This window comes from Lutjanus erythropterus, chromosome 16 (assembly GCF_056507025.1).
Source record: "Lutjanus erythropterus isolate fLutEry1 chromosome 16, fLutEry1.hap2, whole genome shotgun sequence".
NCBI lineage: Eukaryota > Metazoa > Chordata > Actinopteri > Lutjaniformes > Lutjanidae > Lutjanus > Lutjanus erythropterus.
The window spans coordinates 4,643,273-4,749,116 of record NC_139332.1 but is presented as its reverse complement, the minus strand read 5'-3'; the positions used below and the strand labels follow the sequence as shown (position 1 = coordinate 4,749,116).

General features: G+C 39.1%; 3 protein-coding genes across 4 annotated transcripts; 1 reads left to right on the top strand and 2 right to left on the bottom strand.

The window, feature by feature from the left end:
- Window positions 1-11,195: 11,195 nt before the first annotated feature.
- Window positions 11,196-51,225, bottom strand: top2b (DNA topoisomerase II beta). Of its 2 annotated transcripts, XM_084738352.1 has the most exons (36): window positions 50,700-51,225; window positions 48,254-48,418; window positions 45,565-45,655; window positions 43,654-43,717; window positions 40,743-40,888; window positions 40,533-40,630; window positions 38,091-38,303; window positions 36,274-36,447; window positions 36,061-36,162; window positions 35,830-35,967; window positions 35,590-35,728; window positions 34,244-34,401; window positions 31,676-31,801; window positions 31,478-31,588; window positions 31,150-31,255; window positions 30,928-31,037; window positions 29,982-30,074; window positions 29,666-29,780; window positions 29,400-29,521; window positions 28,310-28,458; window positions 27,969-28,200; window positions 26,231-26,365; window positions 25,856-26,056; window positions 25,516-25,711; window positions 24,629-24,720; window positions 24,159-24,314; window positions 23,960-24,043; window positions 22,326-22,520; window positions 22,108-22,237; window positions 20,092-20,250; window positions 18,442-18,655; window positions 17,157-17,239; window positions 15,478-15,573; window positions 15,036-15,167; window positions 14,552-14,637; window positions 11,196-11,680 (listed from the first exon to the last, which is right to left on the bottom strand). In XM_084738352.1, exons 1-36 carry the CDS (start codon window positions 50,739-50,741, stop codon window positions 11,516-11,518), a joined length of 4,818 nt encoding a protein of 1,605 aa, XP_084594478.1. In that variant the 5' UTR covers window positions 50,742-51,225; the 3' UTR covers window positions 11,196-11,515. The 2 variants fall into 2 exon arrangements, with proteins under 2 accessions (XP_084594478.1, XP_084594479.1); XM_084738353.1 differs by lacking the exons at window positions 40,743-40,888; window positions 43,654-43,717; window positions 45,565-45,655; window positions 48,254-48,418; window positions 50,700-51,225 and adding an exon at window positions 39,078-39,103 and having other exon boundaries at window positions 40,533-40,622.
- A 1,571-nt stretch (window positions 51,226-52,796) lies between these two features.
- ngly1 (N-glycanase 1) lies at window positions 52,797-62,509 on the bottom strand. The gene is made up of 12 exons (XM_084738977.1): window positions 62,272-62,509; window positions 60,392-60,506; window positions 60,045-60,302; window positions 59,167-59,329; window positions 58,847-59,066; window positions 58,470-58,591; window positions 58,009-58,154; window positions 57,484-57,594; window positions 57,187-57,372; window positions 55,417-55,602; window positions 53,570-53,747; window positions 52,797-53,482 (listed from the first exon to the last, which is right to left on the bottom strand). Exons 1-12 carry the CDS (start codon window positions 62,370-62,372, stop codon window positions 53,307-53,309), a joined length of 1,962 nt encoding a protein of 653 aa, XP_084595103.1. The 5' UTR covers window positions 62,373-62,509; the 3' UTR covers window positions 52,797-53,306.
- Window positions 62,510-62,936: 427 nt separating this feature from the next.
- Window positions 62,937-66,179, top strand: oxsm (3-oxoacyl-ACP synthase, mitochondrial). The gene is made up of 2 exons (XM_084738978.1): window positions 62,937-64,124; window positions 65,692-66,179. Exons 1-2 carry the CDS (start codon window positions 63,133-63,135, stop codon window positions 66,092-66,094), a joined length of 1,395 nt encoding a protein of 464 aa, XP_084595104.1. The 5' UTR covers window positions 62,937-63,132; the 3' UTR covers window positions 66,095-66,179.
- Window positions 66,180-105,844: the final 39,665 nt, after the last annotated feature.

Below are 105,844 nucleotides of genomic sequence, written 5' to 3'. Positions count from 1 at the left end.
TAACCCTGCTGTCCCTACTGGATGAACAATGGCTTCATTCAGTCTGATATAAAGCTGTTCACCTCCAGCGCAGGGGACGAGCTAACTGAAGCACTTAAACATGTTGAACCTTTGAAACGTAGCTGTACTACTGAAACAGAACAATATGACGGCCAAAGTTCAGCTTTAAAGAATTGAAGCACAAACATTAGACATGATCCAGGAGGTCCTGCAGGTCTGAAGCACGACAAGATCTCAACCTTAATTTAAACACGAAATGAGCAAGTTGTTAACAAAAGTGAAAGCTCATAAGCAGATATTTGTGCCAACACATATTGAATTTGGTTCATCAGAATTTGTATTTTGTTATTTGAAGCTGTACATTAAGTTCCAAAAATGAACCTGTGCGGTTTTGAGACCAAACTGAATTAAATCAATGTTCAAATTGTGGTGTTACTGTGCAAGCAAGCTTAGATCAACCCTATGAATTGAACTAATAATATGAAATGACATGCGTGTGCTATTTTCCATTTGAACTTTAATGTTACAAATCTGAGTTCTTTAAAACTGAATTGAATTAGAAAGTCTTCTAGCCCAGTTTGAACTTTGAGTCAGGTTTAACAGCTTTTTTCTTAAGCCTGGAAACAGCAAACTCACTTGTTTTTGAGCTTTCAGCGGTATCACATGATCTTCATCAGCTGATAAAGTTTATTAGTTGTCATGTGACTGTAGATGTTCAAACTCTCCATGATTCTGAGAAGTTGTAGGACTTCTCATCCATGTTGACTGAGGCTGGGTTGCACCATCACAGATTCATTTTTAAACCTGATTACATCACAGTTTAACTTTAAATTGTTATTGCACAAACCTTTTAAACTAGTTTAAAATTAAGAAATATTGAAGCCATATTAATTCAGCCAACATTGTGTTTCTCTGGAGGAGAAATCAGAGCTTCTCTGCTGAGCCATCATGAGTAGGCTAACTAGGCTAGCTAGCAACCAATGTAATGTTCTGTTAACCTCTTGGCTTGCTAGCAAATGATATACATTATTTTAAGTTTTTAGCTAGCTAGCAAACAAGAAATACAAAGTATCCAAAAGTTTCCCCCCTCTTATATTTATTATGTCCCAGCATCAGCCAAATGTATTCTTATTTATTAATTTATTTTAATTTGGGTAAGCAAGCATCTCCATATTAATAAAACTAATAATAATAATAATAATAATAATAATAATAAGAAGAAGAAGAAGAAGAAGAAGAAGAAACTTGGATTTACTAAACATTAGTGTAGTAAAGTTTGTTTCAGTTACTTTAAATTCTGTTTGGATAATATGTTGTGTGATTTGTTGTGACTGGCTGTGGCCATGTCTCTCTCGGAAAAGAGATTTTGAATCTCAGTGGGACATCCTGGTCCCACTGAGGTAGAAGAAATAACAAAGAACTAATCGAAAGGTTAAATTAATCTCTGTTGTTGCATCCCAGTCCAAAAGAAATTAGATATTTCAGGAAACATGCTTATTTTCTAGAGGTAGAAGTCACGTAGCCTAGCCTAGCTTAGCATAAGGGAGTGAGCTGGGTAAACTGTTTCCCCTTGATTCCAAAGTTCAAAAACATGCCTAGTTGAAAAATGCATTAATGATTTCCCTTGGAAACATTAAATTATCTATATATTATTATTATTAAGAGTAAGGTCAAATTACTCACTCTCTCTGGAGTTTTTGGCCATATCGCACAGTCTTTTTTAGATGGGCTGTCTGAAATTACTTTCTATTGCACTTCATTTTCACTGTGCCATTTTACTTTTGAGTAATTTTTTCTCATAAAGTTCCCTGAAAATTTTCAACAGCAGAGAGAAAAAAATTACATGAACACAAACATCTGTCAACAATCCCACAATGCAATTTGTTGCATTTGAAAGATGATTACAGAAATTACAGTTGTGTGAGACTTCATCTGTCAGTGATGATACAAAATAATGATTCAGACATTTCAAATAATATCTGAGTTCACTGCTTACTACAAACTGTTTAGGGTTGTAGGAACTAAGGGAGAGATTTTGGACATAGTGATGTTTTAATTTTGAATAATTTTGAGCACTTTTAGGATTCCTCGTCCATGTTGGCTTGACAAATTTTGACGACACTCCATTCCTTAAATGCGAATTCAAAACCTGACTCAAATCCAGAACAACCAAATTTTCCAAACAAGCCTGAATTTTCTGCCTGCTTTTTGGCACAAGTATGATTCCATACATGTTGACCGAAACGCCTTGCGGCATTTGCAGAGAAAGAGGAGACCGTTACAGCGACTAGATGAGTCACTCAGCGTCTCGCATTTGATCCGAAAAAGGAAAGTAAGACAACCCTTTAGGGCAGTGAGGGGTTCTGGGTCCCAGCAGCACATAACAACAACCCATCTGCATTCTCTCCCCGCTCGGATAAACATATCATAAGGGAAACCAGAGCTGTTTCAGTTTTTCTTTTTAACGTGTTTGAATGTGAATAATGTCATGGAGTCTGTCAGAATGATATGCAGTGTTAAGGAATACTTACTTCTATCTCAATGTAACATAGGAAATGCTCTCCCTTGGTTCTCTCTCTGTCTTGCTCTCCTGGTGAGAGATGAAGGGAGGCATCTTGGTGTTTTCTTTCTTTTGTTTTTCTTTTTTTTTTTTTCTTTTTTTTAAGCTGGAAAACCTTCACAGCCGAAGAATGTCCACATCCACCCCTGAAGCGCCAGGCCCGCCCTCAGGCGCCTGACCGCAGCAGGGACTGTTATCTGTTCCTTTAGGACACAACTTCACAATGCTGAATTACTCTTGTTCGTTTCTGTTGAATGTTGTACCGACGTAACTGTAATACTCTACTATCTAGCTCACTGCAGAGATGTTATATAAATGGTGTGTGCTTTGCATTCCAATTGGCAGCTCTGTGGAAAAAGACGCTCTGTTATTTGTCCTTGGGAACATCAACATTCAAGCATTCAAGAGTGGGAAAAAAAAATAAGCAGGAGGAGGAACTGGAACTTGGTGGAACGATCTGGGCGCCCAGGTCCACATGACACTCACGTGATTCTTTGTATTATTTGGGACGGTGAGGAAGAGGAGCCCGCGAACGGGAGAAATGGACGACCAAGTCACCTCAGCAGCACTCGATATCGTCGATCTGTTCTGTTCCTGTTCCATGTCAAACAACAGAGCTGCTCCCCTCCCCTCCCCCCCCTCCTCCTCAGCCAGGAAGCCAATCTGCTGTCGTCAATCAATCAAACCCAATCAATCGACAGCTATTTGGTTAACAGGTCAACTAATGAACTAGGGTTCGACCGATATGGGGTTTTGAAAACTGGTGGACATTTTTAGATTGAATTAGCCGTAGCCAATAATCAGTCGGAGGACAGATCGATCTTCAGATAGACTTCGTCCCTTGACCTGGCTGGTCTATTAGGTTTCCTAGAAAGTCTTTTACCAACGCCTAGACAACCTTCTACTGAGAATATCATAAAGCTGACATATCACATGTCCAGATAAATAAAAAAATCCTCTTTTAACCGTTTTAGATCACATCCTTAGTCATACTGTGCACCAGTTTAACAATATATGCCAAATAAAAAAATCTAATCCTTTGGATTCTTATGTCAAAATCAAATCATGTTTACTTCCTGTAAAACAAAATATGACTTTTCCACCCATCAATCAATCTTTTTGTACCAACGTTTAATGGCACTGAGCTGAGTTTCATTAGTTAACTAGCTAGCAATAACACAGTACGTCGAGCAAATCTGAAGCGAACTTTTGAAATTTGAGGCTGTGCCTTCACACCTCCTCTTTTTGCAAAATCGGAAACATTTCTTTTCCAATTTTGACATTTTCCATCAGCCTTTCCAATGCAATACTTCCAAACACAGCTTAAGTGGATCGTGAAGGAGAATTAAACCTCCAGAGAATTGACCATTTTCGCCTCTTTTAGTTGCTTTATAGTTTCATCAACCCTCAGCCTAGTTTCCAGCAGAAGGGTAGCAGTTTACAGTGTAAGTGCTTTGATTTCTGACCTTTCCCAGCATCAAGTGGTAGACAGACGAGGTAGTGACAAGCTAATGTCAGATTTCCATTTTGCTTGCTCCATTGTTTTTCCACCATTTGAGCTTTGGCTGATGCTCCTTTAATCACAATCTTGTTGTGTCCTCTTCTTCTGCAACAGAATAATGGTTTTCTGACTGGAGAATTGGCACCACCTACTGCTTATCTTGATGTACCAACCCCAAATAATTGTGTATAAGCAGTGGATGGAAGCATTTATTTGCATTTTCTTTTGTGGATTCACTCAAAATTTGGTTAAAGTCTGTGATACATGAGGATCGAAGCTAATGTTGTGTTTGTAACTTGTAACTCTGCTGCCCCAAGTGGCCAAGCAATCAGTCACTGCAGCTTTAAAGTGTAGTCACATTGTCCACATTTGGCTAATTATTTTACAGGAATCAAACAATACATCAAATAGTGAGTCATTTTAATTAATTACAATAATTTTTCCAAAAATCAGAATTACATGAAAGTCTTTAAGCAAGTTTTTTTTTTTTTTTTTTTTGTGGTTAACTTTCTTTTTACAAGTGAGCATTTGAATGCCTCACTCTGTCCCTGGAATACTTATGGCAGGGCAGGAAGTATTTACACCATAAATACCATGTTGGCAGAGTGTGAAGAATGATGATGATGATATTTTGACTTGGGTGTGTCACAGATTAATCTATAATGACTATGTCCATGCTTTTTACAAGCCTTGTAATTCTAGAGATGTTCTGATACCATTTTTTTTCCTTTTGGATACCTGAACTTTGCTTATCATCCAATATCCAATACTGAAGACCAATCAGATACATGTGCATGAAAGAAATATTTGCCCCGTTTCAGGGCTAATAAATAACATGATATCGGTTTGATACATAGACTTGCGTACTCACGATACCTGATTCCATATTTTAGCCCGTTATCAGAGGCATTTCCGATACTGATAGTGGAACATTTGTTGTAATAACACCATATAAATTTAATGACATTTGTATTTATGTTTGCCACCAATTTGTTGCTTGTATGTGATTCTTTTCACAAAGTCGGACTCCAACGAGGAAGCTGCTGTGAACAGTCTGAACAATATAACACATCATTATAGCTTATTAGCTAACGAGCTATTGAGCTGATTCAAAGACAGGAAACAGAAAACTCAGCATCAGCCCCACATATCGGTCTAACCCTGGATAAACACCTTATAGGAGCCAGAAAACATGACTGTGAACCTCAATATGAATCATGACCAGTAGCTCTGTTGTCGTCTGTCCTGACAGTGTTCTTGGTAAAAGACATCAAACTGTCCACAAAATGTCGCCTTTTTTCCATCAGTATCAGAGAACCACCACCAGTCATATGCAGTGTTGTATAGTCGTGTTAATATGAGACATGATGGTCACGTCTTACTGGGCATGAGGGTGGAAGGGGCGGGGCTCGCATGCGGATTTATCCCATCAGCCCCTGCCGTGGGGTCGGCCCGTAGGGTGAAGTCGACCTCAGGAGCTGCTCTGAGGTCTGTTTCGGCTCTTCATTTTAAATATTGTCCTTGTTTGTACATTAACATATGCTTTTTATGTTCATATACTGTTTAACTTTACCATGAACTGTCCTGGCAAAGTAATAAATATATTTATTTTAAAATACTTGTGTGTGTGCATCCATAACAGAATATTTAAACCAGGGGCCTCATTTTATAAAAGTTTTGTGTATATATAGTATATTTTTGTATTTCTTATATAATGAGTACAGTTGAGGGTTACAGGAAAGTGAGAAAACTTAGGATTTCAAGGCAAGTGTCTTCACTAAAATTTTAATTTGTAACAGTTTTGAAATAAACTTTTGTTGACATAATTTTCTTTTGTTCTTAGAAAAATGTGAATCTTTGAATTTTGAAAATAAAACATTTTGTATTTCAAAAATTATTGAATAAATTCATTAAAGTGAATGTAAATAATGGTCAGTAACTTCATATTTCAGGTGAACAATTTTTGAAATACATGATTCTTTGGGTTTCTAAAATGCAAAGATTCAGTTTTATCTAAAGAAGAAAAGTAAATAAAGAGGCAAAATAGACGACAGATGCCTTGAAATTATGAAAAATGCACTCTCAACAGCCAAAACTTTTTATTATATAAAAATTATCAATACAGGCAACAGAAATACCAAAACCATCTTCTCCACAGTGAAACGTCTGCTCAACCCTCCGGAAACCAGCATGTAAATAACATCTCCAATGAACACTGTTCCACTTTTCTGCAGTTCTTCAACTCAAAAATCACCATAATTCATGAGCAACTGACCTCCAACAACATGAAGCACACTGATCTACCATCTGCAAGAGCCCCTGAACTGCCCCCATCAACTGCCCTATGTGAGTTCATGCTGCCAACGGAAAATCACATCCTTAGACTCATAACCCAGTCCAATACTTCCACATGCCAACTGGATCCAATGCCCACAACCCTTGTTAAAGCATGTCTGCCCTCCATCATCTCTCTGATAACCTCCATCATCATCAGCTCCTCTTTGTCTGGTACAGTTCCTCCCTCTCTGAAAGCTGCCTTAATCAAACCAACACTGACAAAACCTGGACTTGACTCTACAGATCAGAACAACTACCGGCCCATATCTAATCTTCCATTCATCTCAAAAATCATTGAGAAAGTAGTTACACTCCAACTTCAAAGCTACCTTGAAAACAATAACCTCTTTGAACAGTTCCAATCAGGCTTCCGCACTAAACACAGCACAGAAACCGCCCTGGTCAAGATCACCAACAACCTCCTGCTGGCTGCTGTTTCTGTTCAGCTCTCTCTCCTCATCCTTCTAGACCTCACTGCTGCCCTTGATACAATATCCGATCAACTCCTCATGGACTGTCTTGCCAGTATTGGAATCAAGGGCACTGTGCTGAAATGGTTTATATCCTATCTTTCTGACAGATCCCAATTTGTACAAATTCAGAACTATAAATCAGAAAGCACCACAGTCCATCACAGAATTCCACAAGGTTCAGTATTGGGGCCCCTCCTGTTCATCATCTACCTCCTCCCTCTTGGCAATATCTTCCGGCATTATGGTATTCATTTTCATTCCTACGCTGATGACACACAGCTCTATGTAACCACTAACCCCACCAGACTACACCCTGCCTTAACACAGCACTCTACTGAGATACTTGTCAGTGCCCTGGTCACCTCCTAACTGGTATTCCTAATAAACTCATCCACCGACTTCAACACATCCAAAACTCTGCAGCACAGATAATTACCTGCACAAAATCCACTGAACCTGTCACTCCTCTGCTTCAAACAACTACAAAATCCTTCTGCTACCCTTTAAAGCCCTTCAGAACCTGTCACCTCTCTATCTCACAGAACTCTTACACACCTACACTCCACCTCGGCCACTTCGGTCTTCATCTGCTGATCTACTAATAGTACCACCTGTTAACCTCAACACAATGGGTGCCAGGTCCTTCTCTCATGCTGCACCTAAACTCTGGAACTCTCTTCTCCACCATATCCGAACACTGGACTCTGTTGCAAAATTTAAAACCGCCCTTAAAACCCATCTGTTTAAACTAACATACTTGCTCTAACTCCTTTGATTGAATCTTGTTTACCTTGTACAGTTACTGATTTTAATTTATTTCTGTTTTGCTACTGTCGTTTTTTGATTGTATGATTTTTATGTGTGATCTATGCTGTTGTCATTTCTGATGTAACGTGACCTTGAGTGTCATAAAAGGCGCCACTAAATAAAATGAATTATTATTATTATTAATTATTATGATTATTATCATTAATAATTGATAGATTATGCTTTAATTTTACTGGTCCGGCCCACTTGACATCAAATTGGGCTGTATGTGGCCCCTGAACCAAAATGAGTTTGACACCCCTGATCTAGACATTTTCTCTTAAACTCGCGGCCACAGTGTTCACTCTACATACACAAATTATACATCAGATTGTCAGAAAATTGTCATGCCGGTTGCAGTGGTGTGACCGCTGAAACAAATGAACAAAATGGTTTTGGTTGGCCGAGGTCTGAAAGGACAACTCCAACCAACTTCTCCAACAGTTCTTTCTTTCTTTCTTTCTTTCTTTCTGTCCTTTCAGTATTCAGATTTCTCTGTGCTGTAACATACAGGCGATTGGCCACTTTGACCAACCTGAGGCCGGTCCTGTCTTCTGATTGGTGGATTGACCTTAAGCTGTTTTTTGACAGATAAAACCTTATACAGAGAGAATTACACCTGAAGCAGCTCAAAGTGTGAAGTTATTAACAGTTTAAAAACACTGCCTGTCTGTCTGTCTCTGTCTGTGTCTTTCTGTGTCCAACTTGTACATTTTAGACTGCAGTCTTTTTTAACTGTTAATAAATTCAAAGTTTGACCTGGTTCATGTTAAATTCATTCATTCATTCATGAAATGCTCATCTTGCCTACACAGTGGATACATGTCCACTCACAGTTGCTGGGCAGAAATTGACAAGGCTGATTGTGATTGGCTTAATTGAATGTCTAACTTTAAGTCTAATATCATGGCTGCATACTGACATTTTTAATGTCAGCCATATTGTTCTTCTGTCCCACTTACTTACACACCTTCTCATATATACATACACACAAAAGCTGTTCTTTCTATGTTTAAGGGGACTTTTACTGACATACACACTCACCCATATACATACAAACGCGCATGATAACACATGTACATACACAGAGACACGCACACTTGCATACATACATACACACATGCATGTGACAGCACGTGCATGTGCACACACAGAAATGCAACCTCAATGATACATCCACTGCTATTAATACTTCTGGCAATATGGTGGAGATACTAGTCGGCAGTGAGCATCAGGCACACTCAAAATTTCGTGCAAAATTTTCCAGTTTAGGAACTACTTTCTTTGTGCAGTAGAACCTACTGGAACTAGTTTCTTTTCTACTAGAAAGAAAGTACTTTCTACGTAAATCTGTTAACAACTAGGTCATGATTTCTGGAAATATATTTTTTGGTGCTTTGAGCACAACAAGCCGAGTGCCATTTAGCCCCATTATATAGGAGAGAAGGCAGACATCTCTACAGCTGATATCTCCAAAACTCTGCAACTCACACCAAAAAGTTTTAAATGGATAAAGTGCACTACAGGCCAGGTACAGGTGAGGGTTTTGCCAGGAACACTGTGAAAAGGAAAGTTTAGAAAACTCAATTTCAAGGCAACTGGCTTCACTAAATTTTTCAGTTTTGTATCAATCTGAAAATGTATTTCCAACCTTTAATCTTTTGTTGAGTTACTTTTCTTCTTAGAAAAAAAGAATCTTTGAGTTTTGACATACAGAATTATTTGGATTTCTAAAACTCGAGTTTATCTAAAGAAGAAAAGTAAATTATTAAATCAATAAAATATTACAGGCTGGCAAAACATTTTTGAGCTTATTTCAAAAAATTTGAGTTTGACTCAACACTCAAGAATTTAGTGAAGACAGATGCCTTCAAATTATGAAGCGCTGTAGTCTACTGGAATTACTTTCTTTTCTACTAGAAAGAAAGTAGTTTCCTCCATGAAACAACAAGGTGTGTTAATGAAAATCATCAACCAGGTCATGTTTTTGGGAAAGAGACTGGTTTTAATTTTTCAAATGTTTTTTTTTATGCTTTGAGCACCACAAGCCACATTTTATTTAGTCGCAATATATTGTAGAGAAGCAACTCGCACCAAAACTATCTGGATGGATAAAAAGCACTACAGGCCTGAGGAAGAATGTGTGCTTTTGATTTTAGGGCAAACTGTCCCTTAATTAGAGTATACTATACTTTTTCTTTGAGTCTGAATAAGTTTAGTTTCTAGTTAAGAGTTGCTGCCTAACAATGTCCAACTTTGTTGAGTTTTATTACTGACATTATCTGCTACAGAGACCTTTATATCCAGAGAGGGACTCTGATTTTACTGTCAACATTTCTATTTTAACAACATAAGAGTTTGCTTTGCAAAGCTAAGTTATTGCTGGTTTTCAGGTGGTCACTGCAAATTAACACTTGTCTGTTTAACATAATTCCACTTTTCTGTCTACTGGCTCCACTTGTTCCTCTCAGCTGATTGGTGAGGAGGTGCTGTCTTCATGCTGTGATTCATAAACCTGAACAAACCCTTTCAGGTTTGACCTGCAGTGTCAGTTAGCGCTGCAACTAAACTAAGAATGAACTCAAACTATATTCAGGCTTTCTACATTGTTTCCAAAGTCAAATTCAAGCACTTCTCAAGAAATATCTGAATGCATTTTCAAGCATCTTACAGCTGTGGTAAATTATAGATATTTATATACATATTGGTATTCTGGAGGCTTCAAACTGAGAATATCCAAAGTTGTGATGAAACTGGTCTCAGTGGAGAGACATAGCTAGAACTAAGGATTATTTTCATTTTTGATTAATCTGTTGATCATTTTCTCTATTAATTAATAAGTTGATTGGTTCATAAAATGTCTATAAAATGTTGATCACTGTTCCTCACAGCCTAAGGTGACATCTTCAAATGTCTGGTTTTGTCCACAACCCAAACATATTCAGTTCACTGTCCACGAGGACTAAAGAAAACAGAAAATATTCACATTTTGAAGCTGAAATCGCAGAATTTGGACATTACTTACTGAAAAAATGCTCAAAATGATAAATTAATGATTAATTCAATAGTTGACAATGAATCGATTAACTGACTAATTGTTGCAGCTCTACTAAAACGCAGTCATGTAGTGATTTATTATGAAACTAACACAATTACAATTTAAAGCACTTTCAAGCACTTTATCCAAAATTCAAGCACTTTTCAGACCTTGAGTGTTTTCAAGAATTTCCACCACCTGTATGAACCCTGTATATTTGCGGACCAAAACCCAGCTGAGGACGATTTTTTCCGTTAGAAACAGCCTGTAGAGTTTTCTTGTAAACACCACAGAGGCACTGAAGCCTAACAAACACGCTGCAGCGTTTCCTTCCTCATAAACATTTGCAAAGCAGATCTTTGGTATATTTTGACACCTGCACTGTTCACTTCCACCTCCTACCTGCTCTTCTTACTATCTTTATAATGCTGCATTCTGTGATATCGTTCAGTCATGAAAGAATGAGGCCAACAAAACATGGACATTTCATTGTTTACTTTCAACTTCATGTTCAAAAAGTTACATAGTATTTTAACAATTAAAATGTGCTAAAGCACAGCGTTCTAAACTTCTAAAAGCCGCTTCGGACAAATACAGAACATTTCAATGAGCATAAAAAAAGAAACCTGTATATGTATAATAAAAAGTGTAAAACACCTACACATTAAAAATCATTGAACGTCACCATTAATGAAAAGAAAATGAACCAGGAAATGTACAAAAGTCTGTGGGAACACAGAAGAAGGAGGAGGGAACTTCCATACGAGCGGAGTGTGTTAGAATGTGATCAAAGGTGGTTTTTAATCGAACATGTCGTCATCGTCGTCGTCTTCCTCGTTGTCCGAATCGTCGAAGTACTTCACCTCCTTCTTGGCCCGGCCCGGCCTGTCACGGGACGCAGTGTGCCTCGCGCTCAGGCTGTTGCTGTCGTCGTCCTCGTCATCAGATGGAGGTTTCTGAGGTTTCTGCACAGGAGAACGACAAGAAAACACTCAGTTATAGTTCAAATTCAGGTTTTTACTGCTCTGAAACTGGAAAACATTCTGTAGATTACTGAGCAAGATTCCTTTAATCTGACACACCAGATGGTTTGTTACACAGAAACATCTGGGACATCGTCCTTAGAAACTGTTTGGAAAAGGGCAAACACTTAAAAGAAATGTGGCAGGTGATTGGATGAACCATCTGTCTATCACATCTAACATGGGCTGACTTCAACCAATCACATCAAACTCTTGCCAAAGCCGATTGAAAACATCTTTTCCATGGAGAAAAGCCTTTCAGTGTCGTTATTTGCTCTTCTTTCAGTGAAGTTATATCAGTTCTGATATGACTGAAGCTATCACAGTTCAGGAGCCACTATTATTTGTTCAAGACAAGTCGTTTCCATGGACGCCTCTTGCTGTCACCTAAAACCACGGCTGTAGCTGCCAGAAGTCCCAGACTGGCTGCACCACTTTTGGTGTGGACAAACTGATAACCTGCAGCCTGATAAGATGGATTCTCACCTGATCTTGCAAATCCAGCTGCCTTACAAGGTAAAAAGTACTCCTAATGCAGACAAATGCATGGGTGCTTATTATACTGTTATGTATCATATTTGATTATTATTATTTTGTTGTTGTAGTTGGTTGAGATGGAGCTAGTTTTATCTACTTATATTTTATATGTTGATTAGGGATCTACAACAATATCCACACATCATCTGTATCGGATGATACCAGCCTTAAAATGAAATACTTCATCATCCTGAAATGAACATTTCTGCCAATGACAGTTGAAGTTAAATTTAAGGCTTTTTAAGTCTTTAATGTCAGTATTTAATTAAATTTACACCCAAATTTACAATAACATTAAGCATCAAACATGAAAATATTAGTGTACTCGTCTGAGTAAGCACATGTATTGTAAATTATAAGTAAGACAAAATGACAATAACTGATTGAGTTAGAGGACATTTGTCCCAGTACGTTTATGGCTTTTAATTAAACAGGTAGATGCCATCCTGTGTCGTTTAGACAACAGACAGTCTGTTGTCATAATGAATCCAGTCAACTTCTGAGTGCATTGTTTACAGCTTAACTATTGTTGGCCAAAGATTAAATGTACAGGTGTGTTTGGCTTGGAGCCAATTTTAGATCATGCTTCCAGCAGTCAGTAAATACATTTTTAAGACCTTCCCAAACATAAATTCAGACTTTTTAATACTTTTTAAGGACCTGTAACCACGCTGGACTACATCTGCAGTATGGAGGGTTGAACTTTACTATCCATTTCAATCACGTGAGGTGGAGCAAAATCACATTCATTAAACACTACAAATTTTTAGTCCCCATTTTAAAATCTTGATCATTATGATGAATTTGTCAAGAACAAAGAGAAACAGGTACCAACGGAAAGTAACCTGTCAGCAGTAGTTTTTGCCCAATTGAAAAACACTGGGCCTCATGCAAGAATCATTTTCATATTCTTGTCTTAAATTTCTCTTTTTTTGTACGGAGGGCTCATACGAACACGCCACGTCAGATTCAACAAACGTGCATAAGTTCAGAAAACTGTGCTTATTAGCATAAATAATGTCCCAATAATACCATATAAGGCCGCGCAAGGCCCACTGTGTTTCATGTTTGCATCTGTCAGATGGCCTTCATGATAAGAGCAGGCAGAATAATGTTGAAAATAAAAGTTAGTACTACAAGAGACACTTGATGGTTACATTAGGTTTCCTTCAAGCATTTCTTGTACTGCTCCTTTACAGGCCTTGAGTTGAGCTGTGCTTGTGGCTCGAGTAGTTCTGTTGAGCACTCGGCAGATGAAACAGCCTTCATTCAGCTCTTTCTCTACTCTCACAAGCAAATGAAAAATATACTTCAATGGCAGCAGTAGTTTAGTTATTTACCCAATCTTGTATTTTTGTTTTCTGATGTTCTAAATGGTTCTTAATCTATTTTATACATATTAGTTTCTGACAACATAACTGTTTTTAAAAATCTGAGCTACACACCAAGGCAAAATCTTCACAACCAAGGCCTTACAAAACATTAGAAAAAATATAAAAACATAATTGTGACTAGCAACAAAAATACATGAAACACAAAACTTATTTGAAATTTAATTTCAGTGTCATTTCAGAATTTTGTAGCATTTGATAATAGTATTTATTATTATACTTTATTACATTAAAAAAATATATTTCTCACATTACACCACATACCACTAGACGGAGCTTGCGTACCACCAATGGTACATGAACCACAGATTGAGAATCTAGACTATAGAAACACAGGGTAACTGCTGAAGTATTGGTTTGGTTGGTCTGACATTGATGCTGTTTATTACTGGTTTGATTAATGGTTTAATAATGTGTGTATTGATTACTGACAGTGGTGGATCAGGATAATTAGCAGCTAATTGTATACTAACAGCAGCATGCAGTAAATTGATATAAACTGAGCTTTATAGTGAAAGAGCAGCTTTGTCATGACTGAAGACCGTAAAGCAGGAAATCACACCTTCATGTGTTAATTAAAGGAAGTATTTTCTGCCAATCTAACCTTTCAACTACAGGATCATTCCTCCACTGCTTCTTTAAGCCAATAAAGCAGAGGACTTTTGATATTTCTATCTGGCTGCTGAAGTATTTGTTGTCAGGCCAAAGTAAATGCAGAGTGTATCAAACAGAACACCAGGCCTCAGAGAGCAGGATACACAGGAAGCTGAGGGAGTCCCTGTTAAACCTCTCCCCCATCACTGATGTTCACAGCAGCAGCTTATAAATTTTACATGTCACACACCAACGCTGCATCTAATAAACACAAACAGGCTGATGTACTCACTCTGCCGGCTGGTTTTGACGCTTTCTTCATTGGGCTGTAATCCTCTTCAGAGCCAGAGCCCTTCCTCTTCCTCCCCCTGCCTTTACCTGCACAAAACAGAAAGTGACCAAAACATCAGCAACAATTAATCAATTATTTAATTAATCGCCAACTATTTTGATAACTGATTAATCCATTTGAGTCATTTTTTAAGAGAAAAAGTCAAAATTCTCTGATTTTAGCTTCTAAAATGTGAATATTTTTGGGTTTCTTTACTCCCCTCTGACAGTAAACTGAGTATATTTAAGTTGTGAGTAAAACAAGACACAGATGTCATCTTTGACTTTGAGAAACACTGATCGACAATTTTCTGACATAAAATAATTGACCAGTTAATTGATCTTGAAAATAATTGTTAGTTGCAGCCCTGTAAAACATTCACCATCTGCAATGTGGAGTATTATTCATTATTTATTTGTCAGAAAATGCTGGATGTGTTCTGTACCTTTAAGAGCTGGTGTTGGCTTCTTTGAGCCGGTGTCAGAGTCAGAGTCCCAGATGGATTTATCTGGTTTCTTTGCTTTGGGTGCTGGTGTCTTCTTGGGTTTGGGAGCTGCGTCAGACGGCTTCTTTGCTGCTGCGGGTCACACAGAAACACCTGACTGTCAAATTCTGCTGCTCACACATTGACTGTGACTTCTTCTCCACCGCTATCAATCATGTCAGGAGCTTTTACCACCTCCAGTTTCTACTCTGCAATAATATCATTACACAATGACTTTATAATCTGCATATTAGCCTTAATGAGCTCCACTTTAAGTGTCATTGGATTCATGAACAAGTCAGTAATCCCTTAAAAAAAAAAAATCCTCCCCTCTCCCTGGTGTTACGCTGTCAGCTGTGATGCTGTGTTAGAGCTCCCTCTGGTGGACACAGTGAGTCACTACCTTTCTTTGCTGGCGATAGTTTGTCAAACGCAGAGCTGCTGGAGTAGGTGGAGAACACGGGGCCGTTGTCGTCATCACTGTCAAACTTGGAGCCATCTGCAAGACAAACGCAGGACAAGGTTCACTCCTGCATGAAGAACTTCTGGGAGCATTTATTTTACATAAAAGATATATATTATTATATTGTTTTCACTTTCTTATGTCTTGTTTTTTGCACTGTATTAGTTGTGAAACACCAAATTGTTTTTATTTCTTTTAAAACCTAATGATTTTACAACCTGTCTGTTTTAAGTTGTTGTCTGTGCAAAGCATTTTGTAGCCTGGATTTTGAAAAGTGCTCTATAAATAATAATAAGAATTATTATTATTATATAAAGACTTGGTCAACATTTTGTAGAGCCTATCATTTCATACTGACTCATGATGCTCCACAGACTCCATCTAAACATGAAGTGTGTCTTTAATATTCTGCATGAAAGAAGAACATTTAGATTTCTTTTCTTCACATTCTGTCTGTTATTTTCCCTCTGCCACAGTTAACTTTTTTAGATTTTGTCTTCTGTGCAAACAAAGTGATCAGACGCTGCTTCTTTTAGGAAACACAGAGAACTTCTTGCAGTTAAGAATCAAACACAGTTACAACAGTTGATATTTGGTTGCAGTCTTCAGCGCAGAAAGAGGAAGCAGCCAGTGCACAATGTCAGCAAATTGTTTTTGATGACAAAACACTACAACTGTCTTGTTCCAGCATCAGAAATGTAAATATGTCTGGGTTTTGTCTGTCTTACATGACAGTAACCAGAGTATGCTGACTTTTAGACTGCTGGTCAGACAAAACTTTATTATTTAATAGGAACTATACAAGTACGCAGTTACATTTACGTGACGAAATGCAACTGATAGAATATACGCAGGACTTCTACCTATAGCTCATTTGCATTCCTTGTTGGGCTTTTAAGGGATAAAACACAAAATACAACACTCTAAAACAGACATGGAAACTAAGAATAAAACAGACACAGACAACCACTACAAACAGTAATAAACACAACAATGACTGAAAACAAACAACCATTACAAACATAATAGAGAGACAACAGAGACTGAGAACAATCAACCACTAAACAGCAACTGAAACAGCAATGACAGAATACCAGCAACCACTATAAACATCACTTAAAACAACAATGACTGCACACAGACCACCACTACAAACACTGAGGCAACAATGACTAAAACCCACAATCAGGAACACTGACACAAAATACGACAGTTAAGAACAATACAATCTCCATTAATTATACATTACAAGTACCAAAGCAATTACAAAATGATCAAAATGTCATTTAAGTCTTTATTGTCCGGACTAAAAGTTGGCTTGTAGCATCACAAAGCCACAAGAACAAAAGAACAGAAGGTTCCTATTGCATGTGCCTAGGTCTTTTTTCTTGACGTGTTATAGAAAGAGGTACTGAGTTTTTATAAGAGTAAAGTTTAAAATTCTGACAGCTTGATAACTCTTGTTTACTGCAGCCATAAACTGTATAAAATCTTTGTGTATTGACAAACTTTTATAATCACATAAACAAAATATTGACATCCAAACCTACACTGCAGTACATTTTTAGAAAAAGCAGCAGTCAGGAGTGACTGCATGCCAACACTGAGCTGGTACTCACCGCTGTCGTTGCTTTTTTCAGAGAAGGCTGACTTGGATGAGAAGATGCTGGTTGTCTCTTTCTTTTTCGCTGCAGGTGCAGGCCTTCAGAGAAGCACAAACAGCACAGTCAACATTTATTTTCTATATGTTTTTATTAGGCAGCAGAGAGCAGAGAGATGACAGGGGAATGAAGGAAAGAATGGGCAGGATTCCAACACATTTGCCATTTCAAAAACTACAATTTTCCAAACTCAAATATCCAGACTTTTGAGAATCAGGCTTTTGTCAGACTAACCTTATTAATATACCCATGTGGGATTTTTCATGTGTTACAAGACATATCAGGAGCAAAATAAGCAGTAAACGCCATGTCTGAGCATTTCTCGCTTTGAAACTGCAGTGATGGATTCAGTCAGGTTGGGTATATGATGTCATAAGCCGAAGGAACCAATCACGTTCAACAAGAAACTCTTGCAGAGCAAGACCGAACTTTAAAATCCAACTGTTAACATGTATGTACCATTGTGTTAGCTATTAAATTATTGTCAGATGATTGTAGTTAGGTCAAAAAGTTGCCTGACGTCCCACTGTCAAACATCTCTGCCCAAAGAGGAAGGAAAACAACAGGTGCTACCTGCTCTCATATTATTGTCCTTCAACAGACTGAATAAATATTTTCATCTTCTACCTCTATCTTTAATAAATAAGAACTGAAAATTAGTTGAAAAAGTTACATAATTTAATTTTCACAGCCTCTCTGCAACCTTGTTTATTCATGGTGTCCATGGAAACGAAGAACGCAGCAATAAACATATGTTTCCTTACACAGAAAAGATAACTGCAATGATAACTACATTGCTGCATAATTCATAAACATTCAGACAAGACTAATATTTGGTTATGTGAGATGGTATGTGCTGCATACATGCATGCAAGATATTGCAGGCACTTGAGGCAGAGCTGTGTTGAGGTTGTGGTGTACAGATGTAGAGCAGCTCTGTGTAGGAGGGTGAGCTCTCTCACACAGTTTGTACAATCACCTTATTTTGAGAACTTCTAGACTTCAATACAGGAAAAAGTCTGGAAACAAATATTTCTCCATACTCTTTTCTTTTTTCCACACTTTTTATCACTTAGAACACTGCAAGGGACTGACATGCAACAAACATCCCTGGTTGGATTTGAACGTCTGAAACATTACGGGTAACGTAGTTAGTGTCTTAGACCCAGAGCACACAAAGTATGGCTGCCATCGTCTCCCAAAAGTTCTGTTTTAACATGTTCAGATGAGCTTTGAATCTTACTGTGTTTTCTGTTTCGGGGGTGAGTAGGAGACTTCGTTGTCGTCATCGTCGTCGTCATCGTTATGGTCGTTGTAGCGCTCCTTGGGCTCCGAGGAAGCGAAGTCATCTTTAAACGACCTGACTGGAGAAGAGGCCACGTCGTCGTCTCCGTTCTCCTCTTCGTCGGCCTCCTCCTCTTCCTCCGAGAAGTCGAACGTGTATTTTGGCTTGGAAGCTGAAAGACGGGAGCAGAGCGCGTTTCAAACCACATTATTATTGCTGTGGATTCTGGGTCCTCGTACAATAATTATTCGTGTTGCGGCTGGGTTGCATCAGACGGCGCCCTCAGACACTCGCAGCCGACAGAGGCTAATCACACCAAGGAAACGGAGACACAGTTCATGAGTTATTTTTGGCCCCGGGCTGCTTCAAGAGGATTGAAATGAAATGTTAACAGTCAGTCTGTAACCAGCTACCTGCTGCTGACGGTGGGTCCCATCAAAGAATGTGGACATATTAACAGAGACAGGCTGAAGAATAAAAACTGCACGCAGGAACAGTTAACAAGATACAAACAGCAGAACATTTAAATCACAAATGACTTGTTAATTAATGTTACTTTCATTCCTTAAACTATTTGAAAATTTCAGACCCTGTCTATAAAAGGACAAGTTCCTATTTTTTTAAGGCTGTTTTAACACTGACATACCACTAGAGCTGCAACGATTAATCAACTGTTAAATTAATTGCAAATGATTTTGATGATTGATTAACTGGTTTGAGTCAAAGAGTCAAAAAGTCTAAATATTTTTGTAATTATTTTCTGGTTTCTTTCCTCTTCACTGACAGTAAACTGAAAATTTGGGGTTGTGAGTAAAACAAGACATTTGAGGACGTCATTTTAGGCTCTGGGAAACAATGACTGACATGTTTCACCATTTCCTGACATTTTAAAACAAACAACTATTAATCGATTAATCGAGAAAATAATTGCCTAATGAATAGACCATGAAAATAATCCTCAGTTACAGCCCTACATACCACACCTATGTTGAACATGTAACTATATTTCCTGTGTATGGCTGGCTGACAGAAACAATATTTGTACTTATCAAAATGAATAAGAGTCAATGATGGCAGCAGGACGGTGTATGTGGGACTGAGGCAAAACTAATGTGTGTGTGTTCTTGGTAATGAAGGAACATGTCAGTGTGACAAGGGCCGGTCTGAGGTCACGTTAACCACATATTTTCAACCACTGACTGATTTTTTTTTTTGACAGTGACAGAAAAACCTGAAGGCTGCCTGTCATTTCAACAGATTAAAACACAGAAGGCAATCTACTGAAACGTTAAAGCCACTACAAGGAGTTTTTAACTGGTTATGACAGTCTCAGTTTAATATTGATTTCTCTATATGACCTACATACGTTTTACAAGAGACGATCTGTGAAAAGAAAAGATTTTTCTATATAGTTTTTCTGAATGGCTGCCAGCACGTCGATTTCTCCTTGAAATCAGATGAAACTATCATGTGTTTAAGTTTTCCCAGGCAAGGTTACGGTGAGATTTTTACTTAGATAATTTTATTTATGACATTATATTTTAGCCTGTTGTTGGCGTTACTGCTGAATATTCATGCTACATTTAACGGTATTTGGCTGAACTTTACCTGATGCCCTCTGGGACTTGTTCTCTCTGGGGATGATGGGCTCGCTGTTTTCCAGGTCGCTGTCTGACTTGGACTCGTCATCAGACCAGGGGTTTCTCTTCTTCACCTTCTTAGCAGGGGTGCCTTTGGGTCCTGGAGTTTTTCTCACTCTGGGAGCTCCTGCAACACGGTAAACAAGATTAGCAGACAGTTTGTTGACTGTCAGTATTCTCACTTAAAGACCGAAGAGCTCTTGGTTGTTCAATAATTGATTACAGTTTTCTCACTGCAAAGCATCAAACAGGCCAGGGGTAACAGCTACTTCCAAACACAGTGTACCTGAGAGGACGAACACTGTATCATCTCTGGATAGCTGCAGTTGACAAATATCTGTCTGTGCTGATAAATCATTGAGTTACTGATAAAGCAAGTACAGCTCCATCATGTCTTACAACCTTTAACTCAATCTTCAAAATGCTCCATCTCATGAAGTTTACAGCTGAGAAACATTTTGCATTTTATCATTTGGCCTTTTTAATTCAGTGCTTTTACATTTGGTCTGAAATTAAGTTACTACGACAAGTTACTGTAAGATCATACGTTTCACTACCAAAACTACATCCCTATAATCCCAATATGCCACACACATGCCTCAAATGTTAGCAATGCTAAACAATGCTGTCACTGGTCATGTGGAGTAATGTGGTCAGTGTTTAGAAGGAGGTTCTTGACACGGTTAGTCAGAATAAAAAAAACGCTATGAATGCCAAGGTTATGAATTCTGGCTATTTATCCAAGTGATTTTATTACTAAGAAGAGGGTCCATGCAATAATAGACTCATGTCTCTCCTACAAGCTATGAGAGCAATAGCTATAGAATCAATATATTGAGGGTCTATCAACATGCTATGAGACAAACTAACATACATTAACCCCCTTGGCCCCCACAGAATTCTAGAAAGTTCCTGCAGTTCACTGAGAATCTTCACTTTAAGTGAAAAATTTCCTTCTCAAACTCAACAAACAGCTCTATCTCAATAACAGAACATGAAATACATATTTCTATATACACCAGACAAACATGTAGCACTACAACTGCTGTAAATAGCTGTGCTGAAATGAATCTCAGTCTGCCTAAAAGAAGAAAAAGTAACTTCAATTTTATAGCAAACATGATCCACAACATTTGTCTCCGTTTGCTTCCTGAGTCAACATTCAGAGTCAGACAACAACAGTCACTAATGCTGGGCTTTCAAAATAAAAGAGAACTGTCCCAGAACAAAAACAACAGTAATGGGGCTGCAGGACTTATTGTGTTTTCTTTTTGTGTATCGTGTCTTGTTCATTATGTCTTGTTCAGTGTGGGCATTTTAAACACATGACTGTAGTGGTCACTTCATCTCCTGTTTCTACTGTTTAACTTTGTGGTAAAGCACTTTGTGACTCGTGTCTATGAAAAGCATTTATGTAAATAAATGTCGTCTTTCTTCTCCTTCTCGGTAGTGTTTGTGGCAACTCAAGATGTATACATCCAGTTCCAGTTATTGATGACAATTTAAAGTATCTACAACACAAAGCACGGGACTTTTTTCCCTATTTTAATACACTGGGGATGATTTTAAAATGAGAAGTGCTTCAGTGAAATACAGAATAAGTGCTTTGGGGTGCTATGGCGTCTAGAGAGTTAATAAAGTAAAGCTGTGAGTTTTGGAAGATATCTGTGAGAATTGGATAATTTTTTTAAATAAAATGTTAGTGATGACAAATAAAGTCAAAGACTGGGGTGGCAGCGTGGCAGCTGAAATAAGATTACAACATGTAGTAGCCCATGTGATCTTCAAGAGTCTTTGTATATTTTAATTACTGTAACATCTGTATTTTCACATGTTTTTATTACTGTTTTCATTTACTTGCCTATTCATTTGATGGTTTACTGTATTTGCTGTAATGTTTGTTATAATTGGGAGATAAACAAAAAAAATGATCTAAAAAACTAAAAGATGATTGAACAGTTGAAGTTTTCAGTTTTATACTGACCTGGCTCTTTCTTCTCTTTCTTGACGCGTGGAGTCTTTGGTTTGGCTACAGAGTTTTCTCCTGGTCCTCCCTCAGTGGCCAAACCATCATCACCGTCAAACTCCATCTTCACTGCCAGATCTGCATCACTCTGTGTGAAAAACACAACCTGTAACAATCCTGGAGTCCTCCTTTGCGACTCTTCTCATTTCCATATCACATCAGTAAAACGTCATTACCTTCTTCTTTTTGGTCAGTTTCTTGGCCGCGTCAGATTTGATTGGCTGAGTCGGAGGCTCCACCCTGCGACCGAATGGAGAGGGCATGGTCTCCTCCAGGTTCATCTTCTTCACTTTAGGTTTGCCCACCTTCCCCTTCACCAGCTTGATGGCCTTGCCTGCACTCCGATCCTCTCGCTCCTGCGCCTCCAGTTTCTGACAGACAGACACAGAAACACTCATGTTATATAGTGTTATATAGTGTAAATTTTAAAATAGGAGCCAGTATTAAAATAACCAGCACTAACAAACAGAGGCCAGTCTCTGCTAAAGCCCTGGTAGAAATCACTGAGGAAAGGTGGAATTACCAACACTGTAACACCTCACACGGTTAATTCAGCACTGTACATTTCCACCACACTAAATCCTGTCATACTCCACTGCTCTTAGTTTGTGTTTCTAAACTCGATTATTCCAATAATTTCTACTATTTTAGTGCTGTTAGGCTCCATCAGTGACTCTCAACTCTTCCTGAAGACATTTCATGTTAAAAGTCTTGTAGGACTGGAGGGATTATTACCTCTGAACTGCTGGAATGAATGATGATGAGGATTTGATGTGACACATTATTGCAGTAAATGTTGTAGTTCATTGAGAGAAGCTTAGAGGAGTAGTTGAGAAAACTGATAATAAGATTGATATCTGTCTCATATCTGACCATTAAAAACATAAATGAAGCTACAACAAGCAGCCATTTTTGCAGCTTAGCACAAACACTGGAAACAGCTAGCCTGTATATTTTTTAACTTACATATACATTTATTTTTTTGCACAGACTAAATAAACAATGTTCATCAGTGAGCTTTAGAGGGGCAAGTATGTGGATTTTACTGACTTTGGACAGAAAAATGGTAGCTGTCTTTAAACTAAGCTAATCAGCATTTCAAGAGCATCTATCTTATGTATTGTGGCATATTTCTGAATGAAACAGACAGGCATGCCAGACATAACATGACAAGAATATTGATTAAATGTTTCAAAGTAGGTGTGCCATAACCTGCCATACCACACAGTTGCAGTTGCAAAGTTGAAGATTGATTTAAAGGAGGGTGTCATGATATTATTTGTTGAAATTGATTAGTTCAAGTCTACGTATACATGCCAAATTTTTACAAGAGGAAAAAATGATTGGATTTTGATATGAAAAATGAGAAATGGATTTTTTTAATTTTTGGAGCATTTACTGTTAAATAATTGCACAGTATGACAGGATGTGATCTAAAGGGGTTAACAAGGCAGTTTTCATTTCATCTGGACTTTAACAGAGAGTGCTCTTAAGAGTGGATTGATTTTCAACAGAAAGCAAACCAGTATATTTTTCAAAGTAGCAGCAACTGCAAACAATGAAGTGAACTGGGTCACAGTATTTCCGTTGGAGAAAAAAAAGTGTGACTTGACGCTGTTGTTCTGATGGAGTAAGTGTTGTGGCTGTGTACATTTGACTGAGTTAAATTTTTTTCAATATCAGACCAAAACCTGAAATTAACAACTGAAATCACACCAACCCCCGAGGTAAACTATTACCTATCACTTTTTACAGCTCAGAGAGTGTTGCATGCTGAGACAACAATCATCAGCTGAAACACAGAACTTACATCCAGCTCCTCGATGAAGACTGCCAGGTCCTCCTTCCACAGATCCTCTGGAAATTTCTTCTGGAGATCGTTCAGCTCTCCTCTCTGTAAATCAGCACACATTCACTTTGTTAACCAACACAACACTGACAGGTGCCTTGTGAGATAAAAATATGAACAATGACATTTTCAGAAAAAATAATATGATATTTAATAATACCTTTTGGTCCCTCTGTTTGAGCAGCTCCTCCACCTTCTCTTTAGTCAGGCACCACAGAGGCATGTTGAGGATGTAGTTGAAGTTTGGCCCTGATGAGGAGCCGGAGTCCACCGAGCTGTCACTCTCGTTTCCGTCTCGGTAATCTTCTTCCTGAGCCTGTCACAGAAAAGCAATAAACATCTTATTATTACACAGAAAGTAGCTCATGCTGCTTTTTCCACCTTTCGCGATGACTAATGTGTATTTACTGACAGGCTGTACAGTCGTAGGAGTGGTGCAAGAGCAGCTCCATCTTGTATTTGTTAATAGAGCAAAGATCACTACAAACCTAAAACTAAAGCCATATGTGTTTGTTGGATTATTATTTACACTACTTATTATAGGCCTGATGAATTCTTGCTTCTGGTCATGCTGTTGCTGTGTGAATGTGTGTGTGTGTATAGATGTATGTCCAGCCACTGTAATATTACCTTTTCCTGAGCTTTTGCCCAGGCAGCCACTGGATCAGATTCAAAACCTTTCTGGACCAGCATGCGGATCAGTTCACGCTTGGATTTGTTCTCTGTTAGAAAAAAAAAAAAAAGGACATTAGAAAAGAAAAAATAGTCAACTGCTCACTGTTACATGAGAATCAAATTAGGGTGGTTCCTAACAACTATTCCCCCTGTTGATTAAACATAAATTTAAATACATATTAGTCAACTAGCCAAAAAAGTAGGAAAACACCCACTGGTTTGTTGAGTGTGACTAATGATAGCAGTGCTAGAACCTGCAGCAGGTTAATGTCTACATGACTGTGCTGAGCGTGATTAGGCATTGCTCTCGTCAAGTGGTTATATACCCGTTTATTCTGACATAGTCGACATACAAGCTTATTTTCATTTCCTAGATCAAAATACTGCCAAACATCTTAAGGCTCGCTTATGCTATACATTGGATACATGCACAGACAATGATCAAGTGTTCTGTCCATGCTCAGGATTCATTTCATCCATATTTCTATACGTTTTCCGAAAGTTTATGGATACAGATGAAACTGGGAGGCGCTACCAGTAACTGTGGGGGCAGTGTAGCAGTGTAGGATATGGTTCAAGCAAAACACAACCACAGGATGTAACAAAGACGATTTAAAAATCCAAAAGTATTGGAAATGATTTTCATCATCAATTAGAATCCTCTGTCCACATGTCATGGTGCTTTTAATGGCAGTACATTAGCGGTGTAAATTAATAAAATATTAATGATTAGTTTGACTGACTTACAAAGGTAGCAACATTTAGTCAGCTTCAAAACTAATCATGCACATCCCTAAATCAGTTTCTTAAAAAAATAAGGGATATTTAGCATTCTTTCTTACCGATTGTGATTTTTCCTTCAATCTTCTCCAGTACAAAGCGGGCCTGGTTGGACAGTTTGGAGGCCTCAGCTCCCAGGCTGCCGATTAACCAGTCCTTCCTCAGTTTGTAGTAGTGCAGGCGGAGCTCGTAGAACTCCCTGAGGATGTCCTGAACTGAGTCGTACCTCTTCAGACAACCCATGTGGTCAAACAGCACCTGAGGATCACATGGTTTGAAAAGCAGTTACTGACACTGACAACAAAGAAACTGTAGTAACATGGACAAACCAGGGAGGCCAAACCATCCATATTTCAAACCAGAAGACAGAAATCACTTTTGGTTGAACGGAGATGAGTTTACCATGGAGTTGCAGGTGAGGCTGGACTGTAGCTTGAAGACTTTGTGAAGACCCGCTGCCTCAGCCTGAGCCAGTTTCTCCTCAGACATGCGAACCACAAACTTGACCGTGGTGTCTGTGTGGTATTCCTTATAGTCATTGATGAGAGCTGGTGTTTTGTCACTGCCCTGCAGCATGGGCTCCAGCACTGACTCTTTATAGGCCTGCAAACAGGAGGGGAGAGACAGAATAATAAGAGTGTGTATGTATTACACACACAGATTTCCCACACATTTTTACTGTATGCTAAAATATGATGAAACATTCCAGGTCTTTATTTGGACACCATGAAATAAATCAAATGTAAGCTATCCTAGAGAGAAGAGGCTGAGTTATACCTGTGTCCATGTCCTAACAGGAAGCTCTGTGATCTCGATGGTGTTTCTGTCGATGACCAACACCTCTCCACTGACCAGGTACTGGTTCTGACCCAGTTCATGGATCACCCCTTTGAAGTTCTTGTAACTGGGGAGCTGTGTGAGGACAAAAGACACATTCATCATTCCTCATTTTTAATCTTGACAAATGTATCAACTTTTTGATGTAAAAACTCAAAGTCTGTCGCCTGCATCCACACTATAAGCAACAATCCACAGAGGTCCACGTCCAATCAGGGAAACACAGCTGATCTGTGTGCTGCCAACATGCGAATATCAGCCAAGAAAATGTGGTCATGGCTGCCAAAAGTTCTCCTTTGTTTTGGTTCCACAGTGCAATTTGATTTCAGGCAAAAGCAAAGTTGGGCAAAACTACAATCAGACTCCTAATTCAACTACACACATGGTGTAGAGAATGTATCACTTGCCGCGCCGAATGATCGAAATCAGAGGTCACGTCATTATCACTTCTGTTGGCTGGTTTGACAACACTGGAGGTTGTTGCATTGCAACACTGAATCTTTTGCCTTTTAAACATGATCCAGTGTTACTTTCACTGACAAGTATTTTTTGTCTTTTCTAGTTTTCAACTACACTTTTTCACAGACATAAACAAAACAAAAACTTAAAAAAAAGTAATTTGTGATGACAAAAGCCATAATGAAATCAATCAATACTTTTGTCAGAAAATAAAAACAAAATCTCCCTAATTAGTGGAAACGTCAAATAGCATGCACTTATTCTTACAAGCTAAAATAAGCTACTGCTGTCCTGTCCTGATTAAAGAAGTGAACACGATGGAGCTGTGAAAACAAAAAAAATGGACTGATGCCAAAAAAAAGTGTCAAGTTTCACAGTGCTCACATTGAAACAAATGTGTTACAAAAAGAAAAAGGTACGTTTGAAGAAACGTATAATTAATGTTAGGCATAACATGTATGTAATTAGTTATATGTCAGTATTGATAGACAGTAACTGATACATATTGTCATATGGTACATTCTCTGGAAACTCAGAGGTTGTCTGTAGATAACGTTACACATGGACTATTTAGGGTAGAATTCCTGACAAATGTCACAACATCAATAACAATAAGTTTGAAATTACCAAAAAAGATTTAGAATTGAAGATTTCTGTAAAAAAAAAATGCAGTCAGATCTAATAAAATAATGTAATGAGGCTGACATGTTTTATTTTTTAACTGACCTATTTTAACAGGTGCTACACTATATTTGGTAATCCCTCACATTAACACCAGAACATATCATATCTTGTCAGTGGCAGGGAATCATAGTTGATGGACTACCTCACCATTGGTGGAACAAGAGTTGAAGTAGGAAGATATGCTAGTTTACAAATTGTTATGTATATGTGGATGGATTATCAATTCTCACTGTATTGTTGTGTTGCCCACATTCACATAGAATTGTTCTATTTATAAAATAAGAAGGGAAATATAAGGAATCTTACATGTTAATAAAAGTTATGATTAAAGGTTTGGGTGGCACACAGAAGATTTTCAGATTTCAAACTGGGCCACCACATTATTAAATTGGGAATGGCTGCTCTAACATAATAAAAATAAAAGCTACCTCAGCATAAAGTGTAAATAAATAACACAGCCCAGAAATCAGACATCATCAAGTTGTTTGAAGTGTGAACAACAGAAGACCACTGCTCTGAGTCTCAGTCTGTTTACCATTGGCAGGGGGTCCTGGTGGTTGAGCATGCGGTTGATGTTGTTGACGATCTCTCGGGGGTCGTAGTTGGGGATCTTACACGCCCAGCCTGTCCCGATGCCCTCTGCGCCGTTCACCAGCACCATTGGAATGATGGGAATGTACCACTCAGGTTCCACCTTCTGGTTGTCATCATACAGGAACTTGAGCAGATTGGAATCCACAGCTGGGAACAACAGCTTGGCAAGAGGACTGTGGGGAACGAGACCAGCGTAATCAGTCTTGATCTATACTTTAGAGTTTGAGATTAGGAACTGATTATGAGTCATAAAAAATGCCATTATGGCCATGGTTGCTTTACCTGAGCATGGTGAAGATGTAACGAGGGCTGGCAGCATCTTTGCCTCCGTTGATGCGAGTACCAAACTGACCCAGAGGCTGCAGGATGTTCACGTTGTTGCTGCCCACAAAGTTCTGGGCCAAGTTCACAATGGTCATCATGAGAGCTTGCTGCAGGGACAAATGGGGAAACGGGTGGTCAACAGTAGTGACCAAAACAGAGAATCACTGCAATAATTCAATATACCAGCTCATTTAATCAGTATATAAAGTAAAAAAAAAAAAAGGTTCAGTCATTTGTTCTGACTGCCAGAATCATCACTGCAAAAACCTTTCTCCTACTAAAAAGCCCTATTAGAGAGAAATGAAATATTCTTAAATATAATCAAACTGTCTTGTTTTAAGCAAAGAAATCTACCAATAGGGTAAGCTGATTCTGCTTGGCTAGGATTCTTAAAATTAGCTTACAAATCTAGCCACTTGCAGATCGTATTGGTCCTTAAAACTAGAAAAAAAAATAATAATTCACTTATTTAACAAATATTTACTTAAAATGAGAGATTTAGTCTCTTCATTGAACTGACTTTTTGAACGAAAGAATTTCTATCTTATCTAAGATTTACAGTTGGCTAAAAAAAAAAAGCTTCTAATAAGACAGATTGTCTTGCAACAAAATGCATTTCTTGATTGACCTTATTTTAAGAATCTATACCTTAAACTGAGATTATAACGATGCCAACCATTGCTATAGCTTGTTATGGGTTAAATATAGCTCTATATTTGCTGTAATAAAATTGCTTGACAACATTATTTTTCTTTTTAGCCAAAATATGACTTATTTCCAAGAAAAAAATAAATACACTAAACTATCACTAGATATTATTTTGAAATGTAAATGCCTTAACAACCTCTTATACAGCTAACAGTGTTTTCAGTATGTCTATCACAAAGCAAACATTACAGAGAAAGAAAAACTAAAGCAAACCTTTAACTCCTTTAATCCATTAATTTACACTGGAATACTCTACAGAAATCTCAAGCCGGCCTACTAAATGCTCATCTTCCCCATCATAAACTGTGTCAGATGTCTGGCAGACCGTGAGTTGACTGACCTCTCCATGATGGTAGGCAGACATCTCTGCCACTGAACCAGCCAGCTGTGCCACCTTCACTTCTCGCTTGTCGTTCCTCTTCATGCAGGTAAACAACACCTTCCTTTGGCCTGGCTTTAGACCTGGAAACAACACACACATACACAACATTTATTCTTTAGTCAGATCAGATTGTGATGGAATGACTTCTTGTGTTGGTGGTATTGAGTCTTTCACTGTGGCTTAATTGGACGGAAAATTCACAGGGAGACAGTGAGAATACAAACCATCGACCAGGGATGGAATGGATCTCTCGTTGTCAGAGTTGGAGAACAGGATCAGCTCTTTGTTGATGAAGTCGTTGTAGGAGAGGTGCCTGGCCTGAGTTCCATACAGGTATTGCTGAAAAAGTCCAATTAAGATAAAAATATAAACACAGTATAATGTTCCATCAGTCATTTTTGAATAGTTTTAGCACAGGAATAGGCGCTCTCACAGAAAGTTTTACCAACTGTCAGGCAACTCAATATATTATTTGTAGTTTTGCTGACAGTAGGTAAATCCTGTTTCCGGGACATTTCCAATTTGAGCAGAGCCACAGACCTCAGGCAGGCCGTGCATCCTCCTCTGGCGTCTGTCCTCCATGAAGTTAGTCAGCCACTCCTTCCTGTCATCTGTCTTCTTCTTACTGAAGGCCTGCAGCAAAACAACCGTAACACTGCAGCTCAGCCTCCATTTACTTAACACTTATTGTCTATTTTGGTTTGGACTATAAGGTATCAAAACACAGATTATCAAGTACCAACCACTTTCTCATATTCATACACTACTGCACTCATTTTTCCTTAATTTGACATGTTCCCCTTTAAATAATAATTTTGTTCATTTTAATATTTGTTTATTTTACTAAAGCATTTTTCTTGCTAGATACTGGAATTTCAATATTTGATACCTTTTTCGATATCACAGGGAAAAGTTGTCTGAAAATTGTGGGCATAAATTATATTTTTATTAAAAGATAAATATAACAAGTCTAAAACATGACAATAGATAGAGTGAACGAGACGAGTGATGAGAGGGAAATAGTGGAACGTGAGTCAGTGAGAGGTGGTGGGACTAGACAACACTAGTTCTTGTATAGACGCATGTGCTTAGACAATATTTAACATCTGAGAACTGTTTCTGTTAAACGAAAAGTGAACTTTTGTCGACAAAGGTATCCAAAAAACACTTTTGTTTAGCAGCCAAATCAAAGGTTTAATATTGACACAATTATTGAAAAAGCATAACCAGGCCTACACATACAGAATGTATCCCATACTGATTTGAAACATTATAGGTGACTTGCCTCTTTGCCAATATAAGGCCAGAAAAACAGAACCCTCTATAAAGTGTAAAGAATATTCCTGTCTCAGATCTCAGCTGTAAGAAGCTAAACACGTCAGAGAGGAGCTGTGTTGCTGCTGTTTGACTGTGTGTTATAGTAGAAGGTATTTTTCACACTTCTGCTCCCCTACAGACCAACATGAAATTGTAGCACCAAACTCACCAGAGTGATGGCAGCGTCGTCCTCTGCTCCGCTGTATTTGAATGTGATGCGATGCTTCTCCATGTCTGCAAAGTATTCCTTCGCCTCTTTGCTTGTACTTGTACCCAAACCTGAATTGGAAATTTTATCAATCATGCAACAACAGAATGAACCTCTGAAAGTGTATAAAAATTAACATTTTCAAAGTTTATATTGCTATGTTCAAATACAAGAGCAGCAAACCTTTGTAGTACTTTATATGCCAGGTTTTATAGTTCTCTGTCTGTTTCTTCCACTCATCGAACTCTGGAATGCTGTAGAAGGCCAGCTCCTGCTTGTTCTTGGTCGCCTGCACACAACAAATTAACATGAGGAGGGTCCAGTTTTACTGTAGGCTTGCACTAAGGTTTAGTCCATTGAATTAACTTAGAACAATGTCTATTGCACTTAATAATCGGTGTCATATTCAGGAGTTTTAAAAGCATATTTTTGCAGCTTTGTGCTGCTTGTTATCAGGTGCACTGATAATGTGTACTCATAGTATTTATGTGAGTGTGTGTCTGTCTCTTACTTTGACAATGGGTGTGATGAACTCTTCCAGGAATGTATGTTTCAGTAGGGACGGCCAGTTGTGGTGGAAGAAATTGATGAGCAGACCTTTGATGTGGGAACCATCTTGATCCTGAGACAAGACGAGAAAGGTTAGAGCTGCTGGTTGAACTGCTGTTAGTTATACTGAAGCTGCGTGAGCGTTCGGACGGCAGGTCACCTGATCGGTCATGATCATGATCTTGCCATAGCGGAGGCTCCTTAGTGACTCTGCGTCATCGTAGCTCTTTTTGTACTGGAGGCCGACAATTTTGATGATGTTGTTGATTTCAGCATTTTCCATGATCTGTGGACAAAAAAGTTATGTCAGACAGCAAGTAATGAAACTCAATTAAGCAATAATTTCAGATTGATTTAATCACTTTATTATGTGAAAGGGAAGCAGATTATTCCCACTGAGAATAAACCCCAACCTAGGCAGATTTTGGCTGCTTTCAGAAAACAATGCTGGCTCATAAAAACAGTGGGCAGATGCCTTCAGTGCAGGAGCAGAGACAAACTGAACTGTCCACCACCACCTCAGCAGGAAATGACACAGAGGTGAAGTAAACATGCAGCTGGAAAGTAAGCAGCAACATTTATGCAACTAAAAAAGAGCCATTTTTTAGAGGTTAGAACACCAAATATGTGGCACACATTTGACTATATTGGTTAAAAATTAATAATGACAAATTTTGTCATTTTTGTTCGTATCTAACAACACATTAGCCATGTTTCCATCCAAATGTGGTACAAATTTTAACTGAATTTCAAGTAAATCAGCCAAAAAAAATGCTAATTAATGTTTCCATTTGCTGCGGTTATGCAGTTATTAGGAGTTGGTTCATTGAGATATGCCAAGATGGCACCAATTCTCCAGTCAGAATGTTGCAGAAGAAGCAGATGCAACAAGATGATGTAACTATAAGACAGCCAGTCCAATCTTAAAGGGTGAAAAACAATGTAGAAAACAGGATGGAAATCAGACATTTGTTTCATGTATTAATATGAGGAAGATCATCAGATCATCTGTGGAGCCATCATGGATGTATTATAGAGACACAGAAGCAATCAGGAGACTGTTGGAGCAGAAACAGCTGATCAGTCTATGAGTTAAAGGTTTGTTACATCAGAAAGTACGCAGAAACTCCTATTTAAGAGCATTCATGTTTTGTAGAAAAAGGCAAAGACCACCTCAAGTGAATGTAAAGAAGTTTTTACAAAATTGAGGATCCATCACCCATTTCTAATGTGATACTTCACTATGTGCATAAAAATACCATGATGGAAACAAGGCCATTGATATCAAGGACCCAGGAAGGAGCAGGGCCAGGCTTCCCCTTCAGACCACCTTCAGCCCATCCTCAAATACTTTCCATCTTCTTTCCTGCACTGTGTTACATCAGATCCTGTTTTGCAACAATAAAGTTCTTTGAAAGTCTACAAGATGGAAATTCTGCTTTGTACTTTGCACTCTTAAACTTGCAATAAATATTTAACAATGTTTTGATCTAGCGAGTGTGTGAGTCATGGAAGGTGCACAACTTCATCCAAGCTTTCATGACACCAACTTTAAATTAATTTAATGCTGCATGTTTGGGCTTGGGAAAATGGAACATTCCTTTATAATCCTTGCCCAAAACACAAACATGCAACCATTAGCTGTGTTTCCATCAAAATCTATTGCAAATATTAGCAAAGTTTCAAGTTACAGTCGACAAAGGAAAATGTAAGTAAATGCTTGTTTCCAACTACTACCAGTACGTGATTAATTGCAGGGCTGCAACTAACAATTATTTTCATAGTCAATTAATCAGTAGATTATTTTCTCAAATAATTCTTGTTTGTTTTAAAATATCAGAGAATGGTGAAAAATGTCAATGAGTGTTTCCCAAAGCCTAAGCTGACTTCCGCAAATGTCTTATTTTACTCACAACCCATAAATATTCAGTTTACCGTCAGAGAGGAGTAAAGAAAACAGAAAAGATTCACATTTAAGAAGCTGGAATCAGAGAATTCTGACTTTTTTACTCAATTACTCAAATTGATAAATCAAATATCAAAATATTTGGCAATTAATCTTTGCAGCTCTAATTATTAGTAGTTGGTTTAGTGAGACAGGCAGAAGCTAACGCCAGTTCTGTAGTCAGAAAACCATTATACTATTGCAGGAGAACAAAAAGATGATATAATTCAACGAGTGCCAGTTGAAGCTCAAACTGAAAAAAAACAGGATGGAAAATGGACATTTCTGTTTGTTTGTATTTATGTGAGGAAGATGCTATCAGATCATCTGTGTGGAGGGATAATGGATGTATTATAAAGCCATGGGAGCCATGAGGAGACTGATGGAGCAGAAACAGCTTATCAGTTAAATGTTCACTATGATAGACATTCTGAAAAAGTGTTTCCATTATTATATTATAGCTTTGTGAAGTGACTGGGTAAATAATGTGTGAACACAAACTGTGAAAAGAGACTGTGATATGTGTTGAACTCTATAAACTACCTCTTCCTTTCATGAAAGTTGACCTACTGAAGTGCCAGTTGTCAGAAGTGGGTGAGTGGGTCTGAGCTTTAAGTCTAACATGAATCACCTTTGCAGCTAAATTTAGTCACCACCGTCTTACAGCTGCTTCTACACATGCTCGTGATTTTATTCTGTCCACAATCCACAGGTTACATAGTCATTACTACAGTTTCTAATACATTTCTGTGGGAGAAATGTGACAGTGATCCAGTCTCATACCTGCTTGTGCGTAGCCTCTCGCACGTTGAGGATCTTTCCCCTCAGTGGGAAAACCCCGTAGCGATCACGACCGATGACTCCCAGTCCAGAGACAGCCAGAGACTTGGCTGAGTCTCCCTCAGTAAGGATCAGTGTGCATTCAGAGGAGTGTTTCCCACCTAGGACATGAATATATCAACATGGATGAATAATTTAATCACTGTGTATCATTGTATACTTTTCTGGGTGATTGTGATTAACAATTACAGCAAATTCTCAGATAAAAGTGTCACATAACAGGCCTTTTTCACAGCTGATGTTTGAAACTGTCATAGTAGGAAAAGCACAATTGTTTCTAACAACATAAACAGAAATGTCCTGAGCCAATCCTAAAGATCAAGTACTGTAAATGCTGTCCTTTCTTTACTATATTTTGCCTACCTCAGCCTCCTCATGCTTTAATGCTGCCCTCCTTTACAACAGCCCACAGTGTGAGCATTTCACTGCATATTTGAGTGACAACTAGAGTGTGTGGATGTGAAAAATTGTTTAGGTGCACCAGTAAAGTCTGAATTCTGACTGATAAATGATAAAATCTCTGGTTCCACTCAGTTCAGACTAACGCTCTTTCTCTGGAGCACTGTACAAAACTTTCAGGTAGCAGCTTCTCATTTTCAGCCATCACTGCTAATACTGTAAATAACTCAATGACAGAATCACATATGGCTTCCTGCAATTTGAAAATTGCAGGAGGTGCAACATTTGTTCAAGGTAAAATAAAAAAAATTAAATACTGAATGTCGAGGGGCAGAGATGTCCTGTCCTACGACATCAGATTCTATTGATTTAAATTTTTTCTTTATGCAGGAATCTGGACCAAATGAAGATGCTATTTTAACATGTTTTTCAATAAGGTTTATAAAAATTATAGTAACCCCTAATATCACAAATCATATTGAAATTGCAATATCAGTCAAACTAATCATGATTTGATTTTTTTTAATTGTTCAGCCCTATTAGAAAACATGGAAGATCAGAAAAAGAGGCAGAGTTGAGTTAATCAAGTCTCTGACCACTATTAGATATATTGCATAGTCTACCCCCAAAAGTGTTAACTAAGCCTATTTCAGATATATCATAATTAAACAATACTGCTAATGTGCATATAATGCACTCCTGAAACTTGTAATCCCTTTGAGCAACACTTTATAGCCAATAATAACATGTCTATAAACTTCTCTCATTACTCAACAGTAACATTTATAAGTTAGTTTAAGAAGTAACAGCCACAGCTCTGGTGTCAGCTGTGGACGTTCAGGATAACACATTCTTCTGCACATTAATAAATAATCACAGCGTTAACACACCAGCATCGTTGGCGTCGTCTAGCTTGGGGATGCCTTTGATCTTGCTGTGCTTCACAGATGAGCACTTCTTATTCAGCTGCGTCTGAGCTTTGAACTTCACCCAGTTGAGGATACTCTCAACGATGCCACAGTTGGTTGCCTGTGGGGTGACAAAAGAGACAAAATCGTTTCATGACAGATGCCCCGCTACTTTACACAAGAAAACTAAAGAAGTTGAAAGTGAACAGGAAGTGTCCTTACAGCCCTGATGAACTTCTCCGACAGAAGGCACTTAGACCCAAAGCTCTTGGTCTGGAGTGTCATGTTCTCCTTGGTCTGGGAGTCAAAGGAGGGGTTCTCGATCAGTGCGTTGACAAACACCCAGATGTGGTTCTTCACCTGGAACGCAAATTGGAGGAAAATCAATCAGTTTTCAATACACGGCTGTAATGCAACTTCCACAATACTGCATTAAATCTTTGGTAAGCCCACCTGAAAGGGTTTCACTGACACTCCTGCCTTGTTCTTCTTTTTCACTACTTCAATAAGTTTGGCCACTATCTGGTCCACCACATAGTCAATGTGTCTGCCACCCTGAAACACAAATAACTTCAGTGTTAGAAAAGTGGTAAACACAAGTAAATATGGAAGCGTCAAAATGTGTTTTGACCAGTTTTCACTGTCGATAGATTGACTGACTGATACCTTGGTGGTGGCGATGCTATTCACAAAGCTGATTTGTTGAAATCCCTTCTCGCTCATGGTGAGGCAGACCTCCCACCGCTCATTCACAGTTTCATTCACCACCTTCAGTGCCACACCCGTTTCGTCCAGTTTGTCCTTCACATACAGATCCACGTAGCTTTTGAAGCCATTCACCTTTAGAGACAGAAGGACAGATACAAGTTAGGTTCTGTAAATATTATTCACCATTTCAAATGATGAAAAGGTTGTGGACCACAGCACCAGTGTTAGACATTACTGTAGATGATACTATTTATGCAGAAGAACAGTCCATTAAGAACTTCCATTATATGAGTGCAACTGCTGAATACATCTGTTACTCTTATAGATGGAGAGACTGAAACACCAATGAAACATTAAGCCAAAAGAATCGAGTGTTATCTTCTACCATTTGCACAATCATTTGTTCAGTCCCTCCAGGAAGTAGCAATGTTGCGAACACAACAGTTCATGCAAATTCAACCAATCCCTGTGAATTCTGCATGTACCAATCACTACAACTTTTCTGCAAATTTGACCAATAATCGTAGCTTCTCAGGAGTTCCACCATTTACAGTTGTCCTACATAGGAACGTCGTACATGTATGACTTTTTTTAAGAACACAAACTTTGTCATTGTTTTTGACATTTAATCAATGCTCTGTGCACTTTTATATTATATAATTTTGTTCTTGCTGCTTTGACTGAGTTTGCGCTCCAACTATATTTTGCTTCATTGAGTAATTCCTCCCAGGTGCACTTCTTCATTTACAAATAAAGCATATTTTGTTAGAATTTTGGTAATGCTGAGCCTATTAAGGTTGTACTCTTCCTGAAACAAGTTGACTCAACTTCTTTTTGTAATTTTTGCTTCCTCACAGAATTTCATTGCGAAAAACACCTATGGTCTCTGAATGAACTCGTCTGTACCATTTTCAAACTTAGTACAGTATTTAGTTTTCTCATCTACCCTTGTGTTGCATTATATTTTGTTTGCACTGCACTTTCAGCCTTTGAGGCTGAACTTCATGATTATTATAAATTAGAAAATTATACTATTGTAACATGATCAGTTTTATATCAACATTTAAATGCTGTGCAGCTTTTCCATGGTATGTCTATTCATTCTGTTTAAACCCAGTGTTTCTGCACAGTTGCAAATAAAGATTTGGCTGCACTAATATTATTAGCATTACTATTTGTAGAACTGTCCAGTGTTGCCTGCACAGGATTGTTTCCAACTCATGCAATCCAAACATTTCCAATAACTCCAGAGCTAAGTTAAATCAATCAGTCAAAACTCCCAGCATGTTTTTAGGGAAATATTGTACTTCAATACATATTTGTTGGTCTTTTGCCTTTCCAAAACATCATTTTCACTGCAGTGACTTGCTGCACACAAAGAGAGGCACACACCTTAATGACTGTGAGTACAGGCAGGGCTGATAAGGTTTTTAATGTGAACACAGAGGTGTCTTTCATTGCTTAACAACAAATAAAAAATGGCAATGTAGAACCAACTGGAATTAACTAGCTAGTGGGAAGAGTATTGTGTTAAAACAGAGAAACTCAGAACAACAAAGTTGTGAATATTGTGACTCTGTTTCTGTGATTAGAGCTGCACAAATAAAATCTCTGTAATATTTCTGGGCATGGACTATAATACAATGGCTGATACCTCAAAATCACGTTCACTTATGAAAACTGTAATGACAAACCCCAAATTGTGATGTTAATCATACTTTAAAGTTAGCACAACACAATAAAAAAAAGAAATTGAGATGGAGAAAGAGACTTACAGGTAGTTTTTTGCCGTTCAGCGTCACTTTAACCCCCTTGCAGGAGCCGGCTACATCATATGCTCTGCGGGTAAGAAGCGCTACAATATCCTTGTCCAGTTTCTCCATCTTGAACTTGGACAGGTCTGGCTGGAACGTCACGCAGGTGAAATCGTCCCCGTCAAAGAACTTGATCTTGGGGTCAGAAGTCTTGCCCATGTTGTTCTGCCACGTCTGAGGACGGTCAAACACATGATGGTAAGATACACACATACCTGCTGCTGCCTGAAAAGTTGTCATATTCACTTGTAAGAGAGTTCAGTTTTTCAGATTTTTTAAATGCAGCGTTTCCTCTAGTTTGACAGCTTTGGCCTGGCTGCCGCCAACCTACAGATTTTGAATCTCCCTTGGGACCCATGTGGTTCACTAAGTAGACAGTTGATAGTCCTATTGACATCATACCAGCAACATGACACTTTTCACTTCAGTTTCAATAGGTCACAGACATTGAAAAGAATTGGGTGCAGGGCAGTATTTATCAGATTCAGATCAGCCTTATCTTTTTCTTTCTATTTTCTATGTCTCTCTCCCTCCCTCTCTGTCTCTGAACAAGAAGTGGAAAATCACACTACTTTCTGATTACAGCTGTTTTTTACAACTTTTCTCTGCTCAGTGTAGAAAGATAGGGTTGCCTCCCCGAGCAATGGTAGAGGAAACAAAGTATTGATTTCCGAATTACAATGTAATAGATATTTGGTGTTCTCTATCTTTGAAAAAAAAAAAGAAAAAACTTTCTGGGCTGGTGGGCTGCCAGGCCAATGAGCACACACATTTATAGGGCAAACACTGCAGTGTCACGATCTTATGTAAACAGATCCCGTTAAACTCAGACCACCCGTAACATATCCTGTGCATAAAGTCCATTTCCCAAACAACCGTGATATAAAACACCCAGTGACTCAATTGTGCCCAAACAACCCTGGAGGGTGATAATACACAGAACTTTACCTCAGATTCGTCCATATGCTGAAACCCTATAACACAGCAATTATGTCACTGTGGTGCTGGTGAAGAGTTTGTACTGAAATTTGCTACATTCAACTCAGCCATTACATCTATATTATTGTCTATAAACAAACAAGCTTAAGGATGCTCTGTTTGATCAACCACTGATGGTGGTATTTGTTCTATATAGTTGGGTTGGTGGTTTCTATAAAGGCCAATCAGAGGAAAGAAGGACAGTGTCCAAAATGAATATCCAAGAAGTATCAAATGTGGGTAGATTTTCCATCTGGCGAGAATATCTCGTAATCCTGTCTGCTACATTGGTCGGTGAGTGTTGGCACTAAGATAGTGGTGTAATAAAAATGTCATTTACTACTTCTGTCCTCTGCTGTCTGTATCAGAGCTCAGGTTTCTTTACTCCTCTGTGACAGTAAACTGAATATTGTTGGGTTGGGGCCAAAACAAGACATTTGAGGACGTCACCTTGGGCTCTGGGAAACAATGATTAACATTTTTCAACATTTCTGACATTTTATAGGCAAATAACTATTAATTGAATAATTGAGAAAATAATCGACCAATTAATTGACTATGAAAATAATCATTAATTTGCAGCCCTACTTGAATCATACACATACAAACAGGGACGTCATGGTGCATTTTGTAAAGTCAGAAATTTATACTCAAATGGCCACAAACTTTGTCTAAAATGGGAAGGTTTCTATTTTTCCTTAGTTGAAATACATTGGCCTAAATCTATTACTACTTTCTTGCTCTTTTACAACAATATTTTTAATAATTAGATGCTAAAATCATAACAATATCCCACTCATTTTTACATAAGCTGATCAAAAAAAAGTCTTCTCCATATTCTTGTGCAACACTTCCCAAAGTACCTCTGTGATCATTTCCACATTGTTTTATGATTATACTTAACATACAATGTTGTTAAGAATAGTTAAATAAATAAGTAATGCTACACAATAAACAGAAGGCTTCAAATGGACCCTGCATTTGGTGGTCGGTTGATTTGCTTCTGGTGATCATTGATCTGCCCCTAAATTCCTGGCAGTAGTGCCCTTAAACAAGGCCATCATTTTGGGTGACTATACAGTAAATGCTGTGAGATTGTAGTAGAGCAGGTTAGCAGCTTCTACAACCTGTGAACACCATGTTCTACTTCCAGGATTGCATTTACAGTCTTTACAGTCCAAAGCAGGAAATGTGCTCTGTTCTTATTGCAAAAACAAAGCTTAACTTTTTTAGAAGAAGGGAGACGATGAAAGCAAAAACATGTTATTGCGCACAGTTTATCTTTTAGTATAATAACTAAAGAAGAAAACATCCTCTTTGTGATGAGCACTGGGATTTGTAGTCTTAACTGAAATCAATCCTGACCATGAACATTCGACCCTGGTATCTCTACTGAAGGACCTTTAACAGAAGACATGTCCTCACCTGTTTGAAACTGTGTCTGTATTCCTTGCAGGCCGTTTCCACTGTGAACTTGGTGCTGAAGATGTTGCAGAGTTTAGCACCGTACCCATTCCTTCCACCTGGGGCCAAACAAACCGTTAGCCTTGCAGACAGCAACTAGCGACATTCACCTTCCTGACCTGGATTTCTATAACGGCTGATTAAGATGTTAAGATGGCCATTTCCTCTCACCTGTGACCTTTTTCTCATCATCATCATAGTTGCTGGAGGTGAGCAGGTGACCGAAGATGAGAGCTGGGACATACATCTTTTCGTCCTTATGCTCCACCACAGGGATTCCTTTACCATTATTCCAGATAGAAATGGTGTTGGACTCACTGATGGAAAGAGATTAAAAGGCAGGCTGAGTTACATAGGACACACACACAATCTGAAGTACACTTATCTGAGGGACTGGGTATTGAGGGATCTCAATACTGTTTTTGTTAAATGTGTCTTGAGCACCACAAAAATCAAAAAATAAATTCAGTAAAATTTAAACAGTATTTTATTCAGGAAAGGTTCTTGTATGACTTTGTTATGTTCAAAAAAATAATACTGATGAATTTGGTAAAGATCTTATTTTGGTAAATAGAAAAAGACTTCAGAAATATTTTCCATTTCCCCAATGTTTTTTTAATCAGAAAAATGAAGTAATTAGTTCATTTGTCACAGTCTAACTCTCATCTCTCCACACACCCTGCTGCATCTGCTGAAATGGTTAGTAGTTCTTACAGGTCCAGCTCTAAACCACGGTTCTGACCACGATCAGGTTCATGAGGTGCTTTCAGTCTGCTTGTAATAAAAACACTTCAGGTCACGTGAGCAAAACTAAACTAAACCAAATGAGAGTTATTTGGCAGCTAGAGTTCTAGGAATTCTAGACGACGGAGAGATATTTTATCTCAGCATAAACACTGGCATGCATTCAGCTTAGACAGCAGGAAAGATAGATAGACGGACACTGGAGCAGCAAGCTGTCAGAGCTGGAGGAGGGGTGGGATCGTCAAAGATCAGAGATAATGGTAGAGCTGCCACCTCAGGCTGTTCAATTATGACACAAATCATGATTGATATTGAAAGATATTGAAATTATTCAAATTGATCATTCATTGTTTTGAGAAAATCATGTGTTTCTTGAACTTAAATAATAATATAAATGATAATGTGAAAAATACATAAAAAATAAACAAATAATATATTTGAAAAAAATGAATAAAAATTAATGTCACCAACTGTGTTCTTTTACACAGCAAGCCAGCATCGTGTAATCAAAAGAGGCCATAACCACACACAGCTGATAACCTCATGGATTTATAAGGTAAAGCTGTTAATGTACTTCTGGATAAACGAGCTGTCGCTTCCTCTGCTACAGATAAGTTCAAAAGCTCACCCTGTGAGATCGCCTGTGGGAGGATTTCTCTCCTCCTGCCTGTCTGTGTGTGTGTCTACTTAGAGCATACAGGTCTCAAATTTACAGAAAAAAGAAAATAGTAGGGTTGCAGTGGATCACAGTTGGCTCGTGGCACGTATGGCTTCCCCCCAATGGTTCAGCCCATATGTGATACATGGACTAAATGTAACCATCACAGTGTGAAAGACCGTGATTTGACTGATTATTTAGTTGTTTAACTGAGAAACTGGACATGGTTGTCACTGAAATAGATCAAAAGATTGTGAGGTTAATTGTAACTTTGTCACTTTCCCTCTGACACACAGCTGTCATTCACAGGAGCAACCTGCAGCCTGTCTGTCACACAACCTTCAGTGCTGATTGGCTATGACTCGTGATAATCAGTAAGATAGTGATGTGGGTGGGACACTGAGTGAGACTACAGTGTAGAGTGTTGAATTATTGTACTTCATAGCATATATAACATGTTTATCTATTATATGCATTTAAGTATAGTTATTACCATAACTATCTAGCATTTTTTTGTGGTGTGACAGTGTGTGCACACAAGTGAACGGCATGTTGGGGCTTTTGCAAACATACTACACCAGAAGAGCAGTATGGAAACATTTTATGTTATTTTTTTGGGTGTTCTTGTTACATTTGAAAACTGGTCACAATTCACTTCCATTTTTTGGGAGATTCTGCAATGCTGATTTTCTGTGAAACTCCAGCCGAATATTGTGAATGAACCTAACCTTCAATCGACATGAGGGTGAGTGGATAATGATTGGATTTTAATTTTGTGGTAAACTATCCCTTTAACAATCATGCAAAATGACTGCAGTCAACTCAATCAAGATCAGTTGATTTTGTAATAATTATGGCAGGGTGCAGGTCTGTATCTGAGCATAAAAGCATTTTGAATATGTGAAAGGATTGTGTTCAAGCAAACACTGGGGTGTAAAGTGTCTCTTTAAAAATCTATGACATCTGTCATTGCCCTCCCACCTCTGATATGATATGATGCTGTGTGGTTTGTGGTGACTCAAAATAATGATGCAAGGTCGTAATAAGCTCCCCCACAAACAGGCCGAGGGAGCTGAGGAGAGGAGCATTAACATGTCTATAAAGCCACATTAGCAGCAGAGACCTGAGTGCGGCAGGGCTAATGGTCTCATTTATACAGCAGCGGACATTAGAGACGGCAGCAGCAGCAGGCTGAAGGACACACTGCTGTTTAAGCAGTCAGATGTGGATGCAGTTGGCAGGCTGGGGGTGAACCGCATATAAAACAAGAGCTCAGTGCATTTCAGCACAGCCGCATTATACTGTAGTTCTGCCTGTATCTATGTCTCAAACCTCCTACATGTACTACATGTGTTCACCGAGCCCTGGTTACATCCACAGCAATCTGAATACAGGCAGACTGTCACCATCACAAGAAAATAAGTCTGAGAAAAGAGAAGCATTTTCCTTACAAAAAAGGAGCTGCCCATCACTTTGTGAGGATGGAATGAGCTCATAACAGTTGAATAAATAAATCTGCATGAAATTCTGTGGAGAGGCCGCTCATGGGACAAGAAAGAAATGATCAACTCTCAGTCAGGCTCCAACATCTGGAGGTGATAATACAGTATATTTATCAAGGTACAAACTCTACTTAGTTCTTTATTTTTGAACATTGTATTTATGAAAAACTGTACTCACGGGTCGATGGTGATCTTAATGGCAGACATGTTCTTGTCTCTTTGCTTGTTGTCTGCTGCATTGACTGTTTAGGGAAAAAAACATCAAAAGAAGTTACACAAGTATTCATCATAAGGTAGTCAAGCTGCCAAATATTTTGATAATCGATTAATCATTTTTCAAGCACAAATGTCAGACATCTGCTTGACAGTAAATGTCTTCAGGTTTTGGACTGTTGGTTGAAAAGAAGAAGCTATTTGAAGATGTCACTTTGGGCTCTGGGATACTGTGATGAGCAATTTCCACAATTTTTGACATTTTATAGACTAAAATATTAATTGTGAGGGTGTGATTAATAATGGTCACCAGGGTTCAAAGTTAATAGAATGGTTTCTTCACCTGCTGGGTCGGACAAGGGGTCAGAAATCTACTTAATATGAATCCATTTTTCATGCCCTGGTACGAACTGTTTTAATTATTACTGGTTGTCACATAACACAGACTAAGTTAATTGTCTTGTTTAATCTAAGGTTGCAAAATCTATAAAATGTCAGAAAATAGTGAGAAATGTCCATCCCAGTGTTGTGATGTCTTTAAATGTTTTGTTTAGCCAGTCCATAACCATAAGACATTCAGTTTAATATGATAATAAACGCAGGAACGCAAGAAATCTCCATATTTGAGAGGTTGACAACAGTATTTTCTGACCTTTTGCATGAAAAATTCAACAATTAATCAATCGTAACAATTTGATTCTTTTTTTTTTTTTAACCACTAGACTGGATGGGCAAGTGAGCTGCCAGGTTTACTTCCCCAACATTTGGCAAGCTAGCAAGCCTTATTTTTGAGCCCCAGGGCAAATAAATAGATAATGTTATTGTTAGCTGCAGCCTTATTTATGAAGCAAAAATGTTCTGACTTCTCAAGCATGAAGATTTGCTGCTGTTCTGTTCTGTTTTTGTTTTGTTTTTTACGAGTAGAAATATAATATCTTTGAATTTTGGACTGTTGGTTGAACCAAACATTTAAGTTTATGAGACCGTATAATTAATTTCCTAGACAATTATTTGATTAATTGAAAAAATAAACAAGCTAATCAATACTTTTCTCTGAAAATGAGAGAAATTATCTCCTTCAATGCAAACAGCAACCACAATGTGATCATATCTGGGTAAAATGCAATATAGTAATATATAGTAAATATGAAACAAATTTACAATTTCAAACAAGAAAGAGGCACTGTAACTTTTAGATTCTGTCTTAAATATCTGCTCCTGGTCTGTGCCTCCTGTGTAATTACAGAGACACAGCAGTGATATTCAGACAATGAAACAGTGTCATTAATCAACAAACACCTTCATAAACACACAGAGGCTGGGAGGGCCAAGTGTGCAGAGATGAAAGCAATCATCAACAACACTCCCATGTGGTGAGTAGTGTTAAGCAGCCTTGATTACACTGGTGCACTTTACTAGCAGAGGGATCAAGCTCAGCATTTCACTGAGTCATTTAAACTAACATGTAACAGAAACACTGTACAACTGCTTCATTAACCTATATTTAGCTGGAGGAAAGCTGACTGAGCACAAGAACATAAATAAGCCTGCAGCTTTGACTGTGAGCTGACAAAAACACTCAAATGATTTCTCAGTCAACACTTCGTTTTCCACAAATGTCTCCATTCAGGCTGCAAAACAGTGCACACAAAGACGAGCTCAGAGGGAAACTAATCTGCACCGACTCCCAGATCAATGCTGCTGAGCAGTGCCAACAGCAGCCTGTGATTCAGTGAGTGACACTGGCTTTTTTATAGTGATAATAAGCCTTCAACATCTCAGTTATAGAAGGACAATCTAACATGACAAATGAACCTTTACATGAAGTGTGCAGATGAGAGTGCCAAAGGAAGATGAACAGTGTGGACTCACTCACCGAGAATTTCATCAAAGATTTTGTACAGTCCAGGGACGTAAGTGATTTCCCTCTGGTTCATTCCAATCTCTTCATCAAAAACCCACATTTGCTGAAAAAAAGATATAAATAATTTTACTTCAATTAATTAGAAATGAAAATAAAATTGAAATTTCTGCTGTCAAAACACCAAAGCTAAGAGTATGCAAATGAGCAGATAGATTAATAGGCATCTCCTTATCAGCAGTAATAGATTAACAGGCCTAAAAACTGATAGGGATTTTTGATAGGGCGGCACAATTAATTTAAATTTCATCAAAATTACAACATGGCTTTCTGCAATCTTCAAATCACAGGAAGTGTAATATTTGTTAGGCAAAATGTGTGTCAAAAAACTTTTAAATTAATCAATGTGGTGAGGCAGAGAATTCCTGTCCTACCAATCAGATTCTACAGACTTAAAAAAAACAGGTAAAGATTCCTGCAAACAGAATCACACCATACTCATTTTAACATGTTTTCCAATCAAAATAAAATAAATGATGTAAAAAAATTATCTTTTCCTCTAATATGGCAAATCATATCACAACTGCAACATCAGTCAAAACAATCGCAATTAGATATTTTTTCAAAATCGTTCAGCCACAATTTTTGATAACCAATACTGATATAATTCAGCTGAAAGCAAGTATTTACTATTTTATCAAGAGTGACACCAATTCTTTTCTTTTCAAATAATTACTCAATAAAGTGTTGACATTTTGTGCTGTAACTTGAGTCAACACATAAACCATGATAGGACCTTGAATCACATGACAGAAAAAGTTGTTTTCACTTCACACAGAGGTTTCAGTTGAAGTAGTTATGTGTTGTATTTGGTCACACATGGTAGGACAGTTACACTATATTTAGCCTTGGAAACTAGGCAGGAAGTTGCGTATTGCACGAGAGATTGTTTACTACAACATGCTCTTGCTGAGCTGTGTTGTTATTTCCTCCTCAGCGAGGAGGGAGAGCAGTTCTCTTAATTCAGCACAATATCTATGCATTTTCACAAAATCTATGACTCCCAAATCTGCGTTCAAACTAAAGGCATCTTTTAGTTAGTGAAATCTCTCATCTCATGATGAAAACACATCATACGTATAAATGATTTTTGGCTTGTGTTAACATGTTTGAGGGGCAGATGCTGCTTATCCCGGTGATGACCACAATAAATGTGTTTCTTTCAATTACCTTTAGTTTGTCACACCAGCAAATCCTCACAGCAGAGTACTCTGCCTAGAGCTGGGTATCAGTACTTTATACCTTTAATGTATCGACCAAAATAACTTGGTGCCAAGTAGTACTGAAACTTCTGCAGTCAAACGATACCTGCATTTGATCCTTTTGTACCGAGATCTAACAATAATAATAACTAATAATAATAAAATAACTACATGTATGACTTTGCTGGCAGACAAGCTTTTTTCAATATAAAGGGACATGTGATTGGCTCACTATCACAGCAGCTACAACCCATACACCAGGGATACTCAACTTGAAGCCCATGGGCTAAATCTGGCCCCTGATAGGATGCCAGGTGGCCCTCTGATCATTTTTAATTAACAATGAAAATAAACTGATTCAGACCGTTTTTCCCAGGAAAGGGGGTCCAGCCCATATTACCCCATAACTTCCACCTATAGCGAGACTTGATTTCTGCATACAGCTGACCTGTGCAGGTCAAAAATGAAAAAAGTCAATTGAATAAAAACTTGACAGATGAATTTGACCTTCTATTGTCACCTCATACCAACCCTAAACCACTGTGTTTCATTTGCTAAATTATAGTTTCTGTGTGCAAAGTTGCTGATATCAGGCACCATCATGAGTCAAAGCATGGCAGCTTCAGAGCACTGTTCCCGTCTGGTAGCACAGCAAGAAATTTTTATTTAGAATGATGAATATTATTATTATAATTATTAGTGTTTGTTTATTAACTGCCCCTGGTCTCCTAACAACCTGCACCCTGGGCAAAGCATGATGAGCATCCCTGCCTTACAGCCTGTGGTGTTGGAGTGTGGTGAAGTCAAGCCGTGTAGTTGTGGGAGCTGGCAGTTCAGCGTGCCAAGATGCCACCAAAATGTTGTAAAGTGTGGCTTACAGACTATCGCAATTTTCAAATCACAGGAGGTGTAATATGTATTAAATGCAAAATGTGTGTCAAACTACCATTCTAAATTAAATATCATGCTGCAGAAATGACTGGCCTACACTTGCATTTTCACAAACTTAAGAAAACATCTTTGTTTGGGACAGAGCCTTGCAAAAATCACCCCATTATGATAAGTTTTAAACTACAATGAGAATAATGATGTAAAAAATAGTATTCCTTCTAATATCACAAATCATATCTTTGAGCATATTGCGATTTTATTAATTGTTATGCCATAGCTAAGTTCACAACATTATGTGTGTTTGCAATGACACTCCAACAGAGAGTCTCCCAAAGGCAAACTTCATGTGACCACGTTTTATCCACACCTGGGCTGTGCAGAAAATGTGACGAAAATATTAGTCTTCAGTACACAGATTGTATGGGTAACTTTAATGGACAAAAGTTCAAGGTCCCTCATGTAACATAATGCCAACATGTAAAATGAGCAGTGTTTATGAATTACAGTGGTGGTCATCAGTCTATCCCTTAAGTAATTTTCTCTGAACTCACCTGGGTGATGGGCTCCACAGAGCCGATGTATGTGTCTGGACGGAGAAGAATGTGCTCGAGCTGGGTCTTCTTCTGATACACTCGCTCCACAGACAGCTTGGAGCCTGCCTTCTCTTTCTTGGACCCTTCCATCTTGCCGCCATCGCCTCTGCCATTCGCAGCCTCCTGTTTGGCAGAAGTGTTTTTGTTATTAATACACACATAACTATGTTAAAGCCCCAGCCAGGACCTGAAGCAAGATGGCTCTGCGGTTTGGTGCTGTCGACAGCAGATTATCAGTGCTCACCACCACAGGGAGAACGCCCTGGTCCTGTCTGCGGCTCTGGTGACAGATAGTCAGAAGAAACTACTGGCTGTTAAACTGGAATTAGAAGGTAGTTGTGGATCATATTGTTTGGACAAAAGTGAGCTTTTAATCTTCAATCTCTCTATTGCACAATTTAGTCATATTTGACAAAGCAAAATACAAAGCTGTAACTGTTAATGAGCATACAATGTCGGAATTTTGTAATATGTAATCCATGTAAGACAATTGATTAAAATCAATAACAAAATTGACTTATTCATTTACTCTACATTTACTATTTTATTTTAAAGACAAAAAAGGATCTGTGCTTTATGGAATGAAAAATTTACAACTTAGAAAAAACTAAAATCAGGAAAGATGTCCAAATCCAATGATTAATTTTACATTAAATTTTTCCACAATTTTATTCATTTTTCAATTAACCGTCCTATTACAAGTTATATGGTGGTTTTAAGGCACTGTATCTACACTATACTGGAATATACAGAACAGTGTTTCCCCTATCCTGGTCCTCAGAGCCCTGCATGTTTTAGATGTTTCCCTGCTCAAACACACCTGATTCAAATGATCAGCTTGTTATCAAACTTCAGGCGATCAGGCAGAGGCTTCATGACGAGCTGATCAGGTGTGTTTGAGCAGGGAAATATCTAAAACATGCAGGGCGGCAGGCCCGGAGGACCAGGATAGGGGAAACACTTCAGAATATGCATTACTGTATTTTAAGAGGGTGATTACTTTCAGTATGGAGTTAACTCGACTGGATTGTTACAGTCACCTTGTTTAAAGGCAGACAAACAACTGCTTGTCAAAACACACTGTGTGTTCATGTTTCTAGCGACCATGCTAATGAAGATGCTGATAAGGAGACAAACACTGTGTAATCAATACCTGATGCACCCATGTCACGGACCTGAAACTTGGGGGGTAGATGGGACCAACTGCATCATCACAGTGGTTACTAATCTTGTAAATACATGTGTATACACTACTTGTATACAGGACTGTAACTAATGATTATTTTCACTGTCAATTAATCGATTAGCTGTTTGGTCCAGAAAATGTCAAGGAAATACTTATCAATCACTTATCAAAAGTTACAATAGTTTTGTAATTTTTTTTTCCATTTCCAGCTAAGTTTCAGTAAGTTTCCAGAATGGGTTTGCTCACTTCTACTTAGTTTTTTTTAACATTTTATTGTAGACATCCCAGTCTCAAACTTAAACTAAAGACATTTCCTATTTATTGTTTTTGTTGTTGTTGATATTTTTAGGTAGATGCAAGTACAATCTAGTTTTTATTTCAGTCAAGTAATTTTTTTTTTCGCACCTACTTTGATTAACAATAATATCATTGGTCCCTATACTTGTATATAAATACTGCTGGTTACCACTGTTGCACCATTTAAAATTCGTGCTTAATGGCAGAAATGATGCATCTCCCATAGCATACTTCAGTACATGCACAAGTTCAATAAGTTCAGTCCAACATGTAACGTCAGCCGTAAATTCACTATAAAGTGATTTATTGACTCACTCAGCACGTTTGAACACAGTGAGTTCACTCCCACTACTCTTCACCGGCCAACACTGAAACCAGCGCTTCATGTTATGAGATGTTTATTACGTGTATTTACACTGTAATAAACAATGCTCTTTATGCTTGATGTAAGTTGGACCGCGAGGTTCCGTTGTGTATCGGATATTAAATTACAAATGAACAAGGCAGCGTTTTTTTTTTGTACGCAAGTTTTCTTCATTCAGTCTGATTCTGTCTTTATTTTGATGATGTAGTTCGTTAAACTGTAGATTCCGTCCTTCCGTTCCGACACGATCTGATACCAATCTATGTGCATATCTTTTGTTGTTATTTTTGTAAAACCCGGTCGTGCATCAGGGATCGGGGTTACAGCCTCTGTAACCCGGTCAATTTAAATGGAGACCGCAGCCAGCTGCTCTTTAACGGACTGTTCTGGACCGGGGAACAGACAGCACGGACTCACGTAGAGATTTAAATGCTAGCTGCGGCTTTTAGCAATCCAGCTAACTGTGCTAATGTGAACATAATAGTTTAAACTATTGCAAAAGCCACATTTAGATAATATAACCACAAGTTTGTTACTTGTATGATAAAGTAACTTACCATCCAGGCCAGCCCCCCGCTTCCTGCTGCGCCGTTGGACATCTTCCTTTGTGATCCTGATCCTTGTCTACAAATGTCTCAAAACGTCTTCAAATCCGCTGAAATTAAAAGTCCGTCTGCATAACAAATGTCTCAGTAGCTGAAAAGTACCCAAGCCTGTTTATCGGTATCTCCCATGTTCTTTGTCCGTTTGCTTTAAAGATAATCCTTTGAATGTTAGCAAAACAAGCAGAGGAGGGGAGTGTATCGCGGCTATTGTTAAAATCGACAAGCGGAGGCACAGTAGGCCTGAACTTCCAACAAAGATGCTAACACACGGGCTACTTGCTGCAAAATAAACACTGTACAAAACGCACGAATTAAATAGCTTTACAATTTCATGTGAAAACTCAACAGAATAAAATACAGGTTTAACTGAAACGCTCCGAAAACGTTATACTTAAATACTTTTCATTTAGAAATAAAACGAATATTAGCTAGTAGCAGCACCCGCTGTCCGGCTCCTCCATCTGCAAGATAGACGGCGAATCGTCTCGCAGATAAACCGACCAATCAGGTGGCCGCTTTTCAAAGGCACCGGTACTTCGACCAATACAAAATGTCAACATTTAGTGGCTCGTGCTCTTCTCTCAACACAAGATGGCGGCAAAAACCCACTCAAGCTTCATCATTCAAGGAGCAGACAGTGTGTAATGTAATGCATACACCGACGACCAGACTGTAAAAATATCTTTATTATTCCTCCATATATTTTCTAACATTCAACCCTTTCCATCTCACTGACACTAACATTAATTTGCTCAATTTATAACTATATACATACGTAACTAGGCATGGTAAGGTGTAAAAATACCAGATCCAAGTACCAAACGACACCCAACAATAATTAGTTTATTACTGGCAGGAGAACCGGAGCTGACAAGTTTGGAAGCCCATTTCTGCCAAAAATCTCTCATTATAATGAGAAACGTCATCAAAATAATGACGTAGTGTCTAAAAATACTGAGTCTGCGTCTCAAAATAATGAGAAGCCCCAAGTTCATATCTTGACTACATAGTATATAAAAATAATGACTGACATACATTAGTTTGGGAGTTTCCCGTCCCGTTTTTTTTTTTTTTTTCTTTGAGATTATGACTCCTTATTGTGGGGGTTTCATTAATACACCCCCCCCCCCACACACACACACACACACACACACACACACACATCTCTTGAGTAAATCTTTTCAGATAAGTCATTATTTTGAGATATTATCTCTTAATTTTAAGATATTTTGTCATTGAGAAAATGTCTCACTATTGTAAAATAAATCTAAATCATTTTTAAAGATAGTTTCTCATCATAATGACTTACAGGATCTTTTATTTTCATTACATTGGCAGAATTGGGCTTTCATGGACAAGGGCATCAACTGGTTTTCTGTGTGGAAAGTCTCCACGCATCACAAGTTACAGACACATTCACAGTGGAGGCAAATCTTACATAAACTATGGCTTTATGCTTAAAATGGTTATTTGGCCGTTAGTCGAATCTAACACATAAATTAGAGTGACAACATCTGTACTCTGTGATAGGTTCAAAATTCATAATGCCATGCATATTTTAAAGGGATGGTTTGAATATAAGTGTATTTGTATGAGGTTCTCATCCACAGTCAGTGTATTACCTACAGTAGATGGTGGTCAACACACCCCCAGTTTGGAGAAGCAGCAGGAGTACTGGTATAGGAAGCTAAGCAATGTACTGCTGTGACAGGGTCAGCAGCTATGTGAATTTTAGACACCTTACCAAAAAAAATATCACTTTAAGTGTACACTTTATTCAAAATATTTTTACCTATTTACCTTGCCATCAGACAACTATTTCTGACGGGAAACTGATGCTTTACAAGCCAAATATTGCTTTTTTTTGCTCAACCAAACTCCATTGGCAAAATCAGCAATTTTACCTCATGGAAGAGACGTTTCTGGTCTACCACTGCTTTGATCTATTAGTTTGTTTGTATTACCACATGGCTTTCTGTGTTTTAAAGGATTAATTTGGATTTAACAAAGTCACAAAATGACACTAACTAACTGATCCAGGAGGCACTGGTCAAAGGAGTCTGGTTTCTTTGGAGAAAGTGATATTTGGCCTATACTATAATGGTGGTTTCTCATCAGAAAAGTCTGTCTGATAGCAAGGTAAAGCAGTGAAAATATTTTAAATATAGTGTACACTAAAACTGACATTGAATTTTTTGGTGTCTAAAATACATCTTACTGCCATCCATGTCCACAGCAGTACATTGCTTAGCTTCCTACAATGCATACCAGCCACCATCTACTGTAGCTAATACACTGACTACGGGCAAAGTACCTCATACAACCGCATTTCAAATAATCCAAACTATCCCTGGCGTCCAGGGTGTACCGTACCTCTTGACCCCCTCCCACAACCCTATAGAGGACAAGTGGTTATAGATAATGGCTGGAGGACTAGGACAAACTGAAGTATTGCACTGATTTGTCAAACAGAACTATCACCCAAACAGTTAGCTCTGAACTCAAAGCTGTCAACAGTGAAAAAAATCTGGGGTCCAATTTAGTTGAGCAAAACAACTGTTAAGCATCCTCTAAGTGGACGAGGATTTCAAATGAAGACTCGTCTGTCTGCTTCAGGCTTTGTCTGAAGAGCTGAGTGTGCTGCCATGCCGTCTCCCCGTCTCCACCGCTGAGTCCTGCTACAACAACGAACTCTGAGGAGCCGGACGGACTCTGGAAGGACTGCATCTTCCCATCTGAGGGTCCACACACAGGAGAGGAAATGATTAACACAATCACATTTACAGTGTTTTATCAGAGTATCTATTACATAACCATCGTACCTCCAGAGAATTCTGTAGTAGTCTGCCCTGCCTGCACATGCCAGCAGACTTTCCCAGAGTGGAAGGTCTGGCTGCTCGCCATGACCGAGACAGACTTAATCTTCAGTCCCGCTGGAGCAAAGTCAAACTTCCAGCTGATCCTTCCCTCGGAGGAGCCTTCTGTTCGAGCTATGTACACCTGGAGAAAGAAACACAATCAATCCTATTGCTGCATGTTGCTGCAGGATCTAAAAAGCATGAATATTCTTAGTTCCTACATTCCCTTTCAATTTTACATCACTGTCGGTTGGTTTATGCATTTCCAGTCTGCTCCTAATCTTAGTCATGTTCACAGCAGAGTTTTCAAACTGCAGCATCTTGCTTTAGTAAGTGCAGTTTTTGTGCTCGTGGGTTGACTGGTGTGTGAAAAACAGATGGTGCTCTCTGCAAACATAAACACTCAAACGTTGGACTTAATGCAAGAACATTTTGGTGTTCTTATCTTAACTCTGTCTGACATGTTTTCATACCAGCGTGCCACATCAGATCCAGCAAACGCTCCAGACTTCAAATAACCGTGTAAATGACCCTGTAAACATAATTTATACCACTTGTGTGTACATGTTTGTTAGACTTGTAAAATCGCATAATTGATGCCCCAATAATACCATATAAGGCTACGCTTCCAGCACCATATGTCAGTTCACTGTTCATTCATGAAAATGGCATCAAAGAGTAAAAAGAAACTTTATGAGTTTGGAGATTAAAGTTCTGCTTTCAGAGAAACACGAAGGAAAGTCTACGCTGGAGTTTTATCCAAGGAATGGGAGAAAATAACAAGTGCTGTTAATGCTGCGCCATCTGAGGCTCCTACTGTCACCGAAATAAAGAAGAATAGAAATAATAGAAAGAAAAACAGATGGTGTTGCACTGTCGGGCATGGAACTGGAGGATAGGGCTGAACGATTTTGAAAAAACATTTATTGCAATTAGGATATGATTTGCAATACATTAGAGGTAATGATCATTTGATCAAATGGATGTTAAAGGGCATTGAATGTCATCTTCTGTGTTTATATTGTTAAATGTAGTGTATTGTTTGTCTCCTGTCTTAACGTTTGTGATTGTAATGTCATTTTGGATGTAAGTATTTTGTTTCTTGTCCTGATGTTTGTTGTTTGTGATGCTTTAAATGGAGCTTGAGAAGTCCACCACATTAGTCCAGACTTAAATATCCAAGTAAATATTAGATGGATGTCCATAAAATTTGGTACAGACATTCATCGTACCCAGAGGATGAATCTTTATGAATTTAGTGATCCCCTCAGTTTCTCTTTACCACAACTAGCAGGTCAAACTTTAAACTAATCTTGTGAAATAACTCTCCATCGACTGGATAGACTGGCACAAAATCTGTGTAGATATCACTGTTCCTCGCAGGATAAATCCTGATAACTTTAGCAATCCTCTGATCTTTCTTTTAGCGCCATCTTCTGGTCAGCACTTCAATTTGTCCAATCCTGGTTTATGACTAATGCCTGCAAAACTAATGACATTCCCACCAGCTTCAGCTGTATCTTGTGTTCAGTCCTAATTAACAAAATGTTAATATGCTTACAGTCTAAACTGAGATGATGATCATGAACAAATACAAACCTGAGGGCACAAGCATCCCTGAATGTAAAGATAACGCCTACTTAGTACCATCATTTTCTCACTGTGTGTGCATTAGCATCATGGATGTGGTTAGCATGCTGATATTAGCATTTGACTGAAAGCACCTGATACCCAAGCATGTACATACAAAGAAGACTGAAAAAAAATCATATCCAAATATTGGTTTGTTAATCAAACAATATGCAACATACCATCTGCCAGTCGTTCTCCACCTTCCTGAAGACTGACTCCTTCCTCCACACACACTGATCCCAGCTCTGAATCACCTCGCAGTTGTTGGACACTCGACAGTACTGGTCTTTGGTGGAACTGTAGCGCACATGCAGCAGCCTGTCACTCTTCTCTTTCTCAGTGGGAGAAAACACGAAACCTGCAGCCTGACGAAAAACAAAACAAAACAAAAATACAGAAATGAGAAGACTTTAGCCAAATACTGACACTGATTTGAATACAAATTTGATCCAGCTGTTGGACAGTTAATGCTATGAAACATCAAGCTATTCAAATATTAAGAAATCAAAATTATGATGATTATGATGAAAAATGATTACACATATATTGTACTAATATTGTAAATATGAAACAAAAAGAGAACATTATAACCCTCATTAGGATAGTGTTTACTGTAGTATTCCTGTATTAGTTTGGACTAAGTGGACAAAATAAACTGGACACTGAGTGCATACCATCATTATCAATTAAATACTTTAGTGTCCCCAAGTCTAAATCAAGTCACTGAGAATAAAGAGAGTTGATTGACCTTTTGCAGCTGCGACCATTTAACACTATTAGGAGGTACAGCTCAGAGGAAAACTATGGTCCTGTTCACACCTGCTATTAACATGCGTCTTGGGTGATCTGATCACAATCAGACAGCTCTAAGTACAGGTGTGACTTCACCCAAGACGTATTGAGGACTCATTGAGATCCAACTGCTCGGACCACGTTCGGAGGTGGTGTGGGGCGCGTATGAACACAATCTTTCAGCAGGGTGGACGTAACGTGTCAACTGAAGTCCTGCAATTCCACACGGAACAGGAAGTTAATGCAAATTACGTTTAGGCGCTTTTACCTGCCAAGATAAGGAGCAGATATTTGTGAACAAACTAGACATCACAATATCCCCAAGACTCCCTTGGAAACAAACTGTGCAATTTCGAGACCCGTTATTTGTCAGAGTAAATTAATAAACTTAATTATTTGTGCCTTTGGTCATTAAATGCAAAACATTAATTTCTTTCTTTCCTGTTTAAAATGCATCTTACCTGCCAACATTTAGCAGCTGTCTGAACACAGTTTCAACTGATTTAATCATTCATACTAAGTTTGTCATTTTATTGGCAATAAGCATATTAAATTGTACAAACACAGTAAATGGCGCTCGATATAGGCTGCTTCTGTGTTGTCCATGGAGAAAGTCTCCAGACTTCCTTTAAAAGTCTGGCAATTTTTTGAGTTGTTAAGAGAAGAGAAACTTTCTTTATTTCTTTCTTTGTGTAAAAAAACAGTGTCACTTTGTCACTGTGTGCTGGCTGCTACTGCTGGGCCTCTGTTTAAAATAAAAAAAAACAACACATTTGATCTTTGCAAATGGAAATGATGTAGCTACCTGTTTATTTGCATATAAAGTGAGGGAGTGAGATCTGATCACAAGTGGTCAATCAAGACTCATGCTGAGACGCATTCGAATGTCAGGTGTGAAGTGACTTAGAGCTGTTAGCTGGGATCACATCAACCTACATGCATGTTAATAGCAGATCTGGAATACTGGGATGAAATAGAAGTTACTTCATGTATCTGTAATGACTGACCATGAAACATATTCATCCCTGGCCAAAACTTAAGAGTTATGATCATGTTCCCCCTCTTGAGAGGAGATCTATTAAAATATGATATGCATAAGTAGATGCATATTGCAGTGGAGACAGATCAATTAAAATACTACTGATAATAAAGTGTACCTGTGTGGCGGCCCCTGTATCAGGCCCTCTGGTCTCGCCCCGTGCTATCCTCCAGGCCAGAGAGCCAGAGTTGCGTCCTCCCAGCTCTCCTGGTTTCGGTTTCTTTGGGGAGATAAACTCCACCAGCTCGACGAGCAGCCTCTCCGTCAGCTCCTTTTTTCTGTCCGGACTCAACGACTGCTGCCTCTTCAGGATCACAGCAGATGGAAGGTGTTTTTTTTTTTGTTTTTTTTTTTTAACATCTGCATCACCGCACAAATGAGTCTTGTATGCAGGTTAAAAAGGGTCCAGGCTTACCGAGGCATTGAGCCCATTGACGGTGTGCAGCAGCCAGGCCTCCTGGACCCTGGTCCTCCTCGTCAAAACCTCTGGATGTTTGCAGGAATACCTCCAGGTCACGTCAACTACCTGCATCACACACACACACACACACACACACATGCATGAGCTCTCTGTTGGACTGATGAAGACAGTGGAGTGATATCAGGAGGAATTTAAACAACTGATAGCAGTAGTAGAGCTGCACCATTAATTGCAATATTATGAAAATTGCAATATGGAAAATCGCACACCCATGCAATTTTTTGATAAAAGACAAACAGCATTATAATGAAGTACTGTAGCATTGTGTTTGTTTGGTTCAAAACCCAACAAATGTCATATTAATCTGATTTTAAGCTTTTTTTCAGTGAAAATGAAAAATGTGATGCAAAAATTATCACTCCCCACTAATGGTATCACATATTGCAATGGGAATGTAATTGCAATATAACCTTTTTACGATATCGTGCAGCCCTAGTATGTTGCATCTATTTGTCTGACCTGGTCCTTAGAGAAAGCCAGAACGTAGGCCAGTTTCTTCCCCCAGCCGACCTCATACAGCAGAGGTTTATCACAGCTGTTCTCACAAGAGTCACAGTGCAGCCAGCGACGCTGAGAAAGCGAGTAAATCTCTGTCCACACGTGGTCTGAAACAGAGAACACAACTGATGTTCACTTATCCTCTCATGTGGGGCTTTAAGACACATCACGACAACGGCACCACTTTAATTCCAGTGGCGTGTTTCTGCGTTGAGCAAAGTGGGTTGTGCATCACTGTGCAAGCTCACCAAGTGAGTTGTGGTTAAAAGAAAAAGAAAAAGCTATCAAGTGGACCTTGGAGATTTCTTCTGCAAAATAACACTGTTCAACAACATTTCCTCTTAATATGTCAAACCCAGTGTCAACAAAACCTGCTGCGTCTCTCTGCACACCACACCCACATGTGTCACTCATGTTCATACCTGTGCTGTCCCAGATGTATCTGGCTTCCAGGCCCATGGCTCTGCAGCACAGTGTGAAGCAGTTAGCCCACTCCCCACAGCGCCCCCTTCTGGTTTCAAGAAGCTTCTCAGGATTGTTGTACCTGGTGTCAACAAAACAGAGGAAACAAGAAGATACATGACTGAAAGGAATCCATTATCCTCCATGTATTTGTAGGCAAATCCATTCATACTCTTCATACTAGGAGGATAGGAAAAACATCTTTCTACTTATTATTTTAAAATGTTTCAGTAAAAAGGATGCCTATAATTTAATTAAAACATTAAATCTCATTTCAAAAACTCCTCCTTAACTCCCTCATCACAGTAGTAAGAGCCAGCAAGAGCAACACACAGACCTGGGGAACCTGGTGGAGAGCTGGCAGCTCTGACAGTAGTGGTTCTCCACTCGCTGGGCTCCCCAGCGGAGGTCCTCGGTGGTGGGACTGAGGGAGCCGGCGTTCTGGGTGGAGCCTCCGCAGCGGCTGCAGGGCAGACAGTCCACCCAGGAGAAGAAGTCCTGTTTGAACCATCTGAGGAGCTCCAGCACCAGGAATTCTTCTAGTCCAAGTTTGCACTCTACAAACAGAAGAGTCGGTTTGCGATCAGCCAATAAACACAGAAGGTAAGGATGTATAGTGCGCAAATAGTTCTGCAAAATTTCTAGAGAGGAGTTCACCTGGATCAGCCTTTTTGGCCTCGCTCAACTTGTGTTGAGCCACAGAGGACAGCTGCTGGTGAGAGATGCAGTTCCTGGCTTTCTGCTGCAGCTCAGGGTTTTCATACAGCATCACGTGTTGGAAGTTGGACTGCAGAGTCACAAAGAAGCTCATACTGCTCTCCTGACAGACAGACAAGCAAACATCCAGATTACAAGCAAACCACAAAGAATCTTCGTTCCCTTTCCTTTAACTTAGAAAGAAGAACTGCAACATCCACCCACCGATATCTAAAGTTTTTTATGATAAAGGAAAATAAAACCCTGAAAACAAAACAGGATTTCTCTCCTATGCATGTTGCAACTATTTGAAAAATATAAAAAACACCCTCCTCAGCAAAAACAAAACTTTTTTGACACCCCTTCCCATTGTACCAATCTACAAAAGTCCCAAAAGAACAAAAAGAGCACTAAATTGAATTTTCTTCCATAATTTTAAAATTGAAAGCATACAGTGTCATTCTAGCTACTCCTTATCACACGTTTCAATAGCGACTTCAACTAAAACAAGGCCATTAAATCTTTTAAATTTACTGTTCTAATTAACCATGGCCACATTTAAATGTTGCAGACGCACAAATCAGTGTTTCAGTGTGCTCAAAACCAGGTGGATGCAAGCTGGCATTAATGAGGGTTTTCAATTATTATGATGAGAGGTCTGTTATTACATGTGCACATTCTTAATTTCATATAAAAATGATCTCAGACAAACAAAGGGAACAAAGTGAGATGAGGTGCCGTTAGTCTGTTGTGACTCTGTTACAAAAATGTACAACTAAATATTAAGATATGTTCATCAAAATTTCAGCCATTTGACCCAGAGATGAGCACATCTTTACCAGTGATGATGGCTGTGATGCAGCTGGTGTAACTGGCTGGCTGGAGGTGGCAGCAGCAGCAGCAGCAGAGCTCCATGGTGCTGAAGCTGAGGCTGAAGCTGAGGCTGAGACTGAGGCTGAGGCCACAGCAGCCCCAGCAGTGGGTTGGACAGGCTGTCCTCCATGCAGCCTCTGATTTCTCTCTGCCGCGATGGACTCCCTGATGAGCTTCAGCTGTTCCACTGATGCAGATTTGGGGAAGACCAGATGGGTCTCAGCCTGAAAAGAGTTGCAAAAGGCCATAATGTTTACTCACAGATGACCAAGTAGACTCAAGACAATGAAGCACCTAGCTACTTATTAATTACCTCCTCGAATCCCATCTCAAAGAGACATTCCACAGCACCTTTGATGGGCAACAGCTTGGTGGAGAAGGTAGGATTGCCTATGCGGATTGATCTGTACTTTTCCTCATTGGGAAACCTGAGGGGAGGTGACATCGTATGAGGAAGTAGAGTGGATTGAGGTTTTTCTGAAAATATTGTTTGTACCCCTGCAGCAAGATAGACAAATCACTACATACAAACCAATGAGTAATGTGCTCATAAATTAGACATATACATAGAAATAATAAATTGGTGTCATTAGATTGACAAGTGTTGTTCATAGTGCACATGTGACTGTAAAACAAAAAGATGGCATTTTCTAATACCCGTATTTTATATTAAATGTGAGTCTGCTAATGTGTACGTTATCTCAAAAAAATGACTACGACAACTTTAACTTTGGACGTTTACTTCACTCATCAGTGTATGTTAGATAGGGACGGAAGAAGCATTCAGATCCTTTACTTAAGTAAAAGTACTAATACTACACTGAAAATACTCCACTACAAGTAAATGCCATGCTGTGAAAACCATACCTATGTAAAGTCTAAGTATTATCAGCAAAACATACTTAAAGTATGCAAAGTAAATGTACTCACTGAGCAGTAAAATGTTCCCTGTCAACTGTTCTACTATTATATCTGATGTTTTTTGATTAATATCACTGCTGCATTAATGTGTATGTTGTATTTTGCTGCTGTAGATGTTTGAGGTTGAGCTCTTTTTAGGGCTGCAGCTAGTGATTATTTTATAGCCGTTTATTTTATCAAATTATTGATTAGTTGTTTCAGCTATAAAATGTCAGAAAATGGTGCAAAAGTTTGATAAGTGTCCCAGATGACATCCTCAAACGTCTTGTTCTGTCCACAACTCAAATATATTCATTTTACTGTCATAAAGGAGTAAGGAAACCAGAAAATATTCACATTTAAGAATCTGGAAACAGACAATGTTAATTTTTTTCATTGCAAAATTATTCAAACTGATGAATTGATTATCATGATAGTTGACCATGAATTTAATAATCAACTAATTGCTGCAGTTCTTTTTAATTACATTATATCATTATCATATGTTTGTAGCATGGCTGCCCATACCCAGAACCACATACCTCTAAAAAGTCAACTTTTCATGGTGACAGAAAAACAGTTTGTTTTCAGCTTTTACAATTTGATCCAATAGACTTTTTCAAGGGTTTATTTAGCTTAAAAATATTTTCCTCAACCCGTTAAGGAACACAATCCACCAATTTATCACAAACACTGGCAACTACCACATCTGGAAATACATGGGTTTCAAGGGACAGAAAGGGTTCTATCTAAAAAGTAAGTAGCAACTAAAGCTGTCATACTAATGTAGTGGACTAAAAAGTACAACATTTAACTCCCAGATGTAGTGTAATAGAAGAACAAAGCAGCATAAAATGGAAACACCCAAGAAAAGTAGCTCAAATCTGTAACTGAGTATATGCACTTACTTATATTTCACCTATGGAAGGTGATTATAGAGAAAGTTGCTTTCTAGCGAGTCACTCGCATGCCGAATTAACCACAACACCCTGCCAAATGATACTTAAGCTATGACAGTATTTTCCGTGAATGGGCGTGTGCTGCTGCACACGAAAAAATAAAATACCTGGTTTTCTTAACAAAATTTGGTTTGACACCCTGGGTTAACAGCAACAACTGCATATCTCGGGGCTCTGGTACAACTACGTTGGCGTCCCTGCTGACAACACGATGTTAGCTACTGTTGGATTTATTTACAATGTACAGAAAATGTGTAATGCAATCTCATCTCTGGTAACACATCACATATCAACACACCGCTGGTATGTTGCATTGTTAAGTTCTCAATCTTACCTTAAAATGTTGTCCGCGTATGTGAGTAACAACTTGGAGGCATCTAGAAAGACGTCATTTGAATTCTCACACAATGTTGTGACTGCTGGTGACACAGCCATACTGATATTTCTTGTGCGAAGTAGAAGTCTTTTCACTTTGGGTAATATGGCTAAAGCTAGTAGTGCTAATAGATGCTTTGGGTCCTCGGTGTAGCTGACTTATTGACGCCTGAATACATATTTGCAGTTTTAAAATGTTGAATAACATTGTACATTATTGTATTTAACTATAATTATGTTTGACAAAGCACGCTTTTTCTGTTTTCTGGCTCTATGAATTTGTTTATTTTTTTAATTTAATGTTTACAAGTTAAACAATTCTGGCTATTAAAATGCTACCTAAAATAGCTACGGCTGATTTAGGGGTTGTATTTAGAAGGGAATCCCAGACCCGCGAAAAGTCTCGCGACAGTAGACATTTTAAGCCGAACTATAATCTTTAACTTCCCCCAACCCTAGCCAACCTTTTCCTGTCCATAAATTTAACCATATTTAACGACAGCATTACCAGATTATAGAAAGGATATCGTTAGTATAACGGCCAGAGTGAAAAGACATCTCGTTAAAATCTCGCGAGAGTGTCAGAAAACTCGGGATCCCTTCTAGACAGTACCGATGCAAGGAATGGATGCACTCGTTCTCTCGTCACATGAATGTTTTTACAAATGGCAGCTGAGTTATAAGTAGTTCTCGACTAAGTAAGTTTGTAAAGTTGGTTGCGTCTGGAGGACATTTAGCCTCTGATTTTGTACATTAATTCCTCATATATTAAAGACAGGGTACACTAAAGCTTCAAGCTAGCTGTGTCAAACTTGAAAGCATGTCTCCTCTATCACTGTCCTGTTGGACTAAACTCCAGCTGAGACCACAGAACATAAGGACACTTCTTCAGAAGAGTGTCCCTGTTTGTCCAAGCCAGGACTCCAGACAGCACAGCTCTGGACAGCACAGAAGGAGGGTTGTCATCACAGGTATAGGGCTAGTATCTCCTCTGGGCACAGGGACTGCACTGCCATGGGACCGCCTGGTTAAAGCCCACAGTGGGATTGTTTCCCTGGACTCAGAGGACTACAAGACAGTCCCCTGTAAGGTGGCAGCACTGGTCCCCAGAGGGGATGAAGAAGGCCAGTTTAAGGAGGAGAGGTTTGCCTCTCGTGGGGAGATTAGCAGCATGTCACCTGCCACTGTGATGGCCCTCGGAGCTGCTCAGCTGGCCCTGGAGGACTCAGGGTGGTACCCTAAAAACCCAGAGGAACAGCTCAGTACTGGGGTGGCTGTCGGCATGGGGATGGTGTCACTGGATGAAATCGCTCGCACTTCTGCCGCCTTCCAAGCAAAAGGCTACAATAAAGTCAGCCCCTTCTTTGTGCCTCGCATCTTGGTCAACATGGCTGCTGGACACATCAGCATCAAACACAAACTGAAGGGTCCCAACCACGCGGTGTCCACTGCATGCACCACAGGGGCACACGCCATAGGAGATGCTGCCAGGTTCATTGCCCATGGGGATGCAGTTGCTATGGTTACAGGGGGGACAGAATCCTGTGTGGGGCCTCTGTCGATGGCCGGCTTTGCCAGGGCGCGCGCCCTCGCCACCAAATGGAATGACAACCCCACACAGGCATCCAGACCCTTTCATCCAGAGAGAGAGGGCTTTGTGATGGGCGAAGGAGCGGCAGTGCTTCTGCTGGAGGAGCTGGGGCACGCGGTGAAGAGAGGAGCTAGGATTTACGCAGAGGTGCTGGGCTATGGACTGTCAGGGGACGCCAGCCACATCACTGCACCCACTGCAGATGGAGACGGAGCGTTCAGGTGATAATAACAACACTTCCTGCTGTGGTTTGCAACCTCAGAACAGAGTTATTGATAATTCAGAGGGGCCACAAAGTGATTTAAGGGAACATTTAGCACTTTTCATGTGGATGTCCAATCAGTGTTGGTGGTAAATGTAGTCCATTTACACAATAAGCGCCTCAGTGCTGCTATATGGAAAGAGAAAACTGAATTCTCCTGCTGCATAATCTGTCACAGTGATGTCATTGGTGTTAAGGAAGAACTACAGGCTATTTAAGCTTGGACTTCCCCTGGGTAGCCTGGGGGCGTACTATTTGAGAATTTTTGTCATCTAACACTATGCTTTGGCCAACAGAGTAATAGCTTTCAGCTAGGGTGATACACAGCAACATGAGCATCAGAAGCTTCCACAAAATGCATCCTGGTACACGTAGGCACTGCTAGCAGGGCTTTATGAGCAGGAGGTTTCTTGGTCCATGTAGCAGCACTGAGGAATTTATTGTTTCACTTGAGTACATTTGCCATCAACGCTAACTTGACATCTACATGAAATTCCCTTTAACAGAACAGGAAATGAGACAAAACATATCTCTGTCACCCACAGTCAGGTTTATTATTATTTATTGACATTTTCCTTGACTTTAGCTTTTTTTTGCCTCATGCGTGTTTTTATTGATTTTAGCTTTTTTACATTGTACAAAAATACACAGTACAAATGTGTATTTTACTGGACAATGGGGAGAGAAAAACAGCACAGTAGACAGCTGTACATAAAAAAAAAATGTCAAAAAGAACATCTTAGGCATCCCAATATTCCTTTATATTCTGTTAACTAGTACCCCAAACCCTCTCTAAGATGTTTTACCCTCAATGTATGTCAGATAATTATGTCAGATTTGGTTGGTTTTTCTTCAAACATTATTCTACCTGGCAATCAGATTTTCTAAAAAATCTGTATTTTCCCTCTTGACCTCTAAATAAAATGTTTTAGATAATCTTTATTCAACTAATCATCAGACTGTTTTTTGCTCCATTGGTCTTTGTTGTAGCAATGTTGCAATCTCTGCTCAGATCAACAGCAACAGTCATGTTTCCATCCAAATGTAGTGCAAATTTTAACAAAATTTTGAGTAAATTGGCAAAAAGAGAGAAAACAAGAAAACAAGAATGAATGCTCGTTTCCATCCACTATTGTTATGCAATTATTAAGAGTTGTTTTGTCATGATCAGCAGTGGGTGGTGACAGTTTTTCAGAAAATCATCATACTATTGCAGGGCGCAACAAGATGACGTGACTAAAAGAGCACCATTTGAACCTCAAATAGTGAAAAACAAGGTAGAAAACAGGATTATAAGTTTGATGTTTGCTACATCAGAGATTGTTGGGAAAATGTTTCCATCTCCTGTTAAGCGCAATAATTGACGCTGAAATGAAATGTGCATGAAAATACGTTGATAGAAACACAGCTGCTGTTGTTATTGTATGTTAAGCAGCACCTAAAATTGAGCCAAAATTGTCACTGTAATATCAAAAATTGTAAAAACCTGGAATGTTCCTTTAACTGTCTGACCACTGTGTTTACAGGTGCATGTCAGCAGCTGTCAGAGATGCTGGCGTCTCACCCACTGATGTGACATACGTGAACGCTCACGCCACATCCACGCCTTTGGGCGACGCGGCTGAGAATGCTGCCATCAAGAGGCTCTTCCAGCAAAACCTGGAGAGCCTGGCTGTCTCCTCCACAAAGGGAGCCACGGGACATCTGCTGGGGGCCGCGGGGGCCCTGGAGGCTGCGTTCACAGCTTTGGCCTGCTATCACGGGGTCCTGCCCCCGACCCTCAACCTGGACCGCACCGAGCCAGAGTTCAACCTGAACTATGTTCCCTGCACAGCGCAGCCATGGCGGACTCACGGCCGACGGGTCGCCCTCACAAACTCATTTGGATTTGGCGGCACCAACGCCTCCCTGTGTCTCTCTAGTGTCTGATGAGCACGCTGTTCTCTTTACCTGTAGAGTTCAACTGGCTGAATATTTCTCAGTAGAACTGATCAGCACTACTACTGTTTGTTTGTGGAAAAAACTGTTTTTAAGGCAAAAATCTGATATTTTAATGACAGGCTTTAAACTGCAAAGATTAAAAATTCAGAGGAAAGCACTGAATTCTTGCTATGTTGGTATATTTACATGAAAATGGTCAAAATAATAATGATCATCAGAGTAAACTGGTTTACTGTCAGGCTAGTGAGGCTTTTTTTTTTGGTGTGTGGTCAAAAGGTGTTCCGATACAGATACTGATTGCATATCAGCCAATAAGGAGTACAGATCTGATATCAGTGTGTGAAAGAATACATCTGTTGTTATTATTTTTTAACAGCAGTATACTACTGGCCCTCCGTGGATGTGATATGATTTCTCTCATTGTTGTATGGCCTGCTTCAGGAGAAAAAGATTTGCCATACAGGACTCTGCAGGGTCTTAGTTTGGTGCTAATAAATGACTGGTATCAGATCAGTAGATAGACTTGTGTACTCACTGATGTGTGATCCAGCATTTTAGACTGTATCAGAGGCATTTTCAATACTGGGTTGTACAAGGCATCACCAGGTAAAATACTCTATTAGAAGTAAAAGTCCTGCATTCCAAACTTTACTTGAGTAAAAGTAAGTATCAGCAGCAAAATGTACTTAAAGTATCAGTAGTAAAAAATCCAAAAAATTTTTGCAAAGAAATATGTGCTGTAACTGAATATTTATTTCTAATATGAGGCTATTATTTTTGTGAAATACTTCATAATTTGAAATCCTGAACAGTTATTTAATGAAACCATATGAAAAGTTAAATCTCTTCACTTTTAGGGCGTGACAGGGGCTGCTCAAACTGCATGGGATTATTTTAAAGTGGGCGTGTCTATAAAGCAGAGACTCTTGGGTATCGATGGAATCCATTTTCATTCAAATATCTTGAGGTGTGAGGTGAAGGGAACCCTTTGAATACAGTCATACCAGTTTTATCCTTGCAAATATTTAGCCTAACTTTGTTCAGAGTGTTATTTAGGCCCCTTTACCTCCCAACAAGCTAGTATATAAGATAGGATAAGATAAACTCTAGGAGAAATTTGCATGTTACAGCAGCTCAAATAGTACAGGTAGAAAAGGGAGTGAATGACAATAGAATACTTAAAGAATAAAGATAGAATCTAAAAAAATATAAATCAAAGAATTAAAAAATGAAGCACTAAATTTGACAAAACTATACACTCAAGACTATATACATTATATACACCTTTCACTTATATAGATATGTGGAAATGTTTGGATATATGGACATATATGTGCAGGATAATTGCACACATGTTGTGTAGCATTGCAATTAAAAGAATAACAATGTAAACAGTGTTGCTTGCAAAGGCAGATTGCATAGACAGTGTACATACGGTATATTGCAAAAGGTAAGGTAAGTGAATGACTAACGTAATGGACACATAACAGTGTGACATTACATCACACTGGGGTCAAAGAGTCTGACAGCTGAAGGACCTGCAGTAGCAGTCCTTCTAGAGCTGTGGGTGCAGCAGTCTGCTCCTGAACAAGCTGCTTGGTGCACCTACAGTCTCATACAGGGGGTGAGAGGCGTCAGCATGGCTGAACATCCTCCTCTCACCCATGTCCTCAGTGGAATCCAGGGGACAGTCCAGGACAGAGCTGGCCCTCCTAACCAGCTTATTCAGTCTTTTCCTGTCCCTCTCGGTGCCCCACCGTTATCACCAATATTACCTGTAGAATAGCACCTGCTTTATACCACCCCTGCAGAAGCCAGTCCCCCACTCCCAGTCAAAACAAGTCCAGACACACCCCTGCTAGTAACTGCAGCAGTCAATGAATGTTGTTGGGGAAAAAGTATAAAGTCGCATAAAGTACCTTAAAATAGAACTAGATTAAGTTATGTCACTTTAGTACATTTACTCAGTTACTTTCCACTACTACTCACACCTTAAACTGCTCTTACAGAATATGCTGAGCATTTCACCACTGGATCTGGAATAAACATCCTCTGTACCTCCAGCAGGTGGCGATGATTCACAGCAAGTCATACATATTGCTTTCATGTAATTTCCACTACAGTTTACATTTTAGACATTCAGCAGACAACAGAAAATTGAACATCACCAGATTTACAACTATTTAAACTGACTGAGGTCAAAGGTCAGGGCTCAGTCAGCTCATATTATCATTACCTGACCTTAAAGCAGTCCTTAAGTGCTACTGATGCTAAGACAAATGTGAAGAAAGACATACAGGAGGCTTTTAGATCCATTAGAGGAGACTGAGAGGTTGATGGTAATAATTATATTAAGAAGATAATGACCATTAATTGCCTTCTGTTGGCATCTTATATCCAAGTTGTGTTTTCCTTAAAGAGGAACTCAGACTTGAAAAAGCTCAGCCAATTTGTTGCAATTAGGAAATAAGTAGTGCTGCGGTGCTGTTCAGCGGACTTTAATAACATCCTAATAGAGGCATGATCTCACAGCGGTGTCTTTTGTGATCGCTTATTGAGGCACTTTTCAAACCGAGACCTCTGACTCGGTGTTGTTCTCCTTTGGATTCGGCCTTTTACTTCAGAGCTGAGAGAACAACAAGGGGTCAGCGGAGCAGAAGGGATGAGTAAGACAGGTTAATTGGGGACAAAGTGCCATTATGTCAGGTTGAAATGAAAGTAATAGGGTAAACAGTCCCCCGAAGGGTAAAAGGACAGTTTTCCAAAGTGTTACCTGTCTTCAGTTTGAACAACAATTGTTCTGCTCTTTTGTATAAGAGGAGAAACACACATTTCTTGTCTTTGCGTCCTGAGGGAGACATAAAATGTCCATTGAGTGGCCATTTGGAGCCTCTTATCTGATGGTTGAGAGCATGTGTAGTTAAACTTCCCCATGACAGTTTTGGAGGCTGTGAGAAAGACTTAAAAGTTTGTGTAAAGCAGCAATAAATGTGTTTTCTGAGTTTGTTACACCACAGAAACGTGTTATTAACCACCCACCTATATTTGAATGTTAAAAAATTTGCTAAGTAGATAAAAATTAGGTCTCAAAATCATGAAAAAATTAGCAGTTTTTTCTGCGTGTCTGCTCAGCTGTCTCGGTGTCAAACACCACTATGACCTGAAAACAACCTGAGACATAGCATAGCATAGCAGCTTTATTGGACATGTTTGAGCCTCCAGAGCCAGAGGACGGTGACAGAATGGTATTTTTTTTTCTTCTGTGTCGAGTTGTTGGAACTGAAGTGAGCAGAGGTGAACTGCTGGACTGATTTGGAGAGAGTCACTGAAGGTATGTTCAGAACTCACCGCTGACCATCACTCGTGTCAGTTTGTGAGGCTTATATAATTGGGGGAACATGGCTCCGGCACGTCACAGAACCGTGCTTCAGGTCCAGAAATCATAAACAACAGTTGCTGGTCCAACACCACAATTCAGTACTACATAGTTCTCTGTCTTTTCACATGTTTTCAGCAACTATTTTCTAAGGTTTTTTTCCTTTACAGATTTTAATGAAAAACAAAAGTAAAATGTTACAGTAGGTTATGTTCTACTGAGATGAGGGAAAAGGCTGGTTTTACAGAGTTATAAGTGGGCCTAAAGCCTCACTACAGACTGCAGTGTCCATTACACCCCACAGTACAAGAGAAGTAGGACTGAACAACATACTGTATGTTGTATTTGCTTTCTTCCCAAGTGTTCAATAAGAACATCAATACCAGTCTTGTGTCTGTAGCTGTGGCCAGACGATTAGCTTAGAAGACTCCACAGTTAACTCCTTTAAGTGCTCTAACCTTCTGGGAGTGTAAGCATGGGTGTATTACACACTGCACTCCAAGATGACGCTCATTATCTTGAGTGAAAATTGCTCATTCAGCTCATACAATAAGCACAAAAGGTTTGCATCAGTGTTGTGTGGCTCACTGCACTTGTGCAGTAGTGTTTCTCTCCCTGGTCCCACCCACTGGACCCTTCTGGGCCCACTGACTCACACTCATAAAATAGTTTTTCTAAGTTTGGGAAGGTTTTTGAGTATAAACAATTTGTGGTTTACTTGTTCAAGCAGTCCTGTCAGGAGTTTTGCAGACATGTCTTTTATGATGAAGGTGAATTCAATTGAAAGATTACCCAGAGAGCAGAGGCTAAATGGCTATCTCACAATGTTAAATGGATAATTTACCCAAAAATGAAAATTCAGTTATTATCTACTCATCGTCATGCACATCTCCCAAACAGTGGAAGTGAATGGTGACCAGTTTTCAAATGTAAAAAACAACTGAAAAGAAAAACCCTCCACACTGCTTGTCTGGCATAATCTAAGTCTCCTAAAGTTCCGACATGTCATTTGCACACAGTCACGCCACACACACACAGTTCAGACAGTGTGCATGTACACATCAACATGGCTAAGGAAGCTAAGGATCTACAGTGAAGATTCAGGTTATGAACATGGTGTAAATAAGATTTTTTTTTAGTCAACTTGGCATGTTGGGGCTTTAGGACTTGGATTACACCAGACGAGCTGTATGGAGGCATTGTATGTTTTTATTCTGTTGCTTTCACGTTTGAATACTAGTCACCACTGACATTATTTGGGAGATTCTGCAGAGCTGTATTCCTGTGAAACTCCAGTAGAGTTTTGTGGACTGAAAAACTAAACCCAACCTTCCATCTGCAACTATCCCTTTAATGAAAGGGAAAAATATTTCATTTATCCACCCTGTGATTCAAAAACGCTTCATATTTTACAGTTTTTCACAATTGCTAAGACAAATTTCTGGAAACCTTCAGCCATTTTCTCATATCTCTAAACACAAAATCAAATATTCAAACAACATTCACAAAACCTCTGAGTCTTCTGACAAAATCAAACAGTACTTTCAGATCCTACACACAGCTACTTCTTATATACACTGCTGATCAGTCATTACACACTACATCAAAAAATGGAAAAATACACTGTTGAGAACGTGCAGCTACAGGAATACTTTTTTTATTGCGTTGTCACATATCCGGATTCTATTCAACTGGTTACTTTTAGCCACAATACCTCATTGAGGAGTGGGTGTTGTCATTGCTAAATAAAGCTTGTTATTGTGATTGGCTCTGTGTAGAACAGTGTGTAGCGTTTTGTAGTACGTGTGATTTATGTAGAAGAGAAAACTGAGTGTATGACAGAAATTGTGTTTGCAATGTTGCAGCTTTTGTGTAGAAATTCGGTGCATGAGTTTCAGATTTCAGTGACTGGAATTTTAGTGTGTAAACAATTGTAATTCACATCATTAGAAGCAAGTGCGAACAATTTTGAGTCATTGTGTGTACAGTTGTGTTGGAGTTGTGTTCAGCTTCTACTTTACCATTTTGCAACAAAAATGTATCATAGTGTGAAATCTGTTTTAACAAGTACGTTTTAAAGATGGAGAATGTGTTTAGAGTTTTGCCAAGAGTGAATGATCTGATAAATGGGTTCAGGGCACTGAGCATGTGGTTCAGAGAACAGGGTTTAGTGTTTTAGCAGTTGTGAAAAATTTCCCATTTCCACCAAGCTTCATAAAAACTGTGCTAGTGTGCTAGTTTGTCTGTAATCCTATTGACAAACAGCGCTGAAAGCATAACCTCCTTGAAACATTGAGCCATTGGTTAGTGGAACCTGTTTGAGTTTGTCATTATGGCTTTTGGTTTTTTGCAACCACGCCACCAACCGATGTGTAGTCCTGACGAGAGCGTGGAGCTGGTGGACAGTCCTTAGTTTCAGCTTGTCCGTTCAGCAGGAAATACTGGTGACCTGCCTGGCCTCAGAGTTTCTTATGATACAGCAAAACAGTACACTACAATATGTTTCTGAAAACATTTTAGGTGAGAAATAGGAAAGGTAGTGACAGAATCGCCATTCATATTTAATCAGCACTGCCTAGTTTGACAGTTTGATCTGAGTTTTTTAGGCCCTGTGTGTTGCACTGGGTGACCTTCCAGCAGCTTCATCCTAAAGCATACCCTGCTTTATCATCTGTTTTCTTCGAAATGGGACCATAATTGACTCAGTATACATCACTCTGTACAGAAGAAAACTCGACGCTGGTGAGACCAGAAACTCATTAGGAAACTGTTTACTGAGGTAATAAATCAAGTGAGAATTAGGGAGATTTTGCTATAAGACATACTATAGGTCTTCTTTTTGCAACCAGTAGAGTTGCAACCTGCTGGCCATTAGAAAGAATGCAAGTTTAAGGCACTTCTGCATTGACTTGTCAGACACAGAACCTCTGTTCACTATTTAATGCACCCAATCCGGTTTGAGCAGGTTTTGTTTGCATGCAGGTGTGGAGATCAAAAGAAGCTGAATGCACCGGCCAACATGCTTTATTCGCTCTTTAAAAAACAATTATCTGCATTCATACTTGTGAGACAGTGCGGTCGCAGATGTCGTCTTCCAGCCCCAACTCAGTTTAATAGATGTGGACTGTAAATGATGACAAGTACACAGAAGAGGAAGTCTTGGCCCAGATATCTATCTGGATATACACTGGATACACCAGTGGAAACCCTGAAACATTGACCATGGCCCCCAGATGCTAAATTGTTGTCTGACTATGACTGATGGGTTCTGAGACTGCTGATCAACACACCAACTAACTGATATCACCATCTTTAGATCCTGCAGCCAAAAAATAGACCAAAAATAGCACTCACTATGATCATTAATTCATGGACTTTCCTAATGGTGCTCTCACAATACTCCTTGACCAATCACGGTTGAGCATGCTTTGATTGCATGCAGGTACATAGTCTGTGTGGAGAGCAAAAGAGGCAGGACACTTTGGCTGAAATACAATCTCAGAACCATGTATTTGCATTCATACGTGTTAAACAATTTGGTTGTAGATGTCATAGATGATTAGCATCTGAATTTGCTAATCAGACTGTAAATGGTGACCAGCACACAGAAGAGCCCATCCGGGTTATCTGGATATCTGCTGGCTGCATTCCCCAAAACACTGGCCGCCCCCACCCCCAAGAGGCTAAATTGTCTACAGACTTTAACCAATGATATTGCTGATCAACAAATCAATATCACCATCTTTAGATCCTGCAGCTACTGGACAAAAATAACATTCAGTAACATAAATGTAACCATTACAAATGATCCTCTCAGTAATCCTTCACCTTTCTGTTTTGATGCCTTATGTAGAGCATGAAGCCAAATTTGACCAAACCCTTTGTTACATGTCCCGTATATGTTAAGGCCGGACCTCTTGCTCTGTATTTCACTTGATGAATAATTATACTGTCCCGGCTGAATTAAATAGCTTGATGTAAAGCCGGGCCCAGATGATGAATCACTGTACTGGGGAATGTCTTTCCAGAGCCATTTTTAGAGATTACGTTTTATTAACTCTTCTGGATGTCACATCCAGCTAATGAATAAATCTATTATTCATCCATTTTTTAATTTGAAATAAGCTGACACGGATAAATGAGTAGGGACAAGCTTTTTTTTTTCACTTTAGAAAGGAAAGCCCGGCATCTTCATGGGGAATATTTTGGCCTCAGGACTCACATCGATCACTCTTTCTTTGTGTGTGTGTGAGTGTTCTCAGTTTGGCATCCTTGCAGAGAAAGCTGCCCTGCATTGTTTTGTTGTATATCATGTTGTAAATGATAACTACTCTACCATTACATGGATGGGATTCCTTAGTTACCTGCAGCACTAAATGCACTGGCTCGAGGATGATTATTTTGCAGCAGCACTGCCTCCTCTCCTGCCCTGTGCACTCAGAGTTAAGTGTACCCATTCCACCACTCCATATCAATAGTGCCTCTGCTGGGGAGGAACTATTGATTCTTATTGCTGTAATGATGATGACTTTGGTTCTTGTTATTCCTTCTTCTGCTCTTTTTTTTTTTTTTTTTACATCCCTGTCTCCTAATTAGGAGATATCCAAGCTGAATTATGATCGCCATGGCAACAGAGTCAGCATGCATTCCCTTTGATATCACCCTGTCCCACATGGAGCACAGCTTATCACCAGGTTCTAAATTTAGACCTCCTCTCTCTCTCTCTGTGGCACATAGTGGATGGCCTTCATTCTTCTGCTATGACCATTTTAGTGATGGCCTTCTGCTACATTCCTTCCTCCTCAAACCTAATTGACCCAAGATGTTACAGTAATACTCTAAGTTAAACAGATTGTAATGCAATGGATGATTGTAAATGTATCAGTGGATCCGCAGCTGTATAAGACGCCCCGAGCTGTCGAAGTGGTAAACTGGGAAAAAGTCTGCATGTGGAGAAGGAAAGGTGGATGGATGACAGCCCAGCGGTTCACTTCAGCTCACTTCAGTTCCAACAACCAACAAGACACAGAAGAAAAAAAATTACCATCCTGTCACCTCCTCTGGCTCTGGTGGCTCAAACATGATTGGACATGTCCAATAAAGCTGCTAGATGGAGCGGCAGTGTTTGTTGACAGTGATTCAACATTTTATATAATTAGCAAACAAACACATTTGAGTGGTGTCATTTTTGTTTGTCATTTTTATATGAATGAAAATATCAAAGTCCTTGAAACCAGATTTTGATGCAGACCCCCTTGATACAATGCCACGAAACTGAATAATAATGCCAGAATTACTCAAAATAAATTGCACTTGGGAATTTTGGAGATGAGCCTTTTATATGTACAAACAAGCGTCTAAAGCCGGTATTTTATTTGTTCATGAGTTGCCACCACAGCGGTAAGACACAATGTCATCCACCCTGTACATGGCAGACATTAATGTCACAATACCATGTGACTGTACACATGGCATGGGGCCACATTCTCCAGAGAGCAGATATTACAACGGGTTGGCCACCAATAAATTTTAAACTAGAAGGCCTCTCAAAGAATGCAGACCTCTGCCAAGGCCAACAGTCTCCACTTCTATGGTATGCAAGTGCATGATACTGCAAACACTATACTGTATGTCCCGATATACTGGCATTAAGTCAAACTATGGTTTTGCCAAGCTGGAGTCTCATCATCTCAGCTGTGCATTTGTTAGGTACTTCTAAATTAAACTCTAGTGGCAAGTGATCCAGAACATCACAGGCTATAAGAGCAGGAGCTGAGATTGATCAGAATGTCATCAGTCTGCAGGTGTTTGGCCACACAAAGATTGGAAAAATTGAAATTCTGGCCTGCTGAGTCATTGGGGTTCATCCTGTGGGGACCATAAATGTCTGTGCCAAATGTAATGCTAATCCAGTAAGTATTTATTGAGACATTTGAGTCTGGACCAAAGTGGTGGACAGAATCCCATCCTAAAGTCCGCGCATTACAAAGAAGAGCAGAAAGGAAAAAAAATAAAAATTGAAAATATATTACATTTCTTAAGTAATGCTAATAATAACCAAACATGTTTAAAATAAAATGAAAAATAATAAACTGTTACTCTACTACTATTTACTTTACAGCTAAATGAGTATTTCTTTCGTTCAAGACACACTGTATCAATATCACCATATCAAGACATGCTAAAAGTCCAAAACTTTAATTATAAAACACACTTGGTCATGTATTATGTACTTCATGAGAATCAGGTCAGTTGTTTCTCCATAATCCTGCTGACAAAGAGACGTACAATCAAACCAAACTGAAAATATACCCCGCATACTTTCTCTTTTTACGTTTACTGCAGCCGCCCTGACAGAGTACACACTGTGGTATGCAGGATGCTCACAACTGGGACACTCCACTTCCTCAAAGTTGCATCTTGAACTCTGACCCTCTTACTCATACACCCATCACAGAGGATTGTGGGTCAGAAAAGCACGCTGGCTTGCATTCTGCTAAATGTGACCAGATGCAGGAGGGCATCCTGGTATTTTTGTCATACCACATTTGACACACCGCGTACTGGGACATATTAAATCTTTTTTACTAAATATTATGGTAGTATTTGTATTGGAACGCAGAGATAACCTCCTCAGAGGAGGTAATGAAGCCATTACAAAGAAATGTGAAGCATGGACAATTATAGTCAAGTGCTATAACAATAACCAGTGGCTCAGTGCAGACAGCAGAGGTCAAGGATGGTACAAACATGCCTCACATGCCACAGTTGTTGCATCATATTTTGAGCTGAGCGAATACAAATGAAGGACTTATCCTCTCCCAGTGATGGAATCAGTAGTACTCATGATATCTGCTGCCCAGCTCGTATTTTGAATGAAATGTCAGTAGGAGTGGAGGTGCTGGCCTTCTTGCTTTTGGACTAGTAGCTGGCTTGCAATGCCTTGTGTTGTGTGGTGGAGGCTACATGTTACCATATTAACTTCATTAAAAGAAGTGTTTTGAATTCCTGGTGCTTTGATTAATTAAAGCTTTCAGTGTGTTCCACTTCCACCATTTTAACTAAGTAAATTAGGCCTACATGTTGTCTAAATATATTCCCACATGTTTTAAATGTTTTTTTCCCATTATTATATTTCCAAAGAAACTGGAAATTATTTGGACAGGTATCCCTGGGAGTCCTGTTTCCTGGGATGAAACCCTAGTGGCACGCAATCCAGAACATCACAGGCTACAAAAGCAGGAAAACAAAAAAAGCTAAAACTTTAAATGTTATTTCTCAAAAACATAAAGTGACACATTGCATATTCCCACAATTAATGGTTTCTGAATAAATACAATGCACCTATTTAAGGAGAGGTCAAGGATGATGTTGCATCATATTTTTCTTGGAGTGAATACAGATGAAGTTCTCCTCCTTCTCCTGTACTGGGATCAGTAGTACTCACAATGTCTGCTGCTCAGCTCGTGTGCTGAATGAAATGTCAGTAGGAGTGGAGGCGTGATCGCTGATTGACACATGTATAATTAACCAGATTCTTTAACAAAGAGAAATGTTCATGATCTCTTCACGAAGCTGGGCAATAATAACTGACTTACTTTTTTATCCAAACCCGTCTCCAATCGTTTTTCTACACCTGAGAAGTGTCAACAGGCAGGATCACTAACTTCACCAGAGGTATTAATATAAATTTACATTAAAATGAAAATTTAAGTCGTTTTGCAATGTGAAAGAGTACTGCAACTACCTTTTCTCCAGCTCTCAGGCTTTGAGTATGTGTGAAAACTACTCAGATGAAAACACAAAGTCTTGTTTTACATAAATGATGTGTCCTTGCAGTCGAACTCAAATGCATTTGCACCACCGTGTAAAAGAAACAATACTTAAAGAGCTTTATTCTATTATTCCTGCCAGTGAACAAGAGTGAGAAGTACCGATCAGTGTCCCTCTGAATACTTTAACACGCCGCAGTTAACAAGCTTACAATATGTCAGTTATTAGTCAGATAAAAATGGACTGCAGATTTTTGTGACTGCCCATAAAAGCGCATGAGGAAGGATTTTTCTTCATTAACATTTGCGTGAGCCAGTGTTTAAAGCAACATTATGTAACTATTTAATCTTAAAATAACCACTTCCAAAATCATATTGATGCTACACTGACTTGTAATAGAGTGAATGGTGCCTGTCATTTTCTACCTGTGTAACCTAACACCTGATCAACTAGCAATTAGCTAGCAAAAACTAGCAGAAAACCCACAATTATCTTGTATAAATTACAAATTTCTCTGTGTTTGACGATGGTTTGGAAACATTTGGAATAATATAAGTACACAGCTCAACAAAATATGTAACATACATCTGGTGTTACTGTATTTTGACTATTTATAGCAGTAACTAGGCAGGTAAGTACTTACTTTTCTCAAATTAATAACGCAATTACAGTCAGTGGAATTTAAAAGGGTTTGTTACTTGTTACTTTTGTCTTACTTGAAACTGCAGACAGCAGCAGTCGTAGCAGACAAATGCAGTCTATTCCCCAATATATGATCTAATGTCACCGGTCTTTATAGTGGTGTGACACAGTTCATGCAATGTGAGCTTGTTTTTCATCATAGTTTAATATAAACTCTAAGTCCTATTAGTAATAATGGGTACAATAATGGATAAAAATTGTAGCTCTATAGCTACACTTAAATAATTATAGCTATGTGTGTATTAAAAAGAGAATTAAAGCATTTAAAAGTAACGCAAAAGTTACTTTCCCAAGTTATGAGTTTTATAATCTGGTAATTAGTAAAGTAATTCAATTACTTTTTGAGAGAAGTAACTAGTAACTGTATTGTTTTTACATTTCCTGAGGTTAGTCTAAATTATTTGGATGGTTATTCCCAGGTATTCTGTTTCCCAGGATGAAATCCCAGTGGCATGTGATCCAGAACATCACAGGCTATAAAGGCAGGACCTGGCTGATGGCAATTTCACCAGTTTTGTAGATGTGTGGTCAACAACCAAATACCAGACAAACTGAAATTCCATGAAAAGCCATGAGGAGTCATCCTGTGGGAACTATGAATCTCACTGCTAAATTTAATGCAAATCCATTCAGTTTTTATTGAAACATTTTGATTCTGGACCGTATGCCACTGCCATCCCCAGGTCCAAGCTACTAGCATGACAAAAAGTGTAAAAAAAAAGATGAAAAAAGGGGAAAATTTCATGTTTTTAAGTAATAATAAAAAAATTAATTTTAAATGTTATTCCAGTAAGACAAAGTGTTCTTGTTCACATATTGCATATTTCCACAATTTATGTTTCTTCAGTAAAGAAATCAAGAGTGTAACTATCATCATTCATCATTCATTCCTGACAAGGACTGAACATGAAGATACAAGATATAGATCAGATTTAAAAAAAAAAAAATGTTGGATTTATTCATTTAAACACAAGAAAAGGCCAAGCAGCAAAAGTGAGCATTAACTACACTGGGCCATAAAAGAGGTCAGCCCCAGGAAACCGCATCAAAACTGAGAAACTGTCCCAGTTCCAATGTCCCTCCAGTGAACCCTAAACCCTGAACTCTCACTGACTTTAAACAAAGTCTCATGTGACATCACTGTCAGTGTCTGAGTGCAGGAGGGTGTGAGGCTGTAATGCTGAAGTGCTGTAGGAGCAGGACAGCACTTTGTGAACTCACTTGACCCGCACAGAGACATATCTGTGGACTGTAAAGTGTGAGGCTGATGTTTCAGACTGTGTGTGGTTTAATGAACTGGAGTGTTTGTTATTATAGTTAAGAGAATCATCGTCTACTCTTTCCATATTTTATTTCTTTTTATTTTTTCCCCCTGATTCATGCATTTCCACTGCACGGTTTTAATCTCACAGTGGTATGCATGGTGGGTTTTTCCCTTCATCAAAATCTGCAGAGTTGCAGATTTAAAGTGTGCATAATAGACTTAAATAGTCTCATACTCTTGCACAGTCCTGAGACCTCACACACTTACTGGGAGCAAGTAGCAAAGTTTGTGAGGCACTTCAACAAACCAACCTAACAAGATGATGATGGAACATCTGGTTGATGGCGACTGCATTTCAGCTTAAGAAGAGTGGACAAATCACAATAATTACAAATAAACACTAAACCAGTGGCGGACTCAGGTTCTCCAAGAGACAGGGGCGAAAAATCATAAATAGGGCACCAGCTGTATGAGGTGGAGAACCAGCATGCCAAAAGGTGTAATGTACTTTATCACATTTTGTCCACTGGACAAATGTTATCTTGCACATTGGGCTGCTCTAATGAGCACTTTATCATGTTTTGTCCACTGGGAGGCCACTCTAGAGGGCACTTTAACACATTTTGTTCACATGAAGGCCACTCTAGAGGGCACTTTACCACATTTTGTCCAGTCGAAAGCCACTCTAGAATGTATTTTAGCACATTTTGTCCAATCAAAGGGCAGTCTAGAGGGCACTTTATCATGTTTTGTCTACTCAAAGGCCACTCTAGAGGGCACTTCACTATATTTTGTCAACTCAAAGGCTACTCTAGAGGGCACTTTATCATGTTTTGTCTACTCAAAGGCCACTCTAGAGGGCACTTCACTATATTTTGTCAACTCAAAGGCTACTCTAGAGGGCACTTTATCATGTTTTGTTCACTTAAAGGGCATTCAAGAGGGCACATGAGCATTTTTGGACACTGGGCTACCCTAAAGGGCACTTTATCACATTGTCTTGGACACTGGGCCTCTCCTGGAGGTATTTATAATGTTTTATACCATAGGGGCATCCAAGAGGGCACTTTTGCTGTGCTGTTTTGAACATGTGGGCACCAGGGGGACAGTCATTCCCCACATCACTGTGTATCCAAGTTTTGGGGAGTACTATTGCACATATGAAAAAATTGTATACAGCCTTATGTGTCTCCAGAGATAGCTGTGTGAAGTCTCAAGTGTCCTCATGTGATGTGAGTCTGTAGCCGTGTTTCAGTCGACCTACTTTTACACACATTTTGAAATATCGTGTCAGAAAAGGTCAGTGGAAGCTGCTACTAGTACAAGACACCTCAGTCTCTGACAGAAATGTTGCTGGTTGAATTGCATTGTGGATAATGTAGGCACGACTTTTTGACAAGGAAGAGGAATGATACCTCTGGTTCTGATGCATCAGTTTTGATCCATCTTTTTAACTGTCTATCATGAGTGTGACAATGATTAGGATTGTAGGGAGAATACATGAACTTTAGTAACCTGCCTACTTTAAATCAGACTTCTCTCCTTCTTCAACCTTCTTTTGGAAGTGTGGATTAGTGATTTTAACTCATGGTGACAGAAGAAGCTGTGTCAGTCCTGAGGATCCGACCTTTTTTTAAAATGTGTGTGTATGTGTTGGAGTTGACAGATGGTGCAGTGAGAGAACAGACAGACAGGCAGACAGACAGAGGAGCAGACCGGTTAGACTGCTATAAGCTACTTTTAGTTTGGATGGAAGTGTTTTAAAGGTCTGACAGACATATAATTTAAAGTTCCTAAACATGTTTTCATTAGTGTATAATCACCTGAAAATAAGAATTCTTGTGTTTTCTTTATCTTAGAATGAACCCTTCAGAGAGAACAAGTCCTCTTTCATGGAGGGCGCCATGTCGCATCGCTATGTTTCTACAGTAACCCAGAATGGACAAATCAAACACTGGCTGTGGATACAGCATTTTGGACTGTGTTTTTTTTTTTGCAAGACTGTAGGTTCTCCTACAGACAAGGTAGTTGCACCAAGGTGGTCACTGCTACATGCCATTGAATCCTACACACTGGTCATTTAATGAAAAGTGTGATTGTTTGTCAGACTTTGTGATCAAGCTTTGCTTGTTTCAGTGTGAAACATTTTGACAGGTGATAGAGACTGATGTCTTAAAGCATTAACTTGTCCAGATATGCAGAGTTTCTCTGTGACTCTGTGATTAATAATACTTATTAAATGTTGCATTGTGTTTGTTATGACTGTATGGGTTTCTTGTGCTGATTTTGTGTGCATGTTTTTGGACACACTCATTTGTTCATTCAGTAGGGCTAACTTTGTGTATTGTCTAGATTAGTATTATTATTGCTAGTAGCTGCTGGTTCTGACAGGAATTCCATGTGCATTGTTAACCTGCAGAGCTGACAGGCTGAGATAAGCAAGTGGTAAAAAGTTTTCAAATTGGCGGATAGGTGTGGTGTCAGCAGAAATGTCGAAGTTGTATTGGACTGTTGTGTAGAAACAGGAGCTGAGCCCAAAGGCTAAAGCTTTCATTTTACTAATCAAAGTGTGTTCCAACCCTGACCATGAGCTTCAGATAGTGATTGAAAAGAATTAGATTGTGGATAAAAGTCACCGAAAGTTTCTTCTGTCTGATTAGGATGCCATCTGGCCTTCCTTTGGAGGTTTCCCGATTATGCCCAACTGTTAGGCAACTCCAGGGTGGACCCAGAACTTGCTGGAGGGATTATAAAACCCATCTGGCCTGAGAATGCCTCGGGATCCCCCCGTACGTGCTGGAAAGCTTGTTAGGGAGAGGGATGTCTGGAATGCCGTCTTAGCCTGCTGCCAACACAACTCAACCCCAGATTAGCAAAAGAAAATGGATGGTTGGATCGATGGGAGGATGAGGGGTAGGTGTGCGGGCAGGAAGGAAAGGGTGAGGTTCTGCAATGAGAGGAAAGTTAAGTTTGCAGCCAAGTGTGAGGTGGACAGGATGGGAGTCAACACCTCCAAGTCTGGTGGATTGCTCCCTCCAGGAGTGACTTGTTGATCTTAAGGTCTTGGAGCGTGAGTTGGATGGGTGAATAGGTGTGGTGATGTGGCAGTAATGTGGAAGTTGTTCCAGACTGTTATGGCGAAGAGGGAGCTGATCCGGAAGGCAAAGCATTTGATTTACCAGTCAATCTACGTTCCAACCCTGACATTGAGCTTTCACGAATTCCCCATCCACAGAAACATGCAGAAAACCACTCAAGATCCAGTGATGTGTTCGTGACACAGGGCTAAACGCTGACATTTCAGGGACTTGTGAGCCACTGGGAGCTGAAGCACATCTTTTATGCGTGATCTTAAAACTGAACAGCACTGCTTTGATTATCAAAATGACAACCAATAGCTGACACACTTTCACCCTTACTTCATTACCATGAGCTGCTCTCCACTAAAATCAGAGCCACGCTATTGAAATGTGCATAAAAGATTCTGTACCCAGTGAAACCACATTATTTGAAGCATGAATGTCATGAAATAAAAAGCATTTGGCTTTCAGGAGTCACATAATTTATCCTCAGTGATTCCTACATAGTCCCATAACCTCAACAGCTGTTGTATATCATCACAACAGTAATTACAGCCCTGATGACATTCGCACGGGCTGTTTACAAGCTGTATTCATATTTAGTGATTATCAGTCATTATAAAGTACCATATGTCCTGTAATTAGCCAATTGAGAAAACTATTTAGTACTGTACTGCATTCTGCTGTAGTCCTTATAATCATCTTCCAAAAGAGAACATTTCTGTGCACAATTATAGTCAAGGACTGCAGCAGTCTCTCTGCATAATGTGATGAGTCTCTCCAGCCTGGACTAAAAAAAAAAGTCATCAGAGATGCACTGAGCTCCACATTTATTATCACAGAAATGATGCATTTACAGTACATCACAGTATTTAAAGGTGCACCATGCAGTATTTGTGATAGCTTGGCATAACTACCAATGAAAGCTGCTTCATTCATACATTTTCCATACTGTTAAACGCTGTTTACTCTCTTCACCATCTGCTACTGCTGCTGTTTTATGATGTAAACCAACTGATTTCCTAGAAAATCCCATTAAGAAGTGGGTTATACTAACAACTTGAAAGTCAGTGCCAAAGAATTTTATGTACAGCAACAATATAATGTATGTATGTATGTGTGTAAATACCAAAAAGGTTACTGACACACAGACCCTACTGCTGACAGTATGTAGTACAGATGGTTGCCAAATCCTCAGATTAGGTATCCTGCATATCTCACTCTTTCACTCACCATTAAAGTGGCCTATACTCTTACAGGAAACACACTAACCTGGCGACTCTGCAAAACCTTAAGCTGGGAATACAGTGAGCGATTTTCAAAATGTTTAATTCCCGTTCCCACTGTTCAAGTAAATTGAGTGCTGACTGTACTAAACTGGCCAGTCGCTGTGTTGTCAATAGCCAGAATGTTCTCTGTGGAACATTCTGGCTATTGACAATTGTCATTAAAGATTTGTTTGAAAGCTCTGAGGCACTTGGAAGTTGCGCAATAATGCTAACAAGGCAGAAAGGTGCTGCCTTGATCATCTGTACCATCCTGTGCGTTGGGATTTGCAGGTTGCTAGGAAGACATGGTTTGTAAATTTTGCAGAGAAAATTGAGGTTAAGTTCACTACTTTTACTGTTGGTATTTTCCATCCAAATGACACGTCGTGTAGCCACGGCAATTTCAGATGCTCAGACACCTTGTGCAGGTGCAGTGAGAAAAAAGCCCTTGCGGAATCGACTCACAGCTCTGCGAGAGCTTTACAAGTTCCCAAGCGTGGACCAAAAGTTTCTGACATGTCAGCGGTTCATCCAAACAGGATCAGTTGATCTGATCTTGCTCATCCCTGGACTCTAACCCATAAGACAAGAAACACCCAACAAAGCTAAGATTTGGTCTGACTCTAAAATTGGGTCAGAAATTAGCTCAAATCATACAGCATATGTCCAGATTTTCTGGTAACCCCATGTGATGTAAGACTGTTATTATATTGCTAGGGACACTTTAATGGCACCTTGTATACTATCACACTCCTTCCCACTTTCTAAAACTACTCACTCTGTCCACCAGATTCTCTTGAACTTTAAGTCCTTTCTCCATCATCTGACAACCCAACCCATCTCCTGTCCTCACTTTCCTCATGAGTAGACTTTCACATAAAGGCACAGAAACTACTTTGGTTAGGTTTAAAAAAAACATCATGGTTATGTAATGTGACATATATATATATATTTTACCTATGTACCTTTGGTAACTTAAATATGTAGCATAAGTTTAAGAAAGTCATCACTGACTTTGTTTCACACAAACTTCCTGGGTGAAAGCCCATTTGTTTGACCCATCCACCCACCCCACCCTCCATATGGTGACATTCTCATTCTTTACACTATGTTACCTGATTTTGACGGCCAATTAAAGCATAATGCTAGAGGGCGCCTCTAGAAATGACACTGGAGGGGTACCCACAGCATCATAGTTTGAAGTAAGCACTGACCACATTACGCATATTTCCATCGTGTATTTTTATTTGCATTAACCACCTAGCCAAATTTGAATGACAGACCTCAAAATCTGGTGGTGTGCTGGGGGTGTGTCCACTCCACTGTCTCAGTATCAAATGCCATTATGAGCTGAAAAACACCTGAAACATGGACGCTCAGTCTAGCAGCTTTATTGAACATGTCCAGACATGTTTGAGCCACCAGGGCCAGAGGACAGTGACAGGAATTGTGGTATTTTTTTTCTCCTGTGTCAGGTTGTTAGAACTGAAGTGAGCTGAAGTGAGCTGCTGGGCAGAGTTGGACTGAAAGTCACTGAGGGTACATTCGTAACTGAGTGTTGAGACAAGGGGTTGTTGGTGTGTTGGACTGAGAGAATCACTGACGGCATGTTTGTAACTGACTACTAGGGAAGTTAACAGGAGGGGGAGACGGTGCTGTTAATTTTTCCCTGACACAGACTTCAAGTCATCCCTCTGCATCCTTTGTCTGTTTTTGGGTCCTATCCCTGATGTCCTGCATAAACACACCACCTATACTCATATCTATGTGTATGCTGTCTAACATCACAAAATGTGAATGATAACATTTCCAAATGAATATGGTAATGATTTATAAATAGTAAACTGCTATAATACAGCTAGTAATTAATTTCTGTCTTACAGAAACAGATGGTCGGTAGTGTTATTATGTAATTTGTTAGACTAATATTTGAACCATGCCATTAAGGTAAAGTAAAAGTAAAGATTACCATCTGTTCATTTGGAAACAGCTGTGGATGAGGTGTTGTCATGGATTCTCACTCTCATATATTCATCCTTTACCCAGGGACTTTGCTATTTATCTTGTCAGCATCGAACACTGATAAAATGCTACCAGTCTCCTGCAGAATACATGTTCCTTATGAACTGCATATCTCTGTAAACACTGCCTGATTAAATGATAGGTGTTTCTTGGCGAGATCTCTCTGAGATTTCACCAAGAAACATCTTCCTGATCTTCTCCGTGGACCGTTTGACTAACAGATTGCAGTGAGTAGAAGGATGGATGAGAGCCTCAACCATCTGCTCTTCGGCATATAAGGAAGAACAAGGCCTCATGCGATGATGCAGAATCGGTAAATGCCAGCCGTCTGGCTGCAGCTCCTGTCTGATTCATTGTATTCCTGTAAAACTTCTCTGTCTTTTCATCACATTTGAATTTGTATCACAAAAGCGAGATGAGGTATGTCATCCCCTTTCTTTAAAATGTATGCATGAGAATGACAATAGCCTCGTGACTGTATTGATATTCTGAAAGTGTTTGAGCAGCACCATTGTAGTGTGAATATTTGTTTAGACAGCCTCCAATAGCTGTCAGGAATTCAACAGAAGCTTCTCACAACAGCACAGATGGAAATATTTAACAAAACACTGTGGCACAAGCCAATATCACCAACACAAGCCGAGTATTCACTCAGTTCACTTCAAGGCCTTTTGCTTTGTCATTGTTGCAGAAACACAACCATAATCCAGAGTGTCTATAGGAGTTATTGATCACCATACCCATCACTCCTTATTATCCAACACTACATCGATGCACTGCAGGGAACAGCCAATTAAACAAACCACTGTGGTTTCTATCCTCATCATTATCTTCAACAAAGAAAAGACTGCCCAGAGAAAAATTTTGTTTCTCACAATCATCTTTTCTTTGTCTTATGAGAAATAAATTAGATTCTTATTTTGAGCTGACTGAAGTTTCAGCTGATTCTCCTAAACCGCCCCCATAGGAGAAAAGGAGCAAAACAAAAGAAAAGCCGGAGATTTTTTGCTGACCTCAGGTATCTCAGAGGTTTCTCCTGAACGACCATGTGGAGCAACAAGACTTCAATTTGACCACTGAGACAAATTTAAGATCTCATTTAATACCGATGACTTTTCTTTTTGATCTCACTGCTATCTCAAGAGCTCATTATTTAAGACAAATTTAAAGGGATAGTTCAAAAATGAAAATTCAGTCATTATCTACTCACCCTCATGTCGGTTGAAGGTCAGGTTTAGTTTTTTAGTCCACAAAACACTGCTGGAGTTTCACAGGAAAACAGTGTTGCAGAATCTCCCAAACAATGGAAGTGAATGGTGACCAGTTTTCAAATGTAAAAAAACGACAGAATAAAAACATAAAATGCCTCCATACTGCTCGTCTGGTGTAATCCATGTCTCCTAAATCCCCAGCATGCCAAGCTGACTAAAAATGTTACACCATGTTTTTAACCTGAATCTTCACTGTACATCCTTATCTTGGAGCCACGTTCACATGCACACTGTCTGAACTGGGTGTGTGTGGTGCGACGGTGTGCAAATGGCATGTCGAGACTTTAGGAGACTTGGATTATGCCAGACAAGCAGTATAGAGACATTGTATGTTTTTTTTTTCCCAGTTTTTGTTTATGCTTGAAAACTGGTCACCATTCACTTCCATTGTTGGGAAGATTCTGCAACTCCAGCAGTGTTTTGCACACTTACAAAATAAAGCTGATGCTCAATGAGCATGAGGGTGAGTAGATAATCACCGAATTTTCATTTCTGGGCGAACTATCCCTTCAAGATCAATGCAGCAAGACAAAAAAGGCACATTTGAAGATCTTCAATTGGGCTCAAATTAGGCTGAGATAAGAAAAAATGCTATTTCTCAGGAGCTGAATGTAAAAAGTATGAGAATGGTTTAAAAAAAACTTGTATTGGTCTTAAATTGTGCTCATTTATGTCTAGGAGGAAAAGATGAGATCTTATTTTAAACTTATGCTGTCCTCTGGATGGTGCACTGGCGTCAGGAAGAAGACACATGAATTTTAAATTTCTTCTTGAATCATTGTAAGTTAACATAAATACAAATATTAAATTTGACCACCTCTCTGCACCTAGTGAGGCTCCACCCAAGTAATGTGATTGGTTAGAAGAAGAGTACCAGTATTCAGTAGAAGAATACCAGATTAAGTCAATCAAACTGGCCTTGCGCAGTCTGTCTACTAGGATTAGGTTAGACTTGCTGGACCAGAAGACATTTAACACTTTAGAATGAAAGTGCTCATCTAGAGCTGATGATGATGGCGATGTCAAGGGTATTCATCCTCTGGGGATCATCGATATTCACAGCCAATTTAACAGTAATCCAGCCTGAAGAGGTCAAGCTTTCATGACTGGAGGGTTGAATTCAGAATGAGTTGCTGGCGTTGCCTAGTTTAGGCTGGGATTCTTCTGTACATTAACTTTGGATAGACTTGTAATTGTCTTGAAGCAAAACTATGACAGTTATTCAAGGTTCCCTGAAGATAATTCTGTATGTACAAATGTTCATAGTAGGAGGAAAGTCATATAGGATGAAACTATGCAAGGCTGTCTCTATCCATTTAATGTGTTACCCAGGTAACTTATGTCTCTCTTCCACATTGTGTACTTGACATAGTGTCCTGAATACATGTCTGAACATGACCTGACACGTTATGGCAGGGTGAAGACAAGTGAACTAATCCTGCAGAGAGGACCAGCACTATTTCTGGACTCGCTGACCTCATTTGTTGAGATCCACAAAAATGAATTCAATCATGAAAAGCTGGCATTGACCAGAAATTATTCAGAAAACGTGTGTTAAAATGCATGTTAAATTAGCAAATGTAAATTCAATACAGGAAGTTCAGTTAACTGTGGTATAATGAGACAAAGCAGATCATTAGGAAGATAAAATGGTAAATGTTCTCCACTTGTTCTGTGTGCCAGCAGCTCAGCAACAGAACAGAACATTTCAAATTGTACATTTGTCTGTAATATTCTTTTCTGTCATTGGCTTGTGTAATTGTGTTCATGATTTGGTAATCAGCTTTACTGTTTGTCCCTGAAAGAGCCTGCAAAGCAACAATAAATGTGTGTTCTGAGTTTGTCACACCACCTAGCCAAATTTGAAGGATCAAATAATTCGCTGGAGGCGTGTCCGCTCTGCTGAATCAGTGTCAAACATCAATACGACCTGAAACATGGATGCTCAGTCTAGCAGCTTTATTGGACATGTCCAGTCTGAACCACCACAGCCAGAGGACAGTGACCGGATTTTTTTTTTCTTCTGTCTTGGGTTGTTGGAACTGAAGCGAGCTGAAGTGAACCGCTGGGTTGATTTGGACTGAAAGACTTGCTGAAGGTATGTTCATAACTGTTTGTTATGGAGGGTGAGGGGAGGCGGTGTCATCCATGTGTCAGTTCGTGGGGTTTATATAGTGTTGAGGGACAATGGCTCCAGCACATCACCGAGCCATGTTTTAGGTCTGCCCAAAAAAATCCTGAACATGGAAGTTGTGAAGAACAGTTTAACTCTACAATTCAGTGCTACATATTTCTCAGTCTTTTCACGTTTTCAGCAACTATGTTCTGACATGTATAATGTGCGTGAAAAGCTCTTTTCCTTTGCACAGCAAATACATCCATTTATGCTCAGATTGTTCAACATAACAAATAATGTCCTCCTAAAGTGTGCTCACAACAGCATTTAAAATACAACATTCAATTTAATGAACTGGGGCCTGCTGACCTTCGAGGCAAGGGAGGGCTGGAAAGTCTAAAATGGAGGAAACTATTGTAGTTTATTAGCTGTGTTGCACTAATCCACTTTTATTCAACCTCCTCTCTTGGATTAAAAACTGCTCCACAAAACAGACATGATTAGCAGTAATGAGACAGGAGTCCATGCTGTAAATTGCAGTAAATGGTGACCAGTTTTCAAACGAAAATAACAACGAAAAAAAAACAAAAACAAAAAAAAAACAGAAAATGCCGTGGTGCTCATCTAGTGTAACCCAAGTCTCTTTCAGACCTGGCATGCCAGCTGACTTGAACGTGGCTCCAAGCTAAAAACTAGACAGAAAATCTAGGGTAAAAACATGGCGTCTGTCAAGTCAGCTTGGCATATCAGGGCTTTAGGAGACTTTGATTAAACCAGGTGAGCAGTATGGAGGCATTTTGGGTTTTTTCTGATATAAAAACTGGTCACCATTCACTTCCATTGTTTGGGAGATTCTGCAACACTGTTTTCCTGTGAAACTCCAGCAGTGTTTTGTGGACTAAAAAACTAAACCCGACCTTAAATCAGCATGCGGGTGAGTACAAAATGACTGAATTTTCATTTTTGGATGAACTATCCCTTTAAGGCCATGTTTCATTGAGGGACCTTCAGGCAAAATGTAGTTAAAGGCCTTTACAGCTTCATTTTGTATCATGTCCGGGGGCCATTGATTGGCTCATTGATTGGTTTAGAGCCTATGAGGTTGACTTGCATGAGATCAAACAGAAAGAAAAAAAATCCTCCTTAATCCAATTTTCCTAATGGGAAAAAATGTCAGCATATATATTATCTGCATTTTTCAGCCAAAATGTCAAACTGCATCACAATTATGTAACATATTTTTTCTGGCTCATTATTTAACTGAACATCTACATTAAGCTCATTATGGACTACACTCTATGAGGACTATACTGCCACTTCTTTCTCTTCAAATACTGCTGCAGAGACTATATGCCTCAGCAGCACCTATAACAGACTGACAGCACAGCCTTGTAAGCTCTCATACACTTCAGGGGTGATGAGACTGCAGTCTGTCCCCTCTTCCTAATCCTGGATATACAGTATACACTTCAAGTATTACAGAACAGGATTCATTGTTAAGGTTGTCCTACTCTATCTTTCCCATCTCCTAGACTTACACCAAAGCCAAAAGCAATCAAACAAAAGATTGATTCATTGCAAGACAATATAAAAGGCTCCTACAATTCCTTGTTATGGCTCCACACTTTCATTGCTGAAAGATGGAAACCGTGTATTTCCAGCTCTGGGGATCGACATGTAATCACCTAATATGAGGGGTTCAACAAGAATTAAGTGGTTTACATTGTTTGTCTGCCCTTTAGAGGTCCGCATAGGTCTGACGCGTCCATCAGCAGGACAAAGTCATGTCTGTGTCTTCCAAAATCCTTACAAATCACTGTTGGAAAATAAATCAGTCACTCTCTAATAACGTTACCTGACTTCCTCCTCTGTTCCCGACAGACAAGAGTCATAATTACTACAGCTGCTGGAGGGCTGTGTGACCTGACTGTGACAAATGTCGTTTTTATTCATTTCCTCAAACAATTAAAGGCTGTTGTTCTGGGTAGGAAGGTCTCAGAGGGTAAGATGCTTGTTCATGGATTCTTACTGTGGCTCATAAAAGCCTCTGAAAACCATTTACATAAGACGATGCAAAACGTGCTGTCATATAGGTGAAAATATCTGTTTTCACATTCAGGGCCCTCTGGTGTTCCCAGGGACCTATGCCAGTAATCCCTGTGGCCTGTCACTGATGGCCTGTCATCACTTTTTTGTTATTTTCATTTTTGGTTACCCACTTATTTTCAATCAGCTATACACGGGTGTCCACTCTTTAAGTCAGCCAATCAGATTTAGCCACAATATCCATCAGCCAATCATGTTGTTGTGTCAGAACTTTAAAATCTGTTCTCCTCTCTGCTGTAGTCAGCTCTCATTTCAGTGTGGGGTCGTTGTGACCCTCCTCCACCTCATCCTCCTCCAGTTTTTCTAATCCAGTGCCCAGGCTAGGCTCATCAGAAGTCCAGTCCCTTCACCACCACCACCAGTGTCTGGGCTCCACTGGGGGGTGTCCCACATTAATCGTGGCTTTCCTACTCCCTTTACACATGATGATGTCTAGATGGGTTCTAATTGTAATTATCTTCACTGAGGTACAAGATCTAAAGTCTGGTATTATTAGCTACTTTTGTGGTTGGGGTTGGGGAAACTAAAAGTCATTGTTTTTTTTAAGTCTTCTTTAAAGACTTTTATCCATGAGGCCAGGGGTATGTGCCCCATGTAAAATCAAAGGGCGTTATCTGATGTTTAAGTTTCACATATTAACCTACCTACTAAATTTTCCCCCAAGGGCCTGGCAGTATTTGTCAAATGAGAAACTGAAAGACATTATCTAAAGTTTGAGTTACATAAATTAACGTACATAACAGACTTTCACCCATGAGACCAGGGGTTTGCGTGAAACCAAAAGTCTATCTAAGCTTTAGTTACATCAGTTACCTAACATTAAGCAAAATACTTATTTTAAGACAATCCATGATCTTTTTCTAAACCTAACCAAGTATTTTTGGTACTGTTTCGCAACATTAACCACATGTTAAAAAGGCTCTCTAACAGTGTCTCAGTCGATAGTGCTGCTGTTGGACTTTTAGGGGACCCACCTTGAGACACAGTCTCCATTTCCTGTCCAGCCTCCTGTTGAACCGAGTCTTGAGCTGGATGGCTTCTTTTCTAAGAAGCCATTGCTCCGTAGTAGTCCATCGAGCAGAACTTGTTATAGCTGTGTATGTGTGTGTCTAATCAGAACTTAGGTGCACGCACCCTTTCACTGTCACAAACACACTTAAGAAAATCTGCTCTAAGGGAAACTGTACCTCTAGTGTAGGCTCTAGTATAGTTCTTATCCCAACACATCGCATATAGACAATGTGTTACTGCTCTTCAACATCTGGTTCAGTTCAGCTGCATTATCTGGCACGGTCAGAAAGCCTTTTAACAGGTGATTAATGCTATGAAAGTAATAATAAAACTACTTGGTTAGGTTTAAGCACAAGAATTACATGTTAAGGTTTAGGATAAAACCATGCTTGGGGTTATTTCAACTACATAAGTCACTATAGTGATTCACAAAACTAAAGTCACATGATGTATGTAATCCATGGGTTTTGTCCTTGTCTGTATGAGTCACTGAGGGGTGGTGACAATTTGTCAGTACTTATGATGAGTTGGGAGTGAGACTGGGCTGTACAGACAATGTAATGTAAAACCCATTTCCCAGTCTAACATACAGCCTCATTTCCCACCATGCCTGGACTGAGCATTTTATTAAGTTTGCTAATTTATGTTACAAAATGCAAATGTTACTTTTTGTTAGTTGTGTCCATTCAGAACATGCTGGTTGAAGTTCAGAACTGTCATACTGTGCTGGCTTTAGATTTAACCATTAGCATGGTGGCTGTTTAGTTATAAAGGCCAGCTGTTATTGAGTGCTTGTCCGTTACATTGAATATCATTAAGGGGCTGATGTAACTGAAAACTGTTTGCTGGCTCTCTTTCCATGCTGCTTGCCACAATACTTTATTTTATTCTTCATAAACATCTGAACACCCCCAGACATTATGACCACATTGGGGCTCCCAAACCCCAGGTTGAGAGCCACTGTTGTAGACTAGATCACACTGAGTTTAATCACCCTAGAATTCAGGCCAAGAAGGCAGAGGGAATACAAATGTTCAAATTTACTTTTCTACTTTGCATTTGATCTTTTCAGATGGTTTCACATTTCATCTCATGCTCCTCCACTGTGTGTTACATCTACAGTAAGGTTAAAATAGACATTAATTCTTACAGAGTATCCTTAGAAATAACTACAATACCTGTCTGACTTGCTATATTAGTTTATCTTTTAAAAAGCTGTCATTTAGACAGAAAACCCATAGTCTCCCAAGTGTTTTTTTGTTACCACCAGGACATTGTAATATGAGAAAGATGAGGTCTGAACTAATAACAGATGTGTTAATTTGCGTTGTTAGTGTTTTACACTGTAACTAATGTTCAATCAACCTGCTTAGCTGAAATCTGAACTCAGAGAAAGTTGGACAAAATTGTCCCCCTAAGACAGATTTTGCAGACTGCTGGTGAAAATGTGATTATGACAGTTGACTAGCGCAATCAAGAGCCCGTAATTCCCATTTTGTATCTGATGATTGATCAGTGAGTGTGTGTGTGAGGAGGAGCGGTTGAGATGTGGATGGAAGACAGATGTTTTTCATACTGCAGATGTAATATTGGGGAGGTTGAAAGAAGAGGGGAGGGGGAGAGAGCAATTACGTCTATATTTCCTCACTACCCCAGAGTTAATATGATGAACTTCATCATTATTGATCCTAATGAAACATTTTGACAGTTCATAATTTCCGATCACTATGGAGCTGCCTCTCGGTGGGAACTTCTTTTGTTTCCGTCGTCTAACTGCTGTTTCAGAAGCTTTTGCAATATGACAACATAACACTGAATACTGAAAATTGTAGATAAAGCTAATAATTAAGATCCCAAATTAGCCTACTAGATATTTGCTGTCACAACTCCAGCAGCTCCCAATTACTCAGCCTGTTGCTTGCTCTGTTTCTCTGCCATACTAACCAGCTATGATCCATCCTCCACACGGCTGCAGCCCCCACCAGCAGCAGAGTATTTTGCACGCCTTATCATGTTGACTTGCTTAGATTTGGTTGATTTGGTCCTCTTTCCTTGCTTTTTGTGCTTCTACCATGGATAAACAAGTTTTGTAGTTAAATAGCAGTGTCTTTTCTGTCTATCTTTATGATCACAAGTCTGCACAGGGTATTTTATTTTGAAAATTGACCGGATTCTGTCTGCTTTTTCTGTGTCTGACTTTCCGCCTGCATGATCTGCTCTGTGCACATTGCTTACAAGCACTGTGTTGAACAGCAGCGATCAGCTCCAGCTGATGTGGTGTAGCTGTAATGCGACGCAGCTGTACGCAGTGGAATCCGCGTCATTCCAGATCCAGCCATTCTGTCTTGCAGTAACATCTTTCCCACCCTTTCAACCAGCTGACTTTCCCTGCCTACTTACTTATCTCCTGCCCATCTCCCTAATCATCCTAGTTATATTTATACCGCTTCATTTCCACTGGTACTCAGTTGCCTAGTTTGTATCTGCTCCAGCTTTCTAGCCTTGTTTATTCTGTCTGCCTGATCCAGCCTGTTTGACAGGGCTGTGTGACAAAACCAGCCAAATAGCCACTCAAAACCAGCCCAACAAAGACTAAAACCAGCACAAAGACCGGGCCAATACCAGAACTCAAAATATGCCATAAAAAACCATATATACTGTATTTGAAGTCCAACAGCATTGTCATCATTGCAAAATGTATTATAATATCTACAAAACAACATAATAAATGTTAAATGTGCCAGCATTATAAGTAAAACATTTTTTCACCTAGGTCCTAAAACATCCTTGTGTAATTACATGCATTATATTATCATAAATAAAATATAGCTGGACAGGACACAAACTAATCTGTTGCTTTGTATCTGCAGTTTCTCCGCTCTTCCTCTCTGCCTGGACAACATAAATGTACTGTTTTTACTTCAGATCCATTTACTGGAGTTAATGCAATACCTTATTGCAACTCAGACACCTTATCTTCACTATATTTTAACCATTACTTACTTACAGTAAATACGTGTATGTGTGTTCATGTGTGTGTGTGTGCTGATCTGGCCTGGAGTCAGTTTAATAGAATTATTAGAATTTCATCTAAAATATGGATCTTTATTTATAGATATTATTCATGTAAATTAGTTACAAAATAGGTCTGCCCAACCTGCAGACAAATTTTTTTTACCTGTGTAAACACTTCAAAAGTAGCCCAAAACCTGGCAACCTTGTTGTTTGATTCCTCGCCCACCCCATCTAAATAGAGGCCAGGCCACACCCCCTCCGGTGGACCGCCATAGGATCTAACTTTGGAAACATTATGAACTATAGTGAACAGGAAGGGACAAATTATTTTTTGATCTTGTTTGAATTTCAACATGAATCCTGCATACCATGTTTGGCAATTTAAAACATCATTTTACAAGTCAAGAAAGTTACAGTTTGTCATGAAACTGTTGAAATATCAGACTGTGAAGATACATAAGTAGAAAGACTGCACACCCAGAAGTTGTATGAGTGATGTCATGACTTTCTCCCTCCAAAATGAACGACCAGGAGTTGCTGATAAAATACTTCAGGTAAGATAATGTTACCATGTTACATCACCTGATTTCCTCCCTTACTCCTGTCATAATTACTACGGCCACTAGATGTTGCTGCCTACCAATAAATATGGTTTGTACAAAGCTGCCTGTAAACATGACCTATATGGTTGTTCTTCTGGTGATGGCTGGGTTAAGGGTGCAGTAATATAATATAGCTCATTTGAAGACAATCAAAACATACAAAATAAGTACAATAAGGTGTATAAGCCCTGAAATGGCCAAAAAACAAGCAAATTAAAACAAAACCCAGTTACCTTTTCATCAGCACCTACAATGATGCACTGTAAAAACGAAAAAGTTGAGAAAACTCAAAATTTCATGGCAACAGACTGCAATAGATTTTAGAGTTTTGAGCCCAACTCAAATTCTTAAGTTTTGAAAAAAGGTTTCCTTAATACCAATATTTTGTTGAGACAATTTACTTTTACTCTTTACATAAACTTAAATCATCAAGTTTTAGAACCCCCCAAAAATTGTATTAAAAAAAAACATATTGAGTAAATTCATTAAAGGGAAATGAATGATGGTTAACATTTGAATATTTTCAATTAAAATAAGTTCAGTTTCAGGCACCAATATAATGACAAATTAGATTCACAGCTAACACACATTTATTTTGAGTTTCTAAAACTTGAAATGGACTCAAAACACTGCTTTAAAATTTTGAGCATCTCAACTATTTCTTTTACAGTGTGTGAATGCATAGGTTTTCTGTGTAATTTGTTGATGTATACAGTAACTTACATGTGCTTTTAAAGTTGTAAAGCCTATCTACTGTAATCAGGGCATCCTTTTATAAGAAAGCTCGCTTTCAATGGCTATCCATGTTTAAATATAGATTATAATAACTGAAACATTTGAAATCCAGTGTTAGTCACTGCAGTGAGTGTGTATTTTAGTACTTGACAGAGGTGGTTCTTTGCATTACATTTAGTTAAAGCCGTTACACCAAGCTCAGTATTTTGTCAAGTTAAATTCCTGTATTTCTTTCCATTTGACAGTACGTCGACCTCTCTGTGGGATTTTTCAGCCAGAGCTACAGTGTGTTGCTCATGGTGCGCGAGCATGTCAAGTGTTATTAATGTTGGAGCGGGGAAGGCAGAAGGAAGACCACAGCTGCAACTGTCAGCACAGGCAATGTAGAGGTTATTACACCAGATATCAGGGGAAACAGGCTGCCCTGCTCACCATGAAAATCTGTCAGTCCTGACCCAGCCGAGAGGATCCACATGCCTGCTGGAGTGACTGTATTCAACCCCTGCACACTGAAGGATTCTGGGAGTATCTATGAACTGTCCAATTAAAAAAAATAAAGTCTGCTTTGATCATTTTAATGAATGGGTTAATTAGACCCTCTGCTGACCTTCACCTACAGCTTGAAATTGGCTGGGAACATTTCTGTCCCCAGAAGAATGTTGTCTTTTCTTGACATAACTATCCTGTTACTAATGCAGTATAATAATGAAAAAAATACACTCTACAACCTGAATTGACCTGAACCTGAACTTATTGGACATGTCTAGACATGTTTGAGCCAGCAGAGCCGGAGGATGGTGACAGGATGTTTTTTTTTTTTCTTCTGTGTCGGGTTGTTGGAAATGAGGTGAGCTGAAGTGAACTGCTGGGCTTATGTCGTTCGTGTGTCAGTTCCTGGGGCTTATTTTGTGTTGGGGGACAATAGCTCCAGCACATCAGCGAGCAATGTTTCAGATCTGCCAAAAAATCCTAAACACCAAAATCGTGGACAACAGTTTAACAGTCAAACTCCACAATTCAGTACTACACAGATCTCAATGTTTTCTCATTTTCAGCAACTATTTTCTAACATGTATAGTGTTTAGAAGACTTTCATGGAAAGACCATTTCTTGCCTTCACAGCATCTTGTTTTAGCTGAACACCAGTGGTTTAACTTCTTATCTTGCTGTAGTGATGTTGAAGTGTATTTCAACATCAGGTCGTGTCAGTGCGTTATGACATCATTATTGGCTAAAGTTTAGTAAATTTACATGTCACAGACCATATAAAAACAAGCACGAATTAGCTGCAACCATACGTTCATGCATTTACACACACAACCTCAGAAACACTTCATGGCAAATGTTAGCCTCATAGATAGAAAGTTTCAGTTGTGTGTGAGGTTGGGTACCGAAACCAGTTTCCTATATGACCAGTGCCTATCAGACTGAATCACAACACAGATTACTAGAACTAATAGTTAACATTACTGCAACACTGTCTCTACATGGTTCTTATAGCAGGTGACGTAATGTTAGCTTTCTGTTAACAAGTAGCTATTATAAACATAGTTAACATGCCAAGCTAAACAAGCGAAAGGAGTGTGACTGTATTTCCTTGTCGAACGAATGTTTAAAAGCAGACCCCATGATGAGCTCATCAGCCGACAGTGTTAGTGTCCCTGACCCTGGAGATAGGGAGCAAATACCAGACACAATGTGTCTGATGTCAGCACTGATGATGATCACAGCAGCTTTCTGTTAGATCAGATTTCTGTAAGAGTAGAATATGAATACAGAATATAGTAAAATGTATTTTGCTGTTACTAGTACTGTAACTGTGTTTTTTATGTAACAAGACATATCAGGAGTGAAATAAACAGTAAACACAGTTGCTTTGAAACTGCAGTGAGGAAGCGGAGTCTCAAAAAAGCTGATTCAGTCAGGCTGGGTATATGACATCATAAGCCTAAGGAACCAATCCTGTTAACTGAGACTGTGGTGCTATAAATATTGCCATAGCAACAATGCCCTGCCCACAGGAGAAGCCAGATGTAGCTAGTTACCATGATTAGCCCGCAAAACAGAGGAGAAGCAGCTTTTATTTTGTTTTCCCTAAAAAAGGGGCGTGGTCTTTTGATAGCAGGAAACTCTTTCATGAATATGTCAAAAATCATGGCTTTAATTGTACTTGACTACACCGCTGTAGTTCATGCTAACTTCGGGACCAAATAAGGGGTGTGGGGGGGTTGGTGGAAAGGGTGGGGACTATTTGCATATTCATGAATCCTTGAATACTAAATGAAGGCGAGATGTAGAGCTATATGTAAGCCAATGTATTTGAACTTATTTTGCAAAAAGAAAAAAAAACATCACACACAATATGTAACATTTTGCAGAGCATTTTACATATTTTAACACATGACTGGAAGGGGACTTTAATAGTGCATTTCAGTTAGGTTTTACTTATGTGGTAAAGTTTTGGATTAAGTGACTAAAACACATATCACTTTTCATTGAAAGGAAGCAAAAAATTTTGTCTCACTGTGGGCTTTAATTCGGGGTAACCTTTGTCTTTTCTTTCATGCACAATTTACAGCAATTATCATCCATAATGTGCATCAAATCTTCAACCATTCTGTGAGTGTTAGCCTGGCTTCTAAATATAGACTGAAAAGTTCTCCCCTCAAAGTCTATTTCAGTTTTTGTTGCGGATCAAAACGTGACCCAGAGATTTGACTGTATTTCAGTGCTGTGAGGTGTTAATGAACTGTACGTGACAGAGAAGGTGTTCCTCATTCTTGCATACTGATGTTAAGCTGAGGATGAATGTGAGAATCCTCCCAGAGGGACGGGATGAGAGGATCAGAGGGTGAAATGGTTGGATAATCATGTCCTCTTCATATTTAATTGCTGTATGAAGGCAGGCCATTTTTAGCTCTTTTATCAGGAGGCCAAGTTTAGCTCGAGTTTATATGTGTGTGTATATATGTGTGCTGTCACTCTGAGTGTCAGGGTTACATTGTATTATCCCATTCAGTAACTTGTGTCTGTGCAGTATACTGTATCTGTTAGGAGGATTACAGCAAAGACATTTTGTTTGCAGCTCCTTCAGTGTTGTTGCCTTTAGCTTTAATTTAAGAAAAGACTTTGTCTTATTATGACACGATGAATGTGCCTTATGAAACCTTTCTGAAAGTATCATGGAGTTATTGTCTAGGACTGAGCCACACATCTGCCAAAAAATACAATATTTAAGGTCTAAAGTTTCACTGACAAACCTGAGCTGCTGCAACACTGATTTCACTCCACAATATGAAAATGTGGAACATAATGTACAATGTATTGTTTCTTTCACACAGCCTTACTTGACCTAAAACATTTGAATTGGTCCTAAAGTTAGCATGAAACTACACCAATGTAGTCAAGTACAATTAAAGTCATTATTTTGACATATACATGAGAGACTTTCCTGCTATCAGAAAGGCCACACCCCTTTTTGGATGAAAAAGTGCTGACGCAAATTGAGAAAACCAGTGACACCATGTCTAAAAGCTGCTTCTTTGCATATTGCATGTCAAATAATAAAAAAAAAAGATCATTAACACTAACTGAAATGATCATATTCATTCAACTTTGTTTCATTCTTTATATCTCCCCTGCTCCATGCCACCCCAGGGGGTCCTGCCCCCTAGTTTGGGAAGCACTGTATTATATCCTGCATGTCCACAAAACTAACTAGTGTGCAGATAATATACAAACTTGCATATCCATGTATACCTTAACAGAGCTTGTGACCAGGACTTTCCATCTTCCCCTTGGAACCATGGGACCACGCTGCAGAGAGCTCTAAGGTCAAAATATCTAACAACAGGAATCACCACTGGTTTAATGACGGTGTTTGTGATGACTTCCTACCACCAGGACTTTATTTGCATTAGTTAGGCTGGGAATCCAAATTCTTTTTTCATGCACAGACGTGAAAATATTTCACAAATATAATGGGCGACATAAGGGCTGACATGGAATCTCCTTAAAGTGATAGTTCACCCAAAAATGAAAACTCACTCAATATCTCCTCAGCCCTGTGCTGATGTGAGGATGGTTGAAGATCTCCAGTTCACAAAACACTCCCAGACCTTCAGTGGAAAACAGTGTTGCAGCCAAATCCAGTACAATTGAAGTGAATGGTGACCAGTTTTAAAATGTAAAAAAAGAACACAAAAACAACACAGAATGTCTCCATACTGCTTGTGTGGTGTAATCCAAATGTCCATAAGCTGCAACATTAAAATTTGACCCAAAAAGACGCCATTTACACCATGTTTTTAGCCTAAATGTCAACTGTAGCTTCTCAGACCTGACCTGTGTGCACACGCCTGAAGCGGGTACACAAGTTCTTGCCCAAGTGGCATGACACAAGATATATACGGGATCTTGCGACACCTTCACACCTGTGTTTACATGCTACCTGGAAGCGACCCAGACAACAGAGAGAGATCTGCTCAGAAATAGTGACTTTTTATGTGCACAGTTGACTTTGCAAACTTTCAACAAAGAAGAAAATGTCCGAGGACTTCGACATAGAAGAGGAACATCATTTCTTAGCTGCAGCCACGCTGGTTGGGCGAGAGCTTGTGTACCCGCTTCAGGCGTGTGCACGTGGATTGCAGACCTGATTGTGTCTGTAGATTGAAATGATTTATAAAAGAGTCCTAAAGATGGTGTAACTAAAGCTTTTACTGTGAAAAAATATGACTCCACCATAAAAGAGCTGCTTTTTAAATGGAGTTTGGTTTAACTGTCTATTCACTCTGAAGACTGTTTGTAGTATAGCAGAGGATATTTTACCATTAATTATTCACTTAAATTGAGCAGACCTCCCTCTAATGATGAACTTAAACAGCATTAAGTAACTTAAGAAGGGGAGCTAAAACCAACTTGTAATAATGACTATGAGAACAGAGGCAACAGCTCTGCTTTGCCACAGATGTAATTAGTTAATGTAAGTCAGACTACCGAAACAGCTGATAGTTTTCAGAAATACATTACCTGGTTCAATAAGGATGTTGTCCTGTATATGGTGGGTTTGTCCATTCTGATTGATTTTGCCTCTCTTTCTTTATTTTTTCTATATGATGCAGGCTGTTGATTGACTGACACAACATAGTTGTTTGTCTGACTGGCCATAGGATTTGGGCTCTTAGTAACTAAAAAGCAATACTGTATTCTTATTTTATGCTAATAAATTGGCAAAGACATCAGAAGCTGCACTTACTGTCAGTCAAATTAAGACATTCTGTGCTGTTTTCACCCAAAAAGTTGCGGGGGCAGACTGTAATTACAAGTATCTATGTGGGAGAAACTGTCTCCTAGTTGTAATTCAGAGTAGGAGATGCTGGGAATTTTGGTAATACTTAAATTCCCAGGTCCTATAATTTCATGGTAAATAAGTGGTAATTACCAAGTAATATATTTGAAATTTCTTCAAAATTACCTTGAAATTATCCTCAATTTTATGGTTAATTATAATTCATTAATTAGCAAGTAACAGGTTCATATAGTTGGTGGTAATTACAAAGCCACAAATTTGCCATTTCTCTGACTTTACCCCCAAAATACCCCCAAATTTTGTGGTTAGTATGCATGAAAATGACACGTGCAAATTATTACATACTTACAATGAAATCTGTGGATAATTTGCAGGTAAAATCAATTTCATCTTTTGTTTAATTCAAATATGTTGCTTTGTAATTACCATCAGCTACATGAAAATGGTGCTTGCTAATTATCACATACTTAACCATGAAATTTGGGGGTGATTTCCAGGGAAATTTCAAATATATTACTTGGTAATTGCCACCTATTTAACATGAGATTATAGGGCCTGGAAACTGAAGCATTGCTGGAATTTTTGCTGTGACAATGGCTGCACATGCAATCGCCAGTAGCTCCTTCAATCTTTGCCACTTTTCTCTTTTAAACTGCTAATTTTTTTTTTGTCTTTATTGCTGAAACAATGCAAAACACTCGTATGCACTGGAAAACAAATCTTTCAAGCACGCATTCAGATCAGCTGGATACTCCGCTGTGGATTCCCCAGCAGTGTTACACCTGGGATAATTCTAATAACACTGAGCAACCCTGTATTGTGCAATGATAATAAATTACCCTAAGAATTCTTAGAATTACCTCTAAGAATCATTGACAGCTACAGTATCTCCTACTGGGCAGAAAAAAAACTGCTAAAGTATCTGTTTTCACTTGTTAAAGAACCACAATTCACAAGACAACCAAAAAAAAACCCTATTTATTTGGTGAACTTAATGCCATGTTACTGTATAATTCATGAGCTCTCCCACATCAGAATAACAGGAGCGCTTCCTGTTCTCCCCATTCTGCAGACACTGGCTGAATGCTGGATGAGGATGGGTCTCAATTCAACTCTGTCTCCAGCATATGATGTGTATATATTACTAAATTGTTTGCCAATTATATTGTTGTGATAAATGTTACGTTAAGAAGCAAGTTTTTCCATTGATTCATGATTTGTTACATTTAATGGTCCAGACCAGGTCAGAGTTAACCAGTTGAAATTTCCAGCTTCAAGTGTTCTAGGTAGTGGTGTAACATATCTTCATTGGTTCGGCCCATATATGACCCAAGGAATAAATGTAACCATTGCAGTTTTACTGTTGCTGTGACTTTTTAAAGTGAGAATTCTCTAAATCTTGGTGTATAGCTGCAGTTAAAAGAGGAGACAGATGCCCACTGTGGATTCAGAATCCCTCTCTGTGGCATCAGAGTCTTAAAAAACTGCAGAGCGACTGGTTTAAAATCTGCCTCTTCCATTTCTATCGAGAGAAATCCTGACCACAGCTTGAACATTTTCACTTACCTTGTGAGGCAGCTCAAGAATCCATCTTGCCAGGCTCCGAGTTATCTGTTTGTGTCTGCACCAGAGGTGGCATGAGCCAATCAGTGAGAAACATCCATGGCAGCCTCTGAAGAGGTTAGCATAGATACTGTGATAGCATCATTTACATCAGAGTATTTCTTCATTGAAAGAAGCGCAAAGAACAACACTGAAGGCTTTTATCAATGGAAAACATGTTTCAGCTCTTCTCATGGCCGGCCTCGGCTTCAGTTCGGTAAGGTGGTCTGATTGGCTGAAGTTAACCCATGTTAAACATGACAGATGGTTCATCCAACCACTTGCCAGGTATTGTTCTTGAAAGCATCACCTTTATCCAAACAATTTCTATGGACACTTTCCCAGATGGTAACAAACCATCTGGCTTGTCAGGTTACAGGTTTTCACTGGTGGAAATGGTAAACTGGACAGACATGTCATCATAGAAATAGATCATAAGATAGGGATTTTTGTAACCACTCTGCTCGGCTCACCAGAGCAGCTCTGTGTCTCTGCCTGTCTGTGACACAACTTTCAGTGTTGATTGGCTATTACTCATGACTTTTAACCAATCAGATAGTGCTGAGGCTGGGAAATTGAGCAAGACCATAGAATTTAGTACAATTATAATGTATAGTGTGTACTTTTCTATTATATGCATTATAGTATACTATAACAGTGGAGTATAGTATTAAAAGTATCCTTTACAGTACATTATTATTATTATTATCATTATTATGACTACAGTATTAGCATGACCAAGCAGCAGAATAACCAATGGATGGATAGATAAAGAGATAGATGCTAACTGGGGCTCATGCCTGTTATAGCTGAGCAAATAAAATGCTTCTATAAATACTTCATGATGGACTCATAAATGCTCATTTCTATCATTATTATCTCTGTTGAACAGATACATAAGCTGTCTCTGATCAGCGCCAGTTAAAGAAATCCCTCCATCTGTCCTCGGCTGTCAAACGCTCCTCCATCCTTCTGCAAGTATCGACCACTGACACTCAACTAACCCGCTGCATCAGAGCGGCTGACCTTTCCATGAGAGCGTCAAAGATCGATGAAACGTCATTTGATGGTCATGTAGATGTTCAGAGAAGCAGCGAGGGGCCATTGTATCTTCTGAATTCAATACAATAATAATTCATGAATGATTTATGAGCAGTTGAGGATAAAACATTCATTTGTTAAATTCTTGGACTCGTTTCACATCCACAGTGTTTCCTCTGTCAGGCTTCTGCCAGCGTGTGTAAATATTTGTAAGATTACATGGTTGAAAATTGTAAATGAAAACATATGAGTCATCCAGTGACATTTGAACAGGAAGCAGCGTTTATGCTTCACACCAGGTGAATGGCATAATGAGCTGTGTATTGAGCAGATAAAAGCCTCCAAAGCATTTATAATGCTCCCTTTTCCTCTGGCTCCATATACAGCGTATAATTATCTGCCTGCTACAGGAAGACTGACCACTTAGTAAAGACAGGAACACATCATGACCTTGTTTCCTGTAAATTCCACGGGATTAACCCTTGTTTCGTTCCTCTAACCGTCAGAGGAATCGGTCTGAAGGAGTCTTGGGAGCGCAGTGGAAACGGGTGTTGGCCCATTTGCTGTCTGGGATAATGACTCATCTTGTGTTAATGAACCTTTTGGAGATGTGCTTGTCGTAATAAATGAGCAGCTCAGCTGAGCAGAGTCGGTTCCTCGTGACAACAGAGTTGCCAAGGAATTTAAAAGACAATACCAAGCATCAATATAACAGTCTGTTGCCTCATTATCTCTGGTCTGAACTGAAGTAATCATGATGATATCAATATTTCAGCTATAACCACACCAGTGAGAGGAAAAACAATACATCACAGTTTAACTTACATCCTCCTATTGACAACAACTGTATTTACTTTGTAAATAAAAACAAGCCCAAGGCTCAGCTTGTTTGCAGAGTTAATTTTAGCACCTGATTTATTTTAGATTTAGTCTTAAAGGTCCAGTCTGTAAGATTTACAGGGGATTTATTGGCAGAATGTGGAAAAAATGGCATATAATATTCATATTAAGTATATAAGAATCAGAAACATTTCATTACCTTAGAATGCACCATTTTTATCTACAGAGGGCATGGGTCTTTTTCCACAGAAGCCACCATGTTGCACGGTCATATTTCAACAGGAAGCCAGAACAGACACACCACTGGTTCTAGATTCAACCTTTTGCATATTTGCAAGTTTCACAACGACCCAAGTTTCTCCTTCATGTTTGGAAGGGATGCAATTATTGGATTCATTGTCTGAGAACCAGATGACACACCACCATTTCTGAGCAGAGAAAACTGCTCTTTTTTTTAATGATTTTGAGACTACTTAGTGATTTATTTAATCATTCAAATTCAGCTGGGTGGTTAAAAACACATTTCTGATGTGTGATAAACTCACAACACACATTTGCTGTTGCTTTACACGACCTTTAAACTATACCCAGCCTTAGATCTAT

What these genes read in the sequence shown, in the direction of transcription:
- top2b (XM_084738352.1), bottom strand. Translation starts at nt 50,741, where the DNA reads ATGTCCAACGGCGCAGCAGGAAGCGGGGGGCTGGCCTGGATG. An exon ending in CAAGTCCCAGAGGGCATCAG is followed by an intron (nt 18,656 to 20,091) that starts GTAAAGTTCAGC and finishes CCCGTCTTTCAG; the next exon opens with CTTCCAAGCCAAAATACACG. An exon ending in CGTCAAAACCAGCCGGCAGA is followed by an intron (nt 11,681 to 14,551) that starts GTGAGTACATCA and finishes TCTCCTGTGCAG; the next exon opens with AAACCTCAGAAACCTCCATC.
- ngly1 (XM_084738977.1), bottom strand. Translation starts at nt 62,372, where the DNA reads ATGGCTGTGTCACCAGCAGTCACAACATTGTGTGAGAATTCAAATGAC. An exon ending in CATCACAGCCATCATCACTG is followed by an intron (nt 59,330 to 60,044) that starts GTAAAGATGTGC and finishes TCTGTCTGTCAG; the next exon opens with GAGAGCAGTATGAGCTTCTT. An exon ending in ATACATCTGGGACAGCACAG is followed by an intron (nt 58,155 to 58,469) that starts GTATGAACATGA and finishes TCTCTGTTTCAG; the next exon opens with ACCACGTGTGGACAGAGATT.
- oxsm (XM_084738978.1), top strand. Translation starts at nt 63,133, where the DNA reads ATGTCTCCTCTATCACTGTCCTGTTGGACTAAACTCCAGCTGAGACCA. An exon ending in GATGGAGACGGAGCGTTCAG is followed by an intron (nt 64,125 to 65,691) that starts GTGATAATAACA and finishes CTGTGTTTACAG; the next exon opens with GTGCATGTCAGCAGCTGTCA.